Genomic DNA, 115,524 nt, shown 5'->3' with positions numbered 1-115,524 from the left:
TCCAAGGCCGAAGTAGGAATATCCGACGAAAAGAACAAGAAAAAAAAGCTCTCGTCGTCCACCGGATAATTGAAACAAAATATGACCGAGGCAAGGCGAACGCGATCATTTCCCATCAGCTCTGGTGCACTTCCTATCGACGATCGCGTGAACAAGACGGCGGCAGGACAAGAGAAAGGGAAGGAACACAACTCGGCTCGTTTTCATCAAATACCTCAACAAGTATCGGATTACTTTTTATTTATTATAAGTAGACATGGTTTACTTTCTCTATATCATTGATGAAATATGTTTCAATATTACAAATTGATCAACTTTAAATACTTTCCAAAAACTCTTCATTTATTATTATTTAATTTTCAGTCTAATTTATGATTGACGATGAAATGAAAAGTGTAAAATACTTTCTAGGTGGTAAATCTAAAAACACCAATATTACAAATTGATCAACTTTATATACTTTCCAAAAACTCTTCATTTATTATTATTTAATTTTCAGTCTAATTTATGATTGACGATGAAATGAAAAGTGTAAAATACTTTCTAGGTGGTAAATCTAAAAACACCAACATTACAAATTGATCAACTTTATATACTTTCCAAAAACTCTTCATTTATTATTATTTAATTTTCAGTCTAAATTATGATTGACGCTGAAATGAAAAGTGCAAAATACCTTCTGGGTGGTAAATCTAAAAAGGGCACGTTTAAATTATTTCGAGCCAGATTCACACGGTTGATCCTCACGCCAAATGAATACCAACCAATATATTTAATAGGTGATATCAAAATGCGATGGGGACTTACGCCCGAGTTGGTAGAATGGCTGGGACAGGTTACGGAGGTTCATAATCCAATGTTATACTGTAACGACGACGACGTGGTATTTGGTCAGGTGGTTAGCGGGTGGTCGAGTCTGGTGGTGCTGTAAACGGTGAGGCAACATCGTGGAAAGAGGGTATATCGATGACTCCTCCGTCGCCACGGGATGTGACGTAACCCGATCTTTTGGGGCCCTTTCGCACCGGACCACCGTCGATTCTTCAAGACATCGAACCTGTCGTTGACCTCTCGCGTATTAGTTCATGGTGCTGTATGAGCACCCACACTGTCAAATTGAATTAAAATTAAGAATTTTCTTTTTTCTGAAAAAAATAAAAAAGCAGTACATACATACATAATTATATTAATTATAATACATATGTTACATAATATGTAATACGTATACGTACATGATCAAACATTCATTCCAGTAATTCAAAAAAGGGCTGTGCTAAACTTTATCGCTTTCATCAACTTACGATGTGGTGCCGTTACAACACCTTTCTCGTAAGTCGAAACCATACATAATATTCTTCAATAATATTGCCAAACACACAGGCGGTGATTCTTTAGCAAACTTCGTTAACTCACCTGGAAAATCAAACTTAGAAAATAACTTTTCCTTATAATAGGGTACGTTACGAGACTATTTATACTTTATTTCCATGTTATACAGGGTGTCCCACGACGTGACTGCCATAGTTTGGGAGTGTGTTGATTTCAAGACAAAAATGTCTAATGAACATACACCCAAAACGCTATCGCTAGCCGAGCTAGCTACAAGCAGACCATTTAAAAAGAAACAGCTTTATTGAATTAATTGCTCAAAATGTCCATGCACCCAGTTGCTGTATACATAGTCTAGCTCTTCTTAGAATTGAAGTGGTAGCTCTGCTAACAGTCTCAGGATCAGCACGAATAGTTTCTGTGACATCCATAATTCTAGCTACTAGTAAGTTTAGTTTATGCAGAAAATATTGAAAACAGAGAACAGTTTTCAATATTTTCTGCATAAACTAAACTTTACAGTCTTCCCCATAAAAAGTAATCTAAGAAATTAAAGTGTGGTGACCTTGCTGGCCAAGGAACTGCTTAACCTCTTCCAATCCACCGGTTTGTATAATTTTGATTAAGAAATTCTGTTACTTGTCCATAATGGCCATAACATGATTTTACTAATTTTCTTTTTTATTATTTTGCAAATGTGGATCGTTAGGTTATATCGCAATACTCGCTGCTCCGCAATAACTACTTTCTATTAACTTCAACTGTGGATAAAAATGACATGTAATGTTAACACTTATTCTACATATCAATTTCCAAAAATATTTGATTAATATTGAGAAACGATTGTAAACATATTAAAAGTTGTACCCTTATGAAATTTTACTATAATTTTATACTGTTTATGTTGTTTATATAATACTGTAATAGCTTCTTGAATGCTGAATTTATTTATCTTTTTCTCAATACCGTTTATAAACAGATTTTATTTGCAATGTTAAATTTTAATTTAAGCTACAAAAAAGTACCACAAGATCCCAGGTTGAAATTTGTTTTTTTATGTAGTTTGCGCATATTTGCACATTTTCAATAAAATGGCTAATATACAGGTGGTGTCTATGGATATTCGACAGTGAATACTGAAAGATAGTTTTGAAACTATCAATCGTTTACAATTTTTCAGAATAACTATTTTTTATGAATTAATATTAGTACATACTAACTCTATTATTAGATCTAGAACTAGAAGCTTTCGGGCTTAACCGTGCGTTTTTAAAAGAGTCACAATTCAGATATCATGTTGTAACCTTCTTCCCAAACAAATCCGAAGTATTTTTTAGTTAAAAAATACCTATCCAACACACAGTAATAAAAATAAAAATCAATGACACGTTAAAATGTCAAACCAGATGGCTATTTCTTGGCTATTGTTCAAGGAAGCACAACTTTGAAGCTTGTTTTTCTTTGTTGAGATTCATGTTCAAAATAGATGTGGTTGATCCTCCAGTATTGTAGGATCAAAAATCAATCAATATCTCGTCTCGTTCAGCCCTACTTACCTATTATTCTGTTCAAGTCATTATTGTAATGTTTTCTTAATATAGTAGCCTTTCTGTTAACAACTTTAATTGTTCGTAAAAGCCATTAGCTTCTTTAAATGGGATTCCGGTGTCTGGTATGTAGACTGATATTATTTGTCACGAATATTATTCAATTTTTAAGTTAGTCCCTCAACCTTTCATCGAGCAGACTTCCTACTCTGGACGCTTCTCTTTCACCCTTTGGTTTTCTCAGCATATAATCGTTGTACAGTATTCTAACTTTTCCCTTTCTTGCGTCTCAGTTATTACACAAATGTCTGTCTTGTGATGCTGTAATTCAATAATAATTTTCTGACCTTACTTTCCAACATCTCAGTCTCAACTTGTTCTCGTGTCGTTTCTTTCTCATCTTCTTTTTCTTCGAATGTTTCGTCATCATTTGATCACTCCTATTCCTAAGTTCTGTGAGCTAATATACGTCAAGTATCATACATCTTATCCCTTAAATTGTTTGTTATGCGATTGCAGTTGTTAAGCAGACCAGATTTCAGCATAGTTGATGTACTTTCACTTACACAATCATACATTAGAACCATACTGTCCATGTATTCATTCAGGCGGTGTTACAAAAATGTCGCAAATGAACTTAGTTAAACGACTGAAATCACAAAAAGTTTTTACGAGGCAATCGTACATATTGAGACGATAACTAAAACTGAAATGGTTTCAGGTAAAGAAACATTGAACGATGGTGTACAACTTATTTCTCGTGCAAGCTTTAGTAGACCTCACCGTGGGCTTTAAGAAGAGATTTCTTTGGTCATCAAACCGACTTTGAGAAGAGTTAGTCGTCGAAGATCAACATAGCTATCGAGATCATTTAAGAATGTATGAAGAATATTTTGAACAACTCCTGGAAGATGTTGTTCCTTCGACTCAAAAAAAGGAACTCAAATATAAGAGAAGCTTTAGCAGCTCGACTGAAGCTATAAACAGTTCTTCAATTTTTAGCCACTATCGACAGCTATTTATCTCTACCTCCCTTATATAATAGGGTACTAAGGTATTCAATATTAGGATTTTATTGACAGTTTTGTAATAAAACCCTTTATTATTATATCACCTTTATTTAAAAATTAAATCAGAAATTGTCAAAATCATTAATAATGTTTCAAGTTTCGTGCAAAATATTGATATTATCTATGACAACATTCCAACATCACTAGGGAAGGGACACAACTCCAAGATACTATTAAAGATACTATTGGTTCTCTCATCAATATACTTTGAAAATCTTGAATTTGTAATGCAAAATTCGTGGCAGCGGTAACTGCCGTAATTGATTTGCAATATATTTCCCAAATATTTCAAACTCGTTTGACATTTGTTCGACGCCAATCGTTTGGCAAAAGTAAAAACTCTTTACTATTGACATTGAAGTAGATTGAAAGTGGATTGAAGAAGACTTTTTGATTTCATCGATACGTACCCAGAAGGCAGCATTAGATGAATTGCTAATAACATAAATAAAGCTTACAGCGTGGAATAAATCGCAAAAGAACAGCAGCTCTATTCATACCACATTCAACGCATTCAAGGTCTAAAATAAATAAACGTACTGAAAACCGAATGTTTTCAAATAAGATTTTATTCAATTTGCATAATAGCTGCTGCTACTGCTGGAATTTCAGAACATGAATTTCTGCCACATCGATTAAATAGAGAAAGTTATCTTGAAAATCACTTAAATAATCTGGATGAAATTTCTTATGAAATAAATTGAGCGCAATTATTTAAACAATAATTTTCCAAATCGGTGGACTGGTCGAAGAAGTAATCAAGTAGAACTGAATGAAAGCATGCGACGAAAACTAGAAACATTTTAATTTTTTAATTTTATTTCTAAGATATTTTACAGATTTTTTCAGAAATCATTTATTTCGACTTTCGAACAGAAACATCCAAAACAAAAAGAATGCTAGAAACTACTGAAATGAAAATAGTGCGTAGAATAGTTTAGAAAACATTGATCGACAGAGAAAGAAGTGAGATCATCAGACAAGCTTGCAGGATAAGGAGGAACATAACATAACATCAATGATGGGTATTGGACAGAAAAAATAAATAGAATGAGCACATTGATCGAATGACAGAAGAACGAATTATGAAAATAACCATCAAGACGAAGAAGCCTTGGAAGACCTAGAAAAAGATGGAGTGACAACCTTCAAAACGTGCAAAAAAAGTTGCAAAAACGTGAAGAAAACGTGAAGTTATGCCTAAATACAGAAGGAAGAAGTATTTACTTTTTTCATCGTACTTAATTCGATTTATTATTATTACAATTTATTTTGTTTATCAAAACTTTCTTGTTTTTCGTAAAATATCATAGAGGCAAAACAATATTAGAATATTTCCATATATCTGACTAAATATTTTTTAATATATTTCTCACCTTTATAAAGAAATCTAATCAAAAAGTTGAGAAAAGCACTTATTAATTTAACGTTGAAGAGTGGAAGTACAAATAGACTCAAAAATGTTCTAAGGTTTCTGAGAAAATAAAATAAATTCGTAATCATTTTTGAAAGAGCATATCATAAGACCATAAAATAAAACCCTTAAAATTCACTAAGATATCATCTCCTGAAATTTAGTAATGTTATTCAAATACATTTTGTATAAACAAAACATTTAAAATATCAAGATTATTGAATTAGAAGATTAGAATTATATTTTCATTATAAAGATGGATTTAGAGATCCATCTCAATTATTATATAGGATTAAGAATTATTGATTTTAAAATGGATATTTTGCGATAACATGTTATTTATTGTTGAATTTGTTATAGACCTTGGCTAAGCGGGTCATAACATCTAATATCTCGAGGAATTGCGAAAATTTCAAAATGACTATTCTCACCATTTAATACAAGATCTCCAATAATGATTTGTTCGAAATACCTCCTATACATTGTTTTACTACTTCTTCCAAACAATTACTGTATTCTTGATCCACAACACGACGGACCGAATGTCTACACAGGAAAAAATATAGAGTAAAAATCAACTCTAAAACATGGTTCAGATCGGTCCAATTTATTTAGAGTTATTTTTTTGCACTATATAGTGTAGGTGAATAGATTAAAAATTTACACTAAATAGTGAGAAGATAGTGTTTATTAAATAGTGTAAAATCGTTACTCTATAACAGTGTATTATATGTAATCTAACTAGATGTTGTCGTGACTCTAATTAGATACATTTCTAATCTAATCAGTGTAAATTATTAAAAATTCGCTCTAATTTTACTCTATTAATTGACAAAATATCACTAAATAGTGTGTATCTTCCACTTATTAGTGTTAATTTTTAATAGGAAGTGGAGTATTTTTAGGGAACTTTTACGTTTGTAATAAAAATCAAAATTATAAAATATTTGTTTTTATTTTTACTTGTAATATATTGTATATACTTAAATTTAAAAAAATTAAATTCTGTTGATATACATATATAATACTTAATTCATTTTAAAGTTTCCACCGAGTCACCATCAAAACTGCATCTAATGAGACTTCTATAAGTTTCCTATATGTATAGTTGCACCAAGTTGCACATTTTTACCAATCTTCACAAGTATGTAAAATCTTCCGGAAGTTCCACTAATTTCACATCATGAATGTTTTATTTTGGCAAACATAATTAAAATAAAAATAATCGTTTAATCAGGTCTCGAGACGCTATCGAGTTCCGACTCGTTTAGTAGATGACCGTTAAATTTTAGCTGTATCACACCACATGTTGATCACGTGGTACCGACGAGTAATCCCGAGCAAAATAGTGCGGTGCCTACGAAGTACCCGAAGGAAAAGTACACGTCTAGTGTAAAATTTAATGTTTTATATATTACATAACTTCACTAACATAAGTAAAAAAGAACTCTCCTTTAGAGAACTGTAAAAACTACTCTATTAAGTGAATAATATATGAACTCTATATTAATATTAAATATAGTGTACATTAGAGTTATTTTTACCATGTGATATTACAATTTTTACTCTAATTCTTTTTACCAACTACTCTAAAATTTTTACACGACACGATTTTTTCCTGTGTATGCTATCCTGAAATAATTTCAGATCCTACTGAATATGAACGTAAAAACATGTTGTATCTTGCCGTGAACACAATATTCAATCTATTTATTATTTTTGATTTTCGTTCCATATATTAATGGCGCGATATGAATATGCATTTAGAATTTTTAATTATTGAAGTATTTAATTACTATAATTTTTCATATTTAATGAAAAAGGTGTTAAGATGGATAATGTTAATCCAACCATACTGAAAATCCTCTTCAAAAAGCTTTTTGGATTATGTGAGATTAAAGATATACAATTTTGAAAATGCAACCGGAACTTGTGCAGGTCACGTGTCTGTGGCGGACACAGCGGTATCTATTACTATTCGAGCAAAAACGGGGCGGCGATAACCATCACGATAACCTTTATGATTAAAACAGATTATCTAGTACTCAAATTGAATATGTGGGAAATCCAAACAATCGATTTAAAATCCTTAAATTTTCACTACAAAATAAAATTGTTGAGAATAACTCAAAATTAACACTGAAACAATTTTACGTAAACATCTCCAACTAAAGCCATACTCCTCAATTTCAGCTGACCAATCTGAACAAACAAATTTTGTTATTTAAACAAGACTTGAAGGGTAACCGAAACCCCCTTAAGGCTCATTAGCTCTAGGAAAAATAACCCCACTAATAATCAGAGTAACAAAAACTCATCAAACTCGGGTTGTTACACCTGTATTTACATAAGGGCTTGGGGTGTAATCTACCGAAGAGTGTTTTTATCTCACTTGTGGCATCATTGGCTTCGCGCCCTCCACTCTGTACTGAAAGGGAGCACAGATTAATTTGTTCAGAGCTTTTTCTAGACTTAATTTTCGGGTTCCGTCGTTTAGGTCGTCGTGGGGACGGACGTCGATACTCTCCGCGGCCTTAATTTAATAAAAGGAGCAGGAGAAGGAAGCCGGAAAAGTTTTGCGCGTATCCGCGCGTCCGGGAAACCGTAGAAATTCTGAGAATCGATAATTAACCGGCTTTTGTGAACAACCAATACGACAACAGCGACGACATCCATAACATTTGTACAAACAGATTCTCAATTGAATCTTAAAATAATATAGAACGTATTAATAGTTTTATTAAATATTAAAATTAACATTAAAAGGATAACCTTTACTTACTTTTTGTACTTTTTGTAATCTAAACATTACAAAAATCATTTTACTTAAGCAATAAAATTGTCTTATTTTTCACATAGATATATAAAAAGAGTTTTTTTAACTTTTTGGGGCAATTTTAAAAATATTTTTTGACAGTGACAGTTTTCTCTTGACTTATTTAAATGTCAAATTAAATTTTATCACGAGCCCCATCTATCGAAAATATTCTAAACTAAAAGAAGGATCGGTGCTTCTGGCTTAATTAATATTAATAATACATTTTAATTAATATATTAAGGTAATTACTCCTCATTTAATCCACTTTTTTGTGTGATAATTAACAGTTTCCTTTTTAAAATTTATACATTATGGAATTAAAATTTTATAGCCAACGCCATCTTCCGTAATTATTTTCAATTACGCGGTAAGAGGAACGCCAAGGTCTATAGAACATAAGGTTACCCAATACCGATTCTCCTCCTCTGAGAGGCAAGGTGAGTCAGTGACGTAGCTGGTTCTATGAACAACACAACACGATGCGAGATTTAAATATTTTATATAGACTGTACCACAGTATAGGCACGTATAGGCTATCTTTTATTTTGACTGTATCGAACCAGTGACGTCAATTTGCGGGGTAATAATCGATACTACAGAGGCATAGGGAATGAGGTAACCTTATGTTCTATAAACCTTGGAGGAACGCAATAATGACGTTGAGGTTATGTGTACTTTTATAAAGTTAAAGTAATTATAAATGGCTGAAGAGGATGAAATAGATATATTAGGTGATTGCAGTTTGGATAGTTTTATGTCCAACAATGACTCTATGTAAGTAAATTCAAATCTAAAGAAAAAATAATTAATAGTTTAACTTTCTTAAAGATTCAACAATGCAACTAATAACTCGGATGAATTACTTAAATGCGATGATCTTTTGGTGTCGCAAAATACGGAGTTATTAAAGTGCGATTACACAATTCATCCTCAATGGTTACTGGATAAACCAAGCACAAACCCAGCTTGTTGGTATAATAATAGTGAGTCTTCGAATTTGATGAATACCAGCTTGGAAGATGTTGATTTACCTGTAAAATCCGATGCACAACAAATTGTTATTGAAAATTCAGTTATTGATAAAAGTGGATGGACGGAAAAAGAGAAGGATTTATTAAAGAGGGGGATTGAAATTTTTGGAAAAAGCCATGTGAGGTTATCTCAGTTTATTGGTTCAAAAAGTCCTGGGGAAGTCAAAAGTTATTTGAAACGTTTTTATTTGGAATCAACTGGATTAAAGGATGAGATTATATTAGAATGTCTTGAAGAAAGCATTATAGACAATGGAAATGATATGGAAATTGTAGAAAATAAAGAAGTTTTAACAGAAAATGAGGTAAAACAAATTTTTAGTTTGAACCAAACTTTTATTTTAAATCTTTTAGATACCTGCTAGTATAGAGGAAGTTATTGCAGCTGTAAGTACAGCAAATCCTACCGTTAAAATCACAAAACCTAAGAAAAAATACTCGAAATTAAATATAAATTATAAAGATATTCCCAGTGGACATTCACTTTTAAAAAAAAATTACATTATTCCTAACAATAATAGTCTGAAAGAAAAAAATAAAACAAAATCAGATCGAAGTAAAAAAGAAAAAAATGATAAAAAGGTTAAATTCAAATTCAAGACAAAAGTAATAGTACCTAAAAATGTTGCTGTTGGGGTAAAAAAAATTAGGACTAGTAGGAAATCTACCAGATCTGATACAGAAAACAGTTTAACATCTGAGGCTTCTATAAGTGATATAGAAATTGTTACTGGAAATGGATTATCGGTACCTGTTTGTAATGGAGAGGAAGTTGTAAGTTAATTTGTAGTGTCCGACTTAAACTCAATTTTGTACCGAAATTCGGTCGCGGTCGTAGTTTCGGCCGAAACTTTTCTTTAATAGTATGCAACCAATATCACAGTATTGGTATTGCAATACGCAAATCGAGTATACTGTGATATTGGTTGCATACTTGCAATGATGATATTGGGTAGGATAATTAATTAACACAGTGTATATACAGTGCTTCCCAAAAATAACGGATAAATTCGTTAAAACAATTAAAAACGATTTATAGAAAAATCGCTGACGATGAGAGGGGTCTAAGGATTTAAATTTTTCCCGACATTTTTAAACTTGTTATGACGTCATCGCTATTTTTTTCAAATAGCAATCCCCAATTTTTATTATGGAATATGATAGAGGATGTTTTTCTGAATTTGATATAGCCAAAATTAATATTAGTTACATAAGTAAATTTTCGAGAAAAATTGCCTTAAAGTTTCATGATTTTCCATTTATTTGAGGTAGAAAAATAGCAGTAGCCATGCGTTATCATGGCAACCAGTTATTTCAGATTTTTTATTAAGACAATGAGTAATTTTTCATATCTGAAATGGTGGTCTCTTAGTTGAGTGGTAATAGACATATTTTTGAAAATGTTAAAAATCGTCAAATACGGTCAGAAATGTTCGCAATTTAATAGTGTTTTTTTTAATAATGTATTCCTTATGTTACTATACCGGGTGTTTAAAAATTGTGTTCGGATATTTTACCCATTTATAGTTCTCATCAAGATAAACATAGAAATCAGGTGGAATAGCACCTATTTAATGCTACAGCGACTTGTAGAGCAAAAAAGAGCAAGAAATCTACATTTTACATTTTATGCAACCAGTTCAAGTTGGTAACATTGGGTCATTAATTTTTCTAGTTGTCAATGTGACAATTTTTGTCTGTGGACGTTTAAACACGTTCTTAGCATCGAATACAAGGTTCACAGTGATGAAGACATTGAACTCTGAGCAATTTCTCTTATTTGGGTGGTGTATATCAAAAATTTCTTTCAGGTGAATACATTTTGTGTTTTGACAATTTCTAATTGTCAATTCAAATTTTTATTTTCAAGTTTTACGTTGTTACCAACTGCTACATACCTATTTCCCTACATCGTCAAAATTTATTTTATTTTTGTTAAAAAAAAAGCATAAAAACGCGAATTACGTTTATTTCTTCTGCTGCTGTATAAATATTATGGCGCAGTTCGTCAAGATTTTCAATCGGTTTTTAATACACTGTTTCTTTTATGCAATCCTAATAAAAAAATCATAGGGATTTAAGGGCAACCATCTTGTTGAAACCACATTTCTCTGTAGATATTGAATTATTTTGGAGGAAATACAAAGAACAAAGTATAAATTTTTTAAATAACGCGTTTTCTTTGTAGAAAAACAGGCAATAAAATTTTTTTTGAAAAGAAAAATGGCAAGTGTAACACCATTCTGGAATCTTGACTAAACAGGCCATCTTTTAAAATAACTTGCCAAAGATGTTTTACTACTCCTTTTTTTAGAAATCTTGTGTCAAACTTAATAAACAAATTTTTTCAACCTTAACTCAATCAAACTAATTTTTTTTTGCAAAACTAATAACTTTTACTAAGCACTATTAAATTATGAAGATTTCTGACCATAGTACCTAAAGATCAACATTTTCAAAAATATGTCTATAAATGTAGAAAATAACAAGATAGAAACAAATAATTTAAAATAAATAATACTCTACTAATATAAAAAATAGGTACTCCAGCAAAAAAAAATATTGATTCAATATTCATGATTAAACAACCTTATGTTGTATGCTAAAAATAGCAATTTTTCTGCATTTTTGCCATGTAGATTACATCGCCGATCTGCACTAGGCACCGGTAGGCGGCGAAGAGAAATATTTTAATGCACTTTTTCGCAAGATTATGTACGGGGAATCCCAATATGAGTATATAACGGCATTCCGCTGATGTCTTGGTTCAAAAAGATAGCATTTAAAGGTTTTCTCCAGTATATCTTCTGGTGATAGCACTGTATTTTTACAATATTCTGTTTCGATTTTTGCATCGTGAATGTCGTGAGCAGGTGTTTTGTCATGAGCAGGGCACGGAACTTTTGTAACAAAACGATACGATTTCCCCCCTCCACTCGTTCTCAGAAAATCTTGATTATACTTATTGTTAGATGCTTAATTAATAGAGATGTAAAAATTTTTTATTAAGATAATTGATTCAGAAACGAAATTGAAACAAATTTTATTTAAAACATTTTTTAATAAAAACAATAATTGTTGAGATAATTAATTTTGATAGCATACTATTCAGAGGGAAATTAAAATTTCAAGTTAGCAAAAAATTGTATTAACAAACACTGTTCCTGAAGTAATTCTAAACAAATTTTGTTAACAACATTTTTTGATTAAATCAACAATAAGGATATAACCTCAAAAATATTAATTTTTGTAGCATACTGTTCAGTGGGAAATTAAAATTTCAAGTTAGAAAAAAATTGTGTTAACAAAAATTGTTCCTGAAACAATTCTAAACAAACTTTGTCAACATTTTTTTTTTATTTAATCAATAATTAAGGGGATAACCTCGAAATAATAATTTTTCCGTTTTTATACATAATTATACTTAGATGCTTAATTAATAGAGAAGTAAAAATTTTTTATTAAGATAATTGATTCAAAATCGAAATTGAAACAAATTTTATTTAAAACATTTTTTAATAAAAACAATAATTGTTGAGATAATTAATTTTGTTAGCATATTATTCAGAGGGAAATTAAAATTTCAAGTTAGCAAAAAATTGTATTAACAAACACTGTTCGTGAAGTAATTCTAAACAAATATTGTTAATACAAATTTTTGATTTGATCAATAATTAAGAACATAGCCTAAAAAAAATGTTTATATATATATTTTTATATATTTTTTATTGAGAAAATCGTTTTAGAATTTAATTTAGAACTTTTGTATGAAATTTTCTGCTGAGAACGAGTGGAGGGGGGAAATCGTATTGTTACAAAAGTTCCGTGCCCTAGTCATGAGTTTCCCATAAACTGCCTTCCTTTTCTTTTAACTTTTTCCTTTATGTGGTTTAAAAAGTTTCTCATTTCGGTCATGGCAATATCTACATCTGCAGAAATCAGGTACATATTTGGATTTAAATCTTGGGTCGAGTAACGTAGATGTTATAAGAAAAGAATTTCCTTTCGCATAATCAAATCGTTCATTTAAAAATTCATATAGTTTTCTTTTTTACTTCAGTAATGTCTTCATTTTCGTTTTCGTCTTGAAGTTGTAGTTTATTGTTTAGTACAGTGCTTTAATTTATAAGGCACTATCAGAGGATATGTCCAGCATAGAGATTTATTGCTCTTTGCTCTACAAGTCGCTACAGCATTAAGTGAGTGCTATTCCATCTGATTTCTATGTCTTGTAGCAAACAATGTTGCACTAAACACAGTTTTATACTAAAATTTTGTTCCGCTCATTTTCAAACAAAATATCTTTTATGACTAATTGTAGAGTATGCGCCACACAGCCTAGGGATTGATATTGCGTTCTCATAGCACATACCATATTGGCTGCATTATCACGTATAATTAGGAACAGATTCTTGCTAATATTTCAGTCGTTCACCATTTCAGTTACTTTTTGTTCAATATAAGCGCCGGTATGGTCCTGATTTAATATTGTTGCGCCCAATATCACTTTCAATCTTTGTGAACCTATAATAAAATGTCCTGTAAAGCTTAATAAAGAGTAGGTTTTACTTGGATTTGACCATATATCTCTAGTGCACATTTATCAACCAAATTCATGTCCTTGATCTTTACTTTGTCATACGTGTTTGGTTTAACGACGTTCTAAAATATTTTTCACTTTTTAAATTATATTTGTGAATAGCGCCTCATCTTCCAAAAAATTTCGGTCGAATACTATTAATTTGTACTCGAAAATAATTAATAATAATTTTAGATTAAAATTAAAAAAGAAGGGAATGAATCCGATTCGGATATTGAAATAGACGTGGAAGATAGCGAAGAGGATGAAAAGAAAGAAGAAATAGAGCAAGTTAAAAAGAAAGAAAAAGAATTAAGTTTTCCCATAGAGAGACAAGAACCAAAAAAAGATGTCGAATTTGATGCAAACAAAGAAGAAAATATTAAAAAAAGAATTCCTGATTTAAGTACTCTAAATGAAGATGATGTTAATGCATTAATGAAAATGGAATTTCCTTCATCCGAATTTTTTATTGATGAATCAACAATTACTAATTTAGAGAGATTTATACATTTTGAATTTTTTGAAGGAAGATCAACAAAAACACCTTCAAGATATCTTAAAGTACTAAAAAAATAAATATTACTTTTTAATTTATAACAATACTTTTTGATTTAGATTAGAAACCACATATTAAACGTTTGGAAAACTTCAAAACCCTGTTATGTAACAAAAACTTCAATTAGGCAAGGTTTAAAACAATGTGGAGATGTGAATTGTATAAGTAGGGTTCATCAGTTTTTGGAACAAATTGGAGCTATTAATTTTAAATGTCGTAAGAATAAAAAAAAAAAATTAAAAATAATTAAATTGATGGTTTATTTTTGTAGCTCAAACAAGTTATGTTAGACCATTATATGAGATGGTTTTAACAGCTGTGAATCTTCCAAAAGATACAAATCGGGAAGTTGAAAATAATTTTGTTGTGCCCCAAAAATTAGATAATTATTATCGAAATAGGAATAAAAAGAAATTTGTTAATGTAAGTTTTAATTTCTTTCTGTCATAATTTTTATTGATTTCTATTTAGGATGGTGAAGGTGGATATACTTTACAACATGATGATAAAGGAGAAGTAATAAACACAACGGTCGTCAATGAAGATCCTATCCAAAAGAAACACTACATTAAAAAACCTATTATTCGCTTAATTTATTGTCGACCATTTACGGAAAATAATCCGGTAACTTCCAAATTAAAATCCACACAAAACAATTCTAACATTTTTTTAAATCCATTTAGCAAGAATACCAAGTAACAATAACATTATCCAACTTAATTTTAATGGACTTACATTCCCATTCATCGCTTTCGGAAATAATGGGATTAGTTGGAGGTCGTTGGAACCCTACCAAAAAAACTTTAAAAATCCTTCGTTACGAACCATGCAAAAATTTAGCACCTTCTTCATCTACCCATTGTGATATGTGTCCAGTTTCTCAAGCGAAAGCCGCCGAAAATATCCATCGCGATCACATGGATGTGTTAGGCTGGTTCCATTCGCATCCCACTTTCGCCCCAGAGCCATCTCAACAGGATATTGATACCCAATTTTCCATACAGCAATGTTTTGGTGAAGATAAACCATGCGTTGGTGTTATTATGTCGCCTTTTAGTTCTCATGGAGCTCTTATAGCATCACCGTTTCGATGCATGATTGTTGGAAAGAAAGAAAATTTTGATGATCAATTCGTCCCTTACAAATTAAAAGTGGATATTGATTATGAAAGGTTGGATGTTGAGGAGATGTTGAATTATGCTTGGGCGGTGTTTAATTCGGATTCTTTTGGAAATGGATCGAGTCGGGTGGATTTTTTAAAACCTTATTTTCATGATACTTCAATTACTTATTTGGATAAGGTAAGAGAATATTTATTCAAGTGTTTTTATGTACCTATAGAAAATGCATGACTTTCTCTTGCGCATCAACAGTGTTAAAACAAATTTTGTGTTTTAAAAAACTAAAATGTCTAAATAGACTTGTTATCTCTTTAAGAAATATGTTATGTTATACCAGTGAATGAATTTGATTGTTGTTAGAACACTTAATTAAACGTTAGGAATCAGTTAAGTCTTTCGTTGGAACAGTATTTTTCAACTGTTTGCTTCTGGTTATCAATTAACAATTAAAATTGTGGTTGGAGCAAACCTAATACATATTTTAATCACTAAATTAGTTAGTAAGGTATCTGTGTCCTATGACCATGCTGTGACTCTACTACAGATGAGAGAGTTGTATGCCAAGGTCATGCGAGCGCAGGAAGGCGCGGGAAACATCATGTCGATAGAATGGGCGAATTGGGCAAAAGAAGCAAAAACCCACATCAAAGAAACTTCCTGACAGACAGAAAGAAATGGAGCCCAGAGCGATCCCAACCCAAAGTTGTCTCTGATAACAGCATTTGCATTCTCACGTAGATAGGAATACGCTGTTGGAGAAGTGAATCATTTTACAGTCGCTAGAACAGTATGCAACCATTGGTACACGGAGATTGCCGAGATGTGTCGAGAACGATTTGCCAAAGTTGTAGCCAATCTTCTATGAAGACATAGCTATTCTTGATTTAAGGTTTTTTATTTAAAGAATTTTTTATTAGTTATATTGGTGCAACTAATTTGGCAAAAACATTTCAATTCCTCACAACGTCAAGTGAAGAAGTCTTCGTTTCTCTCGTCTGTGCACTGAATCCCTCTACATGCTTAATATGATTGATCTTCGTCAAAAACCTCTTTGACGGAAGTGAAATATCTTTACGAAACTAGTTGCATCGAATAACTAATAAAAATTCTTTTCATCGTTCTTGAGGTATTAATTTTATGTTCTTTGAAGAATGCACCTTAAGGAGAAAAATCTGCGCAGATATATTGAAATCGGCGTATGCTTTCATTCACACTTTATAATTAGTTTAGTTATTTATCATCAGTCTTTTATGCTATATGCGATTTTTCTTTGCCTTTGTCACCCTACTGTCATCCGCCAAGCGTTTTGTCCGTTATCTTTTAATGTATGTCTTGGTTAGATACTGGTTTGTGATCAAGACATTAATATCATCTGTTATTATGTTGTGCTCTCCTCTCATTTTTTTTTAATCTTTAGACATATGCATTTTAAAGCGCTCCACAAATCCAGCCCTTAAAAATCTTTTGTTTGTGTACACCACAAACCTTGTGCGATTTCTTCTTCTTCTTTCCCAGCATTTAGTCATCCACTTCTGAACATATGTCTCGTTTAGCTTCTTCCCAGCTTTTTTTTTATATCATCAACCCATCTCCTGGGTGGTCTTCTTATGCTGCGCTTTTTACAGCATAAGTAGACTGGACCACTGGGAAAAGTTGCAAAACATTATCTAGTTTAATTTGGTGTTAAAAATAAGTAACTAATTAGTATGTATTTACTAGGTGTTACAATTGTGCTATGCATAAGATAGAAAAAAAAGTATACTTGCTGATATATTTTATGCACTTCCCATCGTTTAAGTCAAGCTTCTACTGCTGTCCTTCCACGTACATATACGCTATTTTTTGTATATCAGTGTCCAGGCCCCATTCACTGTATTCCTCTATGACCTCCTTATTACTTGGTCATCAGCTAAACATAGTGCATTTACCTTTTCTTTTCCACTATGTTAGTTTTTGCTCTAGATATATTTTGAACAAGGATGTGGATAGGCAGCATCCCTGCTTGAGTCCTTTAGTGATGTAAAAGCTACGTGATTCGACACTATATGCAAAACCTAAGAAGGATTACCATCAATTTAGCTCATAATTGAATATTATACTAGATTTTTCAATACACTATGCACGGATTTTGCATATATTGCCCTGCTACACCACTAGTTATCACAGCCACATTTTTCGATAAGATTTGCTAAAAACAAGCTTATTTATGCGATATATTTGACAAGCCGAATCTGCAAAGTTTGAAACTTTTGAAGCAGGTTGCAGCGTTTAAAAACTACGGCTGTGCATAACAAAATCTGTAAACCTGGCGATTTGTTGGACTTTATTAAGAAATAAACGTAAAAGCCTTTCTGGTAACTGTCCAGATTGCAAAATAATTTGAGCCAATATTCTTTAGCTTCGTATTCAAGTTTGCAATAATTTTTAATACGTCAGCATATTTCAAAATGTTTTTAAACGATATTGTTTAATTTTATCTGAAATGCTGTTACCAATAATGATAAAATTAAACTAACAACGCGAAATCGTTAAAAATAACGCTGGGAAAGGTCCTTGCTTAATTATTCTGATCATAACTCGAAAATAACGTGATATGATGCAAATTTTATTACATAAAGTGTTTTATTATTAGATACATGAGTATTCATTTCTTATAATTAACAATAATTATTGATTTAAAAATTTATCATTTTTAATTAATTTTCATTAGCAACACGGTTCTTCTCAATTTACTGAAACTGTTTATAATAATTTAATTAGCATCAATTTGTTGAAAAATAAGATAAGAGTGATAATTTTAATTTATTAATTGTATCGTTTCTATGGCGTTTAAGACTTATTAATATTAATGTTTCTTTTTAGTTCATTTCTAGTATCAAAATGCATTTGGCCAAATGTACCAACATTAATAAGATGACCTGTGATGCTGTACAGCAAGGCTTATCAAACATATTGTGTAATAGGGTGTAATATCTCCCAAGAACACAAAAAGAAGAAATAATTATCACTCTGTTTTGAATTTATACATAAATATTTTTATAATTTATTACGTTTATTGATAAGGTTAATTTTCAAATTTATGAAATAAGAGTATAATTTAAGGGTGAAAGAAAGACTTGATTAAATAAAATATATTTTATTTATTTAAATCGATTTATCAATTTATTAATCAATATTAATTGGTGTGTTTTGTATTTATTTTTTGAGTGTTTCAATTAAAAAAATAAAATGTATATATAAAATATTTATAAGAAATTAATCTCGATCGCTTTATACCAGAAAGAAATAATTAAAATGTAAAAAAATAAATCATAAATACAAATTAAATAGCTTCTAAAGCATTCTTTAAATCGCCAATCAGATCTTCAGGATCCTCCAAACCCACTGATATCCTAATAAAATTATCGGTAATTCCCAATTCTTTACGTACGTCAGCAGGAATTGAAGCATGCGTCATAATCGCCCTGAAAAAGAATGCCATAAAATTATTTACCCCAAACAATTTTTAACATTAATAACTTACGGTAATTCCGCCAAGCTTTCATATCCACCCAAACTTTCAGCAAGCGTAAATACCTTAATACTTTTAAGGAAAGTTTCAGAAGCTTTTAAATCGCCGTCAATATAAAAACTGAAGACGCCTGAATGACCAGAAGTTTGTCTTTTAGCCAATTCATGTTGTGGATGCGACGGTAAAGCTGGATGAATAACTTTTAATACTTTCGGGTGCGTGCTTAAAAAGTTGGCTACTGCAACTGCGTTAGAACGATGCTTTTGCATGCGTAGAGATAAAGTTTTTAAACTTCTCGTTACCATCGAACAATCAAATGGACCAGGAATTATTCCCATTGCTTTAAAAGAAATTAATAAATTAGAAAAAGTAAAAATTAGATAAATTTAGTTTATCTAAATATTGTTTATAGTTTTATCTATTTAAATAAAATTAATGTCGTTGACCTTAGATGAATGGAATATGTTTATGATTCGTTGGACGTCACAATTTTACAGCGTTAAAAGGCGGCTAAAGTACAATTGTACCTTCACGATATTATACATGTAGATTTAAAATTAAATAAGTTATTTTTATAAAAAGATTTCAGAAAGCATACTTTAAACAAACAAATTGTAAATAGGACGCTTCTGTTGCCAAAGTTACCCCATAAGTAAGAAGTTTGATGATAGAAGGATAAGATTTAACTCGTTTAAAGCTATTTCTCTTTATTTAATTGTTGCTCTCACTAACATATATTGCATTTGATGACGAGATGTATTTACCATTAGCATAAATGTCTACCACAGAAGAATAAGACAGTGATCAGTAACTGGTAAGAGAGGAAGAAGCAAAATACGATTCTGACGAAAGTATTGAAGATAAATATCAAGGTGTTGCTGATATTTTGATAGCGAAGGACGGAACAGAGTGGCATACTAATCCACCATCAAGTAGCCAAACAAGATCTTGTAATATTTTAAGGCAAAATGTCCTCTAATAGTCAGTAACTCGTTTGTCAAGTTAATAAAGTCTCCAAACATATCTGACATTATATTACGAGAAAGAAATCGGAAGGCTAATAGACTTTGTGAAGCTTACAACAATAATTTGATCCAAAGGATTCCTAATATTTTTAAGAAATTGATTTTGACGGTTTTTTTGGGCAGAGGCAATAAGCAGAATCGAGATGATATGTGGAAACTCAGTAAATTCTTATAAGGGGTCGGAAAGAAATGTGACAACTGATAATTTCTTCAAATTTCGAATTAGGAAAGGTCTTGAACTCTTTCCATATGGCACTGACTGGTACAGTAATAAAAAAATCTGCTAAGCAATAAGATGGAGCTAAAGAAAGACCATCTTACTGGACTAGTTTTGCTTATACATATTCGGGATACAACAGTACATTGGTACGTGCCAAAAAAGAATAAGGTATCATAGATGCAGCTAAACCTGAGATAATCAAGTACTATAAAAAAAACTAAAGGTATGGATTGGGTGAGTATACTGTCAAAAGAAGGACGTTACGCTGACCTCTAGAATTCTTTTATAATATAATCGACATCAGCGGATTAGCATCTTACATTATTTATAAAGAACACAATCTACATTTGAGAACCAAAGACTAACGCAGAAAATTTCGCTAACCAACTATTTTGCCTGCAATTGAAGTTCGTAGTAGCAATCCACTTATGATCAGAAATCATTTTTTTCGAGTTACAATTGAAATGGTGTTTGGACGAGAAACTGCGGTAGCATCAGTAGGATCTAAAGCACCTTGGGTATTCGTGGTGCTTCCCCTTTCGTTGGTAGTTTTACATCTGCCCAAACATGAAATATAAACAACGTAAAATTAGAAAATCTTGTATAGTTTGCGCGAATCCGATATAGGATTCACCAGAATTAGCAGCGAGACCTGCAATTTTCCACAAAACAAAGCTAATTTATCTCATGTACTCCTTTGAGATTGGGTTGCTTTTTATCAAAACGAATCCATCTGAGGAGAAATCTAAACCTTGTTTTAGACATCGCCGTACAGAATAATCGATAATTTATGGATTAGTGATGCTCATTTGTACCTTCATCAACTTCACGAACAACCTCTCCATTCGGCCAAAGTTACAGTTTGTCGTGCGATGTTTGCCCATACTTCTTTGAGAATGACGATGTTCGAATGCTGGAAATCATTTTTATCTCACAAGTGCCAATGAATGAGAATACTCATTACCAGCAAGATGTAGCAACTTGTCTTGAAAGAACCACAATTTTTTTCGTCAGAAAAATGAGAATATAGATTAATAGTTTTCGTGATCGCCGTGGTATTGACGTTCGTGCCTTTAATTAGGATCTGCAATTGATGAATTGGGAGGCTGTCCTTGATCTTAATACAATCGATGACAAACTTTAATGATACTATATTATCCTTATTTGATTTTCATGCGCCTGTGATCACTAAGGTAATCAGAAAACGTGCTTTGCCATGGATCACTTGGAATGTCAGGCAAATGATTAAACTAAGGAATGAGGCATTTGCTAAGTATAAAAGGATTAGGAGTCAGCAGAGTTTTCAATATTATAAGTTATAAGACTCTACGAAATTACGTAACGGGTGCTATTCGCCGAGAAAAAAAGAAACTTTTGAAAAAAATTTAATCGTCGGTGACTCTAAGTGTTTGTGGAAAAATCTGAGAAGGTTTAACGTGTTGAAATCTTCCGCTATTTCGTTGCCTTCTCATTTGTCAGATGCTAATGTTATCAATCCCATTACAATTCTACCGGTTCTTTCAAAGATCTTAGAAAAATGTATGATAGAGCAATTAAATGTTTATCTGGAAACACATTGCATTTTGCCTCTTAAGCAAACCGGGTTCAGGAGACAGTTCAGTTGTGCTACTGCGCTCCTGGATTTAACTGATCATGTACTCAGATCTCTGGACCAGGGTAAATCCACAGTATTAATTTTACTTGATTTCAGTAAGGCCTTTGACATCCTTGATCATAGTCTCCTGTTGTGCGTTTTGAAGTTTATTGGATTGGATGTTCATGCAGTTAAGCTATTTTGTTTTATCAGATCCTGTGATCTGCTCTTCTGGTGTTCCTCAAGGTTCTGTTTTGGGCCCCGTCTTTTTCACAGTGGTAGTGCTACCTTTTCTGTTCTTGTACCATGAGCCATTGTAATTTGAATACTTTTTTATTTATTTTAGTTGTAAGGATTATTTTATTTTGCCTTGTTAATTATATTTATATATATTTTTTTTTTCTGTTCAAATAATTTTGTATCTTGTTTTTCGTTATCATTATTTCTGACTCAAAAACGTAACGTAAATGTGGTACCATGTCCACCTGAGAAGGGTTATATCAAATATCAAAAATTACAAGACCGTAAAGTTATCAAATTACTCTGTGAACGTGTTCGATTTTATCTCTTTCTATTAGGTCTACTTAAGTTATTCTTAGGATATTTGGCAAAACATAAAATGCACGCGTTGCAAATATTATGATGGATATATCAATACGAATGCTTTAACTTTTGCACTTTATGCCACCATGTCATAATATTTATAACTCATACTCATAAATATTTTTTTTACATTTACTATTTTAAGTCTAATTAAAATATTCAAGCTAATCATCCCATAAAGTTAAGATAAAAATCAATACTTGATCCACATACCATTAAAATGTCAACAGCTTACTTTTTTAATTTGTTTATTGATTCTATTTGTTAACATCTTTAAGTTGAGTGTTTTTATTATTTTATAACCTTAATAAGAGTTTACTTATTGAGTTATTCGATCGTTTTGTAGATAATGATAAACTCATATTATCTTTTAAACTCGGTTATTTTATTTTATTTTTATTATTTTATCGATGAACACGCAAAAAAGAATTCAAACTATTTATATATAAATAATAAGATGATTTTTTAACCCATTTCTTATATAAATAGATCGAGACGTCCTCACGTGAATCTTTTTATTAACCTTTGTGTTTGAAATTATCAACACAATGCCATTGTCATTAAGTGTCACCTCTATGATTGTATTTAATTCTATCATTTTATTACTTAATTCTCTTCAATATCTTTTTATAGACGTGGGTAAAGAAAAAACGTAAACATCAAAAAAAAGTCGCCAAAAAAAGTGTTTGAGAGATAATAAATAAGGTTTGGGTTTTCAAAACAATTTTTTGCGAACCACCAAAAGTTTCCACATCATTCATTTAAATTTTAAATTATCTTCAAGGATTTAAATAGATAATTTACAACTTAACAAGGCCTCCTTAATTAAAATGATTAATTTTATAGTAAACATAAGAAAGTTTAAATAGGCTTAGTAACAAGTAACTCCAATATCATTTTTTTGCATTGTTTTTATCACGTGTAATTTTAAATATTCCGCAATCTATTTATATGTTAAAATATACATATTCTCAAGGTTATGACGTATTTTAAACTGTTTTTTTTATGATAAAGAACTTTGCGAAGTCTATAGGATGTTAGTGTTTATTGTTATCTTATTTTAAATACCCAAAAAAAATTGTGTAAATATTGATATTGAAATAAAATTAAAAAAAAGCACTCACCGTTTTGTAAAAATCTTAACTGTTGCGCTAATTCGGTGTTATTAGTAACGATAGCCCCCATAATAACATCAGAATGTCCGTTCATGTACTTTGTAAGAGAATAAGTTGAAAGATCGGCTCCAAGATCAAGGGGACGTTGTAAATATGGTGTTAAGAAAGTATTATCAATAGCGAAAAGTATTTTATTATTTTTGGCAATTTCAGCTACTCCAGAAATGTCGGTGATTTTTAATAGAGGATTAGTGGGACTTTCTATGAAGATCATCTGTAATTATCATAAATAATTTAATTGGAGAAACTTGTTTTTAAATTTAATATATTTAATATAAAAAATATATACCTTTGTGTTTGCTTTAATAGCATTTTTGATATTATCCAGATTAGTTGTATCGACGCATGTTGACTCAATTCCGAATTTCCGTCCGACCTTATCAAGCAAACGGAAATTGCCACCGTACATATCATCACAGCAGATTATATGATCGCCATTCGACAAAACGCTCATTAAGGCGGTTAAAGAACCTAAACCGGAAGCGAAGCAAACGGCATGTTTTGCTTTTTCTAATGCAGCGAGGGATTGTTCCAATACATCTCTTGACGGATTTCCACTTCTTCCATATTCATATTTCTATGTTTTAAAAATTAATTAAACAAAAGTATGTTAAAAATAAAAAATATTAATTACTTTGAAATTGGCTGGACCAAACTGTTTAAAAGTTGTTGATAGAACGATTGGTGGTACTACACACATTGAATCCCATTGGTCTGGGTCTTGACCTGCGTGAATTGCGGTGGTTGAGAATCCTTTTGGGTCTGGGAGGTATCCTGAGTTATCTGCCATTTTATCTACTATAACAATAAAGACAATAAAGTTAATATTGTGTTATTCATATCACTCGTATGACTTTAATTATCAGGGATTTAATAAAAAATTCCAAAATTTGATATTAGTCAGTACTTAGTCACAAATATGTATCAGAAAAAATAAAGTAGTTTCTATGAATCAGATTTTTTTTGTTTCTAAATACTAATTTTTTTGCAGTTCAATAAAACATGAACGTGTATATGATTCAGAAATGATTATCATTTTATGGTTACTAATTATTACTGGAAACCGACTCAAATTTACTTAAATAATAAATGTTGAATTCCTAAAACTAGACAAACAAAAAAAGACAAGTCTAAAGATAATAACTGAAAATAAGTAATATGATTAAAGCAGATAAAGGTGATCCTACATTGAACGTTTGTAGAAACACATTGGTAAAACATTACCAGGACCTATAAGCGATACTACAACAAATGTGCAGGGAGAAGCCATAGAAATAAACAAAGACTTGCTAAGACAGGCAGCCATAAAATTGAAAAATAGGAGATCATATGGTCCAGAAGGAATAGTGGCAGAGATGTTGAAAAATGAAGCAGAAAAATTATTTGAAATAATAACACAATTATTTATTCAGTGCTTGAACGGAAAAAAAGTTCCTGACAAATGCAAGGGGAATAAGAAGATCTGTTCATATTATAGAGGAATCTCAATGACCACTGTGCTCAGTAGGCTGTAATGTAGAATACTTAGAGATCTGATAGAGAGAAAGATTGAGGATGAAGAAGAACAATGAAGAATCATTCAGTGATAACATATTTTGTATGAAACAAATGATTGAAAAAAGTAGCACCACGAACCAAGAAACCCATATATAATTCGTAGATCTAACTAAAGCGTATGACAATATACCAATAACAGAATTATGAGAAGTACTGTAGCATTGAAATATAAGCCATACTATAATAAGGGCCTTACAAAACTTATACTTCCAACTCAACTTCTAATACGAGAACAAATATGACCATGTACAAGGAATGGTAGAGGAGATTTCCGAAAAAACCAATGGACTGAATACCGCAGCAAAAAAGAGTGAGAAAAAGACTCAAGAAGAGCTAGGGTGAGAGAGTTAGAAGAGTCACTATCTCAACTCTAATTTGTTACCACTTTGCTATCACCACATTTTTTTTAATCAATCTGGCGACAACATCTCGGATTTCTTCGTAAAATCTAAGGCCTTTTTTTTCAAATTGTTACTATTTATAGCTACATGCACTGATCTATCCCTTTTTTGAAATCTTCCAAATCTGAAAAAGTTCTGCGTGACGCAATCCTTCAAGTTTTCCGTATTCTTTTGGTAATTCGATCAAAAGTCTGGATGGGACACCAAAATCCCTTATCAATTCAGTTTCTCAGCAGTGATATTTTATTGCAGTATAATGTAGACAAGTTCCGATTAAATATGACATCAAATATTTGGTAAAAGTTTCTGAACACAGACGAATTTCGGAAGATTCCGAAATCGTTTCTCCAATAGATGGCTCAACAGTTGGCAGTTACAATGATGCCTGCCTTATTTAAAAAAAAATCGGGCTAATCACGCCACTTACACTGATTCCGCACCAAACAATGACTCACTGGCATCGGCATTCATTTCTATACTTCTAGAAATTTGATGTTGTTCTGATACCACCAGCATTCCCTTGTACTGTGTTATCAATTTTAATCAAAACTTTCTCAATCAAGCAAGTATTTTCTTATCCGAAAACATTTGTCCAATTAAGATACGGAAGGATAAACTATAAAATCAGCCGCAACCTTGTTTTTGATACGATGTAACCAAAATATGATGGCAACAATGATTGTTGATTTGTTCTATTCACACAACCACGAACTATTTAATTCAACTGAACATAATGAAGTAACATATATGTTGCAACAAATTTCTGTAATTCAAGACGAAGAGAAGCAAAAAGTCCTGTTTTTTGGAGTATATAAGTGTTATTCTCTTGTCTAGTAGGTGTTATGGGGCGATCGGTTGTGAAATTATAATTTTTTTAAAATTTATGGTTGACTGGAAAGTCTCACAATGTCCTGGACATCGCATATCTTTATGATTTATTCATTTCTTTTATGCTCCCACAAGGTGTATCCTGTTAATGAACTTACCGTCATTATCTTTCGTGTTTGAGTTATAACATCTTCTTGGAGGTTCCTGCTCGTAAAATTAACGACATGATATTTCAATTCATCGGCTGTTCTATAGTCTTATTGTATACTGTCAATTTACTTCTTTCTAATGTTTTTGTAAGAGACACAAAGCACATGTTCGCTATTTTGTTGTATATAATGGCTTTCGCGAAAAAAAAAACATTTGATAAAAATGTATTCAGAGTTAGACCAATACTTTCGGCGCTAATATCATCCAGTTCAAGTTGCAGTACTTTAGGAGGATGGTATTCTGCAGGTGTTTGCTCTTAGGAGTCCATATTTGACGATCCTTTTTAGTTTTGAGGTTCACACCCATTTTCTTGTACAGGTCCATCTCACAATGTCATGGATATCATGCTTTTGTGATCTCCTCACTTCTTTTATGCTCCCACAAGGTGTATCCTGTTAATGGACTTCCCGTCATCATCTTTCGTGTTGAGTTATAACATCTTCTTGGAGGTTCCTGCTGCTCGTAAAATTAACGCCATGATATTTCAATTCATCGCCTGTTCTATAGGCTTATTGTATACCGTCAATTTACTTCTTTCTAATGTTTTTGTAAGAGACACAAAGCACATGTTCGCTATTTTGTTGTATATAATGGCTTTCGCGACAAAAAAAAACATTTGATAACAATGGATTCAGAGATAGAGCAATACTTTCGGCGCTAATATCATCCAGTTCAAGTTGTAGTACTTTAGGAGGATGGTATTCTTTTATAATTTGGTGATATCTTCGAATACTAACAAGTTCACGTTCAAGTTGACAAAAACCCTTCAAAAAGCGGGGTCTCAAGTTCGGCCAAATAATAAATAGACCTATATCAAGTTAAAGATTATTAAGTTAAAATGATTAAGACAAAAATGAGACCTACACCAAAACAACACGATATAATAAAATTTTTGTATATCTCATACTCCTTATGAGATGTATTTAAGAAAACGAACTTTTCAAAAATGGTTAATTATGAAACATCGATTAGCAACTAAAATATCATGATTAATATTTCAACATCTATAATAAAACTATAGCTTAATTAATATTGCGTCATTTTTATCATGATTAACATATCGGCGAACATGAAAAAAAAATGTAATAGAAATAACTCAGATAACAAAGTTCTAGTACTTGAAATTATCTTACTGGTCATTTTGTAGTATGCAAGCACACGTTTTGATTTGAAATAAGATTAAAAAAAAGAATTACATTTTTATTTTTAAAAAATTTTCCAAGGAATAACCAGTTATCAACATAAATTTGAATATCATTTCGTTTCTGAATAATCAGACCTGTTAAATTTTAAGAATTTGCTTTATCAATGTAATTATTATTGTTCATTTTACATATTGGAAAAATATTTTTTGGAGAAATCAATGTTTTTATCAAAAACTGGTTATTTCATTAATATTTTCATGCATTTCATTAAAATTTAAATTTGACATTATCTTATAAAGATTTAACTTAAAGTTCGTAGTAGATAAAAATAGCAGCTTTTTTGAAGGCTAAGAAAAATCTTTTTTTAGCAATTTCAGACACGTGGATCCTTAACGATCCATTTTTCTATCTAATAATTGCCTCCAATATGTTCCACATTCTTCTAATAATCCGAAGAATTCAAACAATCAAAATTCCTTTCTAACATAAAATTTTTTAATCTTCCTTAACAACAAATTTAATAAATTTATACCTTAATTAAGTGTAAAATTTTATTACAAAGATATACTTACCGGTACTGTATCGACGTGTAAGGTAATTTAAGGATGAAATGCTGATGTAATACTTCTTAGGTGTTAACAAGGCCGCGTTCAAACTTGAAAAGTATCGAAAATGAGTTAAAGTCGCCAAAGAAGCTTTAGTTAATTTATTACTTAGTTGATTAATTAACATTAATTTAATGTCTTAAATTTATAATCGTAGAAAAGATACGTACCAAATGGAAACTAAAACGCGACTGATTCCACTGCGGAGCGCGTACCTCCTTTAAATACCTCCGCCTTGGCCGCGAATTTACGTATAAAGTTTCTGACGAAATACGTTCGAAATGATAAACTCATATAACTAAGAAATCGCTTTACTTTTTATCAATCATAAAAGCAATCTAACGTGAATAATCAATAAATCGGAATAAACAGAAGTGGTTCAAATCGATAATGTTTCGATTGACCGGTATATTTCCTACATTCTAATTATTAAATAACAATCTAATTTGATGTTATCTCTCATCGTTTAATACGAAATTACATCATAATTAAATAATTTTAAAATTTACAATTAAATTCTTTATTAATTGATAAAAATAATTATTAATATTTACACCTAATCGAACATTAACTTCCCTCCAAAAATCAAAAATAATCAATAAAAAACATATGAACATCCGTCATGCGCAAAGTGAATTGTGTACTGCTTCCGGTAAACATTTTATTCATGTGTTCTCGAGATGAAATCATGTATTTTCCTTGTTTCGAGTAAGTACACATTATTTTCATCATGGGATCAATGCGAAAGGGGCCCCAGGGCCAGCTTTAAGCAAAACGATCCGCGCGAACGTCACACGTAATAATCCACCCGGCTGTCAATAATTTTACCGGTCTCGTCTATCTGCCGAGCGTCGTTTTGTCATCCGAAACGGTCGATTTTATGTTTTTACACTCGGTTTTAAACCTGTTATCAACCCCCTTAAAACCCCACTTAAAGGTAAATCTTTAATAAAACCAACAAAATTCATCCTTAATCTGACGTTTTTGTCATTTGTTTTTCCATTTACAACGAATTTCGTGGGTTTGTAATGGCGGACGTTTATTAGCTTTTATATAGAAAAACTTTTAAATCATTTAACAAATTTACCGCAAAAACTGTACATTTTTTCATTAAAAACATTTACATCATTAATTGGACGTTTGTATTTTTGTATTTTATTGCAGATTAATGATGCGCGGAACGCGTGGTTACTTTTAGTATTGTATTAGGTGTAGTTAAGTGAAGGTTTCTTTGGTGTTGAGGACAATGGGGATTCAAGATTTGCAAGCTTTCTTGGAGAGTGCCTCTCTTGAAGGGGGTGCTGTATCCGTTGATCTGTTGAAGATTGCTCGGAATGTCACACAGAGACAACAACCTCAACACCCTGCCAGAAAAATTAGACCCATTGGAAACAAATTAAAGTTAATTGTTGATGCTGAAAATTGCTTGGATAGGCTGTATGGTGGTTATTTTTCAGGTAATACACATAATCTCGTTATTTTAAAGTTATTAAATGAATTTACATAAATTTAGATTGGGCATGTGGTGGGCAATGGAACCGTATGGTACAATTTCTTTCATTATTGATGCAGGCCATTGAAAGAGGTAACATAGAATTGGCTGTTGTTTTTAATGGAACTTTGGAAAAACAAAGGATGAATGAATGGATTACTGAACAAGCAAATATAAGACAAAAAGTTGGAATGGTAAGTTACACACTGCTTTAATTAGCGTCCATACACATTCAATTTTATATCTTTTACCAAAAAATGCAGCAAGATTTACTAGGTGATGAAAAACTTGTTAGGATTCTAGTGTCATAGAAGAAATGAAAATTACAGTTTCCTGTAAATTATGGGACAGTAGGTAAAATCTAAAAAGTTAACAATTAAATAACAAGATAACTTCTGGTATTTAAAAACAAATATGTTTATTACACCAACTGATTGCATTGTTTTGGATTGGAAACATGTTTTTTTTTTTAATTTTTAGTAATTGTACTGTAATTTACAGGAAACTGTAAATTTAATTTCTTGGATGACACTAAAAAAAAACCTATTTTTAGATTTATTCTAAAATAATAGGAAATCGAACCCTATATTTTTGTAATCAGAAAAAAATAACGAATTTAATAAGCGAATAATCAGGTTAGTTCCATTTAAAAAAACGAAAATTGTCATATCTTAAAATCTAGAACCGAAAAAATTTTAGACTACGTCATCAAATTCTCTGTTAAAAAGTGTCCGTATAATGTCTAAGTTACAATACTCCACCTATAATAATAACCAAGATAATTGCACTTGATGGTTTGACAATATTTTCAATTTTGGCCTCTAGGGGAAAAACAAAAGATGTTGGCGCTTTAAGGTTTTCGACATTGGAATTTATTTAAAAAAAAAGATTGAGACATGTAAGCTACTTTTTTTCTAACTCTTATAGTTTCTGAGATAGCCTATTCAAACATCAAATTTGAACCACCTGTATAAATAAAATTTTTTTAATACTTTAAGCACCGAAGAGGCAAATAATTTGATCTATTTTATAAGAAGCTCTGCAGATAATATTACTGAACTCAATGAAGGATTCCCCCACTCTATAGTGATAATTTCCCCCCAACTCAGTTACAAACACTGTTTGTGTTTTGAACACATATTTAAGTGTTAGCCAACACAGCAACAACAGCTTATAAATAATTTTGTAATCTTATTAATAAGAGAGAAGAATTCTAATGATGTTTTTGGTAGATCTTTTTCAATAATCGATTGCAGAAGGAATGGAAAACATCGAATTACTTTTCTGAATGACCTTGTTTCATGTACACACACATCATGTAATCATTACACATCAAATAATTAATAACATTAACACAGTGATTTGATAAATTCCGATTTCACTTATCTGTTATTCTTGTTTTTAACTCCTTTCAATTTGTCAAGAAGTGTTATCTAGGACATGTCTATGTTGGTTTGAGATCTAGTGATTTTGGAGGGGTGAATAATTGACGGGGGACAATCCTAAAATTTTTAGCACTTTCTAATAAATTATTTTTTAAAATATGTAATGTTCTTTATTCATTATACCATCTATAAACACCATATTTCCTACACCAGCAAATATTTCACTATTGGTTTCACACATATTTTCTTTATAGGTTTCATTCCGTTTTCGCCAATCTTTAATGCATGATTTAATTCAAATTTCAGACGTTTTATGTTTTTTCTATATGAAAGCTTTCTGGCTAGGTATACAGCCATTATACATATGTTTGTGAAGCATATTTCGAATAGTTGGTGCACTTCTCTTTGGGATACAGAATTTACTCCAATGGCTATATTTCACGCTCTTGTTTTAGGAGTTTCACACAATTTATTTTATCCAGATTATTACTTCCAATAGAAAATCTCAAATTAAAATCAAAATATACTAATTAATGAATTGTTAATGATACTCCTTGAGAAATTGAAAATGAGGAAGATGAAAATTGAAACACAACATAGATAGAAAATGGCAAGCCAATGAAGAAAAGGCAATGAGTTAACAGATGTCATGTTAAATAAGAAAACTGAACTTGTGAAAGAAACATAGAAAATCGAGAGAGTGGATTAGATATTTGGGAGAAAGGTACTCAAAACGTTTTGTGGAACTACAATTTTTATAAATCACGCAAAGTTATAAATGAGAAATATATATATTCAAGAGACTATAATAATACTCAATGTAATCTGAGGTTGACAGAAATTTACTTTTAAAACGTTCTGGAAGACTTCTGGGAGTGAGAGAGAAGCTCACATACATATAAATGTCAGAAAAGTCTGGTGGCATGGTATTTCTTGTTGAACAAAATAGAACGAAAGCACATAGAGACACGAATATTGACATACATTTTATTCAAACATTAACAAACAACAATGTACAATCAAAGTTCGTATGTTTAGGGAACGCATCCACCATGACTGAGAGATCGTCCCATGTCTTCTGAAGATTGTTCCGCGCTTTAGACTGTGGAGATTCTTGTGGGGCGCCAACGTTCATTCTTTGAGCTCCGCCAGTGAGAAATGTTTCAGAAGATCGCGACATCTGAAGGCATTTTGAGATACCATATGAAAGTAGTGACAAATTAATAAAAAGTACTACTTTTACCTTTTATTGATTATTTTTCTTTCTGAGAGAACTGTTTTACAGGGTTTGTTGGATACGCATCGGTATCATTACACACAACACTCACAACATTATTGTTATTTCATTTGCATAATATACTGTCATTATCACAAGTAGCAAATTCAAAAATTATGCTCTCCTTTACCTTTAGAGTGGTATAGTGAGAAAAACGATTCCTTCCCACCCGATTTCTCCTCATTGTGCCTGTAGGCTCATAAACATCAAATAATAAATAAAAAATTCATCATCATGCAGCTCTTTGCGTCCATATTATTTGATGTGGGTCTCTCCTATTCGGTTCTGATCTGTGCTGTCTGAATCCAATTGTTCAAAAGAGTGACCTCTTTTGATGTCGTCGTCCAGCGTGGTGGCAATCTTCCTCTACTCCGTCTATCCGCTCGCGGTCTCCATACGAGCAACCATTTTTTCCACTGCTCATGCTTCATTCGCACGATATGACCCACTCAGTTCCATTTGAGTTTTGTCATAATGTTGCTTGCATCATTTGCGCCAGTTCTTCTTCGTTGGTCTTCGTTTTGTATGTGGTCCCTCAGGGTTACAGCCAGCATCGACCTCTTCATCTTTCTTCGCGCTACTTTCAGTTTTCTGGCAGTGGAAACTGTTAATGTTAATGTTTCAGAGCCGAATGTAATAACAGCAGCACGCATTTATTGAACGCCTTTCTTTTAAAATGTATGGGAATATCAGCCCATGCGAGATTGAGCCTTTTGTCTTTAGTTCGCTTGTTTGTCTCGATACACTAACTTCATGGTCATAATATACATAGCTGTCAACCATCAATATCACCAATGTTGATGTTAGAAATGGAAACAAGATTTGTCATAAATTTCGAGTTCCCCATATTGATATTTACCTCGAAGCGCAAATGTGTGGTTATAATTCTTTTGAAGAATTTATGAAGATCACTCTAGTCCAGCAATGCAACCCTTCTTATGGAGTAGGAGTAGATAATTAATGCCTGGTTGGAAGTGCCTGCATCAGAAGTTTATACCCCTATGACGTCACGCACTAATGTTTATAAGTATAGGGAAAGTGACCAATTTAAATCTGGGGGGAAAAATAACTAGATTTAGGTTAGATGAAATTATGCCATTTATTGGGAATCATGTTATTGTAAAGGCAGAAATTGAAAAGATTTGTTATTTTTTGCTTTACGCAAGGCTATTTCTATCACCTCTATAGTAATATCAGGTATTGTGTGATCCTTGGTTGACAATACCCTTCATATGTGAGAAAATCTAGTTCATAATTCTCGTCAACCTCACGCCAACTTTTATTTAACATCTGATAGAATTCCTCTACAATGTTAAGTATTTCCTTTCTGTTCATTGTAAGGTTTTTGTTGGTCTCTAATTCACATATTTCTTTCTTTCTATTCGTAAGATTTATCCATAAACTTTTATTCTTCTAATAAGGAAATTGAATTAAAAAAGTTGAAGTAAAAGATGAAAGTGTTCCCCCAAGTAATTTTTATGAAGGGATTGTATAAATTCCAGAACAATACTCGCCGTAAGTGCAAAACTTTTAATCATATTTTAGATGCCATTGAAATATGGTATAATGGATTCATCAAGTCTGTGAGCTTCTTTAAATGGATTTAATAAGAGGCGGAATTTTTGCTCTAAGTATACAACAATGTAAATTTTCTGTTATGAATGTAAATTTATAATAGTACGCTTAGAATTTCTGAAAAACATCCACTTTTATCTTCAGTTATGTCGCCGATATTGTTTCGCAACATTGCATAAGTGTTGCTATACTCAATCAGCATTTGCACGACTTTATCATCAAAAAAATGCAGAGAATGCTTCCAGAGTTCCTTTTTTATAAGTAACCAAATTACGAATACTCACAGAAATTTGGCGGTTTCTTACACTCATGCATATCATTAATTATGGAATTGATAACAATATTTTTGCAAGCATGAACGCATCTAGGGAATTAAGGCAGGTCAGGTGGAAGTTTTATTCTTAAGGGAGACTTATTGTGTGGAGAATTTGCGCTTTTTTGGATATTTTATTTATTCATACATTTCAAATACGTTTTATACAGAAATAAATATCTCTTTAAATCGTTTTATAAAGCACATTTTTCTTTACAAGTTTTAAAATTGAGTGTGTACAGAAACTTTAAGTTTTAATCAAAAGCCTTAAACATTAATAATTTTATATCACTCGATGAATCACCCATTATTAATAATTAATACTCATCATTACTTGCAACAGGTTTTAAAACACATTAATACAAAAGCAACTCCACCACCAAAAATATGGTGGACAGCACCTACTTGTTTAAGGACTGCCTTAAGAATGGCTCTACGTCATTTAGGAACGACTGTGGTAAGTCAAAATTCCTTTTTGCCAAATCATTTTTTTAAAGTATGTATCATTGCTTTATTAAATATTTCCTAATATTGCATCATGTTTTGTTTAAAATTTTGCAAATCATGACTTTAATTACAACTATTAAAAAATAATAACATGTGTTGTATCATATTTTGTAATTAATGATTAGATGTGTACGATGGATGATCATCATCAAGAAGTTATAGCTTACTGCCGGGAATACGGCTTCCATGGCTTATTGGCCAACGACGCCGAATATGCTACATTTGACCCCCCACGTTATTTCTCCTCCGAACACTTAAAATTAACGTATAAAGTGAGTTTTTAACATTCACAAACAATTGCTATTTTAACTAATAAATCATTATTTTCTTAATTTGCAAATAATAAGGGATCTCTAGAGACCAAAGAGTACATGGTAAGTGAGTTGACGAAAACATTGTTGTTATCTCAAGAACAAGTCTGCGTTGTTGCTTCGCTATTGGGTAATTTTATGTTACCTGAAAGTGAACTACAAGATATTTATAAGAAAGTTTTGGCGATGGCGTCGAATAAAGATGTAAAGGTTGGTGTTTTTTTGATTTTTTTAAAAGCTTTTTTTGTAAGATTTATTTTATTTAGTTAAATGGTGAAGGTGGAGTGAAGGCGATTGCTGAATATGTAAGAAGTTTACCTCCTCCTTCTAACATGGATGCGCTCGTATCACAGATTTTTGGCAACACAAATGAGACGCGGGCTGAAATTTTCAGAACATCTGTTCAGTATTATTTAAATGGGACGGCTAATGGATTTTTGAAGTATTGTCCATTACAAGGTAATAGAATAAAATTTGAAAATGTTGTGCTTTTCTTCCTACAAGTCCCATAATTGAAGTTTATTTCTTTTATGGTGTGGATGGAAGTAAATTAACTTATTTAGGTGGTTAATTATTAAAAAAAATTATATTTTCATAAATGTATTTTTTTAAATAATCACACACAGTTATTTTATTCAATTTTTAACTTTAAATCTACTCTAATTGAATAATTATTATAATTAATAGCGTTTATAAAGCAGCTCTAAAAACAATTTCTCCTTATTTAGCTCCTAAAAAGGAAAATAAAAAACCAGTAACAAATAATAATGTAAATAATACAGTTGTGAATAATGGTAATGCTAAACCCGAAGAAAACGACTTCGACACGTCTGGTTTCGCGTCTGAGACAACAGAACAAGAGGTAAAAATTTATTAATTTTGAATGTTTTTGTGGTGGTTTGTTATAAATAAATACTCCTTCAAATCGTCATCGTTATTTGCTTTACTTCTTGAAATAACGAATCAAAGTGTGAAGGTACATTAATTTACTAACAATTTTAGAAGTATATTTTAATAATTAATTTTAAACTATTGTTAGTAACACAACTTATTATTGTAAATACTTTCTTTATTAAAAAATCTTATACGTTATTCATATTTTCTTAGCAAGAAAGTCTACAAAATTATAAACTGGCAACTGCAAATGTAGTGATAGCAGCGGATTTCGCAAGTTTAAACGATGATAGCTCGGCGAAAACGTCCCCACATAATGGTAAAACAACGAATATAAAGAAATGATTGAATTACGAGTTATTATTTCACTTTAGATGAATCTCCCCCAACTTCTGATACATCAAGATTTAATGGCCACTCGAACAGTTCCTATGGTTCAAATAATAGCGCCTCAGCATCTAATAATGCGAGTTGTAGCAGTAATTCAGGGACCAGAGTCAATCTTCAAGTCAGTTCTAGTAGCTCGAATGCGAGTAGCGTCCCACAGTCACCTAAGCATTCAATACCGAGTAGTCAAAATAGTTCAACTAACATAATTTCACCAAACGTTTCTACTGACGTTCTTCGTACGGCTTCGTTAAGACATCAAAAGGGATTAATGGCCCCATGGATTTTGCATCTATTAAGTACTAAAGAAGTACGTTTACAGTGCCTGATGGAAGATGAAAACAAACGGGAATTTCCGCCCATTCATGAAATTTACCAATTATTACGTCAACGGGTTTACGCTGTGTTATTTAATTTGCACCACCACAGATATGTTCACATGAAAAAGAAGGAAGCTGGTGAAATTGGTGAAAGTTCTCCAGCTCCAGATATAATCGTACATGAATGGATTTATAGTAGATCGAATCCATATCAATACTCTGAAGAAATTAAAGCAGAACCTTTACCTTGGGCTGTACCAACTTTACAAAGATTGTGGTTTGGTCCATCACTTGACGACAAACGATGTCGAATGCGAGCTTTATTATCGTGCCTAAACTCGGATACACCTTTAATTTTAAACACAGCCTACGTTCCACAACAACTTTTAGTAATGGCTTGCGTCCTACGATACATTATGTCGTTAGAACGGCCAATTATGCGAAAAAACGAACTGGATGTGTTCTTATGTCAAGCCTATAACCCGGATTTAATGAACGTTCAATATCTACAAGAGCTAACTTTAAACGTTGTAACTAGTCGAGGCGTTCAGTTGGCAGCTATCTTTATGCAAGGCGTTGAAATGGCTTTATTGGCGAACGACGCTTGTGGAGCTCCATTACCATGGTTGATGTGTTGCCCTTGGCTTTATTTCGATGGGAAATTGTTTCATCATACTCTTGCTAGATCCGCGCAGGTTAAGAGTTTACTCGAATTGTGTGAGAATCATATTGAAAGGGTTGTTAAAGTGGAACGATTGAGAAAAGCAATTCTTGAAGGATTGGATGTTAAATTTGCTAAACCACCTTTACCACATTTTACAGGTAAATTTAATTCTCAGTTTCATTTATTATATTTCTTATTATTTTCTGTTATCAGAATAACATGCAATAACATCTGACTGGGAAACTTTCTTTTTTGAAGAGCTCATTGTTCAATGATGAGGAGATATTAATGTAATGTTGTGTAGATGAAAGTTTCTTGATAATTTTAGTTCATCATTATGATGTTTAGGCTAAAAGAAGCATGTACTTGATTATGTGCAGGTTATATTTAATAATAGCAGAACATACATTGACAAAACATGATTACTGTCAACATCTTCAAAAGGAAGTTGCTCTGTGGCATTCTCTATTATTACAAAGTGTTTTAAATTGATTATGGATAGTGTTCATACATTGTAGAAAGGTTGAAATGTATTCAAAGCATCATATTGCTAGAGAAACAATTAATTAAAAAAGTATATGGCTAAAGAGCTCATTGTTCAATGATGAGGAGATATTAATGTAATATTGTGTAGATGAAAGTTTATTGATAATCTTAGTTCATCATTATGATATTTAGGCTAAAAGAAACATGTACTTGATTATCTGCAGGTTATATTCAATAATAGCAGAAAATACATTGACAAAACATGATTACTCTCAACATCTTTAAAAGAAAGTTTCTCTGTGGTATTCTATATTGTTAAGTGATTTAAATTAATTATGGACAGTGTTTATATATTACATTACAGAACGGTTGAAATGTATTCAAAGCATCATATTGTTAAAGAATCAATTAATTAAAAAAGTATATGACTGGAAATTCAAAATTCTTAACAGAACTGTTTAATGTTGATTCAGGTTTAATGCGCCAAGGTATGCCACCACCAAATTGTTTACCTGCAATGCCTTTACCATCAACAAGAGGAGCGGCAGCTTTAAGACAACGTCCAATGCCCGCACGAGGTGGTCAATTACAAGTGGCTGGTGTCGTGGTGGGTTCTTGGGGTCCAAACTACAGTTATCAAAATAACGTAAGGCAGCAGCCGCAACACGTTATTGGGGGATATCAACAACAAGGACGCGGCCGTGGGCTTTCCACCCAATTCAACGTGCAGCAGCAGCAGCAGCAACAATATTCGAGAGCACGCGGTGGAGGCGGTGGACAAAGAAAACCGGGTCCGCCGACTTACAACGTGAATCGAAAGAATAACGTAAGTTTTGTGCTTTTGGGCGCTTTTTTTTTGCGTTTGCTATTCTTTATTTTTTTACTATCTATCGATCTATCTTGAGAATATGTGGTGTTGCGTAGCCGGCAAAGAAGAAATCGAACAACAACAGGCAGAGGCAGGGGGGCGGCAGCGCGTCACGAGGTCGAGGAATGACTGTTAAAACCGAGAATGGGTTAGTTCATAATAATTTTTCTTTTCTTTTTATTTGGTTGGGAAATTTTATTATTAAAATAAGATTTTGTTGTCTTATAATACCTATTGTTCTTCAGGTGTTGTTATGTTGTTTATCGAATTAATTTACATTCTTCCCTTCCTTTTGATAAAATCTACGAAACTATATTTTTTGTAGGTTTTTTAAAGTGGAGGGTAGATTGAATATAGAAAACTGGGTGCGGAGTGAAAATATTTTTATTTTTTCGGTCCTCAATCTGTTTTCTTACATTTATTTATTCATAATTTGAATGCAATTTACAGTAACAGGTTTAAATGTTGTCAAATTTTAATATACCATACTTTATTCTTTTCGTTATTTTATATTTCCATTTCTTATTTTCGTAATTTTTACTGACAGGTAGAAAAAGAACTAAACAAGTAAAAAAGTTGAGCATGTCTATGCTTGTAATTGGCACCATAGTATTATAGGAGTTGGCAACCAAAGGCTACCACCTAGAATTAAAATAGTAAATAATATTTTTATATTATATAAATATGTCAGGTGACTCCTAAGATGACGTGAATAATGATGGATATTGTAATATCTTGATTTTGATGGCATTTAAATAAAGCACTTGTTATTTCGCTTGTTGCTTGATGAAAATGAAAGGTTTCATATTAATCAACTCAAAAATATAAATTAATTATTAGGGGATGTTCTAATTTAATAATACGTGATTTAATTATACAAATTTCTTTTAGGCGAGTTGAACTAAAATAATATATTTAAAAACCTCTCTGTTCTTCCAATTAGTCTTGGTCCACCATTATAGCAAAAGTGTTAGGAAGTTCTGTACGACATACTCTAATTTTATTGTTAGTGATAGTTAAGCAATCAAGTCAGTAATAGTCTAATTTTCAAAATATCAGGAATTTTCGTGTATTTTATTAGGCTGGATTTCTTTACCAGTTTTTAGTTTTAAATAATACGTTTATTGCAGGTGCAAAAAGTTCAAAAGTTGTTATTCGAAAATTACATTTACAAACATTTTCGAACACCCCCCACCATTTTATTTTTAGAGATAGGGCAAAAAGTATTTTAACAAAAAAACTATAATTTACCTAAACTTTAAAATGTCAATACAGCGAAATTCCGAAAAAACGACATTTTGCGCAAAAGCGTTTGCGTCTTTTAGCGGCCATCTTAGAAACCTGCAAATAATTTCTAGGATTTTCTCTTGGCCACTTTGGCTATTAAATTTTTTACCGCAAGTCTACAAGGAGTAGTTTCCAAGATAAAATATATTTATTTGGCCACCCTGTACATAATTCGGACGAAAAGTAAGTTCATTCTTTATATTGGTTGCTAAATATGTACATATGCTCTAAGCTTCATTTTAAGTGGCATTCAATCTTTTTCCTTTTAAGCTCATCATAGATGAAAATGTATTTCAGTTGAAAAATAATTTACTTTATTGCATATAATTTTGAGAATTACCATTACTGTTCATGAATTTTAAAAATATATTACTTTCAGTACAGTTAATATTCGACAAACTAAATTTTTAGTAACTTTACTGGGTTGATTATATCTAGAAGCTGGCTAAATTTCTTTTAGGGTGCTTTTATTTATTTACACGAAAAAGTTTAAATACCTTTTGTGGCAACCTTTACATAGTGGAAAAAATTAAAAATGATTTTAAGAAAAGAAAATATATAGCAACAACAATTTTTTACAACCGAATATAGTTTTAAATAGTTACTTACCTTGATAAAATTTGTTAAGATGGGCACACAAAACACATTAAGTCACTGTTATGCAACACCTTTTTGTATTCAAGTATACGGGATTCCCCTGTATTTCACGAACTATTCTTCGTATGTCTTTCACGTTTTTGTTCGAATAAATAACTATTCTTAAGAAAGATATATTAAGTAAGTCGAAATTGAATCTTTTAATTACTTTCGTGAATGTTAAAAAAACACGAACGTCACGCAACACTTATTAGTTAAGTGTTGCGTCCACGAAACCTCCCACAATTTAAGAAACGCTGGTATAAGCCGTGTTGGGACTGTTGGGTTGAATCAGCATTCTTTGGCGTCTAATCTTTTAACTTATCGGTATGAAGAGAATATGAATGGATCAACAATATATTATCATAATTTACGCAGCACAAACAAACCATTGAAAATTAATTTATACTATTTTAAACTTCTTTATTTTTTATTTACTATGTATAAAATAATATATAATTTTGTATTACACATGTGGATCTCCTGCTACTAACATAGTTATAGTTAAAGAATATTTGTGGCAAGCCTTAAAAGAAATATTTATTTTTCCCGCTCTTTATTAAAGGTTGCTGACTTCTGGTAGAATATTAGATTATTCAAATAAAAATAAGTCCCATTTTGGTATTGTTATTCATTAAATAAACATGTTTTCAAAGCTGGTCGTTTGGTGCAGCATTAAATCGCAATTGTAACACTGCATATTGTTAGATTACTGCCAAAATTTTAATTATTAAAGTCAAGTTATATTTTAGCAATAACTGCATTCACATTTCATATCACATTTATAATAGCAATGTAGGTGAATGCTTTTTATGACGTCTGAATAACTCGTAATATCAATTCAAATTATAAACAGTCTAAACTACTTGACAATTTAAAATAAATTTAATAATTAACTTGGGTGTTAGACAGGCGTCTAAAGGTGATCATCATGAATGTGAGTTCAATGCAAATGGTGCTAGCTGAGTTCTATGTAAACTACTTAAAATCGTTAAAAAGAAAGAGTTAGCAACATTTCCATGTATACATCAACATCAGCTATTTTAGTTAAGAATTATTTTTTATATCAAAATACTTTTTCTTTTAAAATATATTTCTCTATCAGATATTCTTATTTCAGTGATATCTTGGCTGAGGAGATTTTAAAAGAAGAACCGACAACGAATGATGAGGCTGCATTTGAGGACATTAAAAGTCCGGAACATCATGGTCAAGGTGATGGCCCAGCGGCTGTTGAGACCACTTCCCATTAAAAATAAATTATTTACTTGGGTTGGGTTATAACAGTGCTGTGTTGTGCAATGATGCATTTGTTTATAACGTGTTCTCTCTGGACCTTTAAAGTTTCTCTTTTTAATTTCAACATTAGTGCTACACGCCTTGAGGACTTGTATTAAGAGAGGCCTCTTCACATCCCCACACATTTTTCCCTTTTTATTCTTCCAACCCATTAAGTATTTATTTTGGTAGTATACTTTCCATATACTTTACACTAAAGTAGAGTACATATATACACATTTAAACATAGACAAAAATACCACTAAAAACATACACACATGTTTACATAATATTAAAGAAAGGAAACGTTTCTATATTATTATGATTATTAATGTAAAAGGAATATTATTTTTGGTTCCTTTTAAACATAATTTTTCACATTTAATTTACAATGACACAAAAAACATGAAGAGGAAATTACCTTTAATTAAACAAAAGTGATTGAGAGATCGTTTTCTCAATAAACAAAAAATACTAAAAGTGACCAAATGATGATGGAATGTGAACTGTTTAAAATGATCCATAACGACGCTCCAAAGAAGAAGACGACTGCAAATAGGTGTGTAGTTTTTGGTGTAGGCGGGGCCAGTGCGAGTTGGAAAAGCTAAAAACTTAATTTTAAAATGCGGTCGGTCTAAAAGGAAATGAGGAGACTTCGTCGTTTTGAACTACTAAAAAAGAGTATAAAAAATTGAAATCCCGCCGACTGATGATTGATTGTTTGAGAGCAAAATGTATATTTTTCTATATTTGTTACATCTGTTAATTAATAATTATATAATACGGAACGGGAGGAGATATACAAGATGCTGTGATCGTATTTATGGTAATTTATAAAAAAATAAAATAAAGCGTTGATCTGTTTTATTCCGGCCTGGACGGAGCGATAGCTTCATTATGCACTGTTCTATCTAAAGAATTTAAATAATCTATCTATCGTTTCCGTTTTTTAGATCACTTGTAGTATACAATATAGTTTATGGTAGATGTTTGTAGAATATGGTTTTAATGTTGGTGAATTTATTTTAACGAAATGATTTAATCAACATTTCAAAATCACGCCTTAATTGTTAGTTATAATCTACCGTTTCTTTTTGTATGGATTTATAACAGGTATTTAACAAATGGACCATATTGTCTTTTATAATGTATATAAGCCTATATATTTATATTCAATAACTTTTTTCTTTTTCGCGTTTAAGAAATCGCTCTGTTTATCGGCCGTGTAAAGATGATGGTTCTGATGAAGTGTCTGAAAGTAAGATTTTGCTAATAATATTAATAAGAGTGCTGGATCCGTTAAAAAAATCTAATCAGAAAAATATATCCTTATCTCGATGAGAAAAATAAAACTAAAAACAAGAAAAATTATACGAAATCAAATTAACGAAAAATTCGTTATAAAAATGTGTTTGTAAAAACCATGCATTGGAAGTAATGCAAATACCCAAAAACAAATTGTAATAATAATATGGAAAAAAAAGATACAAATCAGAGGTTCTTGTAAACTAAAAAAAATGCCCTGCTTTGTTAAAACGTATCATTGCGATTCTCTAAGTAAAAAAACGAAAAGTTACCAAAATGGAAATTAACTCTTGACTTCTCTATAATAAACCGTTCGCTGAACGCAATTTATTGTAAAAGAAAATATAAAAAGCTGTCTTGTCACAGTTTGTTTTGATTTTTTGAAACAAAACAAAGTCGTATGTATAACGCAAAAAAAAAGTTGAAAGCGTAAATAAAGCTTTTGTTTTCTTGATGATGATCGTGGTCATCAGTAATTTTTAACAAAAAAAAAGATGAAAAATAGCATATTATATAAATACACTCACGTAGCGTGGTTATAAAAGCGTTTTTTCTAATTAGCTCATACACACTTATTGCAAAAGAAACTTGGATGATTATGGTAATTATAATGATTATCCGTAACAATTTTTTTATATCCCTATTTCATAGTTTATTTTGATTTTTTTGTATATGTATGTAGTATTTTTAGTTTCCATTGAATTGCTTTTTTTCTGTAGAATCAAAGTTTTGTTATTTTTTTCTCTTTTCTAGTAATTTTTGGGAGTAAATTATATTATCCATTTTTTTTTTAGAAATCATAAAAAATACTTATACAAATCTCAAAGAAATAAAAAACGTTGTAGTTGTTGCTCCGTTTATTATAACACTTTCTTTTTTGTTTGTTTGTTCTTTTTTGAGCTAAGCGGTTTTATTTTGTTGTATTATTTGAAAGAAACTAACGTATATCTATGCTTAATATTTAGATACTTTTCAAAAGAAAAACAAATTGAGAAACTTATTGTAGCTTGAACCTTTTACTTTTTCGAGGAAAATATGAAGGAATTAAAAAATAAAATCCGAAACGTATTTGTTAAACATAGTAAACTATATGTAATATTGTATTTATGAGCCTTTGTGGGAATAAATGACAGGGCATCCGAGTTATTTCAAAAGATAAAAAAAATCATAAAAAAATAAAATCTTTAGGATAGCTTTTTGGTGATTTTTGGACAACTTGGGACAATACATTGCTGGTCACATTTTTTTGAGTTCATCAATTTTATTTTGTATTCTAAAATTTTACATTTAAAAAGAGATTAAAGCAAGAACCGCTTTCTACTAAACGGTAGAAATTTTTGCACCATCCACCGAGTGTCTTTTGTAGATCATTTCGATCGTGATTTTCAAAAGTCAATTATTGTCTTGACGTTTCCAGCTGAAATCACTAGTTTCCAAACGAGATAAAAGATGAAAAAAAAAATTAAAAATTAACGCCTTCACTTCTAATATATTCATACAGTTAAATCGATTAAAAACTAAGCAAAAAATAACAATGAAACGTAACCGTTCAACAGTTTTTATGATATTCTATGTATATGTGGGCATCCATTCGAATATAATTTTCAATTTATTGTATCCTTGTATCGATTGATATATGGTTGAGCAGGCACTCAAAATGTTTCCTGTCAGTGCTGTTGAAAGAATTGTTTGACATAAAGTTTTGAACCATGGATTCTTTCTTTTTATTTAACCTTTTTCAATTTCCTTACACTTTTAAAATATCGTTTAATCTAGTTTTTATGGATGTATCATATTATACAGGATGCCCATCATGTATGGAATATAGTATATTTATCTTGGTAGTATCGACTTTATAAAAAAACATTTTATACAAAAGTTGTTTAATATTTTATTTGTCATAATAAAACAGCATACAATTGGCAACTATTTGACTTGAAGCTTTTAAATGGCAATGTATCCTTTCGTTGCTCATTTGTTTTCTGAAATAAAAACAATTGGATGCTGTCTTATGGCAAATAAAATATTAAACAACTTTTGTATAAAATGTTTTTTTATGAAGTTGATACCTACCAAGATATATGCTATATTCCATACATAATGGGTACCCTGTATAAATATAAGTGTGTAACATGTTTGTTGTTACTTGAGAGTAAAATTTGTCTGGCTTTAGGTCGAACATGCAAGAAATGTGAAAAATAGATGTAATGCAATGGCGTGTAAGACTAGAGTGAACGATGCAGAAGTTCAATCTAAAGAAGGAGAAGATTACATTATAGTACAAAAACGACTAAAAATAAACTACTACAAAAGACAAAATAATAGAAAAAGATTATGAGGAAGACATAATAAAAGCCATAAAAACTCGCGATTCAAAAGACAGAATTTACACTCGTGGTATGTGTAAATGTCATCTTACTTTAAAGTATATATATTATATATTTTATTCTCATTATTTATATACATTAAATAAAAATATAAGTAAATGTATTGCATCTTTTAGGAGAATTTCAACAGAAGAGATGTACTGGAAAAAAAATTAAAAAATTGGTTGAAGATAAAATCGTTAAGCCTATGAAAGAATTAATTGTAAGTGCAAATCCGCAAAATAGGAATAGTAATAAATCAGCAGACAGATAATGTATGGGGAAGGGCTGGAGCAATACAGCGACTTTAAGATTTTGGAAGAGTTTTGTAGCTAGATTAAGTCACAGTCCTAATTGAAGGAGTATGAACAACAAGGAAGAAGAGAATATTATGCTACAGTAGGGTATTTAACAGAGGAAATGCAAAAAAGAGTAGAGAAGAGTTAACACTGTGGAAGGGGTTGAAGAGTAGAGATAGAGATGTGGAAAAGCACGAACGGCGTGCTCTGGTGGAAAAAGGGTATACAATAATAACTACAAGTTTATAATAACGGAGGAAATTCCGGAGTATTTGACGGAGGAGGGTAGAGGGAAGAAAAAAAGTATGATTGCATGATTTAGGTGTGAAAATAATAATAATAATGTTTATTGCCTCAAAAACAAATATTTACATGAATATATACATTCATAACAAATATAGACATCAAGATAAACGGATCAATTTATCGCAATAAGCGATATCTTTCAAGAGACTCATCTGGTAACAGTGTATATATAATTATAAATAAATAATTATGGCTACCCAAAAAGTAATACTAAATGATGTGCTAATAAAACTGAGCGAATGAGCATATTTGAATTACGTAACAAATCGACAGTCAGTTACTACAAGGAAGGAAATAGACACAAAAAGGTGCAGCAAAAGATAGATGAAAGGCAGACTAGAGAAGAAAACAAACATATAGGTCAAGAAGAAGATAGTTAAAGAGATAGCAACGTAATCGACTGCACTGTAAAAGATCTGTGGTAGATTTCAATACTATGGACTGGAAACATGAGTGTAGAATCCGACATTGATCGAGTGGGAAGTCATGTGATGCTAAAAAGTGAAAGGCATCAGACAAGTAAGCAGGAGTGCGGGTATGGACAATTTTCGAGCGCTTACTGGTTGGAGGGAAAGAGGGGTGAGAGTGGATGGCGGAGATGATGAAGCAGAGGAGATGGGAACATTAGTATGAAAGTGTATAATATGTATTGTTGCTATTATATTTCAAAAATTGTATACAGCAAGTTCAGAAATCCGACGCCGTCAGGCATAAGGATCAGGAGAAGAAGAAGTATACAGAAAGTAGAAGAAAATGATGGTTGTGTCTGGTCTCAACCTTTAAACAAATTTTTCAAATAGAAGGCATTTTTCATTACCAACCTTAAGAGAACTATCAGCAAAGATTTCATGGCTTAAAAGTCCCTACAATGCCTTGAAATCCTTGTAATTAGGGATAATATCCTACTTATAAGAAATCTCTCTAAAGAGGAATTGGCCTTTTCAAATATTTTAACAAATACAGAGTAAATTTCTTGGATATTATGCGAGATAAATAATGAAAATCAAAATTAGGTATATTAAATGGAAACAATATTTAGATGAGACGATCAAACAGAAAGGCGAAAGATGTTAGCAAAAACGAAAATGTAACATTAACGCGCCAAGAAGCTAAAGTCCTGAACTAATCAAAGTAACGGTCATCTACAACATAAGTGGTTTTTATATAAACTTTTATTAAAATATAAAGGTCAAAGTGGTAGCCAAGTGAAGAAAAAGTGATGGTTGGAGATCTGTGAAATATTGATGTGAACAAAAGAATGGGGGTGAACACAACCTTTATTTTATATTATTATAAGATGAATATACTTTTACATGACATGCTTTCCACAAATCCTTGTATGGTGGCTGCTGGTATTTTTTTCCATTCGACTTGGACGGTTGTTGCACTCCTTAACTCGGCAATCCAATTCATCCCAGAGGTTCTCGATGGGGTTCAGGTCTGGGTTCTGGACAGGCTAGTCCATTTGGGTAACCTCATTGACATCCATAGCGACTATTAAAACCAAGCAGATGAGGTTGTAGATAGTATTCATCGAAACAATATTGTTCTTGTCCTTTAGTACTATAATCTGAGGTGGGTTTTGGCCTCTTACGTTAGGCCTCTGTCCTCTCCCCCACGCCTTAAATAGCTCATATTCTGTTTTACACACTTGTCCATATATTTTGCGAAGCAACTTTCTCTCGAACACCCTCAATACGTCTTTACAGTGCATGAAAATAAATTTGAGCGAAATAATTTTAAGTGAGCATATAATAGCATCTATTAATTATGAGTTCCATCTGTTTCGTGCCTGCTTCAATCATTCTGAACACTTCATTCATTTCCTCCCTCCTACGACTCATAATCAGTATACCATTAGCATATTCACACACAATATGCGATTTGGTTAGTAAAGTCCCTCCTGTGTCAAGCTTGCCAATCGACGAGTGCAGTGCCAGGTTGAATATTAGTGCCGACAGCGTATCTTTTTGCCTCACTCCCGATTTTATTTTGAACAATTCGGATTTGGTATCCTATATCAGTACTTTTGCTGCCGAGTTGTCCATTGTAGCCATCACCATTCACACAAGTTTGCAGGATATTCCCATCAGTTACATCTTCCTCTCAAGTTTATTCCTGTCAATGCTGTCAATGGCATTTCTGAAATCAATGATGCTCACAGTGTGTGAGTGTACGACTATGCTATACTCACAGCATTTCTTTGTTGTGTCTGAAGTCATGCTGGTTCTGCCAGTTTTGTTGCATTTGCAATTATCACATGCAGATTTGTCTCCTTTCTTCATCCCAGCAGACGGTTATTAGTTAATGGAGTCTTCTTACTGTTACCACTCCTTTAATGTATAGGAACTCAGTACCGATTTTATCTTCGTCTAGGGACTTGTTTTTCATTCTTGCTACAGCTTGCTGCTCTTCTTCCACCCTTCTTGGGGCTTCTATCATAGTGTGCAGTATATTATATACTTAAATTTATTTCATGAGTAACATTACAAGGAATTTGTACTATTCCTATTATGGACTGTTGAAATCTGGGAAAAACGTTTTGAATAAAATCGACGAGCATAATTCAAATGAAGCATTCCTTGAGTTAATGCTTAGTTCAATAGGATGTGGAAGTGTTACGGTCATTACGAAGCAAATTCTGCACAAAGTGGTAACAGAGGAGGAAATTATATGACATTGGTAAATCAACAGGGTGCTAGTTTAGAATGAATATAGTAGAACGTGATGGTAACGAATATGTAGAGAAAAAAGCGGTGGTAGTAAAAAATGATTCTTATTTATTAGAATTTTTATTAAATAAGTTGGGTATTAAGCTAATTTTAATAAATAATGAATCTAATGATCTTAATAAGCAAATATGTTATATCTGAACATTTTAAACTAAATTTGCCGAGCAAATTCAAATTGAAATTTTAAATTTTACTCTCAAATCAAAACATTTTGCAAATCACCACTAGATGTCACCATTAAAAACTACTCATTTCGTAGAAATTTCTATTTTGTAACCATGTCGGATATGACGTTTGTCTATAGCATAGCAGACGGTATAAATTTAAAGCTGTCAAAATCGAACGTCAACAACACACACAACACAAATAAAAGTTAACAGTCGTCGAGTGCGTACGCGCTGTGTAATAATGTGGAAATCGCACAATAAAGTGGACGTGGTCAGTCAAAAAGACGATTGCTTTCAGGATTTAATCGAAGAGTGTAAGGGTTTACCACCCGGTTCGAAATTGTCGTATTCGTTAAGGAGTCGCTTGGAAAAGTTTTCCCTTGCAGTTCGAAAGGAAATAGTGAATAGGGTCAAGATAGGAAATGCACCCCTATTCATTGCCTGCAAGAAAGGCCAATTAGAAATCGTCGAGTATTTGGTAAATTCGTGTGGAGCGGATATTGAACAAGGAGGGTGTTATGAAGTACCTGATGATAGGTAAGAATGGGGAAGGAATTTGTTTATTTTTTGTAGATCTAATAGTGAGTCAAAAAAGTTTATTAAAAATATTGTTTGTTGACCTTTAGTTTAAATAGTGCTAATAAATATTTATGTACTTATGTTATTGTGAACTGATTCAATTGTATGGTAAACAATTTGAGATAAAAAATATTGCCTGGTTTTTGTGATAAATTTATTTTGACTGGTTATTATACTTAATGATAATATATTGAATGTGTAGTGCAATGTTTATTTATTATAATTAAATCAATTATTATTTTTATTAATGTGAGATGTGTTATACAGGGTCGCTTATATGTATAGAAACGGTCGGTTATCTCCTAAAGTAAGATAGCTAGCGAAAAATGTTAAGATACTAAAGTTTTAGTGTTTTTTTTTTAATCTGTTGCAATAAAGACAAATTAAGTATACAGGGTCAGTCAAAAAGTTATGACGAAACAATTACGTTTTCTTTAATGGAACTCCCCCTGTATATTATTCCATATTTTGGTTCATCTCGAAATTCTAAACAAAATTCATGTAGCATGTTATAAACCTAAACTTCATCTATTGCAATAAAGACAAATTAAGTATACGTTTTATTAAGTAAAACTGAGAAAACATTTTCGTGTAACAATTTTATTTACAACACTATTTATTTTTATGTTTCCATAACTATATTAATACTTCTATTATTTTAACAAGGCTAACTAATATAATTTATATTTCTAATAACTACATTACTATCACTAAGGTAATCATTATTTAATTAAATAAAATAATTCAACACCCCCTCTTAATGATTACCTATCATTTTATCAAACCTAATTTTTTACAATTGCATTATAGACTGGTTCTGTTTGTTGATTTTGTTAACAAATCTGCTAGTTGATTTTTGCTATTTATATGTTCTATATTAATTAATCCTTCATTTAGATAATTTGATTATATTTTAAATCAATGTGTTTGACTCTTCTATTATTTTCCGGATTTTTTATTAAATGTACACAACCCTGATTTTCTTCGAATAGTTTAATATATTCATATTTGACGTTTAGGTCTATTAAAATTTTTGTGTATCATAAACATTCCTCCACTTCGGTACTAGAGAAAGTTACACAATTTTGTCAAAATTTTAATTAAATAACCACTAATTGATTTTCTGTCATGATAATCTTCACCCCAGTCCGAATCAACATAGCAAACAAATGGCAAAGAATTATTATCTCTTTTGCAAACCAATTCTAAATCTATTGTAGCAAATACTCATTTTGTGTTTAAAATTTCTCCATTTTTTGGCATTTTAATTTCATTCCTTGTATTATTTTTATTAATTTCATCTAATTCTGTCTCTGTATTGGTTTTTCCCAAAAAGATTTGTCATCTCTGCCTTCTAAATTTGTAGCATTTTCAGGTACCCTGTCTAAAAAATTGATTGTATTAAATGACATATACATTTCATAAACATCGTATTTCCGTGGTAGTTTTATTATTCTCTTCTTCTTCTCTTCGCCAATTTCCCTATTTTCCTTTTGTTTAACATTTCTTTTTTCTTCTGGGTCGCTATCTAGTACTTCGTCATCTTGAAATTCTTTATTTTCTTCCTGTATTTGTATTGGTTTTGACTTACATTCATAATAAAATTCTTCTTCATTAAAAATAACAGATCTTGAAACTATTACTTTTTCTAAACTCCATAATCTAGGTATATCCAGTAGTTGTGTATCCTATCATTATACATTTTTCAGTTACTCCGAAAATTCTTAAATTTTCAACATTTGGTCTTCTTTTATACCATAATTCTGCTGGTGTCACATTATTTGTATTTGATTCTACAGCACTCCTGTTATATGAGTATGCAGCAACTCGTATAGCTTCATTCCAAAAACTTTTTGGCATTTTTACATCTTCAACCATTATTCTTGCCTTTTCGATTAATGTTCTATTGAATGTTTCCGATTTTCCATTTTGTTCGGGTGTATATGGTACAGTATAATCGGTTAAAGTTCCATTATTTCTACAAAAAGATCTAATTTCCTTTGAAATATATTTTCTGCCATTATCACATCTTATAGTAGCTATTTTGAGATTAAATTTTGCCTGAGCCATATTTACATATTCTTTAAAACAAAATTTGAATAATCATCAATAAATGTAATAAAGTATTTTCCATCATCATGTGATAAAGGAGTTATTGGTCCTGCAATATCTGTATGTACGATTTCTAATAACCGTTTTGCTTTTGCTTTTTCCAAACTTCATTCTATTTAATTTACTTCTAACACAAGACGAGCCTCGCAAAATTCAAAATTAATCGTTTTTGAATTTTTAATTCCATTTACTAAATTATTTTTTATAAATTTTTCTAAATTTGCGTGACATAAATGACCGTATCTTTTGTGCCATAATTTTTGATTATGTGGTTTCTTTTTCAACATTGATGGATTCATTGTTTTTAATTTGAAATGAAATGTATAGATTATTTAAATACCTACTAAATCTTTTCTGCTATATAGTTTAACCATACTATTACTAAATACAATTTTTATATTTGCAGCATTTAATCTCTTAACTGATAAATTGTTTCTTCGAGCCATTGGAACATAAAATACATTCTTAGCTGTACAACCAATGTTTTCACCTTTGATTTTAGTAAATACCTTAATTTTACCTACACCTATTACTTTCATGTATTGGTGTTTTTCAGCAACAGCAATTTGGAATGGGTTATTTAGTATTAATAAATCTTCAAAAAGCTGCTTATCATTGACAATATGATCAGTGCAACCGGAATCAATATAAAAATTAATATTTTTTTTATTTAATTCTTAATTCATGCTTTCTTCCTCTTCATTACTGCTTTGATGATCTTCCTTTTATGCCTGATGACTGCGTCTATTTCCAACATGTTGTGGAAACTTGCCTTGTCTTGATATCCACGGTTACCATAATGGTATCCTCTGGTTACTCTTCCATACTTTCCCCATGCTCCTTTTCTCTCAAATCCTGTTCTAAAGTTTCCATTATTATATCTTCCTCTGTTGCCTCTAAAGTAACCACGACTTTGACCTTGAAGTTCACTTTGATCGCTTGTATGGCAATCTCTTTGAAAATGTCCTGGTTTGTTACAAAGATAACATACACCTTGTCCATTGGAAATAAATGTGGCATGGTTTAAATCATTGGTATTTGAATTATTTGTAATTATTTGCCTCGTAGCTTTTCTTTTTTCAATTTCAGTTCTCAATTTTGATTTAGCCATTTCGTATATATATATATTATATTATTTCTAATATTTTCTAATCCAGTTATTACTGTTTTGAAAGATTTAGGCATACCCAATAATAAGTTACACACAATGTCGTTTTCATTTATCTCTGCTCCAGTATTTTTCAACCTTCTCCCAACTTCATATTTATCTGCTTCCTTTTTAACATTAATTTTCCTGGCATTCCTTTTTTTTTTTCATATCTTTCTTCCAAACTTTTCCACATACTATATGCTGTATCCCTTTCTCTTATCAAATCAATTTGTGAATCACCCAAACATTGTACTATTAGGGATTTACACTTATAATCCATTTTTTTAGCTTCCATCATTTCTTTCATCTGTGTTTCTCCATAATCCTCCGTTTTAAATTCTTTTTCCACGCTTTTATCAACGTCTTTTTCTGTTAGTAGCATTTGCATGTGAAATTTCCAGGTATGATAATTATTAGCATTTAGGCTCTCAATATTAAATGTATTGGAGTCCATAACCATATGGTTTATGATATACTACATGAATTTTGTTTAGAATTTCGAGATGAACTGAAATATGGAATAATATACAGGGTGTTCTATTAAAGAAAACGTAACCTTGTTTCGTTATAACTTTTTGACTAACCCTGTATACTTAATTTACCTTTATTGTAATAGATTTAAAAAAAGTCATTAAAACTTTTATATCTTCCCTTAGGAGATAACCGACCGTTTCCATACATATCAGCGACCTGTATACAGCTTATATATTATAGCTTTATCCATAGATCAGTACACTCAGTAACACCTTTATGGTGTGCAGCAGTATCCGGTAAATTGCCTGTTGTTCAATTTCTTGTGGATCATGGTGCCAATTTAAACGCGGTTTCCGATAGTGGTTCTACACCTGTAAGATCAGCTTGTTTTATGACCCACCTTGAAATCGTACAGTATCTAGTTGAAAAAGGAGCGGATATAAATCGTCCGAATTATAACGGTGGAACTTGTTTGATTAATTCGGTTCAAAGCGCCCAATTGTGTAGCTTTCTACTAAAACATGGAGCGGACGTGAACGCTCGTGACATTCAAAATAAAACTGCCTTACACTACGCCATACAAGAACACAGAATAGAAACTACCGCTTTATTATTAGAGCATGGGGCTAATTACAACGTAAAATCGAAATACGGTGATGATGCACTACAGACCGCCTGTTTAAAAGGTGCCGTACCAATTTTTGATTATTTAATTTCACATATTTGGTATTCGAATGAACGATTGGCGAATGCGCACGAATTATTGGGTTCTACGTTTTTGGATGAACACAACGATTTGTATTCGGCGATTAAACATTGGAAAATTGCTCAAACTATTAGAGAAACACCGCAGGGTAAGTAAGTTTGAAGAAAATTATAAGAAAAAGTTGATTAAAATAAGTATTTTTGTTGTTTAAATTTAGGAATTATTCCTAAATTACCAATTATGCAGCCTAGAGAGGCTTTTAGGTATCAACGCGAATTCTCAACAATGGAGGAATTGGAGAATTTAATGGCAGATTTAGATTCAATTAGAATACAAAGTTTATTAATCGCCGAACGAATTTTGGGACCAAATCATAAAGATAACGTGTTTAGGTAGATATTATTCTAAAAGGTTGTTAATTGGGGGTAATTTGATTTAAATAAAATCGTAGGTTGATGTTTAGGGGTGCTTCTTATGCGGATATGATGTGTTATCAACGTTGTATCGACCTTTGGAGACGAGCTCTCGAAGTAAGAGTTGAAAAAGACTCGATTCTTTATTCAGACACTTGTTTTACTGCTCAAGCCTTGGTGAGATTCATGGTCGATTATAATGAAAAACACATACCAAGCGATGATACAGAAAGTACATATATACAAAGATTTGAAGATTCTGTTGCTACTTATAGGATTTTAACTAATGAAATAGGAGGTTTGTTAAGATATGTTCAAAATAAAATTAATATCGTGTTTTAAATTGCATCTAAATTAATAACTTGCAACTACAAATTCTTACATGTGTCTACAATAATTCTAGTTTGTACATAATAACTGAAACTGTATTACCTACAATTATTAGATATTATAGGAATCCCATGTAATGATGTGGGTACCTCAGAGGTCATGTAATTTTACTAAATTACTTAATTGAAGTTTTTTCAATCATAAATGTCTCTGTAAAAACAAATTACCGCAACAAATCAATATTGATTAATCACTTAAGCATCTCGAACGAGAAGTATTCCTTTGTATTCCTTCATTCTTCATTCCATACCTGGAATATTGACTGCGGAGGAGTATATAAACTTTTGAAAATGAATTTAAAGCAAACTGCTGAAAAATTGGGATGTTTGCGAGATTTTATCTTTGAATAGGATAATCCGAAGGATATCGCGCGAGGTATTAAACTTTGGATTATGTACAACTGTTCAAAGTACATGTAAATAATACCACAAAGTCCAGATTTCAATTCAATCGAGAATTTATGGTCATTACTCAAAAAGAAATTGAACATTACGATGTTAGAAACGTAATCGATTAAAAAAAAAAGCTTTGAAGACAGAATGGGCTAAAAGTGCTATAGATATCAAGGCGTTTAAGTGCTGTTCTTAATCAAAAAGGCTATCCAACAAAGTATTAATATTATTTTAATGCATTCTAGAATATACAGACATGGAAGCGTCATACACCAAGCTGTCTAAAAGTTTCTTTGCAATTGTCGCGATACCCCAGACCACTCATTGTTGTTATTGTTCTTCTTTGTATCCCAAAGATTCGCTTAGCCATATTAGAGTGGTCTCAGGCTATTAGTCCATAAGTGTTGTGACAAGTATAGTGTTCGCAGCGCATGAGTGGAGACAGTGACAGATAGTTGTCTAAGCAAAAAAGCAGCAGAACTCAGTCTACCGGCTAGCTTAACCTATGCTCAGCCTATGTAACGCCCGAGTTCAAATATAAACCCAGAAACTTGCAATCAGGAACAGATTCATAGACAATCAGCATATCTGCTTTTGCTTTTATAAGTGAAATAGATCATCAAAAATATTTAAAATTTTTACTGCCTTTCTTGAATACTTTTTTTGCATACTGTAGACATTTGTCAATATCCATGAAAATTCTATATAAATCTTTCTATACAAGGTATGTTATATGATATGGTAAATAGTTTAAGGGGTTAAGCAGAGATGGATCCGATTCTCAACAAGAACGAGATACATATGCTTAAAATTTGTATGATTTTATAATGAGAGAGTATCATTGCGGTGTCCATGTCTAAACAGACGGATTTTACCTATGTGCAGATAGTAATACACTGTTAGAGAAGTGTCATTTTACAGTCGGTAGAATAGAGTGCAACTAGTGGTACACGGAAGTTGTCGAGATGTGTCGGTGTAGATATTAATGGAAGAGGTCTGGGCAGGAAAAATAATTTTTTTTTGATTGGTCTAAATTCATAATCACTTCTAAGAGCGGCAAAGGGCAGAGAACGATTTGTCAAAGTTGTAGCCAACCCTCTATGAACACATAGCTAATCTTGATTTAAGGTTCATCGTAATAATTAACATAAAAAGACCTCAAGAACGATGTTTTTAGAAGAAAAAATGTTGTATTAGTTATTCTGATGCAACTAATTTGGCGAAAACATTTTAGTTCCTCACAACGTCAAGAAAGTTAGTGAAGAAGTCTTCGTTTTTCATGTCTGTGCACGGAATTCCTCTAACCTGTACTTATTGCTCTTCAGTCCTCCGAAATTTCTCTTACCTGTCGGATGAACTTAACGTAGTTCTTAAGCTTTTATTTAATTCAAGATCCCCAAATTGATTTTAGTAAGTTGACTCTTTAACGTTTTAAAGCATTGTAAAAAAGTATTTTTGGTCTTTAAATACATCCGTCTTCTATCTAGATTTTGTATTTCTTATGTTCATGAAAAGTCCATGCAACATCTCTCATCACCTCATTGTTGGTGCTGATGAGTACGATGTCATCTGCAAAGTGAAGAAGGTTTAGGCGTTGACCGTCGTTGCTGATACTCTTTGCTTCCCTATTTAGTCCTTTGAAAGCTTCCTTGAGGGTAAGGGTAAATAATTTTGGAGAGATTGTATCTCTCTCCCTCCCTCACTCCACTTTTGGTATTTATTTTGTTTATTGAGATCTTTTGTAATTTTAATGGCTGTAAAAATTGCCCAAAGTTCTATCGAGTTGAACGAATTTTGTTGTAGTCTACAAATGCTAGATATAGTGGGATGTTGTATTCTCTGCACTACTTTATTAATGTATGCACTATCTGAATGTGCTTCACTGTGCTGAACTCCTTGCAACAACCTGCGTGTTCCCGATTCTGGTATTCGTTAATTCTATCATTTTGCGATTTACCTCTCGATATTTTATGAACGACTCTTATTGATCCTCAAAAATATTTACAATTAATGTAGATAATTACAATAAAAAAACGTATTCACTAATAACAGATTCAAAAAATCGAAAATTAATACAGACCAGAATAAAAAGAATTAATTTCTACTTTTGAAAGCGTCTATTGACTTTACATTGATTTATTCTTCATAAAGAATTATTCACTCTACAAACTTTTTGCCAAACTTTCTCTTTATATAATTAAGAACGAATTTTTTGGGTATCAAATATCAAAAGTTACGTTATGCCCGATTTAGAAAATTTATTAGTTATTATGTATTATAGATAAAAGAGCATAATAAGTTTAATAATAATTTATGTTATTGTTATTTGTGTAAAATGCGATATCAGTCAAAACTGGAATTCTCTGGTAAAACTGGTTTTAAGTGTTTAATAACAAAAATTAATTTTATTTTGAACATTGACATTGAAAATATATTGAATTCTAGGATATAAACAACAATATTTTTAACTTTATAGATATGAGACAACTTTTAAATGTTAGACCACAGTATCAAAGACAACTCGATAACTTCGATAAAATTTTAAAATGCATCACCCATTTGATTTATTTAATGCTACAAACGGCCAAAACGCAAGAACAATGCCAATTGGTGGTTGATTTGGTTACTAAATTGATACAAATTAATCCGAGATGTGCCACCACCGATGAAACTCTTTTACATTTATGCGTTTCGAAATTAAACACTATTAGGTCTGGGTATTTTAGCGATGAACAACCAGTTGTAAGTTTTTTTAATCCATGAAACGATAAAAATAATTAATAAAAAAATATTTTAGATAATTTTTCCTGAGAAACAAGTTATACAATTTTTATTAAACCTTGGTGCTAATCCAAACGCAACGAACGATTCGAAATCAACACCGTTACACGTAGCCACGATGCCTCATAACGTAAATAATTGGTTAGTCCCGTTACTTTTGGAGTACGGGGCCCATATTGATTTGCCAAACGTAGCGGGAACATGCCCCGTGGATCGCGTTAATGTTGAACCATTCAATTTGGACATAAGGATATTGAATTTTATTTCGCTCAAATGTTTATGCGTTAAAACGATGACCAAATATAAGATTCCTTATCGATATCAACTACCGAAAACGTTGGAATTGTTTGTTCACGCACACAACAGTTCTAGATGTTAACAAAGTTCATTTTGATGGAGAAGAAGATCAAAATTGAAGGAGATGATATGAATGTGATATACATAAAAGTCTGCGAATACTCTTTGTGTTGTCAGTATTTGGTTGGAATTTTTATTATGTTTTTTTTTCGGGTGAGTGAAGTATTACATATCATTAAAAAAATAATAATATTAAATAAAAGTAGATGTTTGAAGGATTTAAATGGAATTGAAATTCATTTGAGATTGTTTTAAACTTAGTTATTATTTAGAATTTTATCTATTTATCAATTAAAAATTTTCATGCTGTTTGAGTCATGATAAATTTATTAATTGGTTTTCAAATAATTTATGTTTTAATGTAAATATAGAGATTATTTATATTAAGACGTAATTTTACAAGAACAAATCAATGAATTAAGCAAATGGAATAAAAAATTGAACAATAAATTCATTAAATTGTAACAAATAAGGAATTGTTTAAAATTTACACGAATAACTTTTGTAATAAGTTTATTTCTATTCAAAGTTATTTACATAGGGGTAATATTTTAATACAATTCACAAAGTAAAACAGCAAAAAAGTGATCCTTATCGTCTCGTTTTCTTTGTTATCGTTTTATATGTGTATATATTTGTAAATAGTCGTATAATATAATAATCGTCCAATTTATTTTACCAAAATATGTGTGATATGCCCGCGGTGCATTTGCAATATTATTTATGGAACAACTAACACATTATTTTATTTATTCCCCCCGTTTATTAACAGGACAAATTGTAATAATAAAAAGCAATTTTGTTTTTCATTATTAATTTCAATAATTTAAAATAAATTATTAATGTAACTCGTTTATTATCACTATTATATTTGTTTATAAAGTCAAAACGAATAAATATGTTATAAGAAAAATAATAATAATGTTCTAATTTTGTAAAAATTGTCCACATTATTGCACAAAATTGTATCACATTCCTCATTCCTCAATACTTAGAATAGAAACCTCAATACTTCTATTAGATTTTCATTCTCATTTATATGATCATCTTCAAAACTCTTATTCACTGCACTTGCAAAATAAGCCCAAATAGCAATCTTAACGTAAGATTTTTTTTTTGACATCCTTATTATTTTATTTCTGCCCAAGTTGATTTGGACCATAACAGGAAAATGATCGCTACCAAAGGTATCCTTTAGTGTTTGGCTTTTAATTTCTACTATATCAATAGAGCATAAAACAATGTCTAAAACGTTTACCTTTACTGGCGAGATATTGAGTATTGTAGAGTTGCCATAAATAAATTAGATTCTTGTATGACCTGTAGTTCTAAACCTCTCCTATTTACTCTACCCATTTCTACATTTGGCAGCCATGCGTTGAAGTCTCCCAATATAATTACATTTTCATTAATACTACCTTCCATTAATGTTATCCAGTCCATAACTTCAAAATCCACATCCGGTGGAGCATACCCAGTCAAAAATATGTCTAGAATTAAAAATTTGACAAAATGAAATCTAGGAGTAGCTACACTATATTTCTTAATGAAACTCCACCAAAACCATCCTCTCGGAAAATTTGAAAAGCTAAGTAACCAGGCGTGTAAATTAAAAACTTTCTTCAACCAATAGAACTATATTCTGTTAACTGATTATTCATTAAAAAGTTAAACAAATCAGCTTTGTTTTTAATAGTTGTCAATAGTACGACAATTCCACAAAAAAACTGAATGTTTTAGGTCTTTCTTCGTTCGTTCGAGTCTTGCACATCTGATGTAGGGTGTCTCGCTCGGCATTTTTAGAGAATTTTTCTTTCAGTATTTTATGCCTCTCGGAGATTGATTTTATTTCCGTTCTTAAATATAGATCTTCATTGTTTATGTTCTGGAGTGGATTGTTCGGGTGTCTAATTTTTGTCAGAATTTGTAAACATTTACTTTCTGCTTTCCTGGTTACTTCCTTTGTTGGGTGCTACCCTCGTCTGGTCCGCTACGCCGATGATAACTCGTTTCCCACGTGTACTAACCAATAAATTCGACACGGAAAGAGAAATAAACTTTTTCTGTGAATTAAAGTCGTCCGTTATTGGACTCCGTTAAACAGTTCCCGTGCGGTTATTATAATGTTTTACACGTGGATTCCTTGACAATGTTTAAAGTTTTCGCTAATTTAGTGCAATTGTAAGTAATTTATAGCTTTATTTACTTTGTAAATTGATTACTTTGTATTTCTTAGTACGAACTCACCCTGAGGAAGCGTCGAAAATAGATGCGAAATATTGGTAAATCAATTAATTGCGATTTTATTGCCCACAATCCTTCCTGAGAATTGAGGATTGAGGAAAAAAATCTCCTGCTTGGTTATTATAAACATTACGAAAAAATTTTATTTGAAAGATCGCTTCAGAATAATGTATCCTACAACCATATAATGCTCTGATGCGAAAGATACGGGACACTCTGTATATTATAGCAGTAGACGTTGTACAGGGTAAGTGAGATTGGAGATCCTTGAGGTAGTCCTTGGAGAGGGGAGAAAGGGAAGGATGTAGCATTATTAATTTTGATGCTCAGTATCCTGTCGCGAAGATATTCATCTATAATTTTCAGGTAGGGTGTAGGTATTCCTAATTTATCCATCTTGTATTTAAGGTGCCAGACTGTGTCGAAGGCTTTATTTATGTGAAGAAATAAGATCGCGGTTTTTCGGTGATGTAGGTTCGTTACTTGTATGTTATTTGTGAGAATAATGAATGAATGAATTGTTGATTGTTTCTGTTTGAAGCCGAATTGGTATATAGGGATTTTGTGTTTGATGAGGTGAAGAATTCTGGAGTTAAGGATACTTTCGTAGATTTTTCCAATTATAGACAGTAGGGTGATAGGGCGGTAGCTTTGTGGAAGAGAATGGTTTGTTTAAAGTTTGGAGATTGTTATAATTGTAGCTTTTTTCCATGTTGATGGCAATATAAGGTTTTGCATGCAGAAATTGGAAATTTTACGCATTAAGTTATGTACATACTTCTAGGTTTAGTTGTCTCAGTAGTTTTTTCGTTATTAAATCCAATCCGGGGAATGAACTTTTGCCTTTTGATAGGTGTTCATCATATTCTTCTTGAGTTATTTCTAGTATTCCTTTATGCGCGTGGGTTGGTATAGTTAGAAATCTTGTGTACCATTCGTTAATATATTCTTCGTGATGATTGTCGTAATCGTGATTTGGTTTGGGGGTAAACGCACTTTGAAAGTGTTGTGCAAATATATCGCATTTCTGTTGATCTGTTCTATATTCTATATTGTTGTACGTTATTGTTAGAGATGTGTAACACTGCGCTGCGCGGCGTAATTGAGTTAACTCAGTACAGTGTGTTACGTGTGTTGATACCCAATTTTAAAATGAGTCAACTCAATTGCGCCACCGTTGGCGTAGTAGCTTACGCTGGTGTGGCTTACTAGATAGGTGCAACACACTCGTAGACCCAAAGTTTAACGCACAACCGCTATGGCGCAGGCGGCATAAGACTTACGGCTGGTATTTTCAACTATCTATAAAGTCTTCAATAGGTATGCAACAGATCTGTCAGATTTATCACCCTATTATAGCCCTTCAAATGAGCAAATATAATGGCGACATTGTACAAAACGCGCCATGTACTCTTTATATTCACGTTCTGTACACCGCCAACATATTCTCATTTTGAAGAGTTTAACAGGGCTAAAAATCTGGCAGATCTCAAATAGCTATTAAAAATTTACAGATATGTAGGTGAAAATTCTAGCCCTTAGTCACGTATAAAACCTGCATTTTTTAGAACTTGGAACGAGATATCAGGCTAGCTGCGCCGCCAGATAGTTATCGCCGATAGATATGATGCATCAGCAACTGCGTTATGGCGCAATTGAGTTGATACATTGCGTTAACTCACTTAGGTGCGCCAGTATCAGTGTGTCAGCGCAGCAAATTTTGCTGAGTTACACATGGTTAGTTATTGTCGGAATGTCGCTGGTCTTCTTGTATTTTGTCACTTTCTTGATTTTCTGCCAATATGTTCTGCCGCGATCTGTTTCTATTTCTTTGCATGCAACCAATGATTTTAATCCAGTTGGTATTTTTGGATTAATTTTTGAATTTTCTTGTTTTCTCTGTTTAGTTCGTTTTTTAGTATTCTCTGTATATTCGTCTCTTGTTGTGAATTATTTCGAGTATGTAGTTGGGGAGAGTATATTTATATGGAGAGTATCTTATTTTCGGTGTATTATAACTTGTGTAAGGGAGTTGTGAAAATTTTGTATGAAGTTCTCCTTCATTTGTGTTGTTCTGGATTTGTTTATAAAGGTTGTCATGTCTTCATTTACTATTTGTACGTTGGTTCTGGTTAGGTTACATTTTGACCTTTCGGTCTAGGTTGGTGGGATTTGATTTGTGTAGAGTTTGAACGTTATCGCCAAGTGGTCGGAGCATAAATCACCTGTAAGACTTATGTCTTTTACAATTTCCGTAATATTTTCAGTGTGGATTAATATATCCGAGGTTGTGTCGTTGTTTGCCGACATCAGGAATGTAGGGTCTGTATGTCTTTTTTTGAAATAAGAGTTGTCTAAGAACGATTGCAATTGTTTGATACAATTGCATTGAGACATTCATTGAGAGGTTTGTTAATCGATAGCGGGTTTGCTTTACCTAGAGGTATTGTTGGCTTTAACAATATGAGGTATCCGCCACTTGTCTTATTGGTTATGTAACCTTGTTTTTGAATTGCTTGCTAGTCTCTGTATTTAATATGTTGTTCTACCTTTATTTTAGTTTCTACAAATAACATCATATCATTTTTTTGTATATAGTTGTAAATTAGGTGTTATGGTTAGGTGTTGATTTCCTCTCCGTTCGTCTCAGTTTCTGATAGTTGCTATATGTGCCCAGATGCTCTTGGTTCTGTCTCTAATATTTCCATCGTATTTTGAATATCGCGGATTGATTCGGCAATGATTACGGCATTTGAATTAGTGTGTTCCATCTCTGGAGATGTTAAGGTGATGTTCTCTCTGAGGGAATTGTTGCTGGTGCTGCGTCATTATCTAGGCGATCCAGCATTACTATACAGGGTGTCCCGCAACGATTGTACAATACTGCATCAGCGTATTCTCTGATCGAAAACAGACAAGAAAAGTCTAATAAACATAGGTTCAGGAAAATGGACCAATTTCGAGATATTCAAAGTTTTAGTTTCATAAGCTGACCTATTGTAAACATCATTAATTCTAACGATTTAGATGCAGTAATTATATGATTACCATGGTTACGATGGTTAAGATAAAGTTTAATAAATAATAAGATAATATTAAGTTAATTAATACAGTTCATTAATAATTTAACAAAACAAGTAACAAAGATTGTCGAAGAAAATCGTTCAACCAGCATAAAAACAACGAATATTTAACAAATTGGAAAAGATTCATGTCATAATAAATGTTCAATATGCGCACCATTTACTTCTAAACACAAACGGATACGTTTTCTAAATGAACTTCTAATGCGTTCAAAGATACCAGGAATTTGTTTTACTGTGTCAAATGCGTTACTAATTTTATTCTTCAAATCCTGCACATTTTGAACGTCTTCAGAATAAACAATTTGTTTTAAATGTCCCCAAAACCAAAAATCTAACGGATTTAAATCTGGTGAACGAGGTGGCCACGGGACAGGACCTCCTCGGCCAATCCACTTATTGCCAAATCTGTTATTTAAGTATGCTCGAGTAGCGCGTGCATAATGTGCTGGTGCTCCATCGTGCATAAAGTAGCAATTTTCTAGAATTTGTTGAGGTAATTCATCAAATGCCTCTGTAAGGTCATTTTGTAAAAAATGTATGTAGGCATCGGCTGTCAATCTCTTTGGAAGAAAAAATGGACCTAATAACTGATCACCTATAACTCCAACCCATACATTAACACTGAATCGCCACTGATGATGAGTTTCTAGTACACAGGAAAAAATATAGAGTAAAAATCAACTCTAAAACATGGTTCAGATCGGTCCAATTTATTTAGAGTTATTTTTTTGCACTATATAGTGTAGGTGAATAGATTAAAAATTTACACTAAATAGTGAGAAGATGGTGTTTATTAAATAGTGTAAAATCGTTACTCTATAACAGTGTATTATATGTAATCTAACTAGATGTTGTCGTGACTCTAATTAGATACATTTCTAATCTAATCAGTGTAAATTATTAAAAATTCGCTCTAATTTTACTCTATTAATTGACAAAATATCACTAAATAGTGTGTATCTTACACTTATTAGTGTTAATTTTTAATAGGAAGTGGAGTATTTTTAGGGAAGTTTTACGTTTGTAATAAAAATCAAAATTATAAAATATTTGTTTTTATTTTTACTTGTAATATATTGTTATAACTTAAATTTAAAAAAATTAAATTCTGTTTATATACATATAACATATATAATACTTAATTCATTTTAAAGTTTCCACCGAGTCACCATCAAAACTGCATCTAATGAGTCTTCTATAAGTTTCCTATTTGTATAGTTGCACCAAGTTGCACATTTTTACCAATCTTCACAAGGAACTTGTATGTAAAATCTTTCGGAAGTTCCACTAATTTCACATCATGAATGTTTTATTTTGGCAAAGATAATTAAAATAAAAATAATCGTTCTTTCTTTCTATATCGCGCAAATCAGGTTTCGAGACGCTATCGAGTTCCGATTCGTTTAGTAGATGACCGTTAAATTTTAGCTTGTATCACACCACACGTTGATCACGTGGTACCAACGAGTAATCCCGAGCAAAATAGTGCGGTGCCTACGAAGTACCCGAAGGAAAAGTACACGTCTAGTGTAAAATTTAATGTTTTATATATTACATAACTTCACTAACATAAGTAAAAAAGAACTCTCCTTTAGAGAACTGTAAAAACTACTCTATTAAGTGAATAATATATGAACTCTATATTAATATTAAATATAGTGTACAGTAGAGTTATTTTTACCATGTGATATTACAATTTTTACTCTAATTCTTTTTACCAACTACTCTAAAATTTTTACACGACACGATTTTTTCCTGTGTATTGCATGGGGATTTTCATCGCTCCAAACGTGCGCATTATGAATATTAAAAATTCCGCTTTGAGTAAATGTTGCTTCATCCGTAAATACAATGTTTATGGGAAAGTCGACGTTTACTACCTCTTCCTGTATGGCCCACCCACAAAAAATCTCTCTTTTTTCGCCATCATTTTCTGTTAGAGCTTGAACGGTGTTGTAATGATAAGGATAAAGCAACTGCTCCCTTAAAATGCGGTGAACGGTTGTTTTGTTAATGTTTTCTTGTGCAGAAATTTTTCTAATGCTGGTTGAGGCATTTTCATCGACTCTTCTCAAAACTGCTTCTTCTAATTCCACCGGCCTTGTGTAATGTCTCTCCGTGGAATGGCTGTGGGTTACGCTTCCCGTTTCTTTTAATCTGAGAAATAGTCTGCTAAAGGTGTGACTATTAGGCAATCGTCTGTTCGGGAACCTTTGCGCGTAATGACGAGCTGCTAACGACGCATTTCCATCAGCTAGTCCGTAACAATACACCATATCCGCCATCTCTTCCTTGGAGTAATTAATAGGAGCCATACTTAATAGTTTTATTAAATTAAATAGTAAAGTAATAATTTCGTGAAGTATTATTATTTTTTTTGATTAGACAACTTATCGTAATCATAGCAACGACTTAATTATTATAAAAACAAATTTAAATTCATGATGTTAACTTATGAAACTAAATATTTGAATATCTCGAAAATGGTCCATTTTCGGACCTATGTTTATTACGCTTTTTTTGTTTATTTTTGATCATAGAATACGCTGATGCAGTTTTGTACAATCGTTGCGGGACACTCTGTATAAGCACGGTTGTCAGATATATTAACAAAGGTATCTATCTGGATTGACATCGATTTATGAATTCTTGAAGTTTTGACTACTTTTTCATTGATTTCCTCAGTTTTTTTTGTTAGCGGATTTTATTTTAATTGTGGGCAGCCCTTTGATGATGAAGCGTTGACTTAATATCTATGAAAGATAAGTTTGTCATTGAGGAAGTTACTAATATCTTCATCTAGAATATTTAGTTCCACATCGCATATCATTACGGAAAATGAGTTGGATTTGTTATTTAGTGTATTTTTTGTTGTTGGTCTTGGTTTACTTTCTATAAAATCGTCGATTTTATATACTGTGTTTTTGTTTTCTTTTGATTTAATTAGAAAACCTTGTTTGGTTTCGCTAATTATATCATTATGGACTATATTATTTGTAATTGAATTTCGCTACAGTGGAGAGAGAATTGATGTCTTGTTAAAGTTTTTGATTTTGGAGTAATTTCAAAAATCGTGGTGAATTCTTGAAAAATCTTTGTTTAGTTGTTTCATTTTGTCATTAAGTGAGTATTTTATTTGTACTTTCTGTGTGTTATTTTTTGCTAAAGTAATAAATCGGTTCATTTCTATTCATACAAATATCTAAACCATGACCTTCCCCACATGCAGGATAACATTTTTTTGACTTGCATAATCTAGCCGTATGATATCTACAACAATTTAGACATTAATAAAAATAAAGATGTTTTTTTTTGTACTTATATTGGTTATTTTATATTTCAATTATGCAGCGTTACATGTTTCGACTAATAAGTCATCTTCAGAAGCTTTGTCACAAAATCGAAGTGAAGAATTTTTTTTTTTCAAAAAGATTTAACGTAGTTTGTACTGTTTTTATATGTTAGCCATCTTTTATATGTTAAAAGCTCAATATGAATCTTTGCCGTCTCGTCAAAAATGATATTTTACATAAACAAATCAACTTGTGTAAAACCTGCCTCTATAACTTTTTTAAGTTTAACAACCACCTCATCCTCCATAACAAAGTTTTCAAAATATAAACGAAAAATTGATGTATTAACTCAATTACTATTATTATCCTCAAATACTATTTTATTACCCAAATCTCCCTCATCCCACGACATTGCATCTTCAGATGGTGTAGCGATTTTAAAGAAAGAAAAAATAGTTGTAGTACTTTAGAATTTTAGACACAGAAAAAGAGCTTTGAAGTATAGAAAACAAGTAAAATGCCTTTAATCGCTCCGAAAAGATCGTATACCGCTAGTGCCTAGTGACTATTCACACCGTACAACGAAGCCGGATGATTATCAATAGTTATCCAACTTTCTAGTTGTCTGAAACCACTTTTTTGCAATTCGGTACAAGAAAGCAATTGCAAGAAAGCTTCTTGCATAATACAGAAACCACTTTCCCTTCTAAACATTTTGCAAAGTCTCTAGTTGATGGTTTAATCTCTTGACGAAAATGTCGTTTAGTTACGAGCCCCTCGATGAGCATTCTTTGAAAGATTTGGACGAATGGTTTGGCAAAAAAAATTGTTTGTACGAGTTTAATCCGGGCAAATTCGTTATAAGCGGTGAATTCGCCGAAATGGTGCCGAGAATTTCACAAGCGGAAGTGCGAAAAGATGATGTTTGGTTAATTAGTTACCCAAGATCGGGTAAAAAGATTAATTTATTTTTAATTAAATCAATTTAACAAGATTTTTAAGGTTCAACTTGGTGCCAAGAAATCGTTTGGTTAATCGGAAATAACTTTGATTTTGAAAGGGCGAGAAATACAGTTCAACATTTAAGAACACCAATGATTGAGTAATTTACTAAATATGATGAAATTAATTTATTATTATTTATTTTTGATTCTTTTTAAGAATGGATCTTTATTATTGGTTTAAAAACGATTTTATTGAAGAATATGGAAGTGATTCAATTAATTATGTGGATAATTTACCATCACCAAGATTTTTAAAAACTCATTTAACGGGACATTTTTTACCAAAACAATTCGATCAAGTTAATCCCAAGGTATTTTTTAAAATAATCAAAATATTCACATTAATTTTTTATTTTAAGGTAATTTATATTGCAAGAAACCCAAAAGATATTTACTGCTCGTATTACACCCACCTAAAAATGTTTCACGCTTTAAAAGCTCCATTTGAAGATTACGCAAAATATTACATAGCAGGAAAAGCACCGATGGGGTGTCCAATAGCACATCAATTATCATTTTGGAATAAACGATTCGACCCAAACGTTCTTTTTCTTTGGTACGAAGACATAAAAGCGGATACCAAAACCACTATAAAAAAGATTGCAAATTTCTTAGAAAAACCGATAACAGAAGAAAATTTAGAACGACTTCACGATTACGTTTCTTTAGAAAAGATGAAATCAAATCCTGGGGTTAATTTAGAAAAATTAATTGAACAATGTTACGGAGATGATGTATCTGATAGATTTTTTATCGGAAAAGGGCAAATTGGGTCGTGGAAAACGAAGATGTCCGAAAAGATGAGTGAAGAGTTCGATGATTGGATTGAAAAAAAAACTAAAAATACAGATTTAAGATATTAAAAAAAATTCTTTTTTGTTTTTATTTATTTTGTTTTAGTTAAACCATAAATGAAAATCATCCCAACGACATGTCATCATAAGTAGACGAAGAATCCGAATCGTCATTAACAGATCTACCACTTTGTTTCCTTTTTTCAATATGTTTCTTTGTAGTTCTTTCGTCCGATTCCTTTTCAAAACAAACCTTCCTCTCAGTTTGAGCTTCTTTTTCACATAAACACGCATCACTACACTTATCGGGATTTCTTGCGTCACATTGAACTTGAACTGAAACGATTTCAGGTTGGTTTTGACACTCTTTATCACAATCACGATTATTATCTTTTGATTTTATTTTCAAAATTTTCCTTTTTGATGTTTCAGAATGAAGAGCTTCCGGATTTTTAACTTGTTTCTCCGATTCTTTTGAGTTTAACTCATTTATAGGATGAAATTGATTTGACTTGTAATATAAATCGTTGGTATCCGTTTGCCCGTCAAAATGAAACCTTAATTTAAACGGGTTTCTTTTTAATGTTTCGTGAAGGAGCATCGTTTCTAAAGCGTGTTTTTGGAGCTCGTTTAACGCTATTTGTTGTTGTAGTGTTAAATTCATTGGAGGTGGAGGTATTGGATTTGAAAATTCATGTGAGTGAAATTGGTTTTGATATAAATTTTGAGGTGGTTGATGTAATACTTGATATTGATTTGGATTTGTTTGCATAAAATGTTGAGTTGGTCCGTTATAGTCAATTCCTAATTGTTGAAATTTTGTTGATGTCGATTGATCTTGATTTGGAAAAGTATAACTGACTCCATATGGAAAGCTTTGTTTATTAGGCGTTAAAACTTGTTGGTTGAATTGTTGCCGGTTTGAGTCAAGATTGCCTCTTAAGTGTTGAAAAGGTTGACCTGTTATTGCGGTGGTTGTTGTGTCGAATGTTCTTCGTTGTTGGCCATAAGTTACCATAAGATGATTTTGTCCAAATTGGCCTGGAGCTAAATTTTTTTGTTAGTTATTTGATAAATTTTAATCGCTAATTGTTACTGAATTTTTACCTGATTGAAAAGAGAATTCGTCGTAGATTTTAGTTGAATCCGATTGAAATGGTCGGTTGGTCATTACTTTTGGGCATGTTCATTGAAATTTTGAGACGACATAGTTTTGTCAAAAAATTATTTGTCATTGTTGATATATGACAGAAGTATAACGTGGTCAGTCAGAGTAGCGACGACTAGCGAATTTTGTAATGTATTTCGTGTTCCTAGCGTGACGACAAGCCGTACTTAGTATTGAATTGAATACAAGGTGTCAAAAACATTTGATATTAATGGTGATAATTAAATACAAGGTGTCAAAGTAATCTAATATTAATGGTAGCAGGAAAGTAACAAGGCAAGATAAAAATGTGATTGTTGCCCTACACACATCTAAATGATAATCAATTTCTTCCCACACACGGTTAAGGACGTCTGTTTGTTTTTCAACATGGATATTGAAGCGTCAGGTATGTACCTTAATCTGCAACTACTTGTACGTAGTTTAGATATGATACACATTATATAACATTTATTATTTGCTTCAAAAAATTTTGAAATGTCAACTTTAGCTAGAGTTATACAAAAAGTTCCAAAAAGTACACTAACTTTTTTTACTAGTTCCAAAAATATCTTATAAATAACATCAAAAAATAAAATAGAAGTCCCCTTGTTTCCTCCTTCGTTAAATAGAGGGTATTTTTCAGGTTGTGGCGACCCCGCTTTAATGAAAATAAAGATTAAGAGAAGAGAACTGTTTATAGTGTTAAAAAATAAACATGTATATACAGGTTGCCACACAAGAATGCCGCTAGCTGTACCTCTGTCATTTACCTTCCAATTTTCATGACCTAGCTATCAAATGAAATGGTTTGTATATACAGGTGTCTTTTTTCTGCTAAAATTACATTCAAAGTGGATGTATTGCACATCAGTGGATTCAGAAAAACAATTTCTATCTAATGACGTGAAGAAAAATATATGGAGCAATTTGAAAAACAAAAGTTAATAATCGCTTAAAAGTGAGGATGGCCTTGAAAAAAATTTATTTGTAGCATGAACCATATTATTCATCAAACCATTTCATTTGATGCCTCGGTCATGAAAATCGGAATATAAATGACAGAGTTACAGGTTGGGGCGTTTTTTGTGTGACACCCTGTATATGAAGATTTATCAAGGGATGAATTACTGGAAAGATGTTTAGGTGGCCACACGCAAAACGCAAATGAAGGCTTTAATTCCACAATTTGGCGATTAAAAGTCATCGAATTGGCATCGTACTTAGCTGCAGGCTTATTCAATGATGATCATGAACGACGCAGGAATTGTACTAGGCACTCAAAGTTTCAATTACGCCGAACAAATAGATAACCAGCGCGTGAGTCGACAGAATCGACGTAGTTCAAAGCAAACTCAAAAAGCACTGCTGCAGGCGCAGTGAGGAAGAAGAAGGACTAATATACGGTGCTGAAATCGCGGATTAATCGGTGATTACTTTATATTATTGTAAACTTTTCTAAATTTCTAGTTTTCGAGTTTTTTTTTCAAACGCGTGTTTCTCAAAATGACTTTTTTCACCAAAAAAAGTGACGCACTTGATTTTAGACCTAATTTTAATATCTTATATTTTTAAACCAGTGGGCCGATTTTTATTATTTTTTTATTTCTCGGTAGCCAATTCCTTTGTCTTTCAAAAAAAATTAAAAAGGTGGAAATTTTTTCAATGACCTGGATGGTAGTGGAAAAACTGGAACCATGTTCTTTTTCCTAATTTTTGACTCACCCTGTGTATTAATCAAGTAATGGTATAAAAAGTGCTTACACCCTATATGAAAGACGTTTCTTTTATGAGCATTTTGTTTTTTTATTCATTAATTTATCTCTAAAATTGTCCGAATTGAAGCTTTTTTGTTGAAACCTTGCATATTGCTAACTTTCTGAATTTATGGAAAAACAGTTTTCTAGTGAAATAAACTGATACGAATTTTTAAAAAAGTTTTATTAAACACTAAATTATAAACTGGGATAACTGCTTAATACCGTGTATTGCCTCCCCTAGCAACTCTAAGAGTTTCTAATCTAAGCGGCATACTGGAAATCAGGTTTCTTATCGTTTCCATTGGTATACGATCCCATTCTTCCACTAACGCATCTGCTATTTCTGCGAGGCATTCCTGAGGCCTCTCGCGAGAACGTACAAAAAAAATCTCTATCCCATAACGTGAAGAAAAACATACCGACCAATTTGAAAATCAAATGTCGATAATCGCTTGAAATCGAAGATATCATTGGAAAAAGTTTATTTGTAGCATTCATCAAACCATTTCATTTGATACCTCGTTCATAAAAATCAGAAGTTAAATGACAGAGTTACAGCTTACGGCGTTCTTGTGCGACAACCTGTATATACAGGTGTCTTTTTTCTGCTAAAATTACATTCAAAGTGGATGTATTGCACATCAGTGGATTCAGAAAAACAATTTCTATCTAATGACGTGAAGAAAAATATATAGAGCAATTTGAAAAACAAAAGTTAATAATCGCTTAAAATTGAGGATATCCTTGAAAAAAATTTATTTGTAGCATGAACCATAGTATTCATCAAACCATTTCATTTGATGCCTCGGTCATGAAAATCGGAATATAAATGACAGAGTTACAGCTTGGGGCGTTTTTTGTGTGACACCCTGTGTAACGATGCGACTTGGAACAAAAGAAAGAGGGGCTGATATTTATCCCTCATATCATGTGATAGCAGAGACAAAGAGGAAGTGTTATCCAACATATATTATGATAACTGAGAACGAGGTTGTGGTACCAGTGATAGATCTTCTTATACATACTACGCAACGTGTAGGACAAGTGCAGGCTGATGTAATACTTCAAAACATTTCAGAGGACTATGATACTATCGAAGTTTATTTATTATAAATGGGGCTTAATTCCTAATTCTTTGGAAGGTTGTCGCCCCATCCGTTTCTAGGTCTTCCAATGCTTTTTCGTCCTCGTGGTGATTTGTCTCGTGTTATTTTCACAATTCGTGCTTCTGTCATTCGGTTTATTCAACTATTCGGTAGAATAGTTGGGAAAACCTTGATGGACCTCTATCCAGAAAGAAGTGAGAACATCAGACAGGCAGGGGTATTGAACAGAACGAAGATTTGGAATGATCACATCGACCGAATGACCTATTTTTATAGGTCATAAATAACTAAATTGAGTGTGTATGATGTACAATGAAAAAAGTTTACCTTAAGGAGCTTCATTTTAATTTTTTGTTGTATCAAAATCTAAAATCTACGAATTTGCCCATGTCCAATTGAAAATTAGGATTATAACGCTAATCGTTTCGGTATCACACTTTTCGAATAGTTGAGACTCTAAGAATTCTTTCGTCTTTTTCGTTGTGACGTGTTGGCAACCAAAACAGAAAAATCGACACATTTCTTAACCTCATCAACTGAAACGGTTATAGTGGATGCAAACGCATGACTGTTATAGTACATTTGGAGCGGCCTTATTGAATGTTAATTCAATTCAGAATTTGGTTTTTGACATATCATCATGGAGGCAGCGGTGTCTTCGTAATGCAGAAATTGAAGGAGATAAGGAACAGCAGCGAGAGGAAGTTAAGAAAACCAATTTTTTTAGAACGTAATTTTATTTAAAAACAAAAAAAAAGCTAAAAATAGCTATTTTCTACAGTCTAATATATACATGTCTCCTAATCATCCCCACACAATCTACACATCTTCTCCTCATCCTCCACCCTATATTTGACGTTCTTGTTTTTTCACATCTCTATCTCTACCCCTCGATTTCTTTTACTGTGTTGACACTTCCCTCCTCCTTTGTATTTCCTTTATTAAGTACCCTACTCTGATATAACATTCCCTTCTTTCTTGTTGTCTATACTCCCCCACCCCAGTCTTAACCTCTCTCCAACACTCTCCCAAAATATTAAAGTCGCTTCTCTGCTCCAGCCCGTCCTCGTACTTTATCGGCCTTCTTCCATCCTCATCTTCTCCAGCTCATCTCTCACTTTATATCCCTGAGACTTCCTTCTACCCACATATTTTCGCTCCATACTTTATCACACTCCTCGTCAATCCATGAAACATTAATTTCCGTCTACACAAACCTTTTCCAAATATTGGTTCTTTCAATCTCCTGTCCTTGCAGAATATGATAATCTTCACCTTATCAACATTCACCTCCAAATCCTTCCCCTCAAAGTATGTCTTCATTGAACTCATCATCACTTTTAACTCTTTATCCTCTGTTGCCACCACCATCACCAGATCAATCGAACTTGGAAACAACGATAGGCTGATTATTTTCCTTCAACCCATCGTTACCCGGTCTACAAGATACCAACTCACATCTTCAGTTTAATAGTAGAACAATACAAATACAGCGTATTACAATCTATGACTGAAAAGAGATGAATCCATTGCATTCTTATCATATTGCTGTAAAACAATTTACAGTTAGTATGGAACTTACCTTCTTACGACAAAAAATAGAGGTAAGCTGAAGAAATCTTTATGTCTAACGAATATGATGCAACTAGCAGATTGGACGATCGCGATGGACTTGAGATATAACATTTCCAATTTCTTAACATATTTAAAAATTAAAAGCTTTAGGTATTTAATATCATTCAAATCGATGAGCTGTCGTGCTTTTCCCTTATAAGTTTGTTCCTAGTTAATATTTATAATAATTTAACCATTACATTTTCTGAACAAATCGGCTTATAAGCACGCGTCTAACTCGTGCAATCAAGAGATTGCGCATAGGCCAAGGAGTTAAAGGTTGGGTTCTTTCTGTAATCATTCAAGTTTGAAGGAACTCTAACTTTAGAAAGGTTATGTCCTCTTTTGCCTTCATGCATTTGTAATTATAGCCAAAGTGGAAGATTCAGAAATGATCAAGACTTAAAGAAGTAACCGAGTTATGATAATCAAATTTGCATTTGATTATCATAACTCTGCAATATTTGTTTAAGGGGGGAAACCACATTAGGAGGCTCATTTTCATTGATTTTTTAGGATTTTTTTTGGGTGGGAAGAATTAATTAGAATTTAATTAAATTTTGATACTATTTTGTTTATATTTCGAACAACTTTTGTGAATTTTTTTGAATAATTTTATCAAAAAATAACAAAGTTATGTCCGCTGGACGTCGTACCTAGAGTTCTCCAATTGCGGAACGTGTAGCCGTTTCAATTTTCATCTGATATCAAAAAGCTTTTTATTTTAGATTAATAACTTATTTTCTAAGAATATGAACCTCAATGCAGATAAATGTAACGAAAATTAAAAATTTTGCAGGTATTGGAAAAATTTACTTAAAATTTCACTTTTTTTTTTTACTAATTATGTAAAAAAAAAATCTTAAAATCATGATATCATCTCAAAAGTTGGTTCATATATTTCGTAATTTCATAAAGAATCATACTATCAATTTTCATAATGATTGGTTCATTACTTTTTGAGTTAGAGTTCTCGCAAATGTGAAAAAAGTCATTTTGAGAAAAACGCGTTTGAAAAAAAAATCTCAAAAACTAGAAATTTAGGAAAGTTAACAATAATATAAAGTATATAAAGCGCCTGCAGCAGTGCTTTTCGAGCTTTCCGACCTTCCTTCGGCTTCCATGAACTACGTCGATGCTGTCGATTCACGCGCTGGTTATCTATTTGTTCAGCGTAGTTGAAGCTTTGCGTACCTACTACGATTCCTGCTTCGTTCATGATCATCAGAAGGGATGAATTTCCTACATTGAATAAGCCCGCGGCTAAGTACGATGCCAATTCGATGACTTTTAGTCCGGTGATGCAAATGTTTAGGAACTAATCGCCAAATTGTGAAATTAAAGCTTGCATTTGCGTTTACGTGTGGCCACCTAAACATCTTTCCAGTAATTCATCCCTTGATAAATCCTCATATATATGCAGAATTTCCTGCTGTATGTCGGGATGCAATGGAGTAGGATGCGGTGCAAGCTCCATACCAAGAACTTTTCGTTTCTGCCATACGCACCAGCTGTCTTTTCCCTGTGGGCAACACTCGTGTCGAGGATTTTCATCGGTGGATGAAAATCCAACAAATATGATAGTATGTCGCCATAATCGCTGTTTTCATATTTTCTACACTATCGATGTATATGTCTTCGAATCACTAGTCCATAGTAAGTGCTGAGCTTTTTCGCTAATGCCGTCACACGTGAATCACGCGTGAGTCACGTGATTCATATATTCACGTAAGTGGTGTGCGTGACCCGCGTGGTATTTATTTATTATTGGGACACAAACAGGGAGGATATCCCCAGTGAAGCATCCTCATAAAAACAAAGCACTTAACTACATACCAAGCAAAAAAACGAGAAAAAAAAAAATAACAATAATTATAACATTAACTATGAAAATAATAATAACAGCATTGATAGTTGCTAATTAAAAAAAAAATTACAAAAAAAAAGCGAAAAATATTATATAATTGTACTACAATACAGAAGTTAACAACTAAACGTTACGTAATAGTAATTCTCTAAATGAGCGCAACGAGAGTCCAAATAGAGTAACATGGTTGAAGTCCTGATTGTAAGTATTCAAAAGCCGAACGATAGGCGAGTTTAGATGAGCGTTCGTGTTAGATGTGCCTAAAAGGAATGTAGTATTCCGCCGCGTGGTACATTAAAGTTCAACACAGACAGATGATCAGGTGCGTCCAGCAAGCCATTGACCAGTTTGAAAAGAAAAATTAAGTCTGAGACTAGCCGACGCTGCCGCAGGGATAATAAGTTAAAAACCACACAGCGTCCATCGTAGTCGCAATAGGGAAGATGATATTTGTAAGCCAGATAGCGTACAAAGCGTCGTTGAACCGCTTCGATGCGATCACGATAGACCGCGTACATAGGATTCCACACTATGGAACCATAGGATAATACGCTATTAACAAATGCCATATAAAGAGATTTAATGCTTGTAAAATTGGTAAACCGTCTACTTATTCTGATAACAAACCCTAGGTTACGCAGGGCTTTCGCCACCATGACTTCGATGTGAAGGTGATATCTCAATTTGGCATCAAGTATAATGCCAAGATCCTTCACTCTGTCAGTGGAGATAATAGGTCTACCATTAAAGTTGTAATCAAAATTAATAGGATAGCGTTTCCATGTAAACGTTATTTTTTGGCATTTGTCATAGTTCAAATAAAGTTTGTTAACGCGACAGTAATCATGTAGACGATCAAGGTCCTCCTGGAGCCTTAGGCAGTCATGACTAGAGCTGACTCTAGTAAATATTTTATTATCATCCGCATAGAGCAGGAATTTGGAAAATTTAAAGCAAGAAGAAATGTCGTTTATGTAAATTAGAAATAATGTGGGCTCAAGGTGACTTCCCTGAGGCACACCAGATGAGATGGGTTTGTAGTCCGACAAAAAGCTACCCATCCTAACTGCCTGACTTCTGTCAGAAAGATATGACATTATCCAGCGCACAATGCCGGCAGGAATGTTAAAGGAGGACAGCTTTTGTATAAGAATTCCATGGTCAATCTTGTCGAAGGCTTTAGAGAAATCGGTATAAATTGCGTCAACCTGTGAGTCCTCATTTAAGGTAGAATGAATAAAATTAACATAAGACACTAAGTTAGACTCAACCGATCGGCCAGACAAGAATCCATGTTGTTCAGTAATCAGAGAGTGAGCAATAGAGTGGTTTAAGTAATCGCAAACAATTTTTTCAAAAACCTTGGGAACAGACGAGATAATAGAAATTGGACGGTAATTAGATACCAACTGTCTATTCCCTGATTTAAATATTGGAACGACAAAAGCTGTCTTCCACGCGCGCGGAAAAGTACCTTCGAGTAAGGATTTTGAAAAAATAAGAAAAAGTGGGGTCGACAGTTCGGCAGCAAACTCCCTCAAAAAGGAAGATGGAATACCATCCGGACCAGAGCCAGAGGACTTGTCAAGATGGGTCAAAACATTGAGGACTGCGTCAGTAGAGAACCAAGGTGAAACACCCTGGCCACCGAAGACCATTGAGCGGTCAATACTACCATCTACGAAAACCGAGGCGAAATACTCTGCAAATGCACAAGAGATATCGGGACCTGAGGTCACCATTGACCCATCAACAGAAAACATAGCGGCTGGCAAGCCAGACACATCCCCTTTCCTGGACTTAACAAAGGACTAGATTCCTTTGGGATTTTCCATAACCCCCGCCTGAATCGAGTTTAAGTAATCTCTATAATCAGCCGCAATAAGCCTCTTAGACCTGGAGCGCAAGATAGACAAAGCCAAGTAATTACTATTATGGCGAGTAGATTTCCATTTTTTATGGTAAAGTAGCTTTTCTTTAATGACACGAATAGTTGAACGTTTGTACCAGTAAGGAAAACGTTGCTTAGGCAGAAAGCGCTTAGGAACGTCTCTGTTAATTACATAATTAACGCGGTCATTGAAAACTTCAACCATGCTCTCCACGCCCATCCCAGCAAAAACAGTCTGCCAATCGATACTATTTAAGAAACACTTGATAGCTCCGGAATTCGCGTTCTTAAAAAGAAAGCGAACATTCGGACCATCACTCAGACAAATGAACATGCCCGATAATAAGAATTCAAACGGTGGATGGTGGCAGTCAGGATCCACAAGCGGATCGTTGCAGAGGTGTATGCTTTCGACTCGACCGTTAGCGCATAAAACAAGATCAAGAATTCTATTATTAATATTCGATACATTATTAAATTGACTAAAATTACAATATGAATAAATGTTAAGAAAATCAATCGCGCGACGGTCGAAATTCCCTGTGGGAATTAATACATCATCTTCAGACATAGACCAAGAGATAGTTGGCATGTTGAAATCACCTATAATAACAATCATAATTTCCGGGTAGGCATCGCGCACAGCAGACACACTGGACAAAAACAGATTCAGCGCTTCATCAGCAGAAGGAGGAAGATAAACACAGCACAAAAGAAAAATTAGTTGACCGCACTGAACTTTCAACCACAAGTCCTCCGCACCACTTTGCAGACTCGGCATGGGAACGGTATGAATGAAGCTATAAGGACTCCGCCACCATCGCGCTTGGTGGAAGCCGTTGAATTTCTATCGCGACGATATACGGTATAAGATGAGTTGAGTAGCTCCTTGTCGGATATGCTATCATTAAGAAATGTTTCAGTAAGGCAGATAAAATCCGCCAATAAGGCATGTGAATTGATTGAACAAGTATTAGTCTTGGATCGTAAACCACGGACGTTCTGATAATAGAAGCTGATACCCATAAACCGTTAAAAAGTGATAGGATCAACAATAAAAACGACGAGGGCCATCTTACAATTTATTCAAGTCAGACGACGATTTGATCACCAAAATCTTCGCTCTATCATCTTTCCGCACATGGATCACGCAGCTCTTCGTCCAGATATACTTGTAGTTTTTATTTCTCGCGGTTTCTCGCACCTTACTAAAGAGGTCCATGTTACGAGCCGTAAGATGTTCATTAATGTAAAGATTATCCGCAACGTCGGGAATCGACAGACAGCGGCCATTGGCACTGCGACGATATAATTTGGCCGCGCTAAAAATACGGTCACGTGTTATTCTGGAGGTGAACTTTACTATAATGGCCTTAGCGCGCGACTTGTCTTTTCCTGGAGATGGTCTTTGAGGCAAGCGATGAACTGCATCTATATCGGAAGCCACAATAGGAGATTTGATAGCTTCCGCAATGTTGGACACAATTTCGGAAAGATTTTCTCCTAAATGTTCGGGAACTCCCGCGATGATCAGATTATTGAGCCGCGAATACTGCTCGAGGTGATCAAGGCGACACTCCGCAGCAGCTAGATCAGCCTTAAGTTTAGAATTTACAGCGACCAGCGCATCGACTTGCTTAATCTTATCACCGAAATTGTTAAGGGCTCGCTCGAAATCAGTGATTTTGTCGCCGTAAAAGGAAATTGACTTAACAATCTCGTCGTATTTGTTTGATAAATTCTTTACATCATTCTGAACAGATGATAAGAGACGGTACAGTATGGATGTGTAATTATGTTATTTTTGATATTGGTGAAAAAAATACAATTGGAAATTATTTTTTAATAATTTAAATCTTACTTTTAAATAACCTTACATTTTCTAACATAAAAATTACAATTTCAAAATTCTAAATGACAAAAAGTATTAATCACTCCAAAATTAAAACTCTGTCTACTCCCCTTGTCTCGTCATCACTTTAATTAAACAATCTTAATAATTGTTTAACAAGTAACAACGCGACTATAACGTTTAAATTAGGTAAAATCCTCGTTGTATCACTACCGCGATTAAAACTATCGACAACGTGAATTTTCCATCCCATGTTCGCTTGAGTAAACGAATTATAATAAACGACATCCGGCCAAGTTGTATTCGGTGTTATTTCTAAAATTGCAGCATCCCCATCTTCACAAGAATAAGTTAACGATCGATTAAACTTTTTAAATGTTGCGAAATCGTCGTCAAGTCTTCTATCTTGATTATCGCGATGTTTTGCTAAACAAAGTGGTCCAGCCGTGGTTGGTCGAGGTCTTCCTCGTCTTGTATACTCAACCCCAGCTAAAACTCGAATTTTTGATTGAGCAACATCGGTTAATTTATCATAACCACCGTGTGCTTCGTTTGTAATGATTAAAGGATGGTAAAATTCGGCGCTGTGGGGGTTATTACCACCTCTCACCTTAAATTGGTAAGTTAATCCTCTTCTTAACCAAAGCTCAGGTGCTAATAAACCGTTTATGTACCAAGCTAAAGTTGTTGAAGGTTGCCCCGTGGTCGCTTGATAACCTTTTTTACCACCAGATGGGCCAACGTACGCGTTAAAAACTCGGATGGTGCGGTCGTAAATTTCGCCTTTTTCCCAAATGTCTTCGATGGTTTGGTCGGTTTTTGTAAATGAGAAACAATTCGAGGATGCGTCTTTTGCGTTTAGATCAACTTTTATGTTTGCTTTTGAGTAGGCGTCGTGGAAACTAGGTTCTTTCTTTGAATCTAATCGGCCCATCGCCCAAACTATGTACACTTCACGGTCTAGAGGGAATTCTTTATCACCATGATCAGCTAAAAACAAATTATTAATTATATTTGAATGATTAAAAAGACAATGATTTACATGAACTTAAAAATCTTCTATATGTTATTACATTAATCCCGTCTTTTCTCGAAGCTGTAAAAAGTTGCGAGTTATCTTGACCTCCAACCAAGTCATCTTTACAAACACCTTTGTTTTGTCCTAATACTTTAACACACTAAAAAAATGAATAGGATTTTTGTAATCAATAATTACGCAATTCTTACTGGTGATAAAGCTGTAATGTTATAATCAATAGCATAACCATTATGTTGATCAACATAAGCAACTGTAACATCTGAACCCAACATTTGACTTCGTTCATCAGATCCAGATAACCCAAATGAAAGATATTCGTCTTCGCGAACTTGTCCGGCCAACTCTATCGTGATTTGTGGGCCAAAAATTTCCCAGGATAATTGGAAGTTTTTATGTAATTGTAAACAATGTGGCAAATTGCTTTTGTGGGGCTAAAAATAATTTTTAAACAAAAAAGTTTGTGATAAAAATTAATCCTTACGATAACTTTAACTAAAGATGGTGGAACGTTTAATCCTTCAGGAATAATTATTGATCCTAAATTAGTGTTCGTTTCTAAATCAAAAATACTAAACCAATCGATGTTAAATATTGTTAAATCACCAGGAAGTTCTAATATAATTGATTGGCCATTATACGCTCTTAACGCATCAACACTAAATTTTAATAATAATAAAAAAAAAAACTTATTTTATGTCTTTTAATTAATTAAAACTTACTATCCGTATTCATCAGGAACTAATTGTCCTTTGCTATTAGGTTGCGGTCCCACACCAACCCAAAAGTGAGCTTTTTTCGCTAATCCATCGTATTTAAACTTGGGCAGTCTTAAAGTTTTCGCGTCGATAACCTCGATGGGGTCGGAATCCACCGAGTTACCTTTTCCGTCTAATTTCGGAATTTTTTGTACTTTAGGTGGCTCAAACTCTTCAGGAATGTAAATATCACCAAAAGTATTTTGGTTCCAAATGTCAAAAATAGCCAACCATTTAATGTCTGTTATCACTTTAGTATCAGGTAGTCTTAATGTAAAATCTTTATTGAAGTAACGTTCAAGAATGTTTGTTCTGAAATAAAAATTTATGAAAAAAAATTTAAGTTAATTTATTGATTATTTACTTTCCGTGTTCGTCAGGAACAATAAATCCTTGAATTCCTGGTCTATTAGATGATCCAGCATAGAAAAAGGTATCTTGGCCATTTCCATCATAATTAAATTTTGTAAATAAAAGCCTATATTCGTCTACAGCGTAAACATCGCCAGAAACTTGATGGTGATAAGAGTTGATTTTTCCTATGTATTTTCCTTTATATGGTCCTTCATCATCTTGACAATTTACTGAAAAGAAAATTTTAAATGCTAACTTAAATTTCTCGTTTAATAAATAAATCAATTATGTACCATTATGGGACATGAAAAAAATAATTAGTAAGGTTTTGAAACAGTTGTAAATAATTTTATCTACGACTGTTTGGATAAGTCATTATTACCACACTCATTTGAGGTGATTTGAGTTACGTAATGAAGTTCATTACCGCACTGGTTTCATTACGTAACGCATTTTTAGCCCAATCAGAACCGACTTAATTTATTGAAACGAGCAACAATACAAAAGAAAAAGTGCTACGTATTTAAAGAGAAACAATACTATTTATTATAAAAATTGTTATGTTTTTACATTTCGAAACACTTATACCAGATGAATAAATATGTTGTTGAAACTGACATTAATTCAAAATTGTCAACAATCATTTCAAAATATTTTTATAAACGTCAAAATAGACCTTTTTAAAGAAATTGATTTTTAAGTAATTTTGAGCAGTCGTAGATAAAATGTTGTATACCACACGTGGGCTAGAGCATAATTACAGTACTCGTGTGCAATTCTCCACACTCGTACAGTAATTATGTTTCTAGCCCACTTGTAATATAAATAACCATTACGTACAAGAGTGCATATTTTCATTCTTTGAGATATGCAGTGTTTTTTATTTCAGTAATACCCTGTAATAGTCTTTTATTATTAATTCATTTGCATCATATTGTCATAACCTCACATATGCTGAATAACACCTAAAACTAGAAATAACATAACACTATCGCTAGACCTAGAACTAGAAACATTCAGGTTTAGGCATACGTCTCTCAAGATGGCTAAACCCAAACGTTTCTAGTTCTGTCTTCCTAGTTATCACAACATCCAGGAAAAGTAACAGTTTAGCAGCTTCTGTTTCCATGGTAAATTTGATCATGGAGCCAGTTCAGGTGGTCTAGGAACTTTTAGAGATCCTATTTTCTATACTGCCAAATCACTAATAAATAACATCAACGTAACGAAACCATAGCTTTGGTTTTTACGTACTCTTCCTTAACGCTTCTTTTTCAAACATCTTCATGTAGAAATTGGTGATTAACTTTATCACCGGTAATCGCATAGCTGCTCCTTTGCTAATGCAAAGGAGAATTCATAGAATTCTCCCTTCCAACTAAAATATATCGTTAATAAACAGTACTTTACTAGCCCTCGAATATACTGCGGTATACCCTCTATTAATGAGTTTCTGGTGAAGACCATCCATGGCATCTTTGACTGATACTCTGGTAACCATTTACCAGAGGATTCGAGGATACCAGGATATCCTGTGGATCTAACTTGCTAGTTTAGATTGTTTCCACAAAATGCGTAGAATTTGTGACAGATGATATTATTTTATTTGTAAAATTTGTAAATCTTGGCAAGGAGTATCAGTTGGCGAAGAACTGGTACGTTGGAGAATTTGTGGTATAACCCTGACAATATCTGGATTATGGATTTTAGGTAATCCATAAATTCTTGGTGATACTGGGTGTGTCGACAACTGGACGCCAGAGAACTTTCCAAACCTTTAAAAAAATCGCTTCGACCATCTGGGCAGGGCACCCTTTAGGTCCAGGCAAAGGGTTCCCGGAAAGCTTTCACCGGCGATGTTACTGGACGCTCTCCGTAACGAACATCTGGACACCAGAAAGCTTTCGAAACTATTCAAAAGAACTCTCTCCGGCCATCTGGGCAGCAGATCCTTTTGGTCCAGACAAGGACTCCCAAAAAACTTTTACCGGGGATGTTACTAGACTCGGGGATAAAAGAAACAAGGAGAGATCAGTTACCGTCTTACCATTCGCGCTGTATTTTTTATCGGCAACCCTTTTCGAAACGCGCCTGCACTTTTGTTATTATTGTTTTTCTCATTGTACATAAAATTTTGTTGTTGAAGAAATTTGGTTATTCTAAAAACATCCTCTCGGTACCATCAAAGCATTAGCCCCGCACTGGGACTTGTACAAACAAACTTCTTTGTTGTTCTGCTGGAATTTCTGATTTTATCTTCTTGTTTTTATTAAGTGACTGGATCTAAAAGGCGAATATTATAGGTTAATACATTTTGATCTATCGTTATTACCACGATAGTGAGCTGGACTGCCATACGTTTCAGTATTAAAGTTAATTCTGCAGAATTATCAGCACTAGGATATCTAATGATACTATGGCATAGGCGGCGCAGATTGCACAACTATGTAGTAAGTGGGAAAAAAGTGTTTATTTATTTCTTCAACATCAGCGAGATATTCAACATAAAACAGAATCAATTTGTTTCTGTTTTAATAGAAGTTGTTCGAGAGACTTGTATTTTTGGAACACAAACATAGGTCAAATGTCCAAGAAGAGCCTTCACTATATTAGCCAGATCTCCGGCAATATCTTCTTATTCGAGATCTGTCGATTTCTTTATTCTGGAGTTGTTACCTTTGAACTATTTCCTGAGATATCGCATGCCTGCTAACTATCTTTTTGGGGGGTCTTGAACCAGGGGGTTATTTACAAGTATGATTATATGAGTCAGTTGTTGCTCATAGTTCCCACGTGGTTATGAAATTGTTTCTTCCGCTGTCTTCCCTATCCTATGTCTGGAACGTTGCATTGATCTCTAAAATTTGTTTTTCACTATTGATCTCAATTCTCTTCATCTGAGCTACTCGCAACATGCTTGGTTTTGTTTGTTTCTACTCTTACTTCTATTACGTATGTTATTATCGGTCTTATATGGTGGCAACTTGTTTTTAGACTGTAATGGATACTATACTTCTGGTTCTACGTACTGTTCTTTCGTTATTGGAATCTGTCAATAGCCATTTTCGAAATCTAAAACTGAGAATGAGAAAGCTTGTAACTTTGCTCGGATATTGTAGCATTTGTAACATCTCTCTCTCTCTCTCTCTCTCCAATGGCGCTATTGCCCAAATTGAGAGTCCTCTAGAAACTTGTAGTGGTTTCGTAATCGTGTGTCGTTTTCCGACGTGTGGCTGTTCACCATACGATCAACCTAATCAACCTAACCGAAGAGCGGACTCTTCAGGAAAATCTTTAGTTTTTGTATGATGCGAAAAGGCCAACACATCTTTGTAGTAAGACATGATACTCATAGACATGAAACCCAACATAGTTTTAATCAATTTTAAAGAAATATTTGATTAGTTTACATCTTTTTACGTTTGCGCGGTACGACCGCCTACATCGCTCTGATCGGGTTAAGAGATGAGCTCATTTGGAGGCATTCACGTAACATATTTATACAACATAATTGCATAGTATAACAAATATTGATACAACAATATCCAATTATCGAATAAATGTCGTCTTCCTCCACTCCTGCTTAAAGCCTGCTCTCTGTAAAGGACGGTCATCCTAGAGTGTGATTCTGCGAAGTATCTTCATTTTTGTTGATTCCAGTATCCGTTTTGTTTTAGACGTGTCAGGTCTAGTCTCATCGGTCTTATGGTGTCCTTATATATTCTCGATTTTGTGTAGATATAATATGTAGATGTTTGTTCCTGCATAAAGTGTCGTTTAAGCAGCCTGCGATTTTACTGGCTTTCCTGACTTGTTGGGATACTTCCCCTTCAATATTACCGTAACTTGATAGTTCAACTCCCAAGTACCTAAATGTCATGACCTACTCTATTATGTTCAGGTTCACTTCCAGCTTACTTCGAAGTGGCTCTTTCGCTGTTGTCACGCATTTAGTTTTTTGACCAGTATGCTTGTAGGTTTCTCTGTAGATTGCTCTTGTTTTTCGCAAAGACGACCGTGTCATCAGCATAACAGAGGATCAGAGAGTAATAAATGTGCGATGCAAAAAATGGCCAATTGTTGGAAATTAGTCAACATTACAAGTCAATCAAAAATGACGCAGCTAGAGTTCAAGTCGTATACTGCGTTTGATGAAGGTAATAGATGAAAGCAGTATCAATCAACCTTAAGCGTTTGGTCTTCACCATTTGCAAGCTCCGATCCCGACAAAATATATTGAGACGACATTAATGTACAAAGTTGCATTTAAAATGTTTTTGTAGGTGTTGCATACAATGGAGCACATAATTTTTTTATTCATACAATTTCTTTTTCAAATGCATATCTTTATAACAACTAATCTGAAACAATATTGCTCCGAAGAACTTATTTTTGCAATCGATTGTCAAAACGAACCACCTTCATGGCGTACCACAAGGATCCCGTTATCTAAGCTTTGATCTTTTCTCTCACTGTACCTTGTTCTCGATTCTAAATCAACTTGACAGGAAGATATTAACTAGGTGATTAAAAAATTCTTACAAAACATGTTCTCGTTTATTTTATAATGTTAAGAATAATAGAAGAACAGGTATAAAAAAATTATAAATTAATTATTGTATTAATTAACGGAAAAAGAATTTAAATAAAAATAACTGTATCTTAAAAACGAATGTTGTTAGTACAAAAAACGTAACAGTAAAAAATAAAATTGATGAGATCGTTAACACTTTCATTCTTGAAGCGTGAATAATCGGATAATTTCGTAATAAAATTCAACAATTACAGTAACAATTTAAATTTAATAAGAAAACTTTTGGATTTGCTGTGTATATAGTACAAAAGGTTGATATTTCGAATAAAGGAGTGGTTAACCTTGGCAAATCGTTTCATAAAGTTTTCTACAAGTTTAAATTTCTTTGTACTTTTATGAAAAAATAAAAAAAAATAATTAAGTAAAAAACAGCAGAATAAATAGTTTCTATTTCCTCTTCATTAATTTAAAGTTATTAAAAGTAAAATTTTTTAACTTACCATGAAAAATTAATAAAAATATTAAAAGACTTTTTAAAATCCACCAAAAACACATTTTAGAAACAGTTTATCAAAGCATTTTCTTCAAAAAACTTGAATTCCTTGACTTCCACACACATATTTAAAAGGAGTTTTGGTCACAGTTCTACTTCTCTGTGACTGGACTTGAGTCACTTCTTCATGGAACTGGACAGTTACGTGGTTTCGTTGCTTTCTCCAAGACATTGGCCTGAGCGGTATACAAAAGTACAGCGGCGATCAAAAAAAAATTAACTCGCATTTTTATACCATACAATTTTAATCTTTATTAATTTTTTTGATTCTACCAAAACAATTACTAATCTTAAACTAAATTTTACGATTTTTCAATCAAAATTTAAAAAAATACCACTTCCCACATTAGTTTGATCAATATCATAAATGATGAAAATAGACATTAAAGATCGTCCGATAACGCTAACTAAAGACTTAAATACGATTCTTTTATCCTGGGAAAATATCCTAGATGAAAATTGCTGTGAAAACTTGGAGTTTCTATTGTACATTCAAGAAGAGGGAAAATGGAAAGCTTTGTACAGGTAGTTCCTAGATTCTTGGGAAATTTTCTCACATTTTAAGCCATTTTTTTTGTCTTATTCAATTCTTATTTTAAGAGGGCCTAAAATTACTTACAAAGTCAAAAATTTAACACCACAAACCGTTTATAAGTTTCAATTAAAATTATTTCAAGATGAAATTGAAATTGGAGATGTTATTTTTAAATCAGCGACAGAATTCGAACCGTATCGGGTTCATCATATTACGAGGGCTATTTCACAAGGAAAAACTTCGTTATTAAGAAAAATAGTTAATCAGCGGTATCAACGAATTAATATTAACATGAATTATTAATAATAATATTTTATTTTAGTCCAATTCTTTTAGAAACTCCAAACAAGCAAGGAAAAACACCCTTAGTTTTTGTAATTGAACGAAACGACTTATCAACAACGACATTTTTAATAACATTAGGAGCAAATATCAATTCTCCTTTATTAGGAAATTTAAGAACGCCGTTAATGATCGCTTTATTTCGAGGATATTTACAAATAGCTTCGTTATTAATCGATAAAGGTGCCGATGTTAACCAAACTGATTGTAACGGGTTAACACCGTTTCATTACGCCGTTGATTCTGGTTTATTAATTTCTGTAAAATTCGCCGTTGAACAAAAACTTAATATTAATGCTAAAGATAATCAAGGATGGACGCCGTTATTAAGAGCTGGTATAATGATTTAATTAACATTTTAATTTAATTTTTATTAAATTAAAAAATTAATTTTAGTAATTTTGGAAAGTGATGATAAAATTGTCAAATTCTTAATTAAAAATGGAGCCGATACCAATATTCGTGATAAAAACGGGTTTGGATTTAGCGAACATTGTAAAATGACGAAAAGGTATCGCTGGTGTAAAATTAATTTGGAAGATATTAAAATGAATTTTAATTTAGAAGAGGGCGTTAATTAATTGTTATTAATAAACATTTTATTTTTCACCTCATTGGCATAATCAATTAGTGGTTGAGTTCATCGAATCCCATAATTAGTTTCTTATGGTACTTCATTGGGTTGTTTCTAGTTTGGCAGAAGATACATTCCACAGACCATATTTGCGTTAGTTCTTTATATTCGTAATTTGTCATTCGTTTGAAGTAATCCTTTTTGGATGTGTATTGTATCCAAAAGGTGCTACATAATAAACTATAACATGTGAACGATTTCTAAGGATTTATTACATAATTAAGCCGAGGTCGTTTGCGGCCGAGGCGCTACATCGATGCAAAGCTACATAATTTTGAAGAATATACATATTTATTAAGCCGAAGCCTCTTGCGGCTAATTATAGCCGAATATCGACACTAATCTACACGATTTCTAAGGATTTTTGTCGTAATTTAAGCGAGATCGCTTGCGGCCGAGGTGCTACATCCATAACATATTGATACAAAACTACACGATTTCTAAGGATTGACTTCTTAATTAAGCTGAGATCGTTTGCGGACGGGGCGCTACATCGATCCTATATCAATGTAAAACTATTACAATTTTGAAGAATATATATTTTCGTTACGCCAAGGCCCTACATCCATACCATATCCACACTTATTTACATGATTTCTAAGAATTTTTATTGTAATTTACCCAAGGTCGCTTACGAACGAGGCGCTACATCCATACCATATCAACACTAATCTACACGATTTTTAAAAATTTATCTTCTAATTAAGGTGGCACCAAGCTACTTGTAAAACTCTTTCTGTTTCATTTTTGCTCGATTATATATTATTATATTTAGGTATTTTGATCTTATTGTTAAAAAAGTTAAAATGCATAAACAGTAATGAAAGTTACTAAGTCTATGGCACCAAAAATGATTCATGGTGGCAAGAAAGTGGTTGGCATTGCGTCCGATATTCCATTCGTCTTACAAGCATTATTGAAATAATGCAAATACTAGAATTAACACTTGGAAGATCGTCCTTCGAGTTTTGCCATGAAGTGGGGTCATGTCCTCCATGACCGATGAGGTTAAAGAAGGTCGTAGAAGCTTATTGTCAGATAGATTAGATGCAGAAGAAGAAAATAACCTTCAGGGAGGACAAATTACGCTGCAGAATCGCTGCTTAGAGGTTTCGAAAGAAAATATATAATTTTTCATATTGGTCAACTTTCTACGTCTTTTTCTGAAAAATACAATCTGTGCTCATGATAACTCCCACATTTTACAACGGATTTTCAAATTTTTTTTTAAGGTTGTATCATCTTACTCTAAGAAAGTAGGTAGCCGTTTTTCGATGTATCTAAAGTTGTCTGTTTTACAACCATTTTTATGTATGTATTTTATTAATAAATATGTTGTAAAATCGCCACCATTTGGTTAAAAATGAATATTCTTTAAAAATCAAACGTAGTTCCCTAGTATTTGAGTTTAAAAAAGTAGTCTTACTCGAAATTTGATTATTCGATTTCCGGTTTAGGAGCAATCTTATACACCAATTGACCCTGCACGATTTGCAAGCCTAACATTGCAGACATCTAGCAGGTGCAATTTTAATAACTGTTAATAAATAAAACACATTTTTAGAATAGCTGTTTATTAAAACCCCACAGCTCGTTTTCAGAAAACTTTTGTACTCCTTGCAAAAACAATTTTAAAGTTATCTTTATTTTTGGTTCTTCAAGGTGGTACCCTCTTAAGCCGAGGTGGCTTGTAGTAAAGACGCTATATCGATCCCATATCAGTGTAAAGCTACACAATTTCCAAGAATATATATCATAATTACCATGGGCCATTCTAGATGTACGTGAATGGGTCACTCCAATTTATTTTTGAAATCTTTTCACGACTACACTATGTTTTTTATCATGTGGTTCACCAAAACTAAACATACAATATTGTGAAGCAGGATTGCTATGCGTACAATACTGCTGTGAGGAGACGGTATGCTGATGTGCATAATCAAGACGTCAATTTCATTTATTCCTCTGATATGGTGAAGATTGTTTTAATTTAATACCAAGAGGTATACCGTATACAGTGCATTCGTCCTCACACACATCTTTGTCTTTATACTGAGCATCTTATAGAGCGTAATGAATGTTCATTTTATTCCTATCATCTTGTAATTCCGAGGACTCGTTTTCGTACTGGTATGATTAGTTTCTTAATTGATGCTCTATATGCGACTCTCTTCTACTTTATTCTCATGTATAAGAAGTTATTATTTTATAATATCTTACTGTATAAATCTGCTCGTTCCCAGATAGCGAAATCGTTCTCCCTTATGTATTTTTGCGTAACGAGGCATTTATACTGAGCAACCATATAATGACATTTTGTTATGCATACCATTTCCATTTGAATTTCTTGTTGCTGCCTGTCCTGTTTTCTCTTCCCACAAACGCGCATGCGATTGTAAATCTCGTCAAAACCAGAAAATTCCATCTACAATCAGTCCTTTCTTGTCAATCATACACCTACCCTGCCATCAATTTCCATACGATTAAACTAAAGAATTTTTAATTTTAACTCCGTCTAATGCGTATTTTTTAAAATTTAGTTTTAGTGACAGTTTTATTTAGTTTGACGCTAATTTTAACCGTACAATTTTTACTGTCAAATATTTCAACCTGATGATTTGTTCTTCAATCAACAACTCTTGACGGTAAATTTAATTTTAATTTGTTTGTTTTTTGTAATTAACTGATATGATAATGAAAATTATTTTTACTTTGTCTCTAGTCGTGCCAGATGAAGATCGCATAGTTCGATCGAAACACCGAAAATAAAAATTAAATATTTTTTCATCGTCTCTGAGATTTCTTATTTTTTACATAAAATGAAGCTCTTTCCTGGACACACCTTGCCTTGGGTTTACCTGAAAGAACATTCAACCAAGAACTGTCTAGCTGGTGGTTGAAAATGGTTTTGATATTTTGACAAACGTTTTTAAAGAGATGGTATGGCTTTTTTTAAACAACTTTCTGAGGAGAAGAACCAACTTCATCCCCAAGTCTCATAGAGTTCCTTTTTTAAAATGATTCCGAAAAGTAGCATATCTTATCAGCAATCGTTCACCTACAAAATCAAAATTAAGTATTATTACTTATGTCTTTCTTTCTTATGTCCTTTCATGACGAATAAATAAACAACTACCGATTTAATAAAATGTTAGTAAGGCAGCAAGCAAAAGGCAGTAGTAATAATTGATAATGGTCGGCCAATGATGGTTCGCTGTGTAGACATGGCGCTAGCTACTACCCATAATGGCAACCTTTGATATGTATAGTCCTATCTCTCCAAAAGCCATCTTTTACTAATATCATCTCCATCATCTACAACTTAATATTATGTCAATCAACTATGACAATAGTAAAGGTGAGGTATATTAATCAATTTATTATTATATTTGTTAAATAGGACTTATGTTCTTGCCAGTTATGTTAATATTTCGAATTTATATAGCTTGTAGAAGAACTGAGCTATTGAATTTAACAATAGATGATTCGAGGATTAGTTCAGTAGTAATAATAAATATCCAAAATTCAAAAAATCACAGTCAAAAGACATTCATCATTTCAAATTCGTCCTACATTATATTATATGAAAAGTGTTATGCATTGCGTCTTAAATCTACGACTTGTAGTGTAATCGTAGATTTTTATTAAATATGTTAATGCAAAATGTGTGAGTCAAGTTATAGCGACTATCAAAACCAGAACTATTCCAAGCAAGGGCATCATAATTGCGTATCATCACAAATTGCATCATATTTAAATTTGTCAGAACCAGAAAGCTACTGGTCATTGTTTTCATCGATTGTCAACTACTATACTAGCGGATTCGGGAGCTGATCTTGAAAAGACATGGGGGCTGGCGATCTACGACGAAACAAATCTGGCATCCATAGTTGTTTGTGGCAGGAACTTGACAGAGACTTTATTTACAAGTAAATTTAAAAATATGTTTCTTAAAATTTTCTGGAGTATTGTAGTCTTGCAAGCGTCCAACAAAAATCTGCCAACATAGCAGATGCTCTCCATTTGTCCTGGAATCGTTTTTCTATGCTGGAAATATTCTCATGGCACCTTTCTCCATGTTCGTCGCTACCGGCTCTTAGATTTTCGGGAAAGAAGTCTCGATGGAGTGTAGAAAGTGTATTTTGAATGATATATTACAACCCAATGTATGTCGAAAGTAGTTCTTCTATCAGATCTTTACAGTTACTAGCTTTGTGGTTTCTTTGCCAAAAAATGTTGCTCAACGTTTTTAAATCTTTTCCAAGCAATTTCTCTAAGGAACTCAACTTTTCTTCCAAATTCCTTCCTTTATTTTTGCGCCAATAACTTTGGGAAACTTTTCTTTCAAGTACATAAAACCTGACCGATTGCGATACATGGCTTTGACAAAATTTTTTATAAAACCTAGTTTTATATGTAAAGGTGGTAAAAATACTGTAGTGTGCTCAATCACGCTTTGACCAGTCTTTTTTGCAGTAGTAATTGTTTCGATCTCTGCTGTACCATTTACATAAAAAGCAATGATTTTAAAGTTACCACTTATCTAGCACCAATTTCATGTTTTTGTAAGTTTTTTTTCATACTAGAAGCACGCTAGCTAGCTGTGCTATCGAAACAGACGGAAATCTATTTCCATTATGCAACTGTATAGCTTTTAAACTGATTTTTGACGAATCTATAAATAAACGCAAATCTTGTGGTTCAAATTTAATATCTATCAAGTTCATAACCGAAATGTGACATGTGAACGGTATTTTTTTGCATCTTCGTCACGACTACGAAAACGACACACCTTAGTTCCTGGATGAAGCAAATTCCATTCTTTCTATATAGATCCTAATAGTTCAGACTGCTTTTTTGACAATTTTATGTCTAAAACCAGATCGTTATGATCAGCTTGAGTTAGTAAATATGATATCTTACTATATGTAACCTATGTACTTCCCAGGCAAGTAGATAGGTTGGATCAAAAATTTCCTTCTGCAACTGCACTACATGAAGGTAAATGGTGGCATCATTTATCTGATTTGGCACTGCAGGTATACATAAATCAGCACTATGAGGGAGTGGTCGTATTGCAGAACGTACATTTGCGTATTTCACAGTATGTTTTGAGTCAGGTAAAAGTAGCAATCAGATACGTAGTTTATAGACTCTGTCTATAAACTACGTATCTGATATATATATATGGGATATATATATATATATGATATATATATATATCTGGTATATATGGGTTTTCTGAAAATCATATATCGCGTTCCTTTTGCCCAATCTGTACGGTTCTTTACGCATGTCGTACAGCATATATTAAATGTGCAATCCTTATCTTGATGAGCCACAGAGAAGCCAAAATAATCACGAAACACTGCTGGTAAAGTTCAGTCAAATTTCGTTGCAAGTTACTTCACCAGATACGTAGCAAAAACTGATTAGCGATTAGCTTGTAATGAGGTTAAGTAGTAAAATAATAATTAGCATTTAGAATCTGTCACAAAAACCTTGTCGATTAAAAAACTGTTCTAGCTAGGGTACAGTTCTCATTACTGCGTAGCGCTGACTTGTAACAGTACGACTTAGAGTCTGGACTATCTAAATGCGTACTGTTACAAGACCCACCAGACGTGTACTGTAACATTTTGAACCCTCAATTTTTCTTTTCATAAGTTCACCAAGTACCTTGTAGTGGTCCAAGTGAGCGAACTTTGAGCATCGTCGTTCTAAAACATAAATAGACTATTAAATTATATCAAAAAATTATTACAGTCGTACAAAAAGAAAAATCGTGCCCTTTTAATAATAATTGAAATTGTTTTATTAAGATTATAATGTAAAGTAACACAGTATTACATCCATATTGGCAGTAAAGAAAATGTTACATAATATTTTATTAAACAATTATACAATTGATTAATTTCATCTCTATAAGTACAAACATTAAATTAATAGAAACATATAACTTGATCTTTTAAATACACGTTAATAAAAAAAAAAGAATTTTTTTATTCGACTACAAAACGGGTCTATACCAATTTATTCCGCCGTCAAGACATCCGGTAACCATTTGATAATGTCTCGGATTGAATTTACAACTAACAACAACTTCCAAATGATACCCTTGCATATTCACAATAGGAACCAATTGTTGGGGTTCATCTGGTAAACAATCGCAAATTTCTTGACAACGTTCGTTAAAAGCTAACAATCTCACTCCTTTTCCGTATGGCGAAGCAATGATTCTACCATCGCTTGAAAAACATAATTCTTTAATATAACCCCGTCTCATAACCTGCTCTTGGATAAAATGCGTTAATCTTGGAAGGTTTTTCACCATTCTATTTTTATCTTCGGGGTTGGGTTCACGACATGGATTACGAAGACGATGAAGAAGACCACTATTCATAAAATTTACACGGGGACGATGATTTACTACGCTTCTTTCCGTTTGATCTAACGTTCTTAAACCTTGCCAAATATCTATTAAATTATCCGGCACCGATTCGTTAGTTTCTTCTAATTCCGGCGATTGAATATACGTGTAAATATCATCGTAATATTTAGGTTCCTTCATTTGAATATCATGAACACACGTCCACTAAAATCATTTTTATTTATTAGCATTCCATTCACTTTTTAAATTCAACTAAAATTATTTTATTCTCTCTGGTGACCTTTAAAATTTTCTTCCAGTAAAAGTTACAGTTTTAATTATCATTTATTAACATTTTAAAGATTAAACGTTATTTTTTTGTTTATTAATTAGTTTCAGTGTGATATTAAATAAATATAAATATGGTGTTTATTTGTTTATAACGTGATGGTTCATTTCAAGGTGTTGCTGTATAAAAATTAGAAAATTCTTTTAACCTTTCAATACTAGTGCACGTACTATTATTATTATTGTTGTTAGTTCGCACTATTTAAATTTCTAATTTCGCACTAGTGCTATCTTTTATTGGCTAGCTCTTTCAAATGACAACATTTAGATGACTGCAAATATTCGATATTGTTGAGAGTAGTAACAATTCTAATAAATATTAATATTTGGGAAATGGTGTATACAAAAAATAAGTAAATAAAACCCTATTGGCGATATAAACATTTTTAGCTAAACCCGAAACTTCCTAGATCTAGTGTTAGTTCTAGTTTCAGGTGGTATACATTTTTAATGGAACTAGAATATTCGGGTTACTTCGGGTCAGACGCACATCCTTATCACATCCAGACGCAAAATCCTTGCTGATAAAGTGAGCAAGAGAAATAGCTGGAAATTATTTTGAAGTTCGTAATTCCACCGCCAAGGGTCGCAACTGCCATAAAGAAACATAAAATTCCCGCTATATCGGGAAGTTAAATGATGAGCTATAACTTTGACAACATTATTTGATACCTTGGACATTTCTCATATCTGTCATAATACGGAGGCCAATACGTTTTCAAATATTTACATTTTAATATCCCCTGTACGATTTAACCAATTTGAATATTTATGGTCTTGTTCGTTATCTGCAGCGATTACATATTTTTGTTGTCTGCATCCGTTCTCGAATGTTGGAGTGTCTTCATTAGGATCCAATTACCAGCCATGGTAACTGTAAATATGTCATTTATTAACGCAGAAGCGTATGATATGTTACGAATTTATGTTCAGTATTTTGAAAATGTTGCAATGACATTTCCACAAAGGACATTTTTCTCGATACGTGTTTTCAAGATTGGCTAAATGATTATGGACACGTGCAAGCCATTCAGACACCGCTAAGAATTCGTGGAACACATTGCAATCTAATCCCATAATATCCACCAGAAAGAAATCCGATGACCTTGGAATCCCAAAAACAATTGTCCACAAGACTCCTCAAGGGGGACTTCTCAGGGCTCGGTAAAAGTGCCCTTCGCACTGCCACAGGTCTCCTCACGGGACACTGTAAAGTAAATAGGCACCTTCAAAACATGAAGCTTGCTGACTCCCCTCTCTGTCGAGCCTGTGAACAGGATGACGAGACGGTTAAACACATCTTGTGTGATTGCCCCTCTCTGACCGACCTCAGAATGAGGACCTTCGGGGAGAAATGGCCAACCACAGATGACATCAGGAATGCATCTCTAGGAGCTGTGCTAGCCTTTGGTAAATCCTTAGGCTGGTTGATGTGACTAGAGTGTGTAATGGGAGGATGCACAAGGGGCCCAATGGGGCCTAAGTGTGGCGTGCGGTTTTGCATGCACTCCCCAATCCATACATACATACATACAAGACTCCTCAAGAGAATAATATGCATCCCCATCACATAGTTTTACATCAGGCCTGAACCGATACTAGTTATGATTACAGATTAAACTATTGTTATTGGCTGTTAAATATGATTCCGGAAAATCCAAATTTTTTATCACAAATACTATGGATGCATAAAGCATCTTTCAATAATGCAGGTGATGTAAATTTGCATAACATGCATTATTGCCCCGAACAAAAGCCACATTAGACGCGATATGTAGAGCATCAAAATCGCTGGAGTTTGAACGTATAGTGCGGAATCGTAGAAGGAAAACTTATAGGCCAATTTTTTTTTGACGAAATCATCAACGGATAACCAGACTCCATAAACATCTTCAAAACGATCACGTTGTAATAATTTTGTCATAGTCTAGCTACTAAAATTCTATGTATAGATTATTTTCAACATAAATAAACCAGTTTATAATATTTTGTAAAAGAAACTCTTCACTTTCCCCTCTTAAAAAATATTATTTTGATGTGGGACTAACTGACGATTAAATAAGTGAAAAAATTTGTGTTATTCTAAGTGTTTTGGTTTATTTTGTTTTATTGTCATCATTCTGAATCTAAATAAAGTGTGAAGAAAGGCTCTATGTAGTAACATTTCTGTGCTCTGTAATTTGATTGCTAAAGTAGCTTGATCCGATTGGTGCACAAATTTTTAATAAATGTTTAAAGAACATAAAATGCTCTTTCAAACAGGAGCAAATATATTCAAATCGGTTGAATGCTCCAGGAGTAGTTATTGTGATAGATATGAGAAATGTCGCAAAGAAAAATGATTAGGTATTATCCAAACTACCAAATGATATTGTCAAAATTATAGCTCATCATCTAAATTTCCGAGATAGCAGGAATTTAATGTTTCTTTATGGCAGTTACGACCCTTAGCGGTGGAATTACGGTTTCAAAATAATTTCCACGCCCACTGTGTTGACCCTAGATTACTGGACATTCGGAAATTTTACGACGCTCGTTCAACTTTGTAAAATTTTGATTACCCTCACATCACTTAAGTCTTTCAGTGTTTCATTACTTTCCTCTACAGTGTTTAGTTAACTGATGAATTAAGTGATGGGAGCGTTGTTTACAAATTCGACTGCGTTGCCGATTATTGTAGACTTTAGAATTCGTGAATTATACGAAAGTCCAGTATTTACGTAGTGTCCATAACCAACATAAAAATGTTTATAGTTTTCCGATAACGCTTTCCAATAAATGTCACAGAAAAATGTCTTTCAAAAAACCTTTGATGCAAAAGGAAATAGATGAAGAACTACAACGGATAATGAATAGCGATGGTGATCTCGAACCTTTTGAAGACAATGACGGTGACTGAGAGTGGGGATAACATGGAATCAGAACTGAGTTTATCTGAAGATGAAACACATTGTTTAAAATCTAATAAAAAACCATAAATAGTATCTTAAAGATTTCTGGCAACGACGAAGAATCTGAAAACAAGAAACGAAATTTTGTTTCTACTGCTCAAGTAGGAAAAGACGCATGACCACTACATACTGCAAACATACTATTTCTAATGAGCAGAGAGGCTATATTTGTACAATGTGTAATACATACACAATAAAAAATGCTCTTAATACAATCTCATTATATGCTCACTTTCATATGAAATCCACCACCCACTAAAATTCAAATAATGCTTTATTATCAAGTAAGAAACGATGAAAGTTTCCGCGGAAAAAACTCAACTGTTATATTTCCTGTATCATTGTTATCTCCAACTTTCAATATTTTCTTCCTAGAAATTAATGAATTTCTGCCCACAAAATGTCAGTTTATTTGATTGTCAAGTAGACGCCTTGTAATGGCGCCTCGGGTATGGTCTCTATGGTCCGAAGACAGTATTCAGAGGCGCCGTCCTGCTGGTCGACCCGCCCGAAGCAGCAACGCACGTGAATACCGACTCCTTAGGCGAATGGCTACCAGGGATCGATTTCAAACAACAAGGTCGATTGGACGAGAGTTTTGAACCGACACTTGTCGATGGCAACTGTTTACAGAAGAATTTTTTCCTTTAGGCTTCATTCATACCGTCCTTACCTTCGGCTTCCATTAACACCTCCCCATAAAGCAGCCACACTTGGATGGTGTCAAGAACGGCAAGGGTGGGTTCATCAATGGAATGACATCGTCTTCAGTGATGAATCAGGGTTTTGTTTATGGGTGAATGATGGTCGTAGAAGGGTGCGGCGACATCGAGGGGAAAGACGGAATTTGGAGTTCGTTCAAAGACGACACACAGCCTTAACAGCTGAGGTTATGGTTTGGGGGGCTATATTCCGTTCATTCCAGGCACGTTAAACGCACGTCGTTACATCGACAACGTTCTGGAACTGGTGTTAGTACCTTTCATGCAGACGTTGCAGAATGCCACGTTCCAACAGCAAGACCTCATACTGCTATGGTTACAAGAAGGTTCCTGGAGCAGGTTGGATTACAGATTTTGCCCTGGCCTGCACGATCACTGGACTTGTCGCCGATTGAACATGTCTGGGATATGACGACTAAGACAAGTACCCAGGTCTCCTGAGAATCTGAATGAACCTCGACGCCATCTAGAGGTTGCATGGAATGAGATACCCCATGAGGATATCGACCACTTAATAGAGAGCATGGATAGAAAAGTTAATGCTGCATAGCTGCGCATGGGGATGCAACCCACTACTAGTTTTTTCTTGAAAAATGTTAATTTTTGTATTGTTTTTTTTTTGAACTAAACTTTCATCGTTTCTTAGTTGATAATAAAGCATTATTTTACCGAAGTTTCAAAATTGTAGTCTAATTCTTAATGGGTGGTGTATTTCATGTGAAAGTGAGTGTAGTTATGCTAAAGCACCAAAGAAATTAATTGTAATTTTTACTTTTTCTTATAATAAAAATTTTTTGTGAAAAGTGGTATTTCGTTTAAATCGTAAAATTTACGATAGTCCAATATTAATGTTCGTACAAAACAGCCAATAATCTAATTTTAGTCGTTATTCACCTCCAATTGTTGTATACAGGGTGTACAAAAAGTATGGAATCACGGTTCTTCACAGCATAAACTTCAACTTATATTAAAAAACGTTTTAAATAAAAGTTACTTGAAACTATTTTCCGCATATCTTGGCGTAGAAATAAAATAAAAATGATGACGGCGGTCTGAGTTACGACATGGTGAGTGTCTTTTTTAAATGGAACACCCTGTATATTTTAAGGTTTTTGATTTCCTTTTGACAAGGTGTTGCAAAATGCCGTAAGGTTTTAATGCTTTAAGCTGCATAATTTTCAAGATATTGAAACTTTTATTTAAAATGATATGACGTAGCGACAACCAAATTATGGCGTCATTATGGAATAGACAACCTAACCCTTGACGTCACAGGGATGGGCGGAGCTTATACCGACTCCAAACATCTTCGTTGCTAACGAAAAATCCCCATATGCAATTTTTCAATAGACTGCCTAAGTCTGACGTCACAGAGGTGGGCGGAGCTTATACCGACTCCAAACAGTTTCGTTGCTTACCACAGTTGCTAAGATAAATCGCCATAAAAATATTATTTAAAATGTTTTAACACTAATAGACAACCTAAGCCTTGACGTCATAGAGATGACACCCGTCTCTGTAACGTCAAGGCTTAGGTTGTCTATTGGCAACGAAAATGTTTGGAGTCGGTATAAGCTCCGCCCATCCCTGTGATGTCAAGGCTTAGGTTGTATATTCCATAATGACTCTTTTTAAATAAAAGTTTCAATATCTTGAAAACTATGCAGTTTAAAGCATTAAAACTTTATGGCATTTTGCAACACCTTGTCAAAAGGAATCCAAAAACCTTAAAATATACAGGGTTCATTTAAAAAACACATGTCGTCATCTTTTTTATTTTATTTCTACGCCAAGATATGCGAAAAATAGTTTCAAGTAACTTTTATTTAAAACTTTTTTTAATATAAGTTGAAGTTTAGGCTGTAGAACTATTATTCCATAGTCTTTGTACACCCTGTATATTGAACACTTGGAACTTGCTCCTAAAGAAGGTTATAGTGCTAGTATTAGTTCTAGTTTGATAAAATACATTAATAATAATAAAACTAGTAAATCCACGCATATCTGAGCTTATGATGCAAATGGGTTAAGTTAAATTAACCCATGTTATTAAATTTATTAAATTTCAAATTTAATAAATTCTAACTAACGCCATCTTTTGCCCGGCGATCGTTTCTATTGTCAATTCTGGCTTACAGTCCATCGCGTATAACTGTATAAGCGCGTGTATTGGAAGGTTAAAAGAAATTAGAAAGAAATTCAAAGAACGAAAAAATGTGAAGCATTAAAATGGGTGTGTTAATGATTACATTCTATTTTAATTTTTCTTAACATGGTTAGTTTTATTTATCTCAACGCATTCTTACCTCTGTATTATTATCATCGCTAATATTTCTAGTCAAAGCACTCCAACCCATTGGATGAATTTGTACTGAACTTATTAACTCAGCTTTATTAGGAAAATCAACTACAAATTCAACCCTGTTTCTACTCGATGTAAATAAAGGGTTAAAACTAGTTGCTTCTGGGAGGGCTTCATCCCCCATCTGCATTAACCTATATAAATGAGGCTAAAACAGTTAATATTTTAGCTAAATATAGAATAAAAACAAATTTTGAGACATTACATGGAAGTCTTTTAAATCGTTATACATAGTACTTAAATTTAAATCATGGACAATTATCATATAACCAGTCGTTGTTGTGATGATCATTTTTGTATCATCCGGTGTTATTTTCATTCTCATTAAACCACTCATTTTAAACACTTTATTATAACTGATTGAAATGTCATGGTTATTTTTTAAATTCCATGAATAAATGGATCCATCAAAACCACTGGTAACTAAAACTTGCTCTCTTTCAGAATATTCAATGTTCTTCACCCAATTTGAATGACCCTGGAGGGTTCTTGTTGATGTTTTTAGAAATCTCAAGTCCCATGTTTTAATTGTACCATCGTCTGAACATGTTGCAAAAGTATTTTTATCTAAAAATCTAATACAAGATATTAGATTACTTTAAAGTTGTTTTTTTTTAATTTTCGACTTACCGCACACAATTAACACATCTTAAATGAGCTTTAGGTATTTGTTTGATAAATGTTGAATTGAAAGCGTCGAAAAGTAACACTGTTCTTCCTTCGCAAGCGGCAACTAATAATTGCCCATCGGGACTAAATTCCAAATTAAAAATTCCTCCTTGGTTGTAATTATATTCCAAAATAACCCCGTTGTCGTAAAAATCTATATTAGAATATAATTTCCTTGATAAATCGTCCTCGGTTCCAATACATTTTTTTAATCCCAATTCTCTATCTCTTAATATTTTGTAATTCGTTTGTTTATAGGTTATGTCCGCGGTAGTTCGCATCATTTTTCACAAAACTTATCACCATTATATACTAACAACTTAATATGGAGAACAAAAATTAGATTGACTGTTTAAGCTGGTAAATTCCGTGGATAAAGAACAGGGATATTGAAAGAGATTCGAAAATACATGTCATTTTTAATTAACTGTCACTTTATGGCAGGTGCAGTGTTGCCAATCAAAAGTATAAAAAAGTTTATTTCCCTGTGTTCACGTGTTATTTGATTGTGTATGTGTGTGTGAAGTCCGGTTATATGGTTTTTTTAGATTGCTAATTTAATTTTTTACGAAACCTAGGTAAGTTTTTTTATGTGGTTATTATTAGAAAAAGAACCGGTTCAGTTTTGTCGTTTTATTTTTGTTCGGTTAGATATCTTTGTTTACACTTTGTATTTTTAAGTGGTTATTGATACGACAATGTTTATCATGTAAAAAAAAATGTATGAATAAAAAAAATTGGGTGTGTACATAATTTAAATAATAATCGCATTAAAAAAAATTAATGATAATAGTTTATAAAACTTTCATAAAAGAACTACACCTATTAAATTTAGTTTATGTTGGTCAACAAAGTTTAGTTTGCGAACAAAAACTCCAGATAGGAAATTATATTTAAAGCTTTTCGTGCAAATAGCTTTTTAATGAATTTTGTTGTTATACAAGACTTTTTTTGGTTATTAAGTTTATTAGAAATAGTAATACAAAATTGCCTTTTAATTAAATTTCCTTTTTATTTCGAGTTAAATAAATTAAGAAACAACTCGTGCGCCATCTATTAGTCAATAGCTATTAAATATCAAAAAGAAATTTCAGAGAAGTCAAATTTTTGGAGCAAATTATAATAAAACGACTCAAAATGTGGTTGTGTTTAGAAGATTCTTTGATGTTTAGATTCTTTGTTATCATCGTATATGCTAAGGTATATTAATATAAATAATAGTCGTACTTAACGATGAAATAATTTTATTTTTTGGTTTCGACCGGTTTCGGTTTATCTTCAGGAAACCACGTTATTGCGATTTACGTTTTTCAAAAACCATAATAATTTTAATTTTCTTCCTATTATTTGTGTTTATTTTACAATATTTCTTGTCTTTATTTAACAAATCTTGTGTGTAATCCAACTTATTATTATAAACCTTCACCTTTTATGTTAAAACTTTTAGGCGCGATTTCCCTTTTTCGAAAATATGTTCTTTTTAAATATGTTTTTAACTCGGCACTAACGATTTTTGAAATAGTGAGATATACAATTGTTAGCAGTGATATCTAGCAAGTTAAAAACAATTGTAATTTTAATAAGTATATTTTTTTCAAAAACTGTTCACGCATCACATTGTTTATTTTCGTTATTTGATTTCGGTTCGTCCCATTAATTGAGGGTGGGGGCGAACCAGTTCCTTTTTTTAGGTTTTTCTCAATTTTCCGAGACAGTATGATTTGTGATTTCGGTCTTTACCGTATACCGACGAGTGAACGTTAAAATATCTTGTGTTTCGTGAAGCGAATTGATGAACTGTATATTTAAAAACCGAGCAAAAAGTGTTAAAACAAGTGTGCAACTTGCAACAGGCCGATTAACCAAGAAAAGCTTAGCTAGTGAAGAAAGAACATTTAACCAAGTAAGTGAACCAGCCCTGCCTTAAAAAATCTTATTGAATGTTACTGCACATCAGTATCTATTTGTTTGACTAATCTTTAAACCTTGATCCAAATTTCTTTTTCGATTCCAAGAAATGTTGTCATTTCATTTGGATTTTTTACAAGAAATTCGTGCTACTGGTTTATTCATTTCTCCATATTTTGCTCTATCTAAATTTTCAATATTAATCTGTTTGAGTTTCCAATTATTTTGTACCGAAACATATATTAATATTCTAACCGTTGGCATTCTGCTCAACTTAGCAGTTCACTATTCTCAGACATTTGATATAATTTAGGTACCAATCTCGTCTTTTTGCTCGAATTTGCTACACTATGATGATTTGTTTCAGATTGATATAATCTCAAACACTGAGACTTGTCCGTAAGAGATTTCAACTTAATCACTCTAAAGATCTACAATTTTATTTGATAAAGTCAAGGTCTCTTACGGCCGAGGCGCTACAATATGATGACTAGTTTTAGGTTGATATAACTTAAATCACAGAGCCTTGGCCGCAAGCAACCTCGTTTTAATTAGTCGAAGTATTTACAACTTGGCCTGATAAAGACCAGGGCGCTTTCGAAGTTGTTCAACAAAAAAAAAACTAAAGCAGGAAACTCATCAGTGTGTATCATTATTTGCCAGAAGCAAGTGTAAATTGTAATTTTAAACATGGATCAATATAAGATGCAGCCACTCGACAATTCACGTCGGAGAAGGCTACAAAGTAGTGATGGAACGTATATTCAGCAACTATCCGGCTTTGGCCGGATATTAAAAGCCTATTACTTAGTACTCCACCATTTACAGGAATTAATATCTCTTGTAGGTGTTGGAAACTGCAGATAACAATCAAGTTCAACCCCAATAGGACTTTTTTCATTGAATACAACTTTATTTATTATCAGGTTTATCTTTATCAACCTCATTATAACAATCCCAATACGATCTTGTTGCAGTTTCGTCTAGTTTCCTTCTCTTCGCTTGTAATTTTTTCGAATTTTGCAACTTTCGCCGATTAAGTTTTAAAAATTTGTATAAAATCCACTTCTTGGAATATGAGTATGAAAATTTCACAAAGTGTTAATAAGAGTGTCCTCTTTCCAGTGAACCAACTCGTTTTGAAAAATAACTTTTAGTTTTTGAGAAAACAATATTTGAAGTTTTGATAAAATTTTCGATGTTGCAAATTTTATCGATAACTTTCAAAATTCGCTACAAAATTAATTTCTTGAAGGATCCTTGTGGAAATATCACCAATTATTAATTAAAGTATCCTCTTTTTAATGCAAAAATCCGTTTTGAGAAACCACTTTCAGTTCTTGAGAAATAAATGTTTGAAATAATCGACAATTTTTTCGAATTTTGCTATTTTCGCCGATTAAATTTTAAAAATTCCTATAAAATCGATTTCTTGGAATATGAGTGTGACAATTTCCCAAAGTGTTAATAAGAGTGTTCTCTTTCCAATGAGCCAATACGTTTTGAAAAATAACTTTTAGTTTTTGAGAAAACAATATTTGAAGTTTTGATAAAATTTTCGATGTTGCAATTTTCATCGATAACTTTCAAAATTCGCTATAAAATTCATTTCTTGTAGGATCTTTGTCGAAATATCGCCAATTATTAATTAAAGCATCCTCTTTTTAGTGTTGCTTCGTTAGTTAACTCAGCATCAAAAAAGTTCATTTTGTATCTTGGATCCAAATAAGTTGACATATCTTATCAGCTTTCTTATTAATTTCATTTTTATTCAAATATCGCAATAATGTGGCAAAGTAGGATATCACTTCAGAAATGTACTAACCGGATATCCGGCCGAAGGGGATGCCGAATATCCGGTATCCGACTTTTTGCAAAATCACTATCCGTTTCATCACTAGTCAATAGCGATTAATCCTGTAATTAAAGCGTCGTCTATAAATAGATCTAGGTACACATTCTTATTAGAAAAGCACGTTTAAAATCTAAACTTTCCACAACTTCGGGAACGTCTCTATCAATCAATCCGTTCAAAAGTATCGTTAGTACATCAATCTGTCTGAGTTTCCAATTATTTTGTACTGAAACATATATTAATATTCTAACCGTTGGCATTCTGCACAACTTAACTGTCCACCATTTTCAGCCATGATATAATTTAGGTACCAATCTTGTCTTTTTGGTGTCTTTCCAAAAAGATTCCAGTTCGATGTACATAGCTTCTTTCAATCTATTTTCAGAATTGATTGTGTAATTATGTAATGTTTGTAGTAGTTTTACGCCCTTTGTTTAATTTGATCTACTTTTGAGTATGCAGCTTTTTTATTTTCCTTATTACTTGTGTTTTCTGATTTTTTTTGTGCTTTACTTTCAAGATACATTCTATATTCATACCCTTTTATATACAAAAATTTTTGAATTTATCACTCAAATTCTTCCCCATTATCCATTCTTATTCTTGACCATTTGTGTCGTTTTGCTTTCATACTTTCAATTCTCTAATATACTTAATTAAATTAAACTGTGCTTTGCTCTTTTTCTTTAATCAGCTGATAATATTTCTCTCCATTATTTGTTCTTATACAAATTTGTCCTGCAATGTCGCTATGGATAAATTGCGCTATGGCCTTTCATCTTGGTAATTCTTGTCTTAAGAAGAAAAGAAGGTTTTCCTATTGCTTTTCCTTCTCTGCATACAGTAGTATGTTATATATATTGGTCTGAGAAGTGTTCCAAACTTAATCTTGTGATGGACATGATTGCGAAGAACATCCTAGAACCACTATTTTGGAATATACTATGTACGAGATCCACTTGGAATGCGGTTTTGATCAAGGCCAGTAAGGCTACCATCTATTATCCTGTGAAACACCAGTCCCAAAAGTCAAAGCATGGAGAGCAGTAATTGTTGATTTTGCTTTCTGGTAAGCATGTTGGCTAGGGTGGAGCGGATTAGTAACAAGCACTCCATTCCTAAGGTATTGATCGATTGCCTTTTCCATCCTTTTGAGGAGAAATGAAGTTAGGCTAATTGATCTGTATGCTTTGGGGTCGGCGTTTGAACGCCTACCACCTTTAGGTATGAAGACCATCTTTACTTTCCTCCATATAGGGATATTATTACTGGGAGCAGGTCTTCTAAGCCTTTTTGCAGAAAAATAGGCAGAATTCCATCTCCTCCAGGCGATTTTAGGGGCTTGAAATTAGAAATAGCCCACCTTACTCTGTTAGGTGTAAAAATGTTCCCAGCTATGCTGCGAAACCTACCTGATGCTACCTGATACTTCAGGGTCGACATCTGCGTGTGGGCAGACTTTTAAGGAAGGGAAGTGTGTACTCAGTAGGTACATCACTACTAAGTACGCTGTGTTAATTAATTATCGTACCTGACGTCATCATTGCAAGTATGCAACCAATACTAATACTGTGATATAGGTTGCATACTCGCAATGATGACGTCGTGTACGATAATTAATTAACACACTGTACTCAGCTGCATTCACAGCTTTTAGACAAATTAAAGATCATTTGTTAAGAATTATCTCATGATGAGCTTCGAACGTTGCTTGGATGCAGAATTACAAAATAATAATTAACGGTTGAATCCGCTAATTTGGAAGTTCACTCCGAAATATTTACATTGTAAAACGATAACAGTTAAGGTTTTTGTACATGAATGTTTTGTACATTTCCAGTATCATTTGCAATACCTAAATGGATCTTTCCTATTACGAAACGATTTTTTTATGACTCTTTGAATCTTGTCATTCTACTAAATAATTAAAGATACGAAAACCTACAGTGACCACAAAAAAATGTGTTAATTTTCTCAACATGCATGACATTGTTTTCCTCATTCTTGCAATTTTTAATAATATAATTTAATATAAATAAAGGTATTTTAAATCGTGAAAAGTGTTCGTATAGATACATTTAACAACATATTGAAACTATAATAATATTCAAAGTATCTTCTGCTGAGGAAAAATAATATGCATATTTTAATTTATAAAAGATTTATTGCTTCTTTCTTGCACGCATCATTTTAACAGACTTCTCCTGAGGTTGTTAACTACATTATCGAAAACCGTGGACAAAAATATAACTGAATATTACAGTAACCTAACTTTAATATTCTTAATGCTCATTCAATTTTCATTAAATGTTTTATATTATTTAATAGTACATAATCAATGGTTTTAATTTAACATGCTGTACAGAAATTTTCGTAGAGTTCATTGAATTTCTGAAAGATTGTGTTTGAGTATTAAAATTTAATTCAATAATAATAAAGTAATTTCTCACTCAGTATAATATAAGTTTTACCACTACTTTACAGTTTTAAGTTATAAATTTTTTGACTGACTCTCTTTATAAACAATGTTGGCTTATTTAGTTTACAAACACCTTAATTATTAATACAAACAAAATAATATAACTACTCAATTTTAAAATCGATTGGGAATTACTCATTTCCATCGTCGTCGTTTCATTATCTTTCATCATTTTTTCTTGTTCTGCGGTATGTTCCGGTGTATGATGAGGCGATCTTTTACTTCGATTCATCTCTTTCATTTCTCGGATCGGTCTTAATTTTGTAGGGGACGCTGGTAAATCGGGAGTGTCTAATTCCCGATTTAAATGTGCCTTTGGTTGTAATTGCGCTGCATTTAAATCGTAGAATTTTGGATTTAAAGGTGGAAGTTCGCCGGAGAATGGTTTGTATTGTGCTTTTGAAGCTCTCGCTTCCGCTCCGTACGGCGACGTATCGAGTTTTACCGTCAAACTCGACCCGGAAATCCGTTTTCCATCGAATGCTATTACCGTTTCTGGTGGTTGTTCAACGTTTGCCGGTTTTTGATCCGAAGGTGGTAAATAAAATGATTCTACTCTTTCGGCTGCTTCAGCAATATAATCGTCATTTCCGTCTTCATCATTTGATTTTGGGCCACGTTTTTTTAATTGAGCTTTTCTTTTAAACATTTTTAATTGGTTCTTTTTGAAAGTTTGGAGAGGTGAGGGAATAAACATTGGTTCTAAACTATTTTTTGGGTTCGTTTTGTTAAGATGAATTGGAATTACTCCTATACTGCTTTCGTATTCTAATTCGAGTCCGTGTTGAGTTGTCGCTTTTTCTCCCAGTTCTTTTCGAATAATTGGTCTAAATCCACCTTCGATTACAATCGATTCGGGGTGGAAACCTGTGTTAACGGCTGGTTTTAAATCTTGGATATTAACTGCGTTTGGAGCGCGGTCAGTTGATGGTTGTTGTGGTGAAATTTCCACATGAATGTCTTTTATTTTGTTTTGTTGGCGAAAAATTTGGGGTTTATTGACTTGTTTTGGTGGTGGTCGATATGATTTTTTTATTATAGCGCGATTATTAATAACCGGATTCATTAAATTAATTGGATTTTTTATAGAACTCCTCATCAACGGCCTTATCGGGCGTCTTTTTAAAATTGGTGAAGGTAAAGGAGGGGGTTTTATAAAAGACATATCGTTCATGGGATAAAGTTCCGGTACTTTCGGTTGTTGTAAATTAAAAGCTTCTATATCAATAGTTGTTTCATTTGATATTGGAATAATTTCCGTGATATTTTGGGATTTGTTTCCTTTTGGTGTTAAATAAATTTGATCATAAGGATTCGCTAAATCCCCAAAACGTTCCTCAACTACTTTCACGTCGTGGTTAATCGCATTCGGTTTAATCCGCATTTCTACAACTAACGAAGGACTGCTTTCAAGGTCTTCAGATTCCTTTAACATTTTTTCCTGAGGTAGAGCGTAAACCGGGTTTAAATCGCTTGAGGCACCTTCGACGTCACAAGAATCTAATACGTTTATTTTCCAACCTAAATAGCGATGTGTAAAACACTTAAAGTAAAAAAAAATACATGTAAATGTGTTGTAATAAAAATCAATCTTGAAATATTTACTTGATAATAAACGGTATCTGGTGTATCTTTGTCTGGTGTCCATTGAATAACACCAGGTTCACCTTGGTCGCATTTTAATTCCAATGTTCGTTGATAAGCTCCAAACGATTCGAAATCATCGGCATCTTTATCACCTTGATGAGTCCAATGACATAGTCTACCTGTTCCTGTTGGAGTGATTTCTCCGTCGATGTTATCAACTCCAGCAAATATTTTTACATTCTGTAGACACAAAAAGAAGAAATTTATTTTTAGATTTACACATATTTTAGCCTTGAAACTAATAAAAAACTTCCTGTGTATTTTTTATAAAGGAAATCGTTACATGAGTGGTTATTGTTTATCGCAATCAAGGCCTGTGAATAAAATTGTTCTCTTTTAATGAATTAGAATAGTTTGAAATTGAATTAAACAAAGTAAAAACTTAACACACGCGAATTAACTTTATAGAAACCGTAACCCCTTGGTTTTACGTTTAAAGTCGTAAAGTCCTGGAGTAATTCCACTCTGACATTTTCAATTTGATGCTTTAAAATAGCCATTTTGTAGTTTATATTTTATTAATTCATATATATATATTTTACCTGTCTCTCTTCAGCAGTTTTATATTCATATCCTCCTACAGGATCGTCAGTTATATAAAATGGATGATATTTTGCTGGGATGCTAGAATCTAATCCACCTTCAACCACGAAATTATACGTTTTTCCTCTAACAACATTAATGACCGGGATTAATAATCCGTTAATGTACCAAGAAATTCCCCAACCAACATGCCCTAAAAAATTATACATTTAATAAATCAATAAATGTATGATATTCTTTTTACCTGTAATAGCTGGATAACCCATTTTACCCCCAGTCGGTCCCATTTGAGCATAAAAAACGCCATCATCAGGTTCGTTACATTGTATAGGAGGGATTTCCCAAGCATCTAATTTACTGGCAGGTGCGGGAGTTGCTTGAACAATTTTAGGGGTTGTACTTCTTGATCCTCCTCGCCGTCTTTCTTGGACCCTCTTCGTCGTAACTTCTTCTTCTGGTACAGGGGTTGTTGGCCTTTGGCCTCGTCTTCTAGAAGTGTCCCCGTTACGATTTCTTTGCGGGCGAACTTCTTCGATTTGCTGCTGTTGTAAAATGGGTTGTGTATTCGTAGTTCTTTTTGAATTCACCGGATCGGATTCTGGCATTGGACAGTTCCACATTGGAGGTCTTCCAAAATCAATAAAAACATCCCCTTTTGTATAAGAACTATGGAACGAGACCTCGTTGCGTTGATTTAATGGTCCAATAGCCCAAATTATAGGTTGCGTCGAGTTTATTAAAATTGGTTTATCCAATCGATCAGAAGCTCTTAAAGGACGTTGATATGTTACTATTGAGTAACCGTTCACTGTTGCTGCATTTAATAAGCGAATATTGTTCATTTGCTAAAATAAAAATATAATTATGTTGAAGAATTCACTGGTTATGTATGAAAATTGCAAAGGTTTATCGTTGACGATAAATCAATTTTTTTGTTTGGGCAACCGGTTGTGAAATTGGCATAGTTTTGGTAGCCCATTAGCGATATATTGAGTGATATATTGAAAATTGCTAATTCTTTTAATTCTTTACTATTGGAAATAAAAATACTGTTATTTTAAGGCCACTTACTAACTTCGTGCCATGCTTCGGGTTGAACGTGTAACATATAAAGTTAACACATATAAAGTGAAACAGATAAAGTTCAAGGAATGTCAGAGGCTCGTCAGCTTTGCAACCTAGCATACCTGAAGGTTAGTGGGAAAATAAAATAACCCACCATACAAAAAGTGTACTGGTCTTCCAGATTGGAGGTTAAGTCATCGGTCTAACTCCTTGATACTGGGAAAAAACGTAAAATGTTAAGAAACCTAAACAAGAATCTCGGACCAGGATGGAAAACTTAAGACGACGAACCAAGCAGAAGAAAAGGACAATGGATCTTGGCACGTGGAATATTTAGGTTACCTCAAAAAAAGTAATTAATGTGGCAAATGAACAAAAACATTTAAAGGTAGATATAGCAATCTTGGCGGAGACAAAAGACAAAGGTCTGAAAATTGGAGAATGTACGGGATTGTCATAGAGAAAAGGGTCAGAAAGCTTATCTTATATCTAAACCAATCATAAGTACACTATATACGGTAATTGAGGACTACCTAATAGCCAAATAAGATCAATTTTTCAAACAATTAAATGAGAAAATAGAAAAGATACGTAATTATCACTACGTCAAGAAAAGTAATAGTCAGCACCAAGTGTAGTATTCATAAATATACACGGAGACAGATAGAACGAATCTAAAAAGTATTGTTAATTACGTATTTACAAAACAAAAAAGTAACCTGAAAGTGCTTGATGTAAGATTTAAGATTTAAGAGAGGTGCCTCATATGGTAGCAACCGCCATCTACTCAAAGTACAGGTAATACTCACAAGAGAAATACTGACATGACCAAGATACAATCTAAATAGTCTCTAGAAAGTAAGAGCACAAAAGTACTGTGTAAAACCAGACTGGATGCTATACTGCGAAAAATTTAATAGCATATAGGAAGAGTATAAATACACAAAATCATGCATAAAAACTACAGCGATATAGACACTAAGTAGCAAGGAAAAGGAAGAAAACGCCAAAAACTATATCGGTGGGATGACGAGATTGAATCCGACATACAAAATAAATATTATACAAGATAATATTAAGCTTCAACAGGCTAAATGATAAACTTGTATATTAAGCAAGTACGAGCAAGTGTACGAAAAATGATTACTACAAAAAAAGAATGAAAATTGGGAAGGAACATACTCTAGATTTAATACCTACTTAGGAAGAAGAAAGAAAGTAGTTGGAGAATACTCAAGAACATGAAAAAGACAGGAATAAAAAATATAGTTTCACCAATAACAAGTCTAACATTGAATCAATATCTCGAAGAAATGCAGAAAATAGAAAGAAGTTTCTGAAGAACACAAATATAATCAAAGGATTACCAATAATAATAACTGTGTCAAAGGTGAAAAAAATCAGTAACTGTGTTAAAATATGCAAGAGCTGTGGGAGCAATATGTAACAGACAAACTGAATCAGATGTTTATAAATCTATTTGAAAAATGTATAAATACATCGAAAGTACCAAAGGTATGAAAGTTGTCATTGGAGGCAAAAGAATAAACCAACTTCAGAGCAGGGAAATCCACTATTGATCATCTAGTTACATTTACGCAAATCATAGAAATGAAAATATAACCGGGAAGTACATTTGCTATTTGTGGATCGAAAAAAAGCGTATAACAGTATTCCTCTAATACAACTCTGGAAAGTTTTAGACAGCAAACTAACATAAATCCTGAAATAATGAAAACGATAAAATTGTTACATAATAATTCAAAAACACAAATAAAAAAAGGAAATACCTTAACATCTGGGTTTACAGCAACAAAAGGTCTCAAAGAAGATTAGAAAAAGCACCACTAAGATGGAGGAGAAAATGCCCAACGATAGGCATACTAATGTGTAGTGAATCAACACTTAATACCATTGTGACGATCAAGTCGCAATATATAAGTATGACATGCAAACTAATTGAAAAGAAACTTGAAAATAATTGAATATGTGTGTTTTGGAGAAGAACAACAAGAACAAAACACAGAATATACAACTCAATAATTAAAAATATAATGATAATAATAAAGGATAAGACAGAAATGGACTACTAAAGAAGAGCTGGTGAAATATCTTGACTGGAAGGGATTAGAAAGAAGATATAAGGCATATAATGGAACATACATGGCATTGTAGATGACATAAGAACTACCCAACTTAGGTGGTATAGACATGTAGAAAAAATGGATCAAGACTGATAACCAACGAAAGTACTGCCCTCGACACCACAAGGAAGAAGAAAGAAAGGAAGACCAGGGAAGAGTTACGGAGAATGTATTGATGGAGAGATGTGGCTGAGAGGGCAAAAGGAGGAGACGTGGAGAAGCAGAGGCACATGGATACACCTAACTTCTAACTATCATCAGTAAATATTTCAGATATGTATGTCTAGCACAACTGTTGGATTTGATTTAAATGAAAACTATCGTCTCTTATTAGCAGCTGTTTTCTCAAATTGCTTATATAATGCTTAAGTTTACGTTGAAATTTTGCATGTTTCATATCGGGATGAAAATGTTTTCCATACTTATAGCATATTTCAAGCTTTGGCGAATTAAATCAGTTATTAATAATTGAACGTCACCTCCGACTTCGTAATTATAGACTTCTTTATCATCATAAACTGTCATAAATTTGATGAAATCATCCTCATTTACGGAGATTTCTCGCATAAATTCATCAATGTCAGTCGTTTGTACGTTGTTAAAACCTTCGCCATCAATTGTATTTTATAGAGTTATAATTTTAGACAACCAGGTGATTTTTATATTACGAAATTTATACTTTTGATGCATACTAGCAATTTTTTTTCCAACAAGGATTTAAGGTCGATAGACTGTTTGATGGCAAAAGAAGAATGTGTAATACAATCTATAATCGTAAACTTTGTCCATGTTTCCACAACAGCCAAATATCTTAATTCTGCTTTATGTAGTACATTTTAAATGATGCTATAATACCCTGATCGAGCAAAAACCGCAATTGACAGCGATTTGAATGATCCAACGCTACGTGGCTGGGTGCATTATCAAGGAGCAAAAGTATTTTGATTTTCTTCCATATACAGGATGTGTATTAAACATGTAGCAACAATTCAAAGGGTTATTCTTTGGACTATTCTAAGAATATTTTATCCTTTGATAATTTTTAAAAACCCGTTTTGCTTCCAAGATACATCATGAACAAAGATTTCAATAACAACAACATTTTATTACTAAAAATTACAAATATAAGCATCCTAATCTAAAATAACTGTTGAAAACTCCTCCACCTAAGATGCAAGAATGTAATCTTCTCCTCAGTGACTGCCGAACCCTTTCAAAAACACCAGGATCGTTTCTTATTGAATTACAGAGAGCAGTTATATGATTTCGCCCACATTTTCCACTGGAGTAGTGTAATTTAAAGATTTAAGATGGCCCCATAGAAAGCAGGAAAAAATCCAGAGGGTTTAAGTGAGGTCCATCTCGATCAATGCAGCGATTTCCATATGTTACTGTCAAAAACTCAGGAGTGACCTTACTAAAATGTGCTGCTGCACCATCGTGCATAAACTACATTGAATTTCTTATTGCCAATGGTACATCCTCCAGAAACTGATGTAACGTTTGT

The 115,524-nt window shown here is 32.7% G+C and overlaps 11 protein-coding genes across 17 annotated transcripts in view; 6 read left to right on the top strand and 5 right to left on the bottom strand.

Moving 5' to 3' along the window:
- Positions 1-8,731: 8,731 nt before the first annotated feature.
- On the top strand, positions 8,732-18,617 carry LOC111413840 (deubiquitinase MYSM1-like). The gene is made up of 9 exons (XM_023044958.2): positions 8,732-8,952; positions 9,007-9,514; positions 9,564-9,983; positions 13,984-14,352; positions 14,407-14,563; positions 14,619-14,770; positions 14,819-14,971; positions 15,031-15,648; positions 18,331-18,617. Exons 1-9 carry the CDS (start codon positions 8,879-8,881, stop codon positions 18,436-18,438), a joined length of 2,559 nt encoding a protein of 852 aa, XP_022900726.2. The 5' UTR covers positions 8,732-8,878; the 3' UTR covers positions 18,439-18,617.
- LOC111413835 (Cystathionine gamma-lyase) lies at positions 18,589-28,723 on the bottom strand. Of its 2 annotated transcripts, XM_023044947.2 has the most exons (7): positions 28,513-28,723; positions 28,310-28,392; positions 24,231-24,394; positions 23,886-24,173; positions 23,546-23,810; positions 18,992-19,319; positions 18,589-18,932 (listed from the first exon to the last, which is right to left on the bottom strand). In XM_023044947.2, the coding sequence occupies exons 3-7, from the start codon at positions 24,384-24,386 to the stop codon at positions 18,791-18,793; spliced, it is 1,179 nt and encodes a 392-aa protein (XP_022900715.1). In that variant the 5' UTR covers positions 24,387-24,394; positions 28,310-28,392; positions 28,513-28,723; the 3' UTR covers positions 18,589-18,790. The 2 variants fall into 2 exon arrangements, with proteins under 2 accessions (XP_022900715.1, XP_022900714.1); XM_023044946.2 differs by lacking the exon at positions 28,513-28,723 and having other exon boundaries at positions 28,310-28,506.
- A 237-nt stretch (positions 28,724-28,960) lies between these two features.
- LOC111413833 (constitutive coactivator of PPAR-gamma-like protein 1 homolog) lies at positions 28,961-42,484 on the top strand. Of its 3 annotated transcripts, none has more exons than XM_023044943.2 (13): positions 28,961-29,050; positions 29,507-29,799; positions 29,856-30,028; positions 34,727-34,840; positions 35,016-35,162; positions 35,238-35,411; positions 35,468-35,660; positions 35,930-36,063; positions 36,309-36,414; positions 36,470-37,624; positions 38,426-38,778; positions 38,877-38,968; positions 41,864-42,484. In XM_023044943.2, the coding sequence occupies exons 2-13, from the start codon at positions 29,589-29,591 to the stop codon at positions 41,994-41,996; spliced, it is 2,985 nt and encodes a 994-aa protein (XP_022900711.2). In that variant the 5' UTR covers positions 28,961-29,050; positions 29,507-29,588; the 3' UTR covers positions 41,997-42,484. The 3 variants fall into 3 exon arrangements, with proteins under 3 accessions (XP_022900711.2, XP_022900713.1, XP_022900712.2); XM_023044944.2 differs by lacking the exon at positions 28,961-29,050 and adding an exon at positions 29,153-29,279; XM_023044945.2 differs by lacking the exon at positions 38,877-38,968 and having other exon boundaries at positions 41,864-42,360.
- A 6,859-nt stretch (positions 42,485-49,343) lies between these two features.
- On the top strand, positions 49,344-59,359 carry LOC111413836 (ankyrin repeat protein mann-cup). Of its 2 annotated transcripts, none has more exons than XM_023044949.2 (6): positions 49,344-49,733; positions 53,752-54,365; positions 54,435-54,609; positions 54,669-54,928; positions 57,889-58,154; positions 58,210-59,359. In XM_023044949.2, the coding sequence occupies exons 1-6, from the start codon at positions 49,438-49,440 to the stop codon at positions 58,570-58,572; spliced, it is 1,974 nt and encodes a 657-aa protein (XP_022900717.1). In that variant the 5' UTR covers positions 49,344-49,437; the 3' UTR covers positions 58,573-59,359. The 2 variants fall into 2 exon arrangements, with proteins under 2 accessions (XP_022900717.1, XP_022900718.1); XM_023044950.2 differs by having other exon boundaries at positions 49,345-49,733; positions 53,764-54,365.
- An 8,754-nt stretch (positions 59,360-68,113) lies between these two features.
- Positions 68,114-69,062, top strand: LOC111413845 (luciferin sulfotransferase-like). Its single transcript, XM_071194455.1, has 3 exons — positions 68,114-68,275; positions 68,335-68,488; positions 68,537-69,062. Exons 1-3 carry the CDS (start codon positions 68,268-68,270, stop codon positions 69,038-69,040), a joined length of 666 nt encoding a protein of 221 aa, XP_071050556.1. The 5' UTR covers positions 68,114-68,267; the 3' UTR covers positions 69,041-69,062.
- On the bottom strand, positions 69,028-70,221 carry LOC111413842 (uncharacterized). The gene is made up of 2 exons (XM_023044961.2): positions 70,079-70,221; positions 69,028-70,018 (listed from the first exon to the last, which is right to left on the bottom strand). The coding sequence occupies exons 1-2, from the start codon at positions 70,140-70,142 to the stop codon at positions 69,096-69,098; spliced, it is 987 nt and encodes a 328-aa protein (XP_022900729.2). The 5' UTR covers positions 70,143-70,221; the 3' UTR covers positions 69,028-69,095.
- A 9,970-nt stretch (positions 70,222-80,191) lies between these two features.
- LOC111413831 (protein Skeletor knk) lies at positions 80,192-87,584 on the bottom strand. Its single transcript, XM_023044941.2, has 7 exons — positions 87,391-87,584; positions 82,367-82,586; positions 81,967-82,314; positions 81,729-81,903; positions 81,436-81,678; positions 81,251-81,386; positions 80,192-81,198 (listed from the first exon to the last, which is right to left on the bottom strand). Exons 1-7 carry the CDS (start codon positions 87,443-87,445, stop codon positions 80,336-80,338), a joined length of 2,040 nt encoding a protein of 679 aa, XP_022900709.1. The 5' UTR covers positions 87,446-87,584; the 3' UTR covers positions 80,192-80,335.
- A 188-nt stretch (positions 87,585-87,772) lies between these two features.
- On the top strand, positions 87,773-89,148 carry LOC111413847 (ankyrin repeat and SAM domain-containing protein flippy). The gene is made up of 4 exons (XM_023044966.2): positions 87,773-87,968; positions 88,044-88,247; positions 88,301-88,656; positions 88,717-89,148. The coding sequence occupies exons 1-4, from the start codon at positions 87,811-87,813 to the stop codon at positions 88,899-88,901; spliced, it is 903 nt and encodes a 300-aa protein (XP_022900734.2). The 5' UTR covers positions 87,773-87,810; the 3' UTR covers positions 88,902-89,148.
- A 5,731-nt stretch (positions 89,149-94,879) lies between these two features.
- LOC111415182 (DDB1- and CUL4-associated factor 10) lies at positions 94,880-102,816 on the bottom strand. The gene is made up of 4 exons (XM_023046733.2): positions 102,338-102,816; positions 101,913-102,282; positions 101,652-101,855; positions 94,880-95,549 (listed from the first exon to the last, which is right to left on the bottom strand). Exons 1-4 carry the CDS (start codon positions 102,658-102,660, stop codon positions 94,965-94,967), a joined length of 1,482 nt encoding a protein of 493 aa, XP_022902501.1. The 5' UTR covers positions 102,661-102,816; the 3' UTR covers positions 94,880-94,964.
- Positions 102,817-102,866: 50 nt separating this feature from the next.
- Positions 102,867-115,524, top strand: part of LOC111415183 (synaptic transmission protein complexin) — a 308,454-nt gene continuing 295,796 nt past the window's right edge. For 2 of the 3 annotated variants that reach the window (XM_071194454.1, XM_071194450.1), the window contains exon 1: positions 102,867-102,954. The gene's annotated coding sequence lies outside the window, so the exon portion shown is untranslated. Of the gene's footprint in view, positions 102,955-104,041; positions 104,280-115,524 lie in introns of those variants that run through there. The other variant, XM_071194451.1, reaches the window with a different exon arrangement.
- Positions 108,284-115,524, bottom strand: part of LOC111415181 (DM13 and DOMON_DOH domain-containing protein skeletor) — a 34,377-nt gene continuing 27,136 nt past the window's right edge. Inside the window, exons 8-11 of the mRNA XM_023046732.2 lie at positions 111,053-111,653; positions 110,808-111,001; positions 110,224-110,445; positions 108,284-110,161 (exon numbers count right to left, since the gene is read on the bottom strand). Of these exons, the coding sequence (XP_022902500.2) occupies positions 108,677-110,161; positions 110,224-110,445; positions 110,808-111,001; positions 111,053-111,653 (2,502 nt within the window). The 3' untranslated portion in view covers positions 108,284-108,676. The remainder of the gene's footprint in view (positions 110,162-110,223; positions 110,446-110,807; positions 111,002-111,052; positions 111,654-115,524) is intronic.

The sequence above is a fragment of the Onthophagus taurus genome, chromosome 2 (genome assembly GCF_036711975.1).
Source record: "Onthophagus taurus isolate NC chromosome 2, IU_Otau_3.0, whole genome shotgun sequence".
NCBI lineage: Eukaryota > Metazoa > Arthropoda > Insecta > Coleoptera > Scarabaeidae > Onthophagus > Onthophagus taurus.
Note: the sequence above shows the minus strand (reverse complement) of the source record. Positions and strands in the feature narration are given on the sequence as shown.

Bases quoted from the DNA above. Each gene is read 5' to 3' on its own strand.
- LOC111413840 (XM_023044958.2), top strand. From the start codon at position 8,879: ATGGCTGAAGAGGATGAAATAGATATATTAGGTGATTGCAGTTTGGAT. The intron at 8,953-9,006 runs GTAAGTAAATTC...ACTTTCTTAAAG, and splicing joins ATGTCCAACAATGACTCTAT to ATTCAACAATGCAACTAATA. The intron at 9,984-13,983 runs GTAAGTTAATTT...TAATAATTTTAG, and splicing joins TTTGTAATGGAGAGGAAGTT to ATTAAAATTAAAAAAGAAGG.
- LOC111413835 (XM_023044946.2), bottom strand. From the start codon at position 28,469: ATGTTAATTAATCAACTAAGTAATAAATTAACTAAAGCTTCTTTGGCG. The intron at 19,320-23,545 runs GTGAGTGCTTTT...TTTCTTTTAAAG, and splicing joins GTTAAGATTTTTACAAAACG to CAATGGGAATAATTCCTGGT. The intron at 18,933-18,991 runs GTAAGTTATTAA...ATTCTTTTTCAG, and splicing joins GAAAGCTTGGCGGAATTACC to GGCGATTATGACGCATGCTT.
- LOC111413833 (XM_023044943.2), top strand. From the start codon at position 29,589: ATGGGGATTCAAGATTTGCAAGCTTTCTTGGAGAGTGCCTCTCTTGAA. The intron at 29,800-29,855 runs GTAATACACATA...ACATAAATTTAG, and splicing joins GTATGGTGGTTATTTTTCAG to ATTGGGCATGTGGTGGGCAA. The intron at 38,779-38,876 runs GTAAGTTTTGTG...GGTGTTGCGTAG, and splicing joins ACGTGAATCGAAAGAATAAC to CCGGCAAAGAAGAAATCGAA.
- LOC111413836 (XM_023044949.2), top strand. From the start codon at position 49,438: ATGTGGAAATCGCACAATAAAGTGGACGTGGTCAGTCAAAAAGACGAT. The intron at 54,929-57,888 runs GTTTGTTAAGAT...TTAACTTTATAG, and splicing joins TTTAACTAATGAAATAGGAG to ATATGAGACAACTTTTAAAT. The intron at 58,155-58,209 runs GTAAGTTTTTTT...AAAATATTTTAG, and splicing joins TTAGCGATGAACAACCAGTT to ATAATTTTTCCTGAGAAACA.
- LOC111413845 (XM_071194455.1), top strand. The intron at 68,489-68,536 runs GTATTTTTTAAA...TTTTATTTTAAG, and splicing joins TCGATCAAGTTAATCCCAAG to GTAATTTATATTGCAAGAAA.
- LOC111413842 (XM_023044961.2), bottom strand. From the start codon at position 70,142: ATGACCAACCGACCATTTCAATCGGATTCAACTAAAATCTACGACGAA. The intron at 70,019-70,078 runs GTAAAAATTCAG...AAAAAAATTTAG, and splicing joins CGAATTCTCTTTTCAATCAG to CTCCAGGCCAATTTGGACAA.
- LOC111413831 (XM_023044941.2), bottom strand. From the start codon at position 87,445: ATGTGTTTTTGGTGGATTTTAAAAAGTCTTTTAATATTTTTATTAATT. The intron at 82,587-87,390 runs GTAAGTTAAAAA...TTTTCTTTTCAG, and splicing joins ATTTTTATTAATTTTTCATG to TAAATTGTCAAGATGATGAA. The intron at 81,199-81,250 runs GTAAATCATTGT...ATTTGTTTTTAG, and splicing joins TAGAAGATTTTTAAGTTCAT to CTGATCATGGTGATAAAGAA.
- LOC111413847 (XM_023044966.2), top strand. From the start codon at position 87,811: ATGATGAAAATAGACATTAAAGATCGTCCGATAACGCTAACTAAAGAC. The intron at 88,248-88,300 runs GTATCAACGAAT...ATTTTATTTTAG, and splicing joins AGAAAAATAGTTAATCAGCG to TCCAATTCTTTTAGAAACTC. The intron at 88,657-88,716 runs GTATAATGATTT...AATTAATTTTAG, and splicing joins GACGCCGTTATTAAGAGCTG to TAATTTTGGAAAGTGATGAT.
- LOC111415182 (XM_023046733.2), bottom strand. From the start codon at position 102,660: ATGATGCGAACTACCGCGGACATAACCTATAAACAAACGAATTACAAA. The intron at 102,283-102,337 runs GTAAGTCGAAAA...ATCTTGTATTAG, and splicing joins AGATGTGTTAATTGTGTGCG to ATTTTTAGATAAAAATACTT. The intron at 95,550-101,651 runs GTAAGAATGCGT...AAATGATTTTAG, and splicing joins GCGATGATAATAATACAGAG to TGGACGTGTGTTCATGATAT.